The 144,179-nt window shown below is 42.5% G+C and overlaps 1 protein-coding gene across 4 annotated transcripts; it reads right to left on the reverse strand.

Moving 5' to 3' along the window:
* Positions 1 to 1,449: 1,449 nt before the first annotated feature.
* Positions 1,450 to 120,163, reverse strand: afdna (afadin, adherens junction formation factor a; the record flags this gene model as incomplete). Of its 4 annotated transcripts, XM_084560059.1 has the most annotated exons (38): positions 119,697 to 120,163; positions 77,708 to 77,903; positions 77,453 to 77,565; positions 76,014 to 76,171; positions 75,659 to 75,819; positions 72,496 to 72,653; positions 69,121 to 69,205; positions 68,754 to 68,888; positions 65,891 to 65,935; positions 64,325 to 64,419; positions 63,619 to 63,869; positions 61,208 to 61,277; positions 59,604 to 59,674; positions 59,444 to 59,511; positions 56,083 to 56,288; positions 54,045 to 54,065; positions 50,638 to 50,783; positions 49,750 to 49,844; positions 49,392 to 49,657; positions 48,966 to 49,109; positions 48,671 to 48,869; positions 47,865 to 47,971; positions 41,308 to 41,388; positions 26,179 to 26,244; positions 26,006 to 26,079; positions 23,335 to 23,453; positions 21,614 to 21,814; positions 20,848 to 20,939; positions 20,541 to 20,735; positions 20,269 to 20,422; positions 19,621 to 20,032; positions 19,282 to 19,535; positions 18,977 to 19,191; positions 18,106 to 18,285; positions 14,134 to 14,268; positions 9,456 to 9,993; positions 3,038 to 3,122; positions 1,450 to 2,041 (listed from the first exon to the last, which is right to left on the reverse strand). In XM_084560059.1, the coding sequence occupies exons 1-38, from the start codon at positions 119,796 to 119,798 to the stop codon at positions 1,885 to 1,887; spliced, it is 5,850 nt and encodes a 1,949-aa protein (XP_084416185.1). In that variant the 5' UTR covers positions 119,799 to 120,163. The 4 variants fall into 4 exon arrangements, with proteins under 4 accessions (XP_084416185.1, XP_084416187.1, XP_084416186.1 ...); XM_084560061.1 differs by lacking the exon at positions 65,891 to 65,935; XM_084560060.1 differs by lacking the exon at positions 65,891 to 65,935 and having other exon boundaries at positions 14,122 to 14,268.
* Between the last annotated feature and the right edge of the window lie 24,016 nt (positions 120,164 to 144,179).

Raw genomic sequence — 144,179 nt, forward strand, 5'->3', positions numbered from 1 at the left:
GCAGTGACAAAAGAGCACACCCCCAGCCTGTACTGTTGAAAAAATCTGTATTTATTAATGATTTACAAAAGGCTAAACATGAAACCATTTAAATGATTCAGTTCATTTTGAAACATAAAAAGGGAATCGTTGTTTTTGTTGTTGTTGGTGGAGGAGGAGTGAGGGAGGGGATTAACAGGAGACACGTCTGGTAGTGTTTTTACAGGTCAGTTATTAGAACAGCTTCTCATCTCGTCACGTAGAGTTTATACTTTTAGCTCCTGGAGAGAGAAAGAAATTAAAACAAGTCCACACACAGGATGGAGTCACTCGAACAAACTGCAGGAGGGAGAGAGAGAGAGAGACACATCTGAAACGCTGCTATGTGTAGATTTCTTTTTTTTTTTAAACTTGTTCCTGTTCTACATCAGCGGAGGCGGTGAGTGGGATTATGGAAACTGTCTGGGTGTGTGTATGTGTGTGTATTTGTACAATCACAATTCTGCCAGAACGTCTGTGTAGAAACAACAACAACGCTTCCGTCTCTAATTCAGGAAATAACTCCTCAGAACTGAACACGTCCCGAATGTAAACCCACGTCTCTGAACAGTTTGTGGATAGAACACTTTTTTTTTTTTTCTTTTCCCCCAAAGAAATAAATATCGGTAAAGCAAACAAGCACTTAAAAGAGAAGTTGTAATTTTTAGTTTTTTTTTTATTGTTCTTATTATTATTACTGTGAAAACCAACATTAATCACACTGTGAGCGAAGAGTGTTCAATTTTCCGGGCTGAATTTTTAGGGTACAGTCAAATTAATCTCACACAACTCTGCAAAAAAAAAAAAAAAAAAAAGAACTATTCCATCTAAAAAAAAATAAAATAAAATGACCTCAAGTTTTAGGAGGAGAGGAACATTTAAAACTCCACAGGCTGGCGGCGAAGGAGCGGTGGGCTTCGTTGGGTTTTCCTGTTAAATCACATTAGTTTTCCTTTAGTTTCCTGGCAGGTTTCTACAGTAGTAAAAGAGTGAAGACAGTCGTGGACCCGAATATTTACAGTAAAGTTGTGCACTTAAAGATCCTCCTCTGGACTGGTGCGACCCTCCTCCTCCGGGAGAGTCTTTCATCTAAAACAACGACCGAAAAAAAAATAAAAAATAAAAAAAATAATAAAAGAAGATCCCATGCTTTCTCGCTACGGAATGAGATAACAGTGTTTTCCACTCCACTGAGGACTCGATAAAATAAAAATAAAAGATTGGTCTGGAGCTCAACCTCGGGCGTTTCTGCTAGGAGGAAGGAATTAGTGTGAAAAACATCATGATGCAGGAAAAAAAAAGGAGGAGAAGAAGAAGAGCATAAAATAACACCATAAAATAGTTCAGTAAGCTATTTAAAAATTCTTTTAAATGAGAATAAACCTTTCTCCGACCCTGGCGCCCCTTCCCCTCCCCTCCCCCACCCGCCCCGCAAAGAACCATTTTACAAACAAAAATATATCCCCCTCTGTCGTGAGATTCTCAGATTAGATAGAATTAAAACTTTTTTACAGTGCTTTATCATTATATATCTTTGACAGACTTTAAACGAGGGGAAGAAATTTTTAAACGTCTCTCCTGTTGCAACGATATCGTCAAAAACTAAAAAAAAAAAAAGAAAAAATTAAAAAAGTGACTGGTCCAGTTACTCGATGTTTAAAATAAAAATAAAAGAAGAGGGGAGGGGGAGGGGGTGGGACAAGACGAACAGGAGGAGACGGTCAGTGTTGGGGGCGTAAAGGAAGGCCGGCTATCTCCACCCTTTCTTTTATTTTTCCCAGGAGCACCTTAACGCTGCTGCAGCGAGGGCGGCGGCGGCTGTGGCGGCGGCGTTAAGGTGGCGCTGGGAGGAGAAAGGCTCGGCCCCTACTGCTTGGTGTTGAGCTCGTTCTCCAGCTCCATGAGTTTGCGGGAAGCCTTGACCTTGTTGGAAACCTCCTTCCCCTGAGAGAAGAGACGCTGGCGCTCCTTGAAGGTCAGACTCTCCGGAGCGCCGCCGGGGTTCGCGTTCTCCTGCTCCTGGCTGCAGCACAAGACCAGAGGCACAACGGTCAACCAGCGGCTGACGTGGATCAGTCTGAGAGGTTAGCTACGAGAGCTTGAGCTGAATTAAATAGTAACGGTTTATTCCTGATATTAAAGCTACAGATAAATAACAAGAAGATAAACATGCCTTGTTTGTTAATGAGGCATCTGTACAGTTTATCCTCTATATATGTCTTGTATTGTTTGGTTTTCCATCCATCCATCCATCCATCATCCATCCATCCATCCATCATCCATCATCCATCATCCATCTATCCATCCATCCATCCATCCATCATCCATCATCCATCCATCCGTCCATCCATCCATCCATCCATCGTCCATCCATCCATCCATCTGTCCATCCATCCATCCATCATCTATCCATCTATCCATCTATCCATCCATCTATCCATCCATCATCTATCCATCCATCCATCCATCCATCCATCCATCCATCCATCCATCATCTATCCATCCATCCATCCATCCATCCATCCATCCATCATCTATCCATCCATCCATCCATCCATCCATCATCCATCCATCATCTATCCATCCATCCATCCATCATCTATCCATCCATCCATCCATCATCCATCCATCCATCAATCCATCCGTCCATCATTCATCCATGTATCCATCTTAATCTGAGTCATTTTTTTTATATCTGATTAAAGACTTTATTCTGATTGAGACATTTTTATTCTGATTACCAGCAGAGAACCAGCATCGTCTGATTCCAGTTTCCCTTCTTTGTATTTGATGCTTTTGCGTCTCATGACTTTAAACTTTAAACTGAACATCCTCAAATTAAACCCTGTGGAGGTCACGTTTAACAGATGACGTGAATCTATCAAGAAACTAAAAGAAAGAAGAATAAATATCCTCTTGATACTACGGAGGCAGCCGGAAGATTAAATATAATCTGCAGCATCCGCAGGTTAAAAGGAGGAAGAGAGCAGTTTTAAATGAGTGTAACAAGAGCGCTCACCTCTTCGCCCATTTGTCCCTCGGGTCATTGTAGACTTCTCCTGTTCCTACAACTCCTGCCGAGTTTCCAGTGTACGAGTTAAATCCTGTTTTCCGGGTTGAGCAGCGGCAGGCGAGCAGCAGACGAGCAGCAGCAGACGAGCAGCAGACGAGCAGCAGACGAGACAGAGCAGCAGAACATGAGTCAGCATCGATCAAGACATGTTCAAAAAAAACTTTAAAATCATCCTAGAGAGAGAGAGAGAAGCTGCTGGGTGCAGACATCCATCTACTGTCGTCTTGATCTCCTCAGAGACGTTTAAACTGATCCCAGCAGCTTCTCTCCTCTCCACTTGTATTATTTTCTCCACAGACCAGCCTGAGCAGGAAGGAAGGAAGGAAGGAGGAGAAGAAAGAAGCGTTCAGATTAAACTAGAGCAGCAAGCCAAGGAGGAAGAGGAGGAGGAGGAGGAAGGCAGCGTTAACCAGAGCAGTTCAAAGGCCATTCTGAAGCAGCACCGTGGTCTGTGGAAGTGTCTGGAGGCGTCTGAGGCCCAGGTCACCGTCAAACATGTCCAACAGTCCTTAATCCTCTCTGTCTGCTCTTAGTCATTTAAAACCAGAGCTGGACACAAGATAAAACATTTATAAAGATATTTAGAGAAGATACGAAGCAGAGGAGCCGGTGGGTTGAACATGAAGAAGGCGACCTGGACCTCTGAGCCCATGTTAGTCCACTGCGTCTTTCTAAACTGCAGCAACACTCTGGATTAAGTTAATGGGAATCCAAACGTCTGCTCAAAGAGTCCACGGGATGAAATCATCTTGAGATGATGATGATGGACAGGCTGATAGAGAAGGAGGACTCTGTGGTGGCGACAGAGCTGGAGACCCTGACATCAGTGGACCTTGAAGAAGCTCTGGTCCATCATGAACACTGTCCACCAGCCTCTACTGCTGCTCCACAGACAGGTTGAGGAGGTCGTTTGTCCCTCAGGACATAAATAAAATAAAGTCATTATGTCTAAGTTGGAAACTATTTCACAACTTCAGCTCCAAACCATTTAACCATATGGAGATTTTATCCAAATCAGCCTCATCCTTAAAAGCCGTGAGATTTTCCAGCTGCTACAAGATGCTAACTTCAGATGCTAGTCAGTTAGATGTACTAGACTAGGAAGGTTGAAGCCTCATCATGGGATATATAATATTCTGCTCTATAGGCTACTACTCAAGCAGTGGTTGAAAGCAAACCAGTCTTGTAACCATTGACTTCTATCTTCTAAGTAATGTCCTCTGATCCATTACTGTCCTGTCCTATGTCTTATCTTGTTTCTATGGATGCTAATTAGCATTGTTTCTATAATCTGGCATATTTACGTCTATTCCTGTCTGATAGATGTTCATTAATGTGCACCGTCCCTATCAAATGAATTAATAGATAAATAAAACTGACAGGACGGTCTCAGCTCGGTGGTGTTGAACATAAAAACTCAGCTTCAGTCCAGCTGCACGCAGGTCTTGTGTTTCAGATAATGACTGGAGGGCGTGTTGGTGCAGTTCAGACGCAGACGCAGTGACAGGGTTTAAACCCAGAAGGATTTATCCGGCTGGCAGCTCCTGAGCTCTTTCTTCTTCTTTGGGGGATTTTTACAGAGCCGAAGCAGCGGCGGGCGGGTGGGAGATTGGGTTGGTTGAAGTGTAGTTTGGGACGGGATCAAACCCCCGGGTCCCACTTCAACCTCAAACCACATAAACACAAACTGGCAGAGAACAAAGTAACCGCAGGGAAACAAGCCCTAGTTGGAGGCCAGAAACATTCCTGAGAGCAGCCAGCACATGAAAATTATACTTCATACTTCTGGAGCTGCCACTGAAAAGAATTCTTCATTCATCCTCTGGAGTTTGAAGGATTCTCAAAAGGTTGGGACTGTTTTTCTTTTGCTGTTTGAGGCCAATGGATTCATACTTCTTTATAATGTAACTGCACAATATGAAGCGTTAGTAAATACTTCATCGTTTATAAAGCATCACTCCTACATTAATACACATTAGTTCATAGATAGTTATAAATGATTTATTCTTTATTCATCGGCATCTCGAGAACATTTTTAATAACTGGATTTTCAGTTTATTATTTTTATAAATTAAATATTAAAGTATTATAAGATCATTTATAAAGTGGAAACGATTAATAAACCATTTAAACATTTATACATCTCGTTTTCTATAAATCTCCTTCATTTAGATGAGCTCAGAAACAGTTCACCAACAACCACTGAATGTTTCATTACTACCTGAATTAACCATGAATTACAGTAAATATATGTTTATAAACCGTTTATAAGAACAAGTGTATATAATAAGATGTATAAGTAGTTTAATAACCCTTTAACACCTTTGCCTCTAATGACTTTTTGTTTATTTTAACAATAAAAAGGTCAGGAAATGTCCTGTGAGTAAATGGTTTTACCCATTTTTCTAGAATACATGAAACTTTAATCTTTATTTGGCAGTTATAATTTACTGCAGGTTATATAGAGATATGAGTAATGTAATAACCTTAACTGGGAGGAGAGGAGCAAGTGAAAATACCATAATGACACCATGTTGACTTGAAAGTGCAATATGGATTTGTTTTTGATGGCGTAAACGTTGACATAATTATGGTAATCTAAAGTGCACCTGCGCACATTTCTCACCTGCGTCACATTCAGTTTTAAAAGGTTAAATAACCTTAATAACTACTTTATATATTTAGTTTATAAATGATAAACTAATATTTAGTAAAGTAAAGGTTCTTTTAAGGTACTGCGGGACATAGACGCCGTGACTTACGTATGTAGCCTACGCCGCTCTGTAACAACACCTCCCAAACACTAGTCGGCGCTGTGTCTTTTTTGACAGTCGGGTTCATTTTTGTTTCTACTTCCTGCTTCACTTTCAACAATGGCGACTGAAACTTTCGCTGAAATTTCGCCGAAGATGAGTAGTACAAATGTTTGTATCTCTGAACCTCCTCAGTTAACCTTTCCTCCATGTGTTCCATCTTTATTGATCCAAAACTACCAATTAGAAAAATGTGTAGATGGAGAATCTGCTGGAAATACTAAAGCGGAAACACTCTACTACCAAACGGACCAATCACAGCCCTTGTGGTCTGCGTTGCCGTGACGTGTAGTTACATTTAATGTAGGAGTGATGCTTTATAAAAGTATTTACTAATGCTTCATAGTGTGTAGTTATATTATAAAGTGTAACTGTGTTTTTTGCAGCTTTCTCCAGTTTGTGCGTCTTTTTCTCGTGGTTTTATTCTGAAAGTAATCTCAGATTTGTCAATATTTCACGGCTTCATGAAGCTCCTGGAGCTGCCGGCTGAAACAAATCACACTCATTTAAATAATACATTCTCAAGAGTCATATCATCGTGGGATGGCGGAGAGACTCAGGTGCCCGTTTTCGGCCGCCTGAACCTGCCGCAATGCCCTGTGGGAGTCGTAGTGTTTTTAGTAAAGCAGCAGCGTTAGGACAGCAAGAGACGCACGAAATGAGAAGGACAGCCGGGGTCAGCCGACTAGAGCCGAGAACGAGACACGGGACAAAGGCACGAACGAAGAGGAGGAGGAGGAGGAAAGTTATCAACATCAACAGACAAGACAGACAGACAGACTGAGACAAAGACAGGCAGAAAAAGATAGAAATAATAGAGTAAATAAATAAAGGACAGCAGCCTGGTGGAAGCTACGCACAGGCAGGAAAAAGCAATAGACATCAAGCCGGTTAACCGGGGCCGAGCCGCTGGCAGCCAGAGTGCAGTGTGTGTTTAGTGTGATGGTGACGCATGCAGATTTTATTCCATGGGGGGAGGTGGGTGATTGAGGTAGGTGGAGGTGGGGGAGGGGAGGGAGTGAGGGGGCATTAGTTGGGGGGAATCGGGGGATGGGTGGGATTGAGATGATTTCTTTAATTTGAGTGGGAGCGCAACACAAAGTTCCCGTGAGGTCCCGGGTGTGTTTATCAATAAGCAGCAGCAGCAGAGATGGAGGAGGCTGGTGGAGGAGGAGGTGGAGGCGGGAACCTCCTCAGGAACTGATTCAAGATCTGTGCTGCAGCTCCAGCTCCGTTTGTCTGAGGATGTTCAAACTGCGTCGCTGCTTCCCGACGGAGGAAACGTTTGATAATTTACCGTCCTATAAGACGCTTTAGTTTCAGTATTGAGAGCTCCAGATACTTTTTAATCACTGTCAGAAGATTATCAGCGTCTATTTTGGTCCCAATCATCACATGTTGAACATTTACATTAATTTAAAGGCTAACTGTTTTGTAATTAATTATTTTTTTAGAAGAAAAAAAATTATAATTTGAGACGAAAATGTGAAAAATAAGTAAATAAATGAGATTTAACTTGAGTTTTTAACATTAACTAACAGACTGAACACCTCTGAGTTACACCAGTGTCCACTGATTTTTAAGAATTTTTTACACTCCTGTCCGATGCTTTACTTTCAATAATGACACTTTGAGAAATCAGGTTTTTATTCTTCAAAAACATCCAGTAAGTGTAACGAACAGATTTTAGTCGATTTTAGACGAGAACTGAGGTTTAATCATCAAAATGCTGCATATTTAGTTTAATTAAAAGGATAATTGTTCTGTTAGAATCATTTAGAGGCCCGATCAGGAACAAAAACGACATAAAGTTGGAGAAAAATGTTTAAAAAAACAAGCAATTTGTGAGATTTAAGTTTAGTTTTTTATCATTTCATCATGTGTTCAGTATTTTATTTAAAATTTACAAGGCTCTACCTGATTTGACATTTTCACTAACCGTATGACGCCTTAATTTCAGAGCTAACACTTTCTTGCCACCTTAATTTAACAAATAATCACTTTCTCTACAAAAACCTTTTAGTTTTCTTACAGACAAAACTTAAACTTCTGATCAAATACAATAACAACTCAAATTATTGAGGTTAAATCTCTGATCTTCATCATCCTGCTGCATATTTAGTTTTATTTAAAGGGTTATTGCTTTGACTGAATACTTTTTAGAGGCCTACTGAAGAAGAAAATGTGAAATTTGGACACCTTTGAATTACACTAGTGTCCGGTGCCTTTTAACATTTATTAAAACGGGATAAAAATCATGAAGCGCACCGAGAGTCGGCTTTATTTGACATTTTTCCTACCTCTAGGATGCTTTAGTTTCAATAGGGACGCCTTAATTTAAGGATTAATCATTTTCTCTGTTCTTATTTTTTAACTTTTCTAACAGAAGCAGAAGAAACTTAAACCTCTCGCTCTATTTAAGCTGCATTTAAAGGTTAGTTGCTCAATTTTTAGAGGACAGAGGAAAAGTAAAAGCTTCATATTTTATGTTTTCTAATGACCTCTCGAGTTGAACACCAGAGCTACGAAAATGCAGAATAAATATTGTGTTATCTGGGCTGAATATTTTGGGAGGTTGACTGCAGCGCGACCTCTCCTGTGGTGGAAAAGATGCATATCTTGATGAAAGATCTGGCCGCTCTGTTTAATATTTGAGGAAGATTATTTTAATAATAATAGTGGTGATAAAGAAGGAGCCGTGGCCCTCGGTTGTGACCATTAAAGCAGCCGTTACTGATATCTACCACTAGGGGGCAGCGTGAAGCCTTTTTGAACAGCCGCAGACAAAGAAGAGCTCGTTCCACTCAGCGCACTGCTGCCGTGTGCATGGTTATGAGATGATGAGTTTTCAATCCAGTGGTTTGATGGGTGTGAGAAGCCAATGGTGTGTCTCCTTCCCTTTAAAGCCAACACCACTAAGCAGCGCAACGGGGGGGTTTGGGGGTTAGGAAGGGGGGCAGGTAGGATGATCCCGCCCCCTCCCGTCCGTCCCACTTAAAATCCCAAGCAGCAACCAACCAGACACAAAGGAGGCGGCGAGCGACAACACCAACAGTACTATGATTGGCTCTGATGGGTCTCAATTCAATCTGCAGCAAAAACAGGTGGTGGCGTGATTATCGATTGCTTTTTTCTGTTTCTCTAGTGCTGATCGAAGAAAAGGGGGAGGTGGTGGGGGGGATTTGATTGGAGGAAGATGAGGAGGACATAAAAAAATTACAAAGAGGAGGTGTTCAAAACAAACTAACACAAAAAAACTAATTTGTTCAGAGGAGAGGGAGGGAAAATTTCCACATATATATATATATATAAAAACAGAATCACGGATTTTGAAAAAATCTGGAGAAACATGTAAAAGAGGAAAAACGTTGGAAATGAAATGGCCCCTTTGAGGAGAAACAAGGTCATAAAGGAACATAAAATAGAACTGAACCATGAGAGGACGGGATGGGGGGAGTAAATGAAGAGATGAGTGAGAGGGAGGGAGGTATGGGAGCTTTAGAGGGCGCCGAGACGAGCCTGACTCCTCTCTCCTCTCTCTCTGGTTCTACCTTTAGAGCCTCCGGGGGGCATGGAGCTGGGTTTGGCAGGAAGGGGGGGGCCTGTACTGTTGGAGTTGTTGACCGGCGGCTGGAACGAGCCAGACAGGAAGATGCCGTCGGAAAGCGGGCGGGGCTTGCGCGCAGTGGGCGGCGGCTGAGGCCTGGTGTTATTGGCGGAGGCCGGGAGGTCGCCGTACGACTTCCGGGTCGCCGATAGCTTCACCTGACCTGACTGGTCGCCGCCGCCGCCTCTGGGTTCCATCACTTCCTCATCGTCTTCCTCATCGCCAGCGTAGGAGACAAACTTGGCGGTGTAGACCGTGTCGGGGGAGACCACCTGGGTTTTGAGGTAGGAGGCGTTTCTCTGTGGGGGGGGCGGGGGGGTGTTAGTAGGGTTGTGGGGGGCGGCGGGTTGGTAATCCCGGGGCAGCGGGGGCCGATACAGACCGGCCGGGTCGTCAGGCGTCAGCAGCTTTCTCTCGGCCTCCTCGTGCTGCCGGCGCCGCTCGGCCTCCAGGCGAGTGTAGTACTCCTCCTCCTGTCTCCTCTGAAGGAGGGGGGGGGACAACCTGTTAGTAAGCCCCGCTCTCATTGGCTCTCACCAACACTGGACACCTACTGGCTACTCAGAGACACCTGGACAGCTACTCAAGACGTCTTCTAGGACAAACACAACCAGCTCCAAGACTCTAAACTAAACCTGAGCACAGACAACTGAAGCTACTGGTCCTGGGTCAGGGGCCTCATTTATAAAATGCAAAATAAAAACGCATAATATTTATTTATTTTCTCAATCAGCTGATGGTAGAAAGTAGGTCTTAATGTAAGTTTTTGGTAATGTCAAGTGAGATTTTGAAGTTTTAAAGTTTAAATTCTTAATAGCCATGTATTTCTTTTTCTTTTTACTCTTTACTTTTATATTTTTTTTATTTAGTCATAATATATCATTTAAAAGAATACCTGGGAAACAGGAAAGTTAAAGGGGAACTACTGTTTTTTTACAACCTGGACCTTATTTCTAGCATAAAATACGGTCGTTTACTCACCCATATAACTTTTGTGTCATTTGCACTCGTTTAGGAGATATTTAGATCAGCATATATCCATATAGTGGGAGTGATTGGGGCACCGAGAACCAGCCTCTAAATAACGCATTATCTGCCGTGAAACTCGTTCATTTCGCCAATGAAGCGGCACGTGCACCCGTGACGGTCGGCTTGTTCACCTATGATTCCCTACAGCTAGTTTTTAGAGGTTGATGACGAACCATAGCAGTAGCAAATTACAGGTAAACAAGCCGACTGTCACGGGTGCGCACTCCGCTCAGAGATGACATCATCCAGGTCAGAAGACATCATCCGGGGTCTGTAGGTCAGTCTACAGACCCCGGATGATGATAACAGGTAACTCCGGACTCAACGGGGAATAGCACTAGCGTACGATAACAGAATATTGGTGAAATTAAATTTGCGGCAGATAATGCGTTATTTAGAGGCTGCGTCTCGGTGCCCCACTCACTCCCACTATATGGATATACGCAGATCTAAATATTTCCTAAACATGTGCAAATGACACAGTTTTTAATCATTTAAATTTATTTGCTCTGATTTGATCTGCTTTCTCTCTTTAAATCTACCGTATACCACTTTATATAAATCAGTTTAAGCGTTAAGAATTTCACAAATGAGGCCCCTGAGCTCGACTCGATCCTACAACTTCTTTAGCGTGTCCACAAGCTGACACCGATGCAACCTGAAGGTCCTAAACTGAAATCTGATCTCAGAAAAAATCTAAAATTTATCTAAATCTAAAAAAAATAATAATAAAGAAATAAAGAACCTAGATAAAACTGTCCCGTCTAAAACTTTCCTGTCTACCACCGTCTCCCCTTCCCTCACCAACCGGGGCTTTTTCATGTGTTCTCAGTCTATATGTTCGTCTCTCAGAGTTTATATCGTATGGTTTGTGGGTCGGTGTTTAAGTTTCCAGCCCACCCTGTCTCCAGTATCTAGATGGAGCTACACTGAGGCGATGTGTTTGGATTTTCGTGGGTTTTTGCTGCTCCGGGGTCGCATGTGCTCAATCTCGGGTTGCGTCTGAAGTCTTCGCATGTATTTAATTTCTCTCTCTGTCTCTCAGTTTTCTCGGTTCCGTTTCATGTGTCGAAGATCTGTCGGGGGCCGAGCGGAGACGACGGCCTCAAACAGATAATGTGTACTTGCTGTGTGGTTCTGTTCGGGACGGCCCCCGGAGGGAATCTGAAGAACCTGGCTTGGGGGGGGTTGGGGATTAGTGGGTGTGTGGGGTTTGAATGAGTGAATGTGTACAGTATGGATGGGCGGTAGGGCGGGTATGAGGCGGACGGGTGCAAATTGATTTGACTCTCTGCATGTGTGGGCGTGTGCATGAAGTGGATATATAATAAAAAGGGTGGGGGGGTGGTTGGGAGGGTGGGCGGCATTTCCCTTAACATATTCTCTGAAGCGATGCTGGATGGAATGATAACATAGAAATATAAAATAAACAACGTAAAAAAAAACCTCACGAAATCATAACTGCTTCAAAATAAACTGAAACTTCCCGACAGACGCCGACAACGACACAATGGGAGTCCCATGCTTCACACAGGTGGGTCACATGACACGGCAACACGTCACAGAGGGTGGGGGGAGGGGGGAGGGGTGCACAGGATGACGACATGCAACTTCATAATAAAACACTAAACAGCAGCAGTAAAACAGTCATAACACACTCCTGACTACAGTTTAACCTTCAGCTAATCGTAACTTTAGCTCGATATGATACGATTATAATTAAGCATTTAGAATAAATCTCTTTTAAACGGCCGGTGGTCTGTTCAGACGTCTTCAGCAAACGGGACAGACGCACCAGAGTGACGGTGAAGTCAATGGACACGAAGATAAAAACATGTCTGATGTGACACAGAAGACATGAGGGTGGGTGGGTGAACACCTGACCAGACCACCGGTCATTTAAAATTAAAATACTTACATTATAGCAAAGCATGGTCATAAATAAAGTTATAAATATATAAATATACATACATATATGTACAGATGCTTTGGAAAGTATTCATTCTCCTTCAGTTGCTGCACACTTTACTGTTATAGAGCAGATGTGGAGTCAATTATTCTACACTAAATAACCAAAAAAGGTCTAAAAACATCCAAACTGAGGCTCAGTGCATGAGTTACTGTGTGAAGAAATGAATTCTATTTGACAGTAAAGTGTGCATCAAGTGTAAATCTACTGTAGATTCAAGGGTTAGACCGATATGTCGGATTTTTACAGATTAAACCAATCGTACAATGCTTTGTTTTAACCACTTTTGTTATTATAAGGAAGGTAATAATTAGAATAGGCAGTGACAAACCAATATTCTTGGCCTTGGTTCTGTTTACATAAGAGGCAACAGAGCAAAAACACTCTATTTTTAATAAAATCCACTTTGATTTGAAAAAGATCTGACCTTTAATTCATAAATTTTGCATTTCCTGCATCCTCTCATTAGCAATCTTAAAAAAAAAAAAGAGATGAGTCCAAGTGTGAGGAAGATTCAAAACGTGACAGAAGCCGACTAGATTGTGAAACTAGTTTTAAAATATTGTGGATATGTCGCAAATCTCTGGAACCAGGGACGTCACTAGTTCTTTTTTTAAGTAAAATTGTTCCAAAACTCAAATATCTCTAAACCATACATGTCAAACATACGGCCTGGGGGCCAATACCGGCCCGCCAGAGGGTCTAATTTGGCCCGCGAATTGCAAAATTACACTGAAGAAATTAACTGCAATTTTTCCAATAGAAGTAATTGCTATTCCCAACACAGATTTAGTAAGAGTTGTGGACATAACACAACACTGAGACCTAGAACTAAACAGAAATTGCATTTCTTTTTCTTAAGAAATGTCCAGTCGTTAAATGTAAACATTATCATGATGTTCTTCTTTGCACTAAAACAAAGAGAAACATCTGGAGTTGTCGTTATTTATAGGTAAATACGATGTTGTATTATTGGTCCAGCCCCCTTGACATCAAGGCCCCTGAACTAAAATGAGTTTGACACCCCTGCTCTAACTGCTAATGAATCGAATTGGTACATTGGAATCTAATCAGATTTTAAATTATGCCACCAACGACGTCAACGGGCACCGCAGCATTAGGTGGAGCTGAGCCAAGATGGCGGAGGCCGCAGGCGCCACGCTGAGCTTCAAAACACTCTGTTCAAACTATTGCTTCGTTTCTTAAAAGTCAATAATCTGAAATGTTTAGCAAATTAAACGTTTTCTATTTCGTTATTTCATGTTATTTTCATGATGAAGATTTGACACATCTGTAAAATAAATACAGCGACAGCCAGTTAGCGTAGCTTAGCTTAAAGTCTGGAAACATCTCCCTGCAATTTGTCTTTACTTGTTGAGAATTACAGTTGATTGAACTGGATTAACGGGGTGTAGTCTGGTTCTTAGTGGGGATTCACAGTAATCCCTGAGGATTCAAACACATTTGAAAGGATTTTCCTGACACAAACAAAACAAGAAGAGCAGCATATCGGTCTAAGCCCGGAGGATTCCTGCACCTCACCTAAAGTCTGACTCACTAACGTATGACAGTATAATAAACTCTAAAGTGAAACGCCGACAGCGTCACATACAGACAGACCGACCTTCTCCTCGGCCTCTCGCTTGGCTCTCTCCTCCTCCCTCCACCTCCTCTCCTCCTCCTGCTTCGCTCGCTCCTCCGCCTCCCGCTTGCGAATCTCCTCCAGCTGCTGCTTACGCCGCCGCTCCTCGTCCTGCAGCTGAACGCGGCACAGACAGAAAAACAGTTAGCCGCGACGTGGAGCGAATGTCGTTCGTGGTAACATCCCTGTCGTCTCTGTTCAACTGTTTGATGTGCGGTAGGCTGTGTTCGTCTCTCAGGGCTGATCCTGAGAGCGGCGTGCACTGCAAACGCACAACACGGGCATGAACATGCAGACACCAACATGCAACAACAACAACAACAACAACAACAACAACAACAGCAACAGCAACCAGAGCAAGAAATCATTTTAAAAATAAGCCCCTCTTTTGGCTACTTAAGGTGAACTTGATTTTTATTTTCCCACAGAGGAGAAGAAGAATAAATCAAGCGTACCTGAAGTAACTGTGAGCTTTAAAGGGCTGCAGCAGAAACATTCGGATAAACATCCCCAACACAAAACAAGAGAACGGTGGAGTGTGGTGGTTAACGAAACAAACACACCCGTTTCATCTGGGCTGGATGGAGGTTAAAGGGTCAGTTCAACCAACAAACATAATCTGCCACAAGACTCAAGGTATCAGTCTGTGAAGAAACTTTAAAAAAAATATATATTTCTTTGCATTTGTCTGTGGTGCAAAAATAAAGACATAGAGGTTTTGGATTTATTTGTTTTTTATTTTATTTTTTCTATATTAAATGCAAAGTTAGAAAAACTTACATAATATTTATTTATTTATTTATTACTAAAGCTCTCAAACACAAGAGATAAGTGGGAAAATAGTTTTTTGTCTATGATTTGGTGAAACAGTTGAAAAGAGATTATATTTTCAACTATTATATTAGATATGACATATATTTACATGTTGTTTTTCATTATTTTAATATATCTGTACGTATTTGTTCTTGACTAGTATTGTAGTTTTATTTTATAATAAAACTGACACTGAAACCTAAAAACCTGAATAAATACAGCAAATCTATCAAACCAAACACGAGAATTAATATAATTTAGTAAATAAAGATAATCTTTCTATATAGGACACAATATATACTGTTTAATATTCAATATGTCTATATATCTAATATAGTTGTATGTAGTTATCCTACATTTTTATCTATTTTTATTTGGATTGTTGGATTTATTTTGATTTTCTTATGGGTTTTTTTTATTAATAAAAAATAAAAAAATATTTTGAAGAAACATTAATTTATTAAAATTTGTAATAATTTCTATTTTCTTATTTTAATTTTATTTTTTATTAAAAACGTCATTATATAGTCTAATAAGTCTTGTTATTTTAAATAATTTGATCAAAAATTATTTGAGTCCAAATATAAGGTCAATGCTCATTCATTATTTTACTTCATTATTTTATTTATTTATTATTTTTTCACTATATTCATAATTCTATCGCACTTCTACACTGATACTCTCAGACATGGACACGTAAAACCTGAATAAATGAATCTTAACCGTATCTATCGACCATGTGACAAATAATGTGAATATTTGTGTTTTGGCTGAATAGACCCTGTAATGAAAGGACACAGAGAGGCTCAGCTGGTCACACACACAAATGAATGAATGGATGGACAGATGGACAAGACAACATCATGATGTGGCCCTGCACAGGCCTGACTCTCATGCATGTCTCTCGCCCTGGACACGTCCCTGCGATGCATTCAGCCATGCAGGCGTCACCTCGATGTGCACTCAAAACACCGCTGCTGACAAGAGTCCCAACGTCCTCAGCTCTGCTACTCTACAAGCGTTTATTAGTGGAGTCAATCAAACACCGGTGTTTAGATATCTGTAAGCAGCAGCAGCAGCAGCAGCAGCAGCAGCTTTACTCTCCGCCCCACAGCAGTTTTGTTTTGAGTGGACAAAGAGGTGGACAGCTTCCCCAGCCGGACAACATCAAGCATCCCAGGACGGCTGCTCTGTAGTTAATCATGGTCCAGCCCCGACTATCAACCCCTGACCCCCAGTGAAATGACAACAGTAGTCCGAAAGATGGGTGGGTAGAGAGAGAGGAAACACGGGCAGGTGGGCAGCCCGGACAGAAAACAGGAAGTGATGTAAGGGGAGGGGAGGGGGGCAGGGGACGGGATACTCGTCGTTAACAGGAAGAACATACCAAGTCTAGAACAGAGATAGCTGGGACAGCAGTCTGCTGCTGAAGAACAAGAAGAAGAGAATAGAGAGTGAGAGAAGGAGGGGGGATTACGGGGGAGGGGAGGAGGAGGAGGAGGAGGTAGGAGGAGGGAAATACTGAAACCCAAATATTGAAAAAGGAAGGTCGAGAGGAGATCAGACTAAATAATTAGCAAAAAGAAAAGGAGGGGAGGAAACTGAAAATAGAAGAAGGAAGGGGGAGGACATACAGTAAAATGAAAACATCTGACCTACAGCTTTAACATCGAGCTCAGTGAATAAACCAGAATAAATATGAGTTGATTTTCAGGTTTTCAACACTTTGTTTTCCAAATGCAGTGTTTTTGTTTAAGTTTTCTTTCTTAACTTAAAGGGGAACTACTGTTTTTAACAACCTGGACCTTATTTCTGGCATAAAATACGATCGTTTACTCACCCATATAACTTTGGTGTCATTTGAAGTTGTTCGGATGATATTTAGATCCGCGTACATCCATATAGTGGGAGTGAATGGGGCACCGAAACGCAGCCTCTAAATAACGCATTATCTGACGCAAAACTCGTTCATTTCACCAATATTTTGTTATGATACGCTAGTGCTATTCCCCGTTGAGTTCAGAGTTACCTGTTATCATCATCCTGGGTGATGTCATCTCTGAGCGCCATTTTTACCGTTTTGAGCCAGAGTATACGGTTGAGGATGCGGAGGCAGAGAGAGGAACAGCTGGCCAAAGAACAACAAACTGCTGTACGTCCACGAATAGACAACAGGTAACTCCAGACTCAATGGGGAATAGCACTAGCATATCATAACAAAATATTAATGAAATTAATGAATTTCACGGCAGAGAATGTGTTATTTCGTGGCTGCGTTTCGGTGCCCCATTCACTCCCACTATATGGATATACACTGATCTAAATATCGTCCGAACGACTACAAATTACACCAAAGTTATATGGGTTAGTAAATGATCATATTTTATGCCAGAAATAAGGTCCAGGTTGTAAAAAATGGTAATTCCCCTTTAAGTGCATATTTTGATTAAACACAAAGGTCCTTGAAGCTGGCCAATTGTGATTGGATCATTCAAGATGCATGTTAATTAATACCAGGTCTGAACGGGGCCCTCATCACTGTCACACTCATAATAATAATAACCCTACCTGAAACATTTCATTCATTTTCCATCTATGTTAGTGTGTAGTGCCCAGATATGGTTAGGGTGCCTTATCACACACGTATCTCGTCCTTCGTTACTTCTAAAAGTCAGAAACAACCGCCTGATGTAAATCAGCTTTTCCAAACGCTGCCACCTGCCTTCCTGCCCTTGAATCCTCCCATCCACCTCCCCCATCCCCCTTCCAGCCAATCAGGTTTAAGCAGCTCAGCATGGCAAAGCGATGACAGAAGCATGTTGCAGATGCACATTGCAGGACATTCATAGCTGCCCCCCGAGCATTTGAAAAGGCGGTTCTGTTTTTCTCTCCATCAGTCTGATTTCCTGCGGCTCGCCCTTCCTCGTGTACCGAGCTACAAAATTTTGTTTGCGAACTCTGAGCTGATGGGTGATATCACGCGAAAAACAGAAGTCAGAAAGTTTTATTTTTGCCAAAGCAGCCTTTGCACGATATCATTTCCTCTCCTCTCTTGTTGTTTTTTAAAACACTGTTCCTCCTTTCAGACGACGACGACGACGTCTTCTCTTTCCTCACCCATCGCTGACCCACCCATCTTACCCTGGCTCTCTTCTCGGCCTCCAGCCTCTGCATGATCAGCATAGTGTCCACGTCCTCGTCGTCCTCCTCCTCCTCGTCTTCGTCGCTGTGCTTGGACTCCTGCAGCCGTTTCTGGAACTGCCACTCCAGCATCAGCTTCCTGAGGCGGTCGCTCTCTTCCGCCGTCCGCTCCGGCTTCGCCTGGAAAAACAGAGTTGGACCGAGTTCCATCGTTTATTTAGAAATCAGCCACTAAATTTGAATTAATTCAAAAAAAAATTATAAAAGATTTATAACGACATCCAATTGCAGCATGTCCGAGCAAATATATCATGTGTGCAATGGTGTAAACTGAATTTTTTACTTTTTACTTCTAAGCACATTAGTTAAGGTAGAGGAAGAGCCACTATTAGCTACAAAAGGCTCCTCGTCCTTTAGCTAATAGTAGCTCGGAAGAGCTATAAACTGGCCAGTTTGTCTACAGCTTATTCCTTCTCGATGATCATGTTGTTGTAAAAATATTAGTTTATCTGAATATTTAGTAACTAAGTTCTAAGTAAGAACCAGTTTGCACGTTTTAAGTACAAGAATAAAAATGAAAGGTGATCTAGCACAGAACCCTGAGGTACTCCGTTATTTGTAAATCTTTTAAATCGTGTGCAAACAGCTGCTGAACTCTTGTACTACTTATAACTTATCAAACTTTTTTTTGTAAACCTTATGAATTCACCATTTGGGACAGAAAAGCATTTCAAGATATACTTAAATATAATAATAGTGTAGTTTTTCACAACTACAGCAAAACTGCAATGTTAGCTCGTATATTTTCTTTTTATTTCTAGCAAAATAAAGAAGTACCTGTTCTACTGGATGTTTTAAATAACTCATTCACCTGCAGCTCTTGGATCTCTTTGTCCAGCAGGTCCACGATGTGAAGCTGCTGCTGCTTCTCGGCCTTCTCGCGGGCGTCTCTCTTCCAGGGGTCCGGAGACAAGCTGTCGCTGGACGTCAGCTCCTCCTTGCTGATGGTGATGTACTGCAGGTCTCGCCTCTCGATGGTCCGCGGCTGCTGCTGTGGAAGCAGCTCCCTGATCACCGTGTCCATGCCTGCAGTTTCATGACATACAGCTCAGTGTTATAAAAACTGATATGAAATAAATAAACATTAAGCATTTTCTTTGGTTTTTAACGTGTTACCGGCAGGGTTGGAGGCACTGGCGGGGGGAGGTATGGTTGACCGAGGCAGGCTGGACAGCTTCTCTGGTCTGGATGGGGGAGGGGGAGGCTGAGGCTGAGGGGGAAGGTAGGGCTGGGGCGGGGGCACGGAGGCCATAGGAGGCTGGTGGTGAGGAGGAGGCATGGTTCCTCCGTTGTTGTGAGGCTGGACGGGCATGACGGGGTTGGCCCGGATCTGACCCAACTTTCTCTCCTGCTCCCTCCTCTTCCTCTCTCTGGAAAATCACATTATACTCATAAAAGACTAGATAGGTGTGTGTACTCTTGATAAATGCAATAAAACATTTAAAGAACCCTCACCTCTCTTCCTCCAGCCGAGCCTTTTCCTTCTCATACCAGCGCTGCTGCTCCTCCCGTTTCTTGCGGTCAGCAGCCTGTTGGGCCGTGACCGGGTTGACGGAGGCGGGAGGCGGCGGCAGAGGGAGCTCAGCCTGGGGGTCGTACGGGTCGTAGGCGTCCGGGTAAGGAGCCGGAGGCGGCGGCGGAGGAGGGGGAAGGTCGGAGCGGGATGGCGCCTGCGCCGAGTGCGGCTGCACGGCGTGAGGGGCGTTGGGCGTCTTCCATCGGCCCGGGCCGGTCTTCTGGTTCGGGGTCTTATTCAGGGAGGAGGAGGAGGAGGCCGAGAAGTTGAGGTGCTCCTGGCTGGACGTTGAGGACTCTAGTGAGGAGGACACCTGAGGCTGTGGGGCCCAGTGGTCTGGTCCTCCTACACCTGAGGGCACAAAGCAGCAGACGCTCAGATAAAAAGCTCAACTGTCTCCACAACGGGGACAGAAAAAGCACATTTTTTGTTCCAGGGACAAAGGTTGCAGATAAAGGACGAATGTATTATGTAATCCTGAATGATAATATCAAACACGATTACACTTTAGAGGAACATTTGGATGCTGAAAAACTGATTGTGTAATCTGTTATTTAATCACAGCTGCTGCCTCCGCTCCCCCTCACCTCCAGGCGGACCTCCTCTCTGGTAGTCAACGTCTCTGTGTTGGTAGTCCAGGTCCCGGTGCTGGTAGTCCTGCTGGTAGTGCGGCTGCATGCGCTCGTCTGGCCTCAGGCTTCCTGGCGGCGGGTGCAGCTCCTCCTGTGAGTGGTTAATCCTCTGCCAGGACATAAAAACACTGAGTATCAGGCGTGAAAAGAGACAAATTATAACATCCTGGGCTGGACTCAGTGGTTTGGACGTCTGTGGCTTCACTGTGCGTCCCATGCTGCTCTACCTGCATGCTGTTGTTGTGCATGTTGTCCATCACAGGGAGGCGGTCTCTGTCCTCCATGCCCTGCCAGTGCTGAGGGGGAATCTGTCCCGGACCGACCCGATCCTGGCTCTTGGAGGCCGGGATGGTGAAGTACTCCCTGGGGTAGGTCTGGGTGGGGATGGGGTAGGCCTCTGGACGGGGAGGAGAGGGCTCGTCCTGGGAAATAACGAATAAATAAATGAAGCGTATGAAAAATCTCGTCTCCGTTCGAGATACTGCGTGTCCTCGAGTGGGAACATTCCCCATGAGGACGCCACCGGTTACTCACGTCTGCACACAGGTTGCCGGTGGACACCGACGTGATCTTGGTTCCAGGTCCTCCGGGGTAAACCGACTTGTTTGCAGGACTCTGGCCTTGATCTGAAAGAGGAGAAGCAGATGTTAAAGGTTTTTATGCGAGAATAAAACAATAGTCTGTAGTAAGGTGTTACTTATTAAGGCTGGGTGTCGCTACTGATTTGATTTCAACTAATTTTTTATGATGTTTCAGTCTCAGAACAAGTTTACTCCAAACTAATGTTTGCATTGGTTGCAGAGATTTGTTGCATTTCCACAATATCTTCCCTCTAGTTTCACATCTTGCACACGTTTTGCTTTTGTGCAGCTCTTCTCGTTTGTTATACGCACAGCTAAACTCGATGCACGGTCTTGCAACGAGAGGATACAGGATAATTCTTGATTACCACATTGTTTCCGTACAAATAAAAGACCGTTTGCGTAATTTCCAGAGACAATTTCTCTTTATTGATAATTGCAAACGAAGACAATGCATCTCTCTGTTAGCAGGCTCGTGTTAAACTAAGCTACCTGCTAATTAAAGTTGTCAAAAGCATTCAACAGACATAAACGTCTTTCCTCCAAACACCACAGAAAGAAAACGTCTGGATATTTATTTCAAACTGAGGACGCGCACACTTGATTGTGGCTATAAAGCCATAAAAAGGTCAAGGTGCAGGATGAAAAAGCGAGTACGAGCTGCTTTCGTTTATCAGCGCATCGAGGCGTGGGAGCGTTTTCTAAAGCGGAGGACTTACTGGCTACGTTGGGGCTGGAGCGGTGGTCGGCCCGGTTCTTGAGAAGCCGGTCCTCGCCGCTCATCTTCTTTGGTTCGGGGTAAGAGTCCCAGCCGGCCTGCGGGCTCTCCGGGGAGCCGTTCTGAACCGAGTTGTTGTACAGCTCGAAGCCTTCGCTCTTTGGTCGCAACTTCCCGTTCTTTTCGCGGCCTCGGTCTGACGCTGAATTAAGGGAGGAGAGAGAGAAGGAGTGGTTTAGGCAATCACATCTGGGCCGACTCCCTGCCTCATAGGTCACCGGTGAAGTTCATTTAAATTTTAATTGTTGTCTTGTCCAGCTTCCTTCCACTGTCTGCAGGTCAAACTTCTCCGTGGTCAGTTACAATTTTGGGAGGAACCCCCCCCCCCCCCCCCCTTATCGTCATCCCGGACCGCAGACGGGCCCGGCCCGAAGACTTCCTTAATGAACCCGGGGGTCACATTCCAACAGACAAAGACCAGCACACAGCCAGACAACCCAGTAAACTCTGAGTGCAGCTTTTCATGTAAGCTGGCGCTGGCCACAAACTCATTATGTCCTCCTGTCTGCTCGCTTGGGTTTTTACTGCGCTACAGAGAGGACAACAAGGACGCACTGTCTGGACGAGTCTGCTTCCCGTCCACCGTCCCTAACACACTACATTACTGGCTAATAGCGGGCGCTAACAAGAGCCCATTCATTACGACTTTTAAATGATGAAAAACAGCGGGTTTCAGATGCCAAATTTATGACTGTGAACTTTCTAAACGGCTTTTATTGTGCCTGATTTTTTTTTTCAGTGACAATGAAAAACAGCTGTTTGAAGTAGAAGAAGGAGAAAAGCACATTTGTTACTGTTAAATTTAATCAATCTATTGTTTCCTTTCCATATTATGTGTCCTAAAACAGAGAAAATGTAATAACTGGCAGTTAAATAGACTTTTTGTATTCAACCAGCAAATCTTTAGCCTGGAGAAGTTAGAAATTTGACTAGAAAATATAAAACTTCTGACTTGAGATTTTAAAGCATTAGAACTAATAAAAGCACGTTCATTACTGTTAAATTTGATCAATGCATTGTTTTTTTTGTCTAATATGTCTCCTAAAATAAATAAAATACAATAAGCAGCTATTTTTTTTGTCTGAAAAACACGTCAAAGCCAAAAATATTCAATTTAAAAAGAAATAATTAGAGAATAACTGACATATTTGCATGAAAAATGCACAAACATTTCAGCTGATTCTAATATTTGATTAATCAGCAATGATTCAGACCTAGAAATGTTCATTAAGATTAAAAAAATCTTGCAAAATCACTAAGAAAACAAACAAATGGCTTATAGTAAGATTTTAAGGTATTAGAAGTACGTGTATTACTGTTAACCTTGATCAGTGCATTGTTTTTTTTTGTCTGATATGTGTCCTAAAATAAAGAAAATATACATTGCACTTATTTAGACTTTTTTTCTTTGTCTGAAAAACACGCCAAAGTCAAAAGTATTCAACTTTTTAAAACATAAATCAAGCAAATCTTCACACTGGAGAAGCCCAACTCAAATATTTGCATGAAAAATCCACAAAAAGACCTAGAAATGATCATTAAGCTATAAAATTTTTGTAAAAACAAATCAAGTATAACTTATATTGAGAGTTTAAAGTATAAAATAAACTTAAAAATGCAGCTTTGCTAATAGAAACTTCCCATGGGGCTGTTTCGTCTCACCTCTGGGCATCATGGGGCTCGGCTGGTTGAGGAGGGTGGCCAGTCCGTGGTAAATGGCGCCCTGCTTGGCCACTTCCAGAGTCACAACCGAGCCCGTCCTCGTCATCAGCTCGGCCGCCCTGAACAGAGAAAGAGAGAGAGAGAGAAAGAGAGGGAGGGAGCATGAGTATCACAGTGCTGCGACAGTTGGATGGTGTCCACCTGAAATTCACATGAGTCTGTTAACAACCAGACACTCACCTTTAAATAAAAACCTCAATTCCCCGAATAAAGAATCTTACTCATCCACCTTTTATTTGCTTCATTCACTGCGTTTCATTTCTTTTGTTCAGTGTTTTGTGTATTTATTAAGGGTGGGACCTTAACGCGTTAATCCCTATTAATTAATTACATAAAAAATAATGCATGAGGAATGAGGAACTGGATCCCGTTAGGGAGTGGTACATCTGGAATACCGTTCTTATCTTCCCGCTTCTGATGAGGGCATGAAAACAGATGCACGTCTTTAATACGAGTGCAGAACTGTCAGTCATTAAAAGAAAAATAAAACAAAAAACACATGTAAGGTTTCTGTCTGCTGCCACGAAAACAGGCAGAACCATAAACATGAGTGGAGAGCTTTCTAATCAGCCAGAGGAGGTAGGGATTACATCTGTCATTAACCAGAGACTCGCTCCAATTTAGGTAAAATCCTGCTGTGACACACACACACACACACAGTCCACATGTGGATAACAGTCTCATGATGAACCGAATCCTATAAATAGTTGAAGGGCAGGTCACACGAGGTCAAGAGGGTTTGACTGAGAATCTACAAGATATGTCTATAACTGAGCTCGTTGGGAGTGACCTGCAGGAGTAGGAGAGGAGATCACCGTGGCATGATGTTATGAAATTCACCAGTAAATTATCAGATTATTTGTTTTCTCATGTGCTCTGATGTAACACAAACTATTCCCACCAGCTAGCTGCACACTAACGCCAGGGTTTCCCCATACTATGTTCATACTATGGCTTTATTCCGCCATGTTCTTACAGCGGTAGGGAAATGTGTTTGCACGTTTCAAACAACATTGTGTTTGTGTTGTTTTTCCCTATTGCTCCCTAAATCATCTCTCCCCCAGACCCTTCACACCCACCGACCGCTCACCTGCTCTGTAATTTAACCTGACGGAGAAAATGGCTCGGAGAACTCACGTAAGCTGACATTAGTGCCACGTTTTAAAACACGATGTTTGTGCTCTTGATTTTTTTAGACCATGGAGATTTAAAACTATTTAAAGGGGAACTACTGTTTTTTTACAACCTGGACTTATTTCTCGCATAAAATACAATATGTACTCACCCATATAACTTTTCGTTCGGGAGATATTTAAATCTACGTATATCCATATAGTGGGAGTGAGTGGGGCACCGACACGCAGCCTCTAAATAACGTATTATCTGCCGCGATATTGAGTATTTCACCAATATTTTGTTGAGATACACTAGTGCTGAGTCCAGAGTTACCTGTTATCATCATCCAGGGTCTGTAGGTCAATCTACAGATCAATCTACAGCACGATAACAAAATATTGGTGAAATTAACACGTTTTGCGGCAGATAATGTGTTATTTAGAGGCTGTGTTTCAGTGCCCCATTCACTCCCACTATATGGATATACGCAGATTTAAATATCTCCTGACTAACTGCAAATGACACCAAAGTTATATGGGTATGTAAACGATCGTATTTTATGCCAAAAATAAGGTTCCAAAACCCAAAAGAAACGACTCCAAACATAACGCTAACTAGCTTAACTTGAGAAACGCTAGCTAGGAATAGCTAGGTATTTGTCGCTAAATCCAATATTCGCGTTATTATGGTAATTTAAAGACGGACTGGTACAAAATGCATGATCTCATTTCATGTGCAGACATTTCATACACTGCATAGCATAAATAGTTTTTAATAGTTGGGATAGCATCATAAGTACGTTTTTTTTTATTATTAAGACAGTAGAATCCCCCCTCATCAAAAAATAAAAACAAATGTGACGTGAACTAGCTTAACTTAGGGCTAGCTAGCAATAGCGAGCTATTTGTCGCTAAATCCAATTATTACAGTAATTTAAAGACGGACTGAGACTAAATGCATGATCTTATTTTATGTGCAGACATTTCATACACTGTATAAATGTATAAATAGTTTTTAATAGTTGGCATAGCGTCATAAATATATATTTTTTTTTATTAAGACAGTAGAATCCGTAAAACGAAATCCCGTGGGAAACACTGCTAAAGCACTTAAACTAATTATTTATAAATCCATTTGGGCTCTAAGCTGACTTGCAGTAAGCAACAACACAGGACATCAGGCATGTGTTGTGCAGGAATAACTGGATTAATGTGAGCGATGCCGTTTCCAGAACACAAACACTTTTATCTAATTTTTTCCAGAGCAGGGGTGAAGACATCTTGAGGCCGTTGCATCAAGGCTTCCCATGATGTGGTTAACTGACGTCGAGCGAGTCAACATCATGATTTACTTTTTGATTTTTAGAATAGAATTAAAGCCGAGTTTCGTCACCTCGTGATCGTAAATGCTTCCAGAGGAAGGTTGAACTGTTTCCTCACCCTTCACTGGATGCCATAAAAAGTTTAATTAAATCTGCCTAAACATCTGTCATTACCTCTCTTGTGAAAGGCCGACCAAGCTGCGCCCGTCGACGCTCAACAGCTGGTCTCCTGCTGCCAAGCGGCCGTCCTGTGTAAACACAAACATCACACAATGAGTCAGTGCCTGTACGTTTCCGTTGTGTTCTTCTGTCCGTCATGGTTTTAAAGGTCTAGTATTCGTGCTAACCATGTCAGCTGCTCCTCCTTTGACGACAGACTTGATGTAGATGCCCAGCTTCTCCTGACCAGCACCCTGCAGAAAGACAAAGAGAAGAAAAAGAGAAATTAACATTAGTTTCAGCAACTTAATTCACCCAGAGCAGGAGGAAAGAGTTGGTATAAAACAGCACATACAATAATAACACACAAAACAGACTTGCATTGGCGTTTTTGTCTCATTGTGTGTAAATTTCATCAAGGTCATCAAGAAGTTAGGATGTATTATGTATGAGAAAATGATAAAAAAGTGGCCTGAACCAACAGAAAAACACAAAAGGAACAGAGAGGAAGAGGAAACTAATCTACAAGTTCAAGAGTTCACAAACTCCACCGGACAAATTTAAATAAATATCCCAATCTTTCCCCGTTTTTCTCTCTGGTTGGAATAAATCTCATTCTTTCTGAGCCTGTTTGGCCCGAAACATCAGGTGATGAGTTTCAAGGAGGAACAAAAACAACCAGTAGTTCAAATGAAAAGATGAAGGCGGCTGGAATCAGTGTGGACAGCAACGTTGAAAACATAGAAACATCTTGGTTCATCTTCTTCTACTGAATAGATGTCAATAAAGCTGGGGCAAAACAATCAACAACACTCTACAGCAGCAGAACCACTGTTGAAACATGTAAACACCAATCAGGCATAACATTATGACCACCTTCCTAATATTGTGTAGGTGTCCCTTGTACCTCCAAAACAGTTGCGACTCATCAGAGAATGGACATGGGCCTTCTGAGGGTGACCTGGGGTGTCTGGCAACAGACTGTCAGTGGGGGCCTTTGAGGGGAGGGGCCTCTGTGGATCATCCCACAAATACTTGATCAGTTTGGGATCTAGTGAATTTGGAGGCCAGGTCAACACCTTGTGCTGTTCTTCATGTTTTTTTTGAGTTGTTCCTAAAGTGTAGATGTTAGATGTTATTCACTTCTCCTGTCAGTGGTCATAATGTTATGGCTGATTGGTCCCAAGAAATTCGCTGAAACAAGGGCGACTGGACTTGAAGACGCTGCAGAAGCTACTTGGATGAATCTAAATCGTGGTTGTTGACGTAGAGAATTTCAGTTTTTCAAGACGCTTAGGCAGCGAGTTTGTTTCATGAATGTTGGAGACCTTGCTGGGGCGTCTGTTTCAATTTCTTCATGTGATCCAGAGTGACTACTTGTTCTCTTTATGTTGGGTCTTTATGACTCTGGCTGGATGTTTGGGAACGTTGTCCTGCAGCGGGACGAATTTGGACACTTCCTTAATGATGTTTTGTGAATAATGTAAATATGTGAAGTGGTTAAATCTTCTCCTTGGTCATTTTAGTCGTAGCGGTTGTGATCAACAGCTGACATGTGTCTTTCATCCAAGCAAAGACAGGACTTTAAAGGCGACCATCCCATAAAAATAACAGTTAAAGTGAGCTGCATTGATCCTGACGAGCTCTCACTGGCCGAGACAGAAACACTCTCGAACTGAAGGCTTGAACCAGGAGGGAGTCCAGCACCGCTAGGACTATAAAACACATGTTTACATGATACTGAACAGGAACGAGGTTGGATTTCAAAAAACTGAACTCTGGGCCTCTTTTATCTGAGGTAACAAGTTCACCAACATGTCAAACATTTCATAGACATCTGTAAAAGGACCGTGCCCGAAAGTGTTTTCCCCGATTCCCTGCAGAATTTCTATTCCTCTTTGTTGTATTGTTGTAATATTTAGAGTTGAAATAATCAAACCCACCCACAGGAATCTGGGGTGGATTTATTTCACGTCATAATATTTTCTTAAAAGCAAATCCTCTCTTTACAAAGCAGCAACGCACTGAACGGAGATGCAGATAAAACACGCTGCAATGTCAGAGTCAACACACGAGCCAGAGCTTCTGTGTGGTTTTCCCTGTGAAGTGGGGAGGTGGTATGAAGTGTTGGCGTGTTATCAGACACATCACCAGCTTTCTTAAGCCCCCCACCACGACATGTTTATCCTCAGAGTTTGGGCAACAGTAGGAGCAGAAACCAGAAAAGTATTTCAGAAATCTTTCCCTCGCAGGGAGACTTTTCCAACAAGATCTTTTCAAGTGAAGATAAACTGAGAAAAGCTCGAGGGCATCTCTTGATTACACACACACGGCCTAGATGTTAAGAATCACAGCATGTCTATAAAAATATACAGCCGCTCATAAAACTGTGGAGCGGATTAAAAAGACTCCTAATTGCTGCCGTTCGTCAGACCTGGCAAGGTGAGCAGCCACGTCTTGTAAAAACTAAAGTAACCAGCCTGGGTTAGACTCGGGTTAATGTACTCGCTAAGGCAGCAGGAGAGTGTGAACTTTGCAGGAAAGTACCATGACGTGTTACGACAATATAATAAGATTAAAGAACAACACAGTTGAGCGTAAACACATTTTAAACAGCTGTAATGACACCATACCTTAGAAAGTTATCTGAATTGTAAACATATTTTTGTTAGTGCATAGACTGTATAAAGATAGAGCTCCCCCTGGTGGCTGGCTGCAGTATAGGTCATAAGCTCCACCCCCTCCATGTTAGTGGGCGGGACTTGGGCTAAACTAAAACGCTAAAATACACGTCAAATAATTTTTTTTTCAAGGATGGTTTCTGTCATTTTAGGTAGTTAATATAATGTTGATGCACGCTCAAGTTTCGTTTCAGTTATTTGATGCTATAGAAACAGGTAATGGCAACTACCAGTTGCCATGCCAACCGCTCTGTAAAGCAGCATTTCCTTGTAACTGGTGGAGGTAGAGCAGAGCGTAGTATTAATTAAACGAAAACTGATCAGACTCTGGCTCCAAACTCGCAAAATGGCGCCGCACGTGTCCCCGGGAAAATAGCGTCAGTTTGGTCAATGCAAGGAACTGGAGACGCATTGTCCATATTTATATACAGTCTATGCTTTGTCAAATACATTTGACTTGGGCTACTGTCTATCTTCAGCTATATTTTTGGTTATATTTTGAATCGCAGAAGAGACAAAAACCTGATATTCAAGTTTTTGTTTTTCTTGACACTGGATACACCAGTTTAGAAATCATATCATTCATGGTCCGTGCATTTGTTTGATATTTCAAGCTTACGTTTAAAACCAGAAATGAAAACAAGAAACCTTTCTTTTATGCTGTAGGCTAAAATGAAAAAGAGAAAGTTAATATTGAACAAAATTTTGTTTCTTCTGACGTGGCTTATGATAATAAAATGTGCAACAAGTCAAAAACAGGGTAGTTACGACAGGCCGGGGCATGTTGAGCGCAACGTTTTTGGATGTTTCTCGCTGAAAAACCTGGTGCTTCTCCAGATTCACGAGACAAACACTGAGAGATACGTTTATAAAGTCAAAATTACATCTGAACACTGTTCCAAAGTCGTGTCCGAGCTCCGTTTAGACCGTCTGAAAAGTTTTCCCATAGACAGCAACAATATCACTGACTGCTGGAAACTACTTCTACTTTTTCTTCACCTACAAAAACATCTGGTTTTATTTATTTTTCATTTATTAAAGGATGAAAAATGAACTCTAGTGTATTTATTTCTAAAACCAATTTTGAAATACCAAAAAGTAAACGGACCATTCTTCAGCAACTTCCTTTTGTGGCTGTGATGTGATGAAAACCCGTAGAAACCTGATTGTACTTGTTAAAATTTACACTTTTTCCTAAAAACAATCAACCTCCATCTGTTCATAAAGGTCATGAGATTTGAGCTAAAGCTATTCTCACGTAACGAAATGTGATTAATACAAATTTACAAGCAGCTGTTTAAAATTTCCCCTTTTGAATAATCTCGTTCAGAGCTTATTGCCCATTTGTTGCATAAGGACTTTTGTTGACTGCGAATGTTTTTCCTGCAGCAGGAAACAACTCTTGAATATGTGGGGACATAAAAACCAGAGTGAACTCGAGTTTAAACCGATTAACTCCTTTTAAATAACAATGAGCTTTGTGCTGAATGTCATCTAAATGACAGACACGCATTCCTGAGCCCGTTTCTGCCAAATATGTGCGTCGACTGTGCATGAAAGCCGCCCGTTATTAAAGCCAGGAGTTGACGGGAGTTCATGCATATTTGTTATTAGAAGGATTTTACAAGTGCATCAACACCGCTGATTGATTTCTTGTTATAAACACAGAGTAGTAATGAGTAAGAGATTCACTCGTCTGTACGTCCCAGTTTCTCCAGAACAAAAGACAACAGAGAACATCAGGCCCCGCGAGCATTTAAGCCACAATCTTTCAGCCAGCTCAGTGTGCGTTTGTTTGCATGAATGTGTTGTAATGAGGCCGGATTCATGCAGGCACGAATTTCCTGTGAGTGACATAAAGATGAGAGGAGAACAGTGAATCATTCTGACGGTTTCATGTCTGTTGCGCATTACAGATGACTTTAAGGAGCCTCTGTTTCAGACGGATCCCGGCACAGCTTCATGCACTTATCGGGGCGCCATGGCGGGCTCTAGAGACGTTTGTGGAAAGTCCCCCGAGGACTTTTTAAGCAGGTTAAAGGGTTCAGAGGGGCCACAGTGCTAACCAAACCGGGAATAGTCAAGCGTAATAGCCTGAAAGCTGGATCTAAATGCCCCTTCACACAAACTGTTTGAGAGTTGGTCTGGAAGCCCTCTGTTGGGAACCGATGATGCTCCTGCAAAGATCTGCTGGGCCAATCAAATGAGGTCATCAGTGCATCATGACGTTGAATATTTTCACAACGAAACAGCTCTGACTGGTTGCATGCAAGAGGTATTAGTCTCTCTCGCCATAATGAAATCCAAACGACGTGTGACCAGACTCATATTCTGTTAATAATGAAATGAAAGTCATGAAAAAAAACGTGAATCAGCTGCACGCACATCGCCCCGTATCTTATTATTACAATAGATTTACTTCTAAAGTGTTTATGGCTCGGTAGTTGAGATGTGGAAGTGAATGTGTAAAGATTATAGACGATGCTGTACAAGTGTTTCATAAAAAGGAACAAATCTTTTCGTCGAAGGATTTTTGTATGCTCGTTTGAACTTGCCACTTCATTAGGTACACTCTAGGGGTAGCAAATGCATTCTAATCAAACAGTTCTGCACTAGATCTTAGCTTCATGAAGGTTCTGGTGTTTAGCGTTGGTTAAAAATAAGCGAGAGAGTTTTTTGGTTTGGTTTGTCGTACTGATGAATGGTGTTGTGAGGTTCCTATTATTTTGGCAACCGCAACAGACTGGTTTTGCGTGACAAATCTCGCCAGACCGCGCAACGAGATAAGCCCACACGTGACGTAGATGCAAAACACGACGGGCGCTACAACTCTGAGAAGCTGAATGAACGTAAAAAGAGAAGTGACTGAGAAAAATTTGCGAGACGGATGTACCGACTAGAGGTAAAATATTGGGGAAATACAACAAATCTCTGGAACCAGTTACGACCCTGTGAATCTGAATCGAATCAGGGAACCAGGAGTGATATCCAGCCCAAGTACCGGCTCACGTTTCTATTATTTTGAAAACCCCATGAAGGACATGAAGGTCATGAAGGAGGATTTAGTGAAGGACATAAAAATGGATTTGTTTTCACTGGTGGACTCAACGGGGAATAGCACTAGCGTATCATAACAAAATATTGGGGAAATGAACGAGTTTTGCGGCAGGTAATGTGTTATTTAGAGGCTGCGTTTCGGTGCCCCATTGACTCCCACTATATGGATATACGCAGATCTAAATATCGTCCGAATGACTCCAAATGACACCAAAGTTATGTGGGTGATTAAACGATGGTATTTTATGCCAGAAATAAGGTCCAGGTTGTATAAAATGGTAATTCCCCTTTAATAAAATGGTCAGTGAGGGTTGTATTAGCTTTAAGTCAAACAGCAGCTATAGAGGAAGATGTTTTATCAACTTGGAGTCATGTTTGCCTCCAATATTCACGCTACAAGCCCCGGGTTAAATGGATTTATGCTTCTGCATGAACCAGAAATGTAACCGTGATTAGTCCATTGGTTTATTTCCTGGTCTCTCAACGTCCAGACAATCGGAGAAACTTTGTCCTTCTACCTCCTACAAACCATCCTCTCAGACTTCTTCTCTAATTTCTGTGTTGCAGTGATTTCAGTAAATATCAAATTTTTTCTATAATAATAATAATAATAATAATGAAACTTGTTCTTTCATGCAAATGCAGGAGAGAAAATAAACTGCAATCACGTGCTCATATTTAAGCGTTCACAGCAGGTTTGTTGCGATAATGATGCTATAAAACTAGTAGCTGGTGCTTGGGTGTGGCTCCGAGAGTAAAACCAGATGTGTTGCTGCTCAAAAATATTGACAACATGTTTCTCTGGAGATCACGCTCAACAAACCACTGCGAGAGGTTACACTGAAAGCACACACCTCTCCAAGCTGAAATACCTGAAGAGACTTTACCGGACAGCTCTGGTGCTTTACAGAGCCCCGACACGACAAATCAAAGCGCATACATCTTAAAGCTGCCAGGCCTCAATTAGAGAGAGGAAAGGCTCGAGGGGGGCAGTCCGCTCCTTCAAACACGCTTTCCCCCTCTGGATGGAATTTCCTTTAAACTTTTATATTCGTCATAACCAACTCCACATGCCAGCGTGACAGCTGGATACGTCTGTACAGCGTCGTTTACACTGGATCGCTGTAGTCCCGCTGCCATGTGCTCCTCCATCGAATCTTAAAAACTCAAGTCCCAATTAATTATTAAGTGACTCAGATCTGGCGTCTGATGTAAAACAAGCCAACCTCTGGCTATGAAATGACAAAACTGTTGATGCTTTGCAGATTAATCCAGTAATGCTGACATGACAGCAGCCTTCTGCAGCAAAAAAAAAACCTGCCAAACAATGTTAATGAGATTTAATGAGATTTACAGCAATGACAGGTGAAGCAACGACCAATGGGAGCAACATTTACTGCGAGAAACACAGTCAGGGACATCGGTTGCTACCACCAAATAGAGCTTGGGAGCGTCATTGATGGTGTTTTTCTTTAAAAAACAGATAGTGGAGACGGAAAGAAGAGCTGGCCAACTCGGAAACATTCGGGGTGGGAAATATACAAGGGTGTTACCTAGGTTACCAACACTTGGAACGAGACCAAGAGCTACAAAGCAAATCGCTTCACATGCGGACAGGGCATTCTGTGATGTTTATGGCTGCAACCAACAATCATTTCCACTGTTGATCCATCTGCCTGTTAATTTCTATATTCAACGATCAGTTCTGTGGTTTACAATATTAAAAAATACGTTGGTCACAGTTTCCTCAAGGTTGAAGAAGCATCTTTAAACGTCTGGTTTTGTCCCATCAACGACCCAAAGATACTCAGCTTGATGTAAAACGGTGAAAAATAAAATATCCTCGTACTGGAAGAGTACGAACGGACACCAACTGATTGACTGATTGTCAAGAAAGAGACTGACGAACTGAATATGGACTAATCTAGGGCATTTACAACAGGAGATACAAGAAAGGAGCTGTCTGAATCATGAAAGACTCTTCCCACTAGGTATCGAGGCCGATGCAGGTATTTCTAAAACGATCGGATCGATATCAGGCGACTACAAGCCCAATCTTTTGTAGTTATTTATTTTAGATCTGCCATAAAGAAACCCATGTCCCTGTAGCGTAAAAATGTCATGTTATTCTTTGTTGGCTAGCGTCAAAGCTGCCAAAAATCAAAGAAGAAGAAGAAGCAAATCACGTGACTAACCTTGTCTGCTGCAGGGAAGAACTTTACTCTGGAAAATGAAATCAGTCTGAAAGGTGGTAGTAGGTGATCATCATTCAATACTACCACCTTGATTAGCCACCAAACAAAAGGGCAAAGGCTGCTCCGGAACAACAACAACAAACACTGAACGCCAAGTTTAAGAGAAAAGTTTCCTGAAGACAGCGTTGAGGAGAAACATCTTCCAGAGAGGGTTAGGGAGTTTATGGCAGCGTTTGATGAACAGAACATTTCTGGAGTAGAAAACAGAAGGTACGAGCCGACTCTAGGAGAATACAAGGAAGACGAGAAAAGACTTTAGGAATCTGCAAGAAGGGAGGAAATTTTAGTTTATTTAAGATCAGATCCGGGCTCGGATCAGCTAATACCGAATATTAAAAGATCGGTATCGGATCAAGGGGTAAAGGAACTTGACTGGGACTAATACTCCCTTGGTTTTATCCTTGCAGCTCTATACATTGTTTAGTTTTATTTATCCTACTACTACTACTACTACTACTACTACTACAACAACGTGATAATAATCTTCAGGCAACATCTACAACAGGTCCTTCTACTATTGTTCTGTGGTCAACAGCTGACGTGACACTCTGTGACTGACTCATGCCGAGAAACTGCCGTCTACAGCAAATCTGAGAGAGTCACGCAGGTCTGATGTACAACTGCTGCTAATGCAGGCTGGCGACGACCCAAAATTACAGCTTGTCAACCTGCCTTCTACAACCTCCCTGAGGTCATTAACCACTTATCAACAGCAGGTATTTTAGAAGCTAGAAAGGCCCGGACACACCCACACAGGTAATTTCAGTTTTATTCCAGCAGGTTTGACGTACTCTCAGGTTCTCCTTGATTTTTTTTCCAGTTTAGCTGCACCTGTTAGGACACGATGGGCTTTTTAAAGCTCTGCAAATTCTTAAGTAAACACAATTTCGTGACTTCAGCGACTTTCAAGACAGCTGCCGCACCCAAGCTGGCAACCCCGCGAGCCAAAAAAATAAGCGACAACGCCGTGTTGTTTGTCTCCTGCCGTCGGCGGGATCAGTGGTTTGTTTGTTGAATCACTACCTAATCAATGCTTTTAATGCACCCGAAACGGGAGCTGGTTATAAAGTGTGGTGACAACTTGTCTACTGCTTATATAATGTGAAATATTATTTACGGTGCATGAAAATTAGTCGAAGCATCAACGGATTTTCCACACATGTCCTGGAAGTAGACAAAGAGAAGCCAATCCAACAAATAAAACACAAATATTATATTTGTTTTTTTAGGAAAGTGAGACCATATTACATATCTTTGTCTAATTTTAGGATTTGTGTGAAAATTTGTCATTTTTATGCAGAAATGTAGAAATTTCTGAACAGAGCATGTATTTTTAATCAACTGACATTACTTTATTGAAGTCCGTTTGACAGTAAATAGTGTTTTTGTGCATTATTTGTCAATAAAGTCAAATTATATTGACCATAATTTAATTCATAACAATTATATTTTATCGGAACTGTAAATGTGTTTGGGAAAAATTGCTCTTCGGGTCAAAGCGCATCAAGTCATGAACACAGAGGTTGTGGTAACACGGTTCGGTCTCAGTTTAACCAGAAGACAATGTGCATGTCCCCATATTTCCATCCCAACTTGCCAAAACGTGATTGTACATCCCCAGTATTTTACAAAGAGTGCCAAGACGGACAACCACTCTGCTCCGCACACCGTCGTAAACACCACCCGGCCGCAGCTTTACAGGAAAGCCGACGCATGTGTGTGTGCGGCACATCCTCTCATTGTTCCAGGCCTCACCGGGGGGGAAAGCTCTCATGCTATTGTTCCACCTCTAGTACGACGCTATCAGCTAACAAACAAACACACAACCGCAGAACCGAATACTTCAAACGCACTGTGGACGCAAACGGAGCCAACGCTGCTGCGTTTGGAGATTGAATTCTTTCAAACAGGAAGAAAACTTTCATAAACTAAGAAACTCACGTCTTGGGGTTCTGCTTTGTACTTCATGAACAACACCAGACTCTGTTCAAAATATCAGCAATTTAAAAACTCTGCTGCCCGTCTCCACAGATAGAGAGCAAGGTGAACTTTGACACCACATCCTTAGAAATAATCAGCCTGTATATGTCTGCACCAATATTTATAGTTTAGAAAATCTTGTCATCTTAATAGAAGTGATAACTGACTCGCATTGAACCATAAGGTCCTTATAATGTATTTTAGTGCAAGAAATAGCTAAATATACACCCACTGGCCACTTTATTAGGTACACTACTGGAGACAAATTAATTCTAATATAACAGTCCTGCGCTAAATCCTCCTTCATGACTGTTTTAATGTTCAGTTAATGTCAAAACAGCGTCAGAAAGGTAGTGGTTGAACTGGATGAGCATTTTGGAGGATGTTGTTACATTAGATTGAATTAAACACTAATTTAGCTGAAATGGGGTTGTCAAAATAATAGGAACACGTGTCGGTATTGATTTCCAGACTCAATTCTGTTTCAGTATCAAAAAGTTTAGATAGGGATGTACCAAAAAATTTCGTCCGAATTTTTTTTTTCGGTGCATCCCTAATTTTAGACATATTTAAGTCTCGAAAATGTTTTACTTATTAGTAATGTCGTCAATGGTTCCAGAGATTTGTTGCATTTCCCCAATATTTTGCCTCTAGTTGGTACATCTTGCACATGTCTTTGCTTTTTCTCTGTCGCTTCTCTTTTTACATCCAATCTGCTTCTTAGAGTCGTAGCATCCGTTTTGCATCTCCTTTACACAGCGACCAATCTCGTTGCGCAGCCAAGAGAGATTTGTCACGCAAAACCAGTCCAGAGATTTCTAACGAGAAGGATTTCTAATCGTTCCAAGGATTCTTATGACCAACTCTCAAAGCTCTTGCTGATGCAACACAAAACAACGCAATAGATCTACAAACCGCAGTCTCAACAATGAAAACTTAATCAACAGCTCTTTTAGTTGTTTAGAAACTTAACGCTGAACAAAGCAACCTTCGCGAAGATAAGATTTAGCGCAAGGACTGTTACATTAGAGCAGATTTCACGAGTGTACCCAACGATCTGGCAAGTGAGCGCACTCTTATCAGGTGAGGTCATGTGTAGATAACGGAAAGAAGAGTAAACAGGCCCATTTTTGAATGGAGTTTGGTATAAAAAACTTGGGTCATTGCTCCTGGTTGTTCCGATTCCACACAGAGGAGGAATGTTCTGTTCTTCACTGCAACTGATAAATGAGTAAACACAGCAACTAACGGGGAGGAGGAGGAGGAGGAGGAGAGTTTCCTCAACTCCAGCTGGGAACTGATCGAACACAATACCACGAAACACACACACTCCTTTTTTCAGAGGAGGCAAACTTGCTTCTCCACTCCCAGAAAGGGTTTAATGGCATGGATGTAATGTGTGTGTCGTTGCTGCTTAATACATATTGTTGCTCAACTATAATCCTACAACCAAATGAAGCCCAAAGCAATCTCCTAAATGTTTTATTGTAAGCCAGACTGTCTCTCCCACAATATTTAGAATTTAGAAACGAGACAAACTCGTGAATTATGCGTATTTCTGCAGAATCAAGTGTCTTGTGTGATTCCATTTAAGTTAAATGCTTAAAAACGTGCAACTGGAACGAGTAGAAACCCATCACTGAGCAGAAAAATGACTAAAATCATATATATTGGCTTTAGCCCTGCTGGGATCATCACCCGCTCTTTGGCTTTTTCACCATCTGTGCAGCTTTGTTTAAACACTGGCAGCACAGCCCTGAAAGCAAACACTGAAAAGTGACCAACCAGAAGGTCATCACACCGGAGTAATAATAAATAATAACTCCACTCCTGCATGTGCTTCTGAATTTCAGCAGGTGAATAACACAGCATAACGCAGAAGAAGAGAGCAGACGTTACCTGGTCTTTCCTGCCCACCACAGAAAACCACATGTCGCAGCTGCTTGTTATCGTCGTCCAGACCAGCTCGCACTGGGACGTCCCGACTCGAGCACACACAAACAAACACACCTGCTTTTATCCCAGAGAGCGTTTCAACCTGCCAACATGAACCGACAAGTCTGAAAACTCCCAGTTACGCCAGCTGCAGGTAATCCATTCAGTTTTAAGAATCACAGTTTACAGGCGGATTAAAAAAAAAAACTCCGGGTACGTCCTGCATGTGGCGGGAAAAAAAAGTGAGGGAAGATAACTTAAAAAAATCTCTTAAAACTGATCAACTCTGAAAACCAAGCGGTATAAATTTATGAAGTTGTGTAAAGTCATTAAAAAAGGGTGCAGTAAATTCCTGAAATGTTCCCAAGAGCAAAAAAATTCCTCCGCCGGTTCCCTAATTCAGTTCATGCAGCAATCCAGAGGTGAGGCGTCGGCCGGGACGGGACGGGACGGGACGGGACGCCGGCTGGTCAGACTGAGGTGGAGCGACGCTGCAGCTCCACCACCAGACAAATACCACACTCACACACACTCTCACACACACATACAGTTATATAACAGGACAGAGCTCAGCCCAGTTTACCCAGAAGTCAAGCAGCTGCTCTACCTGCCTGTCCCATCACACACACACACTTTTCTTTCCGCGCCTCCTCCTCCTCCTCGTACATCCACACACAGCTTTGAAAATAAACAGCGAGAGGAGGTTTCCACAGTCAGTATGTCCTTCCCACTGCTTCCTCTCTCTACATGCAGACCACACACACACACACACACACACACACACACAGGAAAGCCCTCGCCTTCAGCAGGAAACCTCAGGGAACAAACTACTCAGCCTATCCTATCCCACTCTTTATTAATAACGTGGAGCGTATTAGTGATGTAGAGAAGACGGGTAATGATTAAAAAAAAAAAAAAAAAAGACACAGCCCCATACAGGAAATATTGATATCAGAAAGGTCCCAACACACATTTATATCTGACACGCCCCCGCCCCAACCCCTTTCTCAAAGTAAATTTGGTAGTCAAAGTGGACACCCAACTGTGCACTGCGTAGCCATTTTAAATTTAAATCCATTTTATTTGCAGCACTAAATATTCTCCCCTCAACAGTGGATTTAATCTTGTATTCAGGGTTTCTGCACCGAAAATGTTCGGCCAAAAAAACGAAAATGCACTTTTGGGCCTTTTTTGGCCAAAAATTGCTGCGGTTGTTGCTTGTATCATCACAACATCCTGTTTCGGCCATGTTGTTTCGGCCCATAAATTTTCCGCCGAAAATGGCCCAAAAGTGCATTTTCGGTTTTCGGCCACAAATTTTCGGTTCATCCCTAATGGACATGGGTGTTCTGAGGGTGTCCTGTGGTGTCTGGCTACAGGATGTTGTTAGTGGGGGGCCTTTAAGGGGAGGGGCCTCTGTGGATCATCCCACAGATACTTGATCAGTTTGGGATCTAGTGAATTTGGAGGCCAGGTCAACACCTTTTCATTGTGTTCCCTGTTTTTTTTTTTAAGTTGTTCCCAAAGCGTTTTTGTCAGGCTGCATCCTGGGATAAATAATACATCTGTTTTACCAACTCATCCCTGCATTACTTCACGTCATTACCTCATGTCATCTTGGTGCAACTCCTAACCCATGACGTATATTCAGCCTCTTTACCACTTGAACCTTCAATTAACACACTTTCAACGTTTTGGTTAGCTACTGAAACCTGATGCAATATGTACATACACTGCCTGGTCAAAACACAGTGGCCACCAAAGAAAAAGGTCCCACACTCTAATATTTCGTCGCCTTTAGCTCTGATTACAGCTCGCATTCTCTGTGGCATTGTTTCAATAAGTTTCTGCAATGTCACCAGATTTATTTCCATCCAGTGTTGCATTCATTGTTCACCAAGATCTTGTATTGATGATGGGAGAGTCTGACCACTGCACAAAGCCTTCTCCAGCACATCCCAAAGATTCTCAATGGGGTTAAGGTCTGGACTCTGTGGTGGCCAATCCATGTGTGACAATGATGTCTCATGCTCCCTGAACCACTCTTTCACAATCTGAGCCCCATGAATCCTGACATTGTCATCTTGGAATATGCCCGTGAACATCAGGGAATAACCTGGTCATTCAGTATATTCAGGTAGTCAGCTGACCTCATTCTGGTCTGGTCTAGGTGGGTGCTACATGTCTAAGTAACATCTGCACCAATGAATACCAGGTCCAAAAGCTTCCCATCAGAACATTGAATTGTCACAAGATGGTCAGTGCTATTCACTTCTCCTATCAGTGGTCATAATGTTGTGGCTGATTGGTGCAAAGGTTTGGAGTAAGGTTTAGTTTTAGGAGCAGGAACATTTACAGCAACTATTTCATGAATGTGCGCTCTAAACCTATAAAGAGGTGGCAGAGATGATCTCCTTATAATCACGTAAACTCTTGATCTGATGGTTTCTCTCTGGTTGGAATGAATCCATTCGGTTCTGAGCATGTTTGCTCCACATGGAGTAAACATCAGGTGACGAGTTTCCAGGAGCGACAGAAACATGGAGGGCGTTCAAAGAAGAAGTGTTTGAAAAGACGAACGACAGCGATGTTGAAAACACGGAAACATCTGGACCATCTTCTTCTGTTGAATGAAAACTAATTTAGGACGCTCCCTTGATGATTTTTTTATTTTTTTGCGAAGAATGTAAATACGTGACGGGGCTAGAACGTCTGCACAGAGCAGTAATTGATCTCTCGTCCCTAGAAACATCTTGATCGTCTTATACTGAGTTAATTAATTGTTGACTATAAAGTGTATTTCAAGGCTCCACATTTAGGCAGAACCTCTTTGCACATGTCTAGTCGTCTTCTCATTGATGTTTTGAGACACGTAAACACACGTTTGTTTTTTTCCGGACGATTTCAACCAGACTGAAGAGGCATCGTCCAATTAAACGTAGCCACTGATTCACTGTTAAATCCGCCTCCACCCTCCACCCTCCACCTTCCACGCCCACTCCTTTACAAGCCCAGCAGACCATGTTCCTGTGCAGGACACGTCCAGAAGCTTCTGCGCAGCGTCACTGTTTAGTCTCTGAGCCGCTGTCAGACTCAACAGTGAATGCAGTCTATTTAAAAACAGCAGCCCCGTCTGTCAGCGCAGCGTCGCCCAACATGGCACACCCAAACACGACTCCAACACACACGCATCTCCGCAGCCAGGATTGAAATAAAATAAAACATCCAAGATATTTTGGGATTTCCTCTCGCTCCCATTCAAATTCTTTACTCTTCAGTTTTAGATTTGAGGTTTTTCTTTCTTTTTAAATGTCCTTAAAAGTTTTCAAACAAACTGGTCTGCAGAATTTAACTCCTAACACACACAGACAGACGCACGTAAACACACGCCGAGGAGGTATTTCCTTACCTTGGCAGCCACGATGCTGAGGCCCATGCCGTTGTGCTTCTTCAGGGTTACCGTGACAACCTCCGGGTCTTTCCTCATTGGCTGAAAAAGAAGAGGTGCACAGGAAGGAGAAAAACTGTGAGCGAGGAGGATTATACCTCTCGAATGCGTTTGTTTTTTTCTTTTATTTGGAGCCTCGGACGAAAGCTAGAGAGAACGATCCCTGCGTCCGTGCCGTCTGAAACATGGGAGGGAAAAAACGAGAGCGTGGTGGAGTAAGAGGAAGGGAGGGAGGGAGCGAGGGAGGGAGGGAGGAAAGGAATGAAGGAGGGATAAAGGGGAAAGGGGAAGACCGCAGAGGAACCTGTGGTGGCTGGAGTCGAGTCAAGAATGGAAAACCACATCATGGCTACCCACACACACACACACATATATATATACACACACATACATATACACACCAGGGCTCATTTGAGCAGGGCTGGGTGACTGGGTGGGGAGAGATGGAGAAACAAAGACAGACAGAGAGGTTTCCCATACATGAAAAAGTACACTAACTGAGGACACTCCAAAATAAACGTCTCTTTACACGAGGCCGTCTTGAGCTGCATCGCGCGTGTTTGTTTGTGTGTGTTTGTGCGTATGCGGCTCAAAACGAGCTCTTGAGTAAATGAAGTAGGGATAAGAGTCGCAGGAACACCCAGAACCAAACACAACAACAGCAACAGCGACAACAACCGCACGACGACGACGTTGGGTTGAGGCGGCCACGAACAAGCACTTAACTTAACATCCATCTTACTGGAGCTGTGCTTTTAGGGCCGACTTATGTAAGGCTTTTACTCTAAAGCAGGTAAAGCTTTCTGCCTTGGGCCACCACTAATGTTCTACCGCATTAAAGTAGGTTTACTTGAAGAAATTTCTAAAAAAAGGGAAGAGAAGTCAAAGAATTACCGGCATTAAGGCAGAAGCTAAGCTCGCCCGTGTCTGGACTAAAAAGCTGGACTTGAACACACCGCAAAGACTACAACCAAACACCAGCTGGTACATTCGTTCAACACCTGTGTGAAGGTAAAAACTCTTCATCCCAGCAGGTGGTAGTAGTCTGTATTTATCATTCAAAAGAGGAAACAGCAAGAGCCACTACTAGCTGGTACTTGGCTAAGAAGATATCAAGAGCTACTAATAGCTGAGAGGCTAGGAAGCTAAGAAGAGCAACTATTAGCTAGGAGGCTAGGAAGCTAGGAAAAGCTTCTATGTGCTGGAACGCGGCTAGGTAGCTAGGAAAAGCTACTATTATGGGGGGCTATTAAACTAGGAATATTTACTATCAGCTGTGAGGCTATGAAGCTAGGGGGGGCTTCTATTAGCTGAGACATGGCTAGGAAGAGCTGCTATTAGCTGGGAGGCTAGGAAGCTAAGAAAAACTTCTATGTGCTGGGACTAGGCTAGGTAGCTAGGAAGAGCTACTACTACCTGGGAGGCTATGAAGCTAAGAAGAGCAGGTATTAGGAAGCTCGGAAGAGTTACTATTAGCTGCAAAGTTATTAAGCTAAGAAGAGCAACTAGTAGCTGAGACTCAGCTCTAGAAAGAGTTACTATTAGCTGTGAGGCTAGGAAGCTAGGAAAAGCTTCTATGTGCTGGGACTCAGCTAGGTAGCTAGGTGAAGCTACTATTATGGGGGGCTATTAAACTAGGAAGATTTACCATCAGCTGCGAAGCTATGAAGGTAGGAGGGGCTTCTATTAGCTGAGGCACGGCTAGGAAGAGCTGCAATTAGCTGGGAGCCTTTGAAGCTTGGAACAGCTACTATAAGCCAGGAGGCTAGGAAGAGCTACTATTAGCTGGGACGGTATGCAGCTAATAAGAGCAACTATTAGCCAGGATGCTAGGAAGCTAGTAAGAGCTACTATTAGCTGAGAGGAAGAGGCCGCAGACCGTCTGCTAGGTGTGTCACGGCCCTTAGATCCATCAGCAGGTCAGTTATAAACACAGGAGCAATCAATGTTAAACTAAAGGGACAGCCAACGTGTACTTGATTTAAAAGTGGATGAAGCAAACTCAAACATGGGACACCTTTTATGACACCATTTCTACCGTACATTAGAGGCTTCGATCACAATGCAGAAAGCAAAACCACATGGATACTTGGAAAACTTATTGCTGTCTGGCCCCAAAGCAAACACATTCTTTCCTCTATTAAAATTCAGCATGTGGGGTCGTTTAAGAATTGATTAATAGCTGTCAAAGTTGCACTCAGGCTTAACAGACAGACAACAGCCAATGAGACGAGACATTTAATCCAAAAAAATAGCATTTTTAACTGTGTCTGAAAATTGCTCTTCAGGAAGAAGTCAGCAAAGAAAAGACAAGCTGAAGCCTTAATCTCTGTGTCTTGTTATTTTTTTTTTAACATAAATCAAGAACAATACTATCCCAAAAAGTTAGAAGTCCGTCTGTTCCGCTTGGTCACATCAAATAAACGTATATAAACAAACAAAACGCAGACCAGAACTGTAGATGCGCCTCGACACACACACACACATACAGACACACACATATAAACCATTAATCAAAGTGTGTGTTTGTGAGAGACGCCTGCAATATGTTGAGACTACAGTCGTGAAATAGTAGAGCAGGGATAAACAGACCAATTATAGAGGAAGTGGCTGTGTGTGTGTGAGAGCAAGTTCTTGTTTATATTAAGTTGTGGGGGCCCAAATCTTGCAGAATACTAACATTGAGAGGCCCGCTTTTGCTAGACTCCTAAACTTTTTGAGGGTTGAAGCCTGTTAAGAGTTGGTTTTAGGGCAAAAGGCTACAACTAGGTTACGGTTGGGGAACTATGCTAATAGGGAGTCTTCACTAAGAAAGATACATGAGGAGTCTTCACTAAGAAAGATACATGAGGAGTCCTCACTAAGATAAACCCATGAGGAGTCTTCACTAAGATAAACCCATGAGGAGTCTTCACTAAGATGGAGCCATGAGGAGCCTTCACTAAGATGGATCCATGAGGAGCCCTTACCAAGACGGATCCATGAGGAGTCCTCACTAAGATAAACCCATGAGGAGCCCTTACCAAGACGGATCCATGAGGAGTCCTCACTAAGACGGATCCATGAGGAGTCCTCACTAAGATGGATCCATGAGGAGTCCTCACTAAGACGGATCCATGAGGAGTCCTCACTAAGATAAACCCATGAGGAGTCTTCACTAAGATAAACCCATGAGGAGTCCTCACTAAGATAAACCCATGAGGAGTCCTCACTAAGACGGATCCATGAGGAGTCCTCACTAAGACGGATCCATGAGGAGTCTTCACTAAGATAAACCCATGAGGAGTCCTCACTAAGACGGATCCATGAGGAGTCCTCACTAAGACGGATCCATGAGGAGTCTTCACTAAGATAAACCCATGAGGAGTCCTCACTAAGACGGATCCATGAGGAGTCCTCACTAAGACGGATCCATGAGGAGTCTTCAGAGCCGAAATTATGCTTCCGCGTTGACACAGCGCGTCCGTGCGTACGGACCTATTACGGACCTATTGCGTCCTTGCGGACCCCCGTGCGTCCTACGCAAGGGCCAGACGCGCACCTCCCAAAAATCCTCGACGCGCGTCGAGGCGACGCAACAGCAACGCAGCAGCAACGCAGCGGCATTGGCTGTGATTGGTCCGCTAACTACATCCGCTGGAGACCGCTTTTCCGGTTTCCACTCATAAACATAATTGTCTCCTTTGTCGTGCCCTAATTTGCAATAGAAGTATTTCTTCCTCTGCTTGAATAATTTGGAGCTCCAACGCCAGTCTCTCTGTCTCGGTGTCCATCGTACACTGTGACTACGGCAAAAGCCGGAAGGTAAATAACGAGGCGAGATAGTCACAAGAGTGTCGGTCGGTCGGTCACAAAAAACCATAGCGCCCTCTACCGGTGTGGCATGCATTTCGACACGTAAACCCCACGCAGAACCATCACGGTCTCACACTGCGTCCAAGCAACTGCGTGGCCATTGCGTGGCCATTGCGTGACCATTGCGTGATCACTACGCGGAAGCATAATTCAACCTTAAGATAAACCCATGAGGACTCCTCACTAAGATGGATCCATGAGGAGTCCTCACTAAGATGGATCCATGAGGAGCCCTCACTAAGACGGATCCATGAGGAGTCTTTACTAAGATAAACCCATGAGGAGTCCTCACTATGCTAGATCCATGAGGAGTCCTCATCAAGATAGACCCATGAGGAGTCCTCACTAAGATGGATCCATGAGGAGTCCTCACTAAGACAGATCCATGAGGAGGCCTCACTAAGACGGATCCATGAGGAGTCCTCGCTATGCTAGATACATGAGGAGTCCTCATTCAGATAGATTCATGAGTGTGTGTGTGAGTGATGAATACAGGTCTATCATTTGCTGCTTGAGGCCCACTGACTAACTTCTTCAGTATGATTGGTGTTGATTAAATTGTGTGTGCGCAACATGTGTGTGAAGGCTGTTATGAAAAGCAAATAGCTCCTTGTGTAGTTACTGTAATCACTGCCTTCCAAATGGGAGACCACACACACTCACACACACACACACCCAGACACACACACAAAAAAAAAAAAAAAACTCTGGAAGTGAATCAAAGCGACTCCCAGGTTTTAAACTTTGTCTAAAAATAGTCAAACTATGTCTGGTCGTGCCGTCAAATTGTCTCCAGCTCCGTTTCCATGCAGGAATTTTACCTTTTTTAGTCCGACAGTCACCTGGAAACACGTTTTCACGCATCTCCTGTACAAACTCCACCTAAACCCACTTTAATCCAGTCTGATTTTCATCTAAACCAGACGAGACGAGAAAAAGGGACGACTACAGAAACTGGAGGGAGGGAGTGTAACGTCAATGAACCTTCAAAAGCGGCTTCTTCAAGTTTTTAACTTACAGCAAATTCTTCCTGACAACAATAATTATTTATCCTCAGATTTTCCTCAGATCAGACGGGATCTTTGCCAGAGCATAATCAGTTCTCAACAGAGAGACTCCAGACCAACATTTGTAGGCGGGGCATGGTTTGTGTTTTGTTTCTTATTGATAAGTCTTGTACATATAATGCATTTTACCATATAATGAAGACGAACGAAATTCAAGATTATTTATGCAAGCCTGTAACTTTTGTCCTACAAGCAAACTATTATTTAAAAAAAAAAAAAAAATTCACAATAAATTTTAACATGAATTCTATGAATGAAGGTATCACATAAAGTTTATGATTTTATGAACTACATTCATACTCACTAATCCTTATACACAGGGTTCATTTATCTTCATTAAACAGCTCAATCAGATAAAACTAACTGTAATAATCTAAATACTGACGTTGTCGTCTCAATGTTTGGAGGTCTGAAAGCCAATGGATGTTTTGTTTTTGTTTTGATGCTCATGCATAGCAGTTGTGCTGCTGTGATAGGACATTTCACTTTTACCAAGCATTGGACTTAATAGGTCTCTGTTTAAAGAATCACAGCAATTTTAAACATGTCTTTTTTGTCCTTTTTTTGGACATTCTTTGCCACTGGCGCTACCACAAAGGGGATAAATGTAAACATTGCAATTGGGCCTACAACAAACACAAATTTTTAATCAATTAATCAGTCGATAATGTTTTAATGTGAGTCATGTTACTGCCCTCTGCTGGATAAAACTATTAACACCGAAAAAACATCTCTCAAGCTGTCTGGTTCTTTGTTAAATTAATTTCTTCACTTTTGACGTTTGGATAATTTCCAAACTTTTAACGTTAAGCTCTGGGCTTCTTTAGACATATTCAGCATGTCTGGCAACGTGAGCCGTCATAATTGGGGTGAGATAATAGACATTAAAACGTTCTGACGTATTCTCGTAATCGATTGCAGATTGTTTCAGCCCTAATCGGTTTTGTTATTTTGCCTCGTGAAGTCAAAAGTTGACACGTGTCCTGATTTTAAAAAAGAAGCCCAGAAATCGTGTACATTTAACTCAAATGTCAAATAATTCGCTTTCAGGGAATTTGACAGTTTCAGCTGTAGATGTCAGATTGAAGAGAGCAGCGCAGATGTTTTATAAACCGCAGTGTAACGGTAATAAATAAGCCCCATGGACTTGATTTAGAGTTAAAATGATCTTTCACTGCACGCTTTACACAGCCCATCCAGTCAGTTTAACTTTATTGCCAAATGGAATTTGTTTTGGCTCAAATTACATGTGACAAACTCCCACCGGCTGAGCAAACTCAAACCAAAGCCAAAGCCATTTTCGGAGCAACATGGAGACGTGAACGTTGAGGAATCACAGCTGTGTCCTAGAGCTACTCTGTTGCCATCAAAGACTCTGCGGCCACTTTGTGGCTGCAAGAATTTGTGTCTAGTTTTCTGCTGTCTTAGCTGTCAGATCCACTGTACGCTTCTATGAGTCAGCGCTGCTAAAACCTGCACGGTCCTCTGTGGCAACAACTTTACCCAGGATGCCCTTCTGCCTTGACACACAACTAATACACACACACATGCACACGCACACAAAATGTTGTGAGAGTGAGCGTGTTAGCGTCCTACCATTTCAGAGTTGTCAGCAGCAGAGAAGTGGCTGTCGCAGTCAGCTCCTTCGAAGTGGACGGTCCATGTGCCGGGTGAACGAGGGTGTGGTATTAACCTGCAGAAACCTACAAGAGGAAACACACACACATACACACACACTGTCATTTAGAGAAAATGTCACACAAAATGAGAATAAAACAAATTTCTCTGCATCTCTGGCTTTGACTTAAATATACACAACGGCAAAAATGTCGACATCTGGACATCTAGAGCAGTATGTTAAAAGGATTTTTGTAATTTTGTAATTTATAACTAACTGGTTATTTGTTCATCTATAAATAAATAAAATTGTAAAAAGGCCACAAATATATGTCAGAAATAAAATAAATATATGGTTTAAAGCTTAATATTTGTCTCCCAGTAGCCTCAAACATAATATAAATTCAGTTTATAGTGGTATAAAAGGTAAGATGAGAATTTATTGATCCCTGTTAGGAAATTTAGGTGTTACAGCAGCAAAAATTCAAGTTCAATACAAAATATAATAAGGTAAGAGAAGAAAAACTGTATAAGAGTAAAATATATTAAAAATGTATAAAACATATTTACAGACTATCAAGTTGTAAGTAAGTAACTAGCTACTAATACTATACTATACTATACTAAACTACAGTTTGGAGGTGGAGGCTTATACATAATTGACATTAATATATGAATATGACGAATAATGACAAACTCCAATAGGTGTTTTGGAAGCGTCTCAACAAAAAAAAAAAAGTGCAAAAAAAAACTAGTTCTCCCTTTAAATTGTTAAGAAAGTGTACCTCTCTGCAGCAGAGGCTCCAGGAAGTCCTGCAGACCGTTGGGGAGGCTGCGCACCACGTCGCAGGAGTAGCCGTCCTCAGGAAGGAGGAAGGGCAGCTGGAGGTCCGGGTCCTCCTCCAGCTGAACCTCTCTGCCGTCGCTCCTCGCCAGCTCGTCTGCCGTGTTCTCCGCCACCGCCACCACATGGTCGATCAGCTCCTACACAAACACACACACACACACACAAAATAACAAAATAAAAATGTGTGAATAATGCAGTTTTTTCTCGTTTGCGCGCGTCGGGGTTCGTCTTACAGGCGGGATGTACGGCTCGTCTGGCGCACAGTGGTAGTTGGTCATGAGGGCGTGGAGCTGCAGGGAGTTGAGCTTGAAGCAGGTGTTGTGGATGTTCTGCACATCCTGCATGGAGTATTTGTCCATGGTCAGCAGGGTGGTGGCCTGGAGGACACACACACGCACAAAAACATGAGCCACACATCTTGTATGTGATATCATTTAGATTTCTCTGCTTGTGTTTAAATACCATTGACCTCCATTGACATCTATAATTCTAACAGGTACAAGGGATGTCTGAATCGGTAACGGAGCACCAACTTGAGCATATTAAATTTTAGAAGCCACAAACGGTGAAATCAAAGTACAATAAAGAGTCAAAGAACATTCCTGGTGAATCCTCTCTGTTGCACTTATGCCTAAAGAGATCAGTGCCCGTCTTCATACCTGTACAATCCGACTGAGGTGGCAGTCGGCGGCGAGCTCCAGACCCTGTTTCTCGGCCCAGGCCTCGATGTGGCTGAGCTGCTGCCGGAGGATGGCCCCCCAGTAGTGGCAGCACAGGCCCGAGTCGGTGTCCGTCACCAGCTTGTTGAACAGCCACATGTTGATGAAGTGGAAGAGCTGCGAGAAGAGCTGGATGGTCAGGGCGGCGTTGACTCGACACCGGCGCAGTAGCGACATGGCGCCCGTCAGCGTGTGCAGGACGTCCTCTGGAGGGACGAACAAAAGAGTGTGAGAGTCTGTAAGTGTTTTGAGGTTTATATGACAGGAATTAGAACTTTTGTGTGTTTGTGGACATTACCGATCTTGGGTCTCTGTGGATTATGCTCCTCGGGGTCGTCCAGGAAGGCCGGCATGTAGTTGTTGAGATCAGCTTGGAGACAGTGGACCAGGTACCTGCACCGACACATTACAGCTGGTTAAAGACACCAAACTATCATCATCATCATCCTCCTCCTCCTCTGTCAATCCTCTGACTTTCAGAAGCTAAAGATGCAAAGCTAAAGCAACTGAAGAGTACAATGAACACATAATATACTAAAGATGAGTTAGAGATCAAATATGGACAGGACAGGTAACTCAGCACTAGGTTTTTATCTAAGTTCAGATGTAAAGCCTATAAAATGAGCTGTCTGACAAACCAAACTGCCCAACAAAAAGATGCTTGAAAAAAAAAAAAACTGACTACCTGTAAAATTTCCGATTATTGCTATAAAATGTCCCAAACATGCGGGACATAGACGTCGTAACCTAGCCTACGTAGGCTAGGTATCGTAGGATATGTAGGCTAGGCTGCGGCGTCTATGTCCCGCAATACCACAAATGAGCCTTAAGTGGTAGCGGCATACCTGTGACCTAGCCTAGGCTACAGCGTCTATGTCCCGCCAAACACTAGATGGCGCTGTGTTTTTTTTGCCAGTCGGGTTAATTTTTATTTCTACTTCCTGCTTCACTTTCGACAACGGCGACTGACAAGTCATACAAACGTTTGTACATTTCGGGGGAGGTGCACGTCGGGCTACGGCATTAGGGACTACGTAGGGTCTGGGCTGTCGCTGCAGCTATGGCGTTAAAATTGACACAGAAGCCTAAACCGCCTTTTACACCAAAGGTTTTCAAATGTTTTGGCAAAAAAAGTCTCGGCATGCTCTGAAATGTTTGTTTTTTTCCACAACCCCCTCAGACTGACTTGAAGGCCATCTGGACCAGGTGGGCGAGGATGTCCTGGGCGTCCAGCGTGACGCGGCTCAGGTCTCGATCCTGCTTGATGAAGTTGAGCAGCTCGGAGGCGTTGGCCATCCAGAAAGCCAGCGCTCCTGCAATGTTCTTCTGCTTCTGCAATTTACCGATGACAACCACACAAACAAACAAAGGGAGAGAGACAAAAAGAGAACATGGAAGGAGTTGTTAGAGCAGCAGGATGCAGGAGAGACTTAGAAAGAGTTAGAAAGAAGGTCGGAGTGGCAGCCAGAAGGAGCAGTTGTTACTTCAGGGATAGACTCATGCCCCGCCCATCCCTCCCTCTAAGCCAACCAGGCGTAGAGAAGAAGAGCGGCCGTCCCCGTCACATTAACGAAGACACTTTGAGTCTTCTAAATGAAATTCAGCCGTTTTAAAACACAGGTGACCTCTCCTTTTCCCTCCCACACACAGCTCCATTGTTTTTCAGGTCACCAGACACCAGTCTCCTCCACCGACGAGTCCAGATTTATGTTTTGCTTCTGATAAAAAACGCTCTAATATATCGCTCGCTAATTAGCTTAGCCGTTTCCAGTTTTAAGCTAAAATAAGCTAAGCTAACCAGCAGGTGGCTGTAACACACTAATTATCAGCCAAATTAAAGGGATTAAGGGTGGAATGCACATTTCCTGTATCGTCAAAATCGTTTTTTTTTTTGTTTTTTTTTATTATCGAAACATTTTAAGGGACAGTGCAAAAACTCACATTATGTTCATTTTCTTTCTGTATTTTGAGTGTTGTACTGTTTTAATTGTCTTTGTTTTATTAGCCCGTTTCTAAAACTGCAGTTTATTTACGTCTTTGTTCAGGATTTTGTAATGTTGATTTGAAAAGTGCTGCAGAAATAGCGATTAGCATCCATTCTTTCCTTTGTGGTCGTAATGGATAACTTTGAGGTATCATGCATCACTACTACTACTTGCTTCTGGTGCTCTCTTCTGTCCAACCTCCACCTGTTTCTGCCTATCTACCTGGCCGGCCTCAAGCAGATGGATCCCCAACGAGAGCTGCTTGAGGTTACTTCCTGTGAACAGTAGGTTTATCCCTCACAGTCAGCTTAGTAATCGATAATTTGTATTGTCAGTGATGCTCTTTCAATAAAACTACATTTTAAAAGACTAAACAGGTTGCTTGCAGAGTGAATATCATGAGTAAGCTGTGGACTGTCTGTCCACAGTTTAAAAAGCAGTTGAACAGGATGGACGGAGCTTGGTGTCTGAGGAGCTGATTGGTTAATACACCCGCCACTCAAGATAGGGAGGAATGCGCAAAGCTCACTCCCCTGCACTCATCTATCCCCGCCTTGAAAACCAAATCGAACAAATGAAATAAAACGAAAACCTTCATTCAAAACAGCCAGAGGATGAGAGATGGAGGAGAGTGCATCCAAAAAAATGAAACATCCAGGAAACATTTAACAACACAGATGGATGGCTGAAACATATTAAATGAGGTCTCTCATCCACACTGTTGAGAAGGAGATGCAAGACGTGACGTCACACAAAATGCCAGAGTTACAGATGGAGCCACAATGGAGGAAGAGTGTGCTTGCTTTGGTTTTTATGCTGTTTTTGTTTGTTTTGTTTTGCTTTTTTTTTGTTTTTTAGTACCAGGCAGATCCAGGAAGCTGAATGGAATTAGTCGCGTTGATGTTGCTGTTGTTGCTTAGTTTTCCAGCTGTGGGTGGGGTAGGACGCATTGTTATGGCTTTAATTTTTACATCTCTGTTAGAATGGAGAAAAAGAAGCAGCAGCAACAATGAAAGGCTGGTTTAAAACGAAGCACGGAGAGAGAACGAGAGAGAGGAGGTAAAGGAAAATTGAAGGACGAGGAGAGGAATGTAGAAGCCCTCAAAGGAAGAGATTTAACAGCCAAGAGGTTGATGAGACTGGGCGACATGATTTAACGTTATCAGTAGCTAACTGATTTAGAGGTTTCTTCTTTTACAAGCCGTCGAGAATTGATGTTTCAGAGAAAAGTTTAAAAATCATTTAATTTACAGGATGTAATTTGGTAGGTTTTTGGTTTTTTGCCAAAAAACAGACCCCTCCTTCTTTTGGGGCAAAAAGTAAACAACGGTGATTTAGTATTTTTAAGAAAGTGAGTCGTCATTTTCAAACGGTTTGATATAAATGTATGTTTTTGTAATGTTATATTATATATATTATAAATACATAGATAATAATATGAAGTACGTAGAAGAAAAGGGAAGAACTACCAACAATCTATGAATTTTTATGATTTAAAAGTTTAGAAATTTTGTAAAAAAACATTTATTACAAACTTGTCTGTAACTTTTTCAGATAAGAAACGACATTCACTTGCCAAAACATTAGGTACACTAGTGATAATGAATGCTTTCCAACAAGGCTTTCAATAGATTAAAATATTTAATCGCGATTAACCGCATGATTAATCGCATGATTTCCACAGTTAATATGCGCAAATACTTTATTTGTCAGATCTGTTTTAATTCAACCTTGAAAGAATATCTTTATAATATGTATTAGTTTTATCAACATCTCATATGCTCAGTTGATAACGCTGCCACTACCCTATTACTACTACTCCTCATTGACAGTAAATGCAGATGACTTGGGTGTTGTCAAGAGAACCATTTAGCTGAACTCAAAAGTCCTGTTCCTTTATCAGCCTCTGCTCATTTGTTTCTGCTTCCGTTTTTCTTCTTTTATAAATTTTTTGCATACCTTTTACTGAAGGGAGTATTACTGAAGTGTAAAATTAAAGACTGCACTTCATATTCTGCTTGCTTTCCACGGCACAACTGCTGATTAAATCACTTCCCGATTTTCCAACCTGCAGTCAAGGTCATAATAAAACTGAAATAGTAGCTTTAGCCACTTTTGCTTTCAATAGTGTATCTAATGAATGAGTGCATATTGTATATAAGTTAGTACATTAACGTTTTCATTTGGGTAAGTACGTAGCCGACTTTTTGCAAATCGCAACTGTTTTTATTTGTTGTAAAATACGAACTTTACCTAAAATCTGCGTCTACTCAAGCTTCCCTTAATGGGTGCAACTTATTTGAGTCAATATGTCGCACAGAAAATATTGTGTATTACCTTTCTAACACTAAGACGTCTACAGTAAAACCTTAAGCTGTATTTCTTGTTCCCTTTGCAACTTGCTAGTCCTTAAATACTTTTAGTAAGTCAGAAAAACAGTTTTAGATGTTACGCAAGATGGAAAATATTTGTGTGCACCTCAATTAATCCACATCGCCCACCCCAAAAGAAAAAAAAGAGAGAGAGATAAAGATAGGAAATAAAGTGCAAGGGAGAGAGAGAGAGGTAGACGAGTCTTTAGCAGCCATATCATGGTGTGCTATCCTACCTGATCCCCTTCAGGAATCTCCTGGATGGAAGGAAGAGGAGGAAGAGGAGGAGGAGGAGGAGGAGGAAGGAGGAGGAGGACACGTTCACAGGACAGAGAGAAAACACGTCAACAGCTACAGTATGGACACGGCCATGTAACACACGCACAAACACTGATACACTGTGACACACACATGGTCATGGTTTACAATGTAAAGCCATCCTGGATCAGTTGAAGAACGTTAAGTGGTGGAGATCAGCAGGAGACGAGATGAAAACAATCTTTTTAAGGAAAGTTTGACATTATAATTATTATAGCCGCGTAATACTGACGTTCAGGTTTTTGGAAACGTAGATGTTAAGGTACGGACACACCAAACCAACATCGAACAACTACCAGCAGCAAAGGCAGACTGTGGTGCGTTCAATGGCAGCCTTTTTTTGGTCCAAACGCTACGGCCGACAGTCAGCTGTTAAAGGCAGATAACTCTTCCTACCAGCAGGGGGCAGTAGTCTGGGTTCATGATCCAAAAGGGGAAACAGGAAGAGCTGCTATTAGCCTGGAGGCTAGGAGGAGCTAGAACCATCGTTCAGAGCAAGACTCCCCTAAATCAAAATCAAAAAAATCTCCAATCTCCTGAATTAAATGTTAAATAAGTGTGAATTCAAATATTCAGATCAGACAAGGAAGGAAAACGACTCTTCTCATGCACTGGTTCTTAAAGCTGACCAGCCAGTAGGAGTGATCTATTTAACATAACGGTCGGCTTTGGTGTGTCAGAGCCTTTAAACTAATTAATTGTGTGTCCAGGTTTACTCGTCCGGGCTGTGGGTATAGATCTGAAGCTGAAAAATACTGTCACACATGCCTAAATGAAATAGTTACCATTTTAAAAGGTTATTTTTGGGGTTAACATATATTTTCTTTTTAATGTGACTATTAATAAGTAGAAAAATGTACATTTCATCATGATCAACGATTAACAAGGTCAGGGTTAGTCAGAAATGTCTTAAAGAAAATAACATAAATGATGTGAGGTAGAAGTTACATCACATCATCTAATTTAAACAAAAATCTTAATAAAACCAATAAATTAATGGAGTTACTGTAAGAAACAACATACACATCATCCAGCATCTGTGTCAACTCAATGTACAAATACACAGTTTTGGGAAAGTGCTCGTCAACATCCCAGGTATGCTCTAAAAATATCTTGATCTCCAGTTAAATCTCCACTTAAATCTAATAATAATAACAGAAAATATCCACACGGATCATATCTGCAGTAGTAAGTCTGAACTATCCCACATTCCTCTGTAGCTAAAGATATCTCCCTGAATCTCCATAAAACTGGAATCCTTCTACTCGCCGACCGAAATAGATCAAGTCCTAGAGCTCACTTGTTGTGTTTTCTTTCATAACTACCCTGCATGCCAAGGCGATGAATATCTGGCAGCGGCCTAAACAAATAAAAGAAGACATGGCACATGCGTTTTACTGAGCTTTACTACTGCAGACTTGTAGAAAAACGTAGTGTGAGTGTTTAAATCTACCGAGATCCAGTACATCATTATGATTAGACGTCATGCAGACACTTCTGGATTTGTTTTTTTATTTATAGCGGTTGAGTGTTTCATTGTGTGTTCACACTAGTAAACCAGATCACCCAGGACGGATGCTAATAAGAGGTCTGAACGGGACCAAAGAGAACGAGGTGTCTAAAAAAAAAATGTCGGTACTGTCGAAAAGAAATTCTGCAATAATACAAAATGAGGTAGCACCGTGATCGTAACAGGCTTCACACCATATACTACTTAAATCTGAGGAGGCAAAGGAAAAAGAATAAGAGGGAACTGTGGAGAAGAAGACGTTACCAAACACACATCTTACAACAGCTACAGACGTCGTAGTTTGTAAGAGTCCAGTTGATGAGATGAACCAAGAAAAACATCGGGTAGCACTTGGACGACGAGGGAAAATAATCAGTGAGTTCACGATCGAGGTGAAAACACACACACAGAGACACAGAGCGTATGGAGTAAGTAGAGTTACTGACCTGAATGACTCCTTCCATCATGCTCACCATCTTGTTGACGATGGCGATGACCTTGTGCGTCCTCTCCGACGGCGACATGTCGGGGCGGTACGTGGGCGACAGGACGTAGCGGCAGGCCATGTACAGGACGTAAGTGGGCGAGAGTTTGAAGTGAACCGTGGAGCTGTTGGTGTAGTTGATGATGGCGGAGAGGAAGGTGTCCTCAGCTGGAGGGACGCAAGGAGAAGGACACGGTTGGTACGTGAAGAAGTTAAAGGAAAGTGGAGCAGCGCACCGCTCTCAATCTGACTGAAAACTCTGATGGTGGCCGAACAGCCACAACATTATGACCTCTAACAGGAGAAGTGAATCACATTGAACATCTTGTGACAACTCAATGTTCTGCTGGGAAACTTCTGGACCTGGCATTCATTGGTGTGGATGTTACTTAGACATGAAGCACCCACCTAGACCAGACCAGACACCCCCACCCCATAGCAATGACACTCCTTGATGGCAGCAGCCATCCCCAGCAGGATGCAGCCACAAAAACACTTGAGGAACAACTAAAAAAACATGAAGAACATCACAAGGTGTTGACCTGGCCTCCAAATTCACTAGATCCCAAACTGATCAAGTATCTGTGGGATGATCCACAGAGGCCCCTCCCCTCAAAGCCCCCCCACTAACAACATCCTGGTGCCAGACACCACGGGACACCCTCAGAAGGCCCATGACTATATATCCATGTGAACAAAGCCGCTGGATTCAGAGGAAACCACAACCACGAAAATAAAAAAAGTCTTCCAGAAAGAAGACGAGCAGAGAAACTACCTCAAAATTGTCAAACAGAGAGCAAGATGGCAAGAAGAGCCACTTCCACTGATACATGAGGCTTGTTTCATTAAAAAAAAAAAAAAACATTTGGGGTTGGGAAATTTATAAGAGGGTTACCAAGGCAACCAGGGCCTTGAACGCCCGCTAGCGACCAACTGTGATCTACAAAGAGATGGAAGACAGACGGGGGCTTAACCTCCTAATCATTTCCTTTTCTAATCATTCTCTTATTAGAATTACCGCTTCTCATAAAAAGAACCAATTCCAATATAAAGATGTAATAAATCTAATCATCAAATCGTTAACATCTGGGCCTCACTGAACTCGCCCAGATCCCCGACTCTGAGCCGCGACACACACTTTGCTCTGGGCTGCACATGTGTCGTGCAGGACACACCAATAAAAGCTCTTGTCTCTTGAATGTGGGATGGTTTTCTTTGAGTTTAACAAAAGCATTTGATGTCAAACCAGCTGCTTTTTAGCGCAGCCACTACTACAATCCTCTCTGTGAAACTCTACTGAAGCTGTGTGCCGAACACGCTCGTTAACATATGGTTTCTCCCGGTGCATTGTGGGTACGGGACTCTCCGACCACCCTGTGACCCGCCTGGGAAAACACATGATCTCACTCCACGGCAGACATACAGTGTGAGACGCGGTCAGGCTCGGAGCACGGGGAAAGTCAATAAACAGGAGTGTTACGAAGACAAGGCAAATAAAAGACCTGAGAGCAGAACGTCTGTGGGAACCCGGCTTCTAACGCTGCCTGGAACTTAATTAGGATGAATTCAACAACTGTTCTGACTGAATTAATCTCAAACGATGCACTCCAGAGACGTCAGAGCGTTAAATACCGAAGATTAGGACGACTCGGTGCAAAGGAATTTACCTCCATCCAGTCAGACAGAAGGAGGAGATTTTCTCTCTTTATTGGACTGTGAACAGGAATGTACCGTACAAATACAGCCTGACTGACGGGATGTTGTAATGCTGCTGCTATTTGGACAGAACACGAGTCTATTTTGACAGATGAGGAGGGAAACATGCTGCTTCTTTTTGACAGGTTTGGTTTGATATGTCTTTTTCACTTATGTCTCTTTAGGGTAGGGGCTCAGTTAAGGTACTGCGAGACATAGACGCCGTAACCTACGTACGTAGCCTACGTCAATGCGAGCCATTTACACTTGGCTGGCTCGCTCTATAGCAACTCCATCCAAACACTAGTCAGCACTGTTTCTTTTTGGCCAGTCGGTTCAATGTTTGTTTCTACTTCCTGCTTCACTTTCAACAACGGTGACTGAAAGTTTCGCCAAAATTTCACCAAAAGACTATCTCCGAACCGCCTCAGTTGAAGGGAAACTGCTATTTTTTTACAACCTTGACCTTATTTCTTGCATAAAATACGATCGTTTACTCACCCATATAACTTTGGTGTCATTTGTAGTCAATCGGGAGATATTTAGATCTGTGTATATCCATATAGTGGGAGTGAATGGGGCACCGAAACGCAGCCTCTAAATAACGCATTATCTGCCGCGAAACTCGTTCATTTCACCAATATTTTGTTATGATACGCTAGTGCTATTCCCCGTTGAGTCCGGAGTTACCTGTTCTCATCATATGGGGTCTGTAGATTGACCTACAGAAGTGGATGATGTCGTCTCTGAGCGCCGTGCACACCTGCAACGGTCGGCTTGTTTACCTGTAATTTGCTACTGGTATGGGTCGTCCACAACCTCAGAATTGGAAAAATATTCAACCATGTTGCAAAAAACTAGCAGCAGCAAATTACAGGTAAACAAGCCGACCGTCGTGGGTGCGCACGGCGCTCAGAGATGACATCATCCATGTTAGAAGACATCAAAAGTTATATGGGTGAGTAAACAATCGTATTTTATGCCTGAAATAAGACTTGTGAACAAGGAACTGTTTTTAAGGACCGGTCACAGCTGTTGTGGTCTGGATATGACGGGACACGCAGCTACATTTGTGAACAGGTGTACGTCAGGTTACGGCGTCAGGGTCCAGAGGTACGACGTAGAAGTGTTGCACGACTTCTTCTTCGTCAGATCTACGCCGTAGCCTGACGTAAACAAACACGAGTCACAGCAACACAGACCCCAACAACTGTGATTGGCCCAAGAACAGTCTGCCTCCTTGACGCCATCTACCCAGAGGTCGTTCAACATTTATTAGCTCCAACTCCAAACTCCAAGGTGAACCAGCGCCCAAGTATAAATAGATCTGTCATATCTAAACCTAAATTAATTGTTTTATACTGATGCATCACAAGAAATAACCCTGTTACATATGAGTCAGCTATGACGTCATTTTCTCTGCTTATGGAAGACACATTAAGGCCTCATAACGAATAAGGTGATAGCTTTCTGACCTGACCCAACTGCCGCTACTACCAGTGCAGTCAGGTCAGGATTGTAGGGTTCACTGCATTTTTAAGGCAACTAGAAGAGTTCAATAGTTTCCAGCTATTGACGGTGTCTGTAAATGGACACAGAGAGACAGAGAGGGAGACATAAACACTTACAGTTGTCTCTGAACTCGATGCCGGCCGGAAGAGTCAACTCCGTCCTGTCTGCTGAAATGTCCTGAGACCTGACGAGACAGAAATAACACCATGCCATGAGGAGAGAGCGCTGAGAAGAGCAAGGACAAGGGAGGAGAAAGAGGAGGACGAGATGTCTGACCTGCTGTCCTGCTGCTCTCCTCTGATCATGGGTTTAACCATCCCTCTCTCCATCTCCAGCTTCCCTGAGCTCTGCACACACACACACACAGGAAATCATTTAATTTGGTGAAGAGGATTTCAATGTGACTGTACAGACAGACGTGTAGATAAGTAACTGCTGTACTATTTACTGGTGTAGTTACGACATGGACAAACTAAATCAAAGTGGAGGCTTTGGTTGGGAGATCTGACGCATTGTCTTGGGTTAGAGTCACAGCAAACGCAACAGGATGCAAAGCTTTCGGGTCATTATGAAATATAAGTTAACTTCTTTGGGCATTTGACATTTTTTAAACCAATAAATTAAATGATTAATTAAGAAAACAATCAATAGTGAAAACCAGTGTCACTTTGAGCCACGTATACTTTTAACGTGCATTGATTTTTTTGGGTTAGACATGAAGGTCAGTAGCGTGGAAGTCAACTTTTTCTCTCTCCGTTGGGGACTGATTATGCCTCGACCAATCAAATCGTTTGGGAGGGCTCTATGAAGTGATGCAACACATCTCAGCACCGTTGTGTTCAATTAGTTTAAAACTAAATGGCTGCAGTTGGTTGTAGGACTATCCATTTGCGAGTTTGTTTGATTTTTTCCCACTTTATTGGTTGAAACAGACCCCATAATGAAGCTGAATGGATTGTTACCAGACTCCTATTCTGACAACAGGCTAGTGGGTCAGGGAAGAGTGGAAATTTTACTTAGAACCAAGGAAACAGTCCACCAATCCCTGATTCAGATTACAGCATCTTAGTTTAGGATATGTGCCAATACAAAGTACCAATCCGATAACTGTTGTGCACAAAAGTCTTAATTTGCCATCACTTTTAACCAACGTGGTTGAACCAAACAATTGGTTGGTCGAAAATGAAATGGGACAAACTGTATATAACGTACATAAAGCCTGGAAGTCACAACTTCCTCGTCTACAAAGTATTTGGGGTAGAAAGTTGGTCTGGAGTCGCTCCATTTGGGAACTTAGCTCCAGCTAAGGATATGTGCTAATACAAAGTACCCATCTTCTCATTCATTCATTAATTCATTCATTTATCTTATGTAACCACTTGTCCTGTGAAGGGTCATGGGGCTAAAGCTAGGATGAGCGGGGTACACCATGGACAGGTCAATTTAGAATCACCTATTAACCCAACGAGCATGTCTCTGGACGGTGGGAGGAAGGCGGAAACCTCAGTAATGGGCACAAAGGTTCGAACTTGCCATCACTTTTACTCAACATGACTAAACCAAACAACTACAAGCTGAAAATTTAGTGGACAAACTGTATTAAGCTTAGATCGGAAGCCAGACCAACTTTCTCATGTACAAAGTATCTGTAGTAGAAAGTTGGTCTGGAGTCGCTCCGTTTGGGAACTGATTATGCCCTGTCAAATTATTAGGGCAGTCTTTATGCAGCAATGGACAAAATCAACAAAATGGACTGGTTGCAGGACTATCTATAGCTGCATGCTGAAGTATTACCGATTGAAACACTCCTCGTAATTAACTGATTTAACACATGTGGCATATAAATGGAGCATTTACTCAAATGTGTTCGTGAGCGTTACCTTGCTAGTGGGCAGGGCAGCTCCACTGTGGACGTCTCCGTGAAGGTCGAAGGTGGTTTCTGGTACGCTGCTGCAGCAGAGACACAGACGTTCAGCAGTTAAGATGAGGAAGTGTTCCCTCCACATCCGACTGTCCATTAATGACTGACTTAATCCAGACACACATACTTATCTAACTCATCGTCAGGGAGGCGAGCGCAGCACCAGTGAATGACTCACTAATATATGCTGACAGACAGTGGGCTTTTAAACGCAGACACACTTATGTAAGAGTCTAATTAGGTGGAGAGTAGCCGTGCCAGGAGTCCTGTAAAGTCGGGATGATGTGTGTTTGACAGCAGTCGGGTTTTAAAAGACAGGCTTCTGCTTTTTTAGCGCCCCACGTGACCGGCTCGGCATCAATGTCAAATAAACAGCACAACACAAACACAGTGCATCGGCGTCCTGTCACTAACTGGGAGGTCACGTACACAGCTCCAGCAGCAGCCAAATGTAGGTTAAACGATTCACAGCATGTCCACAAACAATTTTTTTAAACATTCTCCATCTTAAATAATATAACCTTTAAGGAGAGGAAACCAGGGTTTAATCACAGATCTGTTCAACCCCTCTTTAAGATGAGAATAAACCAAAACGACATCTTAGAAGTACTAGCGACAAAGGCAGACTCTAGTGACGTCCCCTTGTGTGGCCAAAAAAGTTTTACTTGAAGACTTCACCTAATTCTGCAACTGCATTAAAGGAGATAACTCTTCATACCAGCAGGTGGCAGTAGTCTCTATTTGTCATTTAAAAGGAAGGAAAGGAAGAGTTACAATTAGCTATGAGGCTAGGAAGCGCTACTATTAGCTGGGAGGCTAGGAAGCTAGGATGAGCTACTGTTAGCTCAGAGGCTAGGAAGCTAGAAAGAGCTACTTTTAGCTGGGAGGCTAAGATGAGCTACTGTTAGCTCAGAGGCTAAGCAGCTAGAAAGAGCTACTATTAGCTGGGAGGCTAAGATGAGCTACTGTTAGCTGAGAGGCCAGGAAGCTGGTATGAGCTACTATTAGCTGGGAGGCGAGGAAGCTAGGAAGAGCTACTATTATCTGAGAGGCCAGGAAGCTAGGAAGAACTACTATTAGCTGAGATGCCAGGAAGCTATGATGAGCTACTATTAGCTGGGAGGCTAGGAAGCTAGGAAGAGCTACTATTAGCGGAGGGGCTTGGAAGCTAGGAAGAGCTACTATTAGCTGGGAGGCTAAGAAGAGCTACTATTAGCTGAGGGTCTTGGAAGGTAGAAAGAGCTACTGTTAGCTGAGATGCCAGGAAGCTAGGGAGAGCTACTCTTAATTGGGAGTCTAGGAAGCTAGGAAGTGCTACAACTAGCTGAGAGGCAAGGAAGAGCTACAAACCGACGTACAGAGCTGGCTTCTCTCGAATCACACTGATCAATTATTTTTTAGTTTAAATCTGATGAAGTTTTTAGTATTAAACATATTCCTTTTTCCATGTTCCATCCAACTCCACTAATTCGGAAAACGCCAGCAAACACGTCGCAACTTTAACAAAAGTTTCCAACTTGCGAAAACTCGAACGCCACAAGAGGGCGCCATTAATTTGGACATTTCTCTTGGGAACACCGTAAACACAAAACTCATTTGAAGGCAGGAAAAGGAACTAAACAATATCACTTTATGGGCCAACATCTTCACATCATATTTCAAGAATTTCACAGATGAATCACTTCCTTTAACATACTGGAATGAAAGGTTTATGTCTTTCCTTTTTACTGCTTAGAAAGACAAACTTTACTTTTTGCTGTAAACTTTACAGTCGACACAGGCTTCATAAAACACTTATAGAAACTTATAACTCTTAGATTCAAAAGCATCGTAAAAAAAAAAAAGAAATCAGCATTTGTTACTCTCTCCTCTCATTACATTTCATTTCAAAGTACTAAATCATGGTGAACACACAGTTACGGTGCTGTTTACTTACTCTCTCTCTGGCCGTGCTATTCATCCATTAAAGTCATTAAAGGGCTATTCAGTCAGTAAACTCTCCTTCTTGTCCGTCACTCATCCCTAACTTTCTCACACACTCCCTTCCCTTCTTATCTTTCTTTCTTTCGTCCTCTTGTTGGCGTGTGAAATTAAACTGAGCAGCAGGCCACACCCAGCACCATGTTGATCAGATTAGAGGGCAGCCTGCCTGCCTGCCTGCCATAACCCGAGACCTCCGCTCTTCCTCTCCTCTCATTTCCTCTCTCTCTCTCTTCATCTGTCCAACCCCAGACTTCCCTCCTCCTCCCCTTCATCTCTAGCTCTGCCTGCCAACTCCTAACCTCGCCCTCTCTCCTCCCTCCCTCCTACAACAACACCCTATTCTTTAGTATAAGAGGATGGGACGAGGACAGAGGAGACGGGGCTCACCCAGACTTGTGTCGGCCTCTCATCATGGCGCCCGGCTCTCTCTTGCCTCCCTGGTCGAACATCGGGTCCACGAACTTGAAGACGTGGGCGGAGCCAAACTGGAGGGTGGAGCCCGAGCGCAGCACCGTCGTCTCGGTGACGCGCTGCCCGTCGACGAAGGTGTCGGCGTCGGGGCTGTGCGGCGTCACGGTCACCATGCCTTCGCTGTGCATGAGGTTGCAGTGATGGGGCAGGATACCCGGACCGAGCAGCTGGAGACAAAACACGGGTTATATGTGACCAGATAAAGAGAGGCTCCAGTTTAGACCTGAACTGCAACTAATATACACCAATCAGCCACAACATTATGACCACTGACAGGAGAAATAAACAACGTTGACCATCTTGTGACAATTCATTGCTCTGATGGGAAACTTTTGGACCTGGCATTTGTGGAAGTTACTTAGACTTAGACCGGACCAGGCACCCCTCTCCCCATAGCAATGACACTCCTTAATGGCAGCAGAGGCCCCTCCCCTCAAAGCCCCCCCCCCCACTAACAACATTCTGTCACCAGACACCACAGGACACCCTCAGAAGGCCCATGTCCATTCTCTGACGAGTCCCCACAAGGGAGACCTACACAATATTAGGAAGGTGGTCATAATGTTATGCCTGATCGGTGTGTTTCTGGCACGCCACGGGATTAGAAAGCAGCCGTGGTTACCTGGATGGCTCCGTCGTCTGTGCAGTCTGAGCCGACCTCAGTGATGCTGTGCTGAAGCCGGTACAGCTTTGGTTTGTCCCGTGAGTCCGACCCGTCTGAACACACACACACACACACACACATTCATATTTAACACCAGGCGGGGCTGCAGTCACATAAAATTAACTTTTTAAAGAAACAGCAAACACATTCAATACTTAAAAACTGGTGTAGATGCTAATATATTTGTGGGTGGCTGCAGAGCAAGTTACTGGTTATTAGTAAGCAGGAGTTTAGTAAAAGCGAAGCAGCACGTTAGTTCTCTGAAGGGAAAGGGATAAAACACTGGCTGGTCTGGGGAAAAATGAATGGGTACGGATGGGTATCACAAAAACCTCAGAGCATCTTCTATAAATTATACTAAAATAAGCCAGCAGCTAGCTTCAACAAGGCTAGTAAGGATTTATATTATACTTTAATGCACCAATACTTGGAGCAATACTTGGGTTAATTACAACATTGTTCGTGGTCTTAAGCTGGTCTCAGACTACAGGAGTTTTAAAATCCTATGTGATTTTAAAACCAGGTGGCATCACACACTCTACGAGGAGCTTCTATCTCTTTCTATTGTTCTTTCTAATCATAAACACACTACAGGATATTATTTAGATCATCCTGCCAGATAAAGGAGCACGCCTGATGTAATCACACGGGGAAACGGATGTAAACAAAACGGAGAATGCGGTGCAACTATTTGGTACTACGAGGAAGAGATAAAGTAATAAAAACACAGAGGTTGAAACTGGAAACTCAAGTCAACTCAGGGACTGTTCCATCATCTCCTCTTGTTTCTCGCATTGGTTCTTGTCAGATTTTAAATCCTCTTCCACATCTAATACGGCCTCTATTTATGTTTCGGGGAAGTTTAAGGATGAATTTTAATTTACACTCTGACATTACCAGATAATCTGGGCCGAGTCCAGTTGGTATTACTGCTCGGACGGCCTGAAGGAACGGGTTAGGGGTTGACTGGCCCGAAACTCCTTTAGTCTGAGCTCAACTTTTGTAGTTAAGACTGTATAATATCACTATTTTACTTTTTATTTTATATCTTTAATTTGATATTCTTCTATACGTCCTGAAAATCTTGTGTTTCTTATCACAGCCTCTTTTACAGTTTGGTTCTCAGTCTTCAGACGTTAAATGAGGTTACCATCAACTGAGTCGAGGCCCAGTCTCCGTTGCTCAGTTGTCACTGTCATGGTATAACGTCTGTGGAGTCGTCTTATTTTAACGTTAGTTTAGAAAACCTGAATTCAATACTTTTTATCCCCTGCGTCCACCGTCCTTAAACTGTCTGCTGCTGCAAACGCTCCAAATGACCCCACTGTGGGATAAATAAAGGATTATCTTATCTAATCTTAAAGGGTGAATATCACTACTAAAGAACATCAAAGGTAGTTTAACAGGGGGACGTGCTCCATCTTTCCCCTCCCCCGCCTCCACCCCTCCCCCGCCCCAACTCCCGACAAACCCCAGAGCAACCACGGGAACAGACACAAACGAAGAGCGATGGATTCTTTTTACCTTCGTGGTGCCGATAGGCGTAGTAGGCATAGTGATTCCCTCGCCCTAGGCGGACAGGCAGGCAGGTAGGCAGGTAGAAGGACACATGCACAGGCCCCACACACACACACAAACACACAAATACAAACACACCATGCCAAAAGAAGAAGGTGGGAAAGAAAACAGACATATAGCAGAGGGTGAAAATGCAGCAAGGAGGAAAAAAATGCAGCATTACCTTGTTAACCCATTAATTACATGGAAGCAAACACACGCACACACACACACACACACTCAGATCACTGACCATACAGTTTAGTGCTAGCAGCCTGATTTAAAGGTAAACACCTGTTCAGACCTGGTGCGTCCTGAGTGATCTGATCACAAGTGGACAGCTTTAAAAACTAGTGTTCAGACCAAGGTTTTACGCTCTATACGCAAATAAACCCAACCATCGTTCAGGGCTCAGTGACACAAAGCTACTGTCGTTTCAGAACCATGAACGGAGCTGTCAGTTGTGGAGCGACCCGACGCGGGGCGCTCCGTGAAGTCTGGCTTTCTTTCACTGAAAGAACACACGTTGAGTTATCATGTATTCAATTATCTCCACCTTAATGAGACCAACACAATTGTTCAGATTATAACCGTAAACCTGGAAGCGTCCATACACATTTGTTCATTCTTTGTTTGCTTTTATTTATTATTTAGTTAGTTGACAGCTACAAGAACAAACTATTTAAACAGGTTCTTGTTACTAATTAGGGTTGTCCTGATCAAGTATTTTTTTGCCTTAAAACAGAAGAGAAAGAAGACATTTTGGCGCTACATTGACGTGGATTTGGTTTTACGGGAAACCTAAAATAAATATCTGCAAATGATCGACCTTGGCTGAAGCCTGATACTGATCTCATCATTTTTCTATGACATCCTTTTTTAAAATATTTAAAATATCAAATATTTCATTCTAAATAGGCCGTCGATCGAGGCCAAACTCTGCTCAAGCAACAGGACGTCAACTGAGTAGGTGGTCCATCAATGTGGCCAGGGACACATTGTGTGTTCACACTTGTACTTTAAGCTGGCCACTTGTGTTCTGATCAGTCAGGGTGCACGTTAATACCAGGTCTGAACAAGGACATGGGGGACTTTTAGATATCGATTATTATTAACCTGACTGGCCTCCATTAACAACGGCAACAAAGACGTCTGTGAAGGTTCTCAGTCATCCAGGTCATGGTATATCCAACAAAGGTTAAAAAAAAAAGCAACTTGACTTGTAGAGTTTTTTGAGAAGACGTTTCAACTGAAGAAGCTACTCGGATGAGTGGTGAAACGTCTTCTCAAAAAACTCTACAAGTCCAGTTGCTTTTTTTGAACCTTTGTTGGACACAACAAAGACCTTCAAACAAGTCTCTTAAATCAATACACTGGGTCTATTTAACAGCAGATAAAATAAAAAGAACTCCTTGAATCTTTGTTGCCAGCTAGTAACTCTGCAGTTGTAGACAATTATTGGACTTTTCTTGGTAGTTTGAGTCTAAATCTCAGCTCATGTGGCTGCTGCTGTTAAATGTTCTTCTATCTTCGCCTCACTAAAGTAGGAATAATCACACTCTTCCACACACACCAACACAGGCCCAGCACCCATTATTTAAAGAGCCAGTATCCGCCATGTCTTCCACCTACAGTGACCCGTCAACCTTACAGTGGATGAAGTATGCGTTAGTATATCCCTGGATCAGACCCACTGGTTGCCCCGTCACCAATTCAGCACCACAGTTATCAAACCGGATCGGTGCCGACAAGCGTTTGAGTCACCGTTGGGTCTGATTAGTTATGAGAGGAGGACGGAGAAATTAAGGGAGATATATATAAAGAGAAAGAGAAAGAGAGGGATCAGTAGCGAGAAACAAGCTGTTAAAGGCAGGACGTCACATTTAGCAAGACTCGGGAAGGTTTCTCCGAAAGGTTTTCATGAAGATTTGAGGATGCTGCATTCAAGGACTTCGTTCTTTTTGTTGTTATCGCAACTTACCTTTGGTTTTACTTGTAGCTCCTGAACAATTTACCACAATGCATTCTCTTAAAATAATCCTGTATTTCAGTCAGTCAGTTTTTAGTTCCCTAAAACATCTCCTGCTCTTTAAATCTTCTTCAATATGAATATAAAACAAAAGTTGAAATGTCAACGTACGTCAACACCTTAGGTATATTTTTAAAACGTTCCAGGGAGGATGGATCAGTTAAAATAATAAGAAAAGCCTCAACCCTAAACAACCATGCTACTGTCGACTACTGGACCTTAATGGCGTCAACTTTTATTCTGCTAACGCCTCCACATAATCTGATCCATATCTGCTCATTGACATTCAGTTTAGATCTTAAGAGCTGCCCAATGTTTGGTTTATATTCCGCCCACAAGTCATTCTTTGGTGTTAGCCGACACCAGTGTGACTAAAACTAGAATTAAAATATGCTTCCACAAATAGGTCTGATTTAACACAAGATTAAAGGCAAATATAGAGCGAATAAAATAGACTTCAAGAGTCCAGACTGAAGGTCCAGCTGTTTCTAATCCAGATTTCCGTGGTGGTTGTTGTCCACCTGTAGTTGCCTTTTTCACAAACTGAAAAAATACAGCTGGAAACAATATCACAGCCACATGTTTATCACTCACCTCGGCAGCCAAAGGGATAAACAGACTCGCTCTTGGCCGGACTTAAATGTAATTTGCTGCAGCTACACAGCTTCCTGCTGGCTACTGTGTCTAATAGTGGTAATATAAGAGCTATTGGTAGATATATATATATATATATATATATATATATATATATATATATATATATATATATAGATGTAGATGTGTGCGTTTTGTGTGTTCTACCTGGGCTCAGCTCCACCAGATAAGGCAGTTTCTCGGGCGGCAGCGAGCTGTCCTTCCTTCCCTTGTCGTCCACTTTCCTTCCCTTCCTGCCCTGGTAGTCAGGAGGTCTCTTCTTCAGCTGGAACACTAGCGCTCCTGACACACAAACCAAGTTCAACGTTAAGCGTCAGCGTTTTACTTTTAAAGCTAAATATTTAACCGGTGCATGAATGAATAATTTACCAATTAAATATGCATGTTTGCAGCCCAACCCTCCTGTGATTCTGTGCATGAAAGCCACAAAACTATTGGACTGTAATGACTGTAAGGCAGCAGAAGGGGGCAGTAGAGACCAAGAAAGGCAGAGTTAAACGGAGTGTTGCCTTACCTCTGTCAGCAGGCCAGTCCCTGAAGATCTGCAGCGGACACTCTGCATCGTCCAGAATCACCTCCTTGCCCGACTTATCGTCTTGCTGCAAATAAATCAAGACAGACAAAAATAAATTATCCCAGCAAGCAACAAGAAATACTGAACTGTACCATGGATGAGAATAAAGTTTGTTCAGGTGACACCTTTTCATTCAGTGGTTTTGTATTATTTTCTACATTGTAGTTTAATACTGAAGACATTGACACTTTTTTGACGTCTACATAATTCCATGTGTTCCCTTATACTTTCAAACAAACCGAACTATGTTAAATATTTGAGCTTCTTCAAAGAACTCAGCTGACGTTCTCTCAGCTTCATGAGATAGCCACCTGGAACGGCTTTCAATTAGCAGCTGTGAGTTGTTAAGAGTGAATTTGTGGAATTTCTCGAGTTCTTGATGTGTCGGACACATTATCTCCAGGCTACGTGAGGGCTCTTTGACCAAGAAAGAAAGTGTCGGAGTGCTGCCTCAGATGACCTGGCCTCTACAACCAAGCGAAACCCAGCTGAGATGGTTTGAGATGAGTTGGACCACAGAGTGAAGGCAAAGAGACCAACAAGGGACCAACAACCTCTGGGAACTACTTCAAAACTGTTGGAGAACCATATCAGGTGACGACCTCATGAACTTATTGAGAGAAGGTCAAGCAAAGGGTGGCTATGATGAAGAATCTCAAATATAAAACACAATCCACTTTGTTTTACACCTTTTTATGTTCAATACATGAATCCACATGTGTTCCTTGACTCTCACTTCTAAGCAGATTTCTACCAATGTATCTCAGTGCAGACCTTCTGGTTGCTGAAACTGAATATTAAAAGTGTCTTTTGTGCCACAACTCAGCAACAAGACAGGAGCATTGAGCAGAGTCCATGCTGCTAGTAGCACGAGCATTATGGACAAGAATAATCTGTGGATAAAAAACAAAATAAAGGCGCTGCACGATGGAAAACCAGATCACCAACGTGGTCGCCGATGTCTAATGGTGAAAAAGCAACAGGTTACAGGTGATCTTCAACAGAAGCCAGCGATATGAAGCCACAGACTGCACTTTATGACAGTCGAGACCTACTACGAATCAAAGCTGAGCTGGTCTAAACTTTATTCAGCGCTCCTAAGACACAGTGAAGCGTGGACCAATGGATGACGCCATAATGCCAACGGGCGCTTGAGACTCACTTCATTGCCGGCATTATAGCTGAAAAACATTTATTCATTGTCGTCCGTCTGGACACAAATCCGATCTAATCCCTTGTAAATAGCTGCAGTCTGTCCTGAAGCTCCCATGTGAGATACAAATCTGACTTTCCTGCAGTCAAAGCTCTTAAACAACCTTTAATGACTTTCACAGATGTGGCAGTTCATTCATTGAACTGCTAAATGTGTTCGTGTCCAGATGGTCCAGAATCTCATTACCCACCGTCTCCAACAGAGAACATGATTTCAGGTCGCTACAGTTTCAGTGACAAATCCTATTTTTACCACATTACATCAACTAAAAATACGTACTGGACTTTAATAGCTGAGCGTCTTGCTTGACATGAGATGACTCGGTTGTTGTTGCAGATCACTCGATTTCAAGTTGTCACAATGAGTCATTACATGTGAACCAGTGCTGAGAAGCAGAACAGAGGCATTCTCCCACAGGTTTACTTTCCATAATGAAATGATGCCGTTCACGGGGCTCATAAATATTCCAGTTTTGTCTTATTACCCAGGAATGACTGCGGTCTACGGTCGTCCTACATCTCATCATCCTGTTCAGTCATGTCTCAGTTAGCTTCCCCTCCCCCCGAACGTTAACACAACAGCCCTCCATGCTGCTAGGTGGGATACCAGCGCTTATTTCTCATGCTCACTAACCTAATGGACATTATCCATGCTTTAGTCTCATCAGCAAATTGCAACTGTCTTTGAACAGTGTGTGTGTGCGCTCTTGTACAGCTATCATTCTGAGGACCGGTCTTTGAGCCGTCACCTGGGCCGGTCCTCACTTTTTCCACATTCCTGACCATTACGGTTGGGGAATATATTATGTCAATGAATGTTCTGACAGAGGTTGCCATAGAAACATGTATGTAGTCTTGATATATTAAGTCGTGGTGGCCAATTTTTCATGGAATACCAACGTTGTGGGGACGTTTTATGGTAGTGGGGACATTTTTGCTGGGCCCTTCAACCTTTTGAGGGTTAAAACTCAGTTTTAGGGTAAAAGTTGGGGTTACACACTTTTAACAGCACTATGTCAATGAGCAATAGGAATGTCCTCATTAGTATCGGAGCATTTTTAAAGACCGGATCGATCTTTCGTATTTATTTACTTTAGTTCTGCCATAAACCATCTCCTTGTAGCATCAAAAATTCTTCTTCTTCTTCTGTTTTAATGGAGGTTGGCTTGTGTCACAGCTGCCAAAAATACCAGAAGAAGAATCCCCTGACTAAACATCTCTGCTCTGTCTTTACTTAGCAAAATGAAGTCAGTCAAACAAAAATTTGTAAATTGTGCAATCTGGATGTTTAGTGAGTTGGTAGAAAGGAAATCATCATTCACTACTACAACAACAACAACACTGAATGCTGAGTTTAAAAGAGGAGAAAAGTTTCCTGGAGACAGCGCCAAGGAGAAAAATATTTCAGAGAGTGTTAGGGAGTTTATGGCAGCGTTGGATGACCAGAGTAGAAAACACAAGGTACGAGCTACCCTCTCCACGCTACATTAACTTTGACAGAAAGATTTATTGGGCTGAATCCTGTCGCATCTAGGAGAATACAAGGAAGACAAGAAAAGACTTTAGGAATCCACAGGGGAGGAAATTTTGCTTATTTGAGATCGGATTGGAACTCGGATGAGGACGTCCCTACTGGACAAAGATAGAAACATAGGTTTGTGTGAGTATTTTCAGTCTTGGGAGGTTCTTTCATTGTACTGGCATCGGGAGCAGCCGTTATTTTATATGATTGTCCGTATCCAGAGTCCATCTGAGAGAACAGATATGAGAGGTTGTGGGGAAGGCAGCCAAGTTCACAAATACACTGCTGCTGCTGCTGCTGCTAGAGCACTCAGTCTGAAAGCAATTGAACTGCATTCCTCCTGAAGGATTTTGTGCCAAGCAGTGTTCGGCTTTAATCTACCAGTCAGGTGAAATGTGTGTGTGTGTGTGTTTGTGCACAGTGACTTCTACTTTCCTCTTATGAAAAAGAACGGAGGTGTTTATTGATGAGAAAAAGGGGTCAAGGTTTGTGTTTAGTGGATATGCTGCGACCAGTTTAACGATATAAGGTGTGGGATTATAAGGCGGAGACGGGGATGTATTAAGAGAAAGTGTCGTTACCCGAGCGATGCAGTACTCTCTCGGGTTTTCCTTCTCCAGCCCGTACTTCTCCAGCGCCTCCACCACGGCAAAGTCAGCGGTGTCTCTCGTGGAGAGAAGGATAGTCTTGTAGGGGATGTTGGGCTTCAGGCTGTCGGCGTATATCCTCAGAGTTCCCCCTGCAGACACCACAGCATTTAGTTTATAATAGCATCATAGCAGCAAACGGAAACATAAAAACATTAACCACATGTTGATGTAAACCACTTGAATCCAAGTGGCCCTTATGTCCCAAGAATGTCAAGAGTGAGGACGCTTCTCAGAAAACAACACAACTGGACTGACCGGTGCAGAATGGTACGAAGGGAATACGTCTTCCTCAGCGCTAGTGTAATCACTGCTCAACAAAATCAATGGAAATATTTTAAATGTTGTTATTATCGGTTGTTGAGCTCCTTCGTTTTCTGATGCAGGACCTGAGAGAAGTTTATGATAAAGTGGAAGAGGGAGAAGACAAAAGTGAAGGGGAAGAAGAAAAAAAGGAAGAAGTAGTGGAAGAAGAGGAACAAGAAGAACAATGAGTAGAAGAGGATAGGGAAGCAGAGGAGGAAGGAGGAAAATAAGAAGGAAAAACAAGAGGGAGAAGGAGGTGGAAGAAGAAGAGAAAGTGGAATAAGAAGACAATGGAGAAGTGGAAGAAGAAACGGAGAAGGGGAGCAAGAAGAGGAGGAAAAAGGAAAATTAGAAGAAGGAACAACAACAAGAAGAAGAAGGAGGTAGAGGAAGCAGGAGGAAGAAGAAAAAGTGGAAGAAGAAGCTGAAGGAGAAGTGGAAGAAGAAGCAGAGAAAATAATAAGGAAGAAGAGGAACAAGAAGAACAAGGAGTGGAAGAGGATGGGGAGGAGAAGAAGAGGAGCAAAAAGGGAAAATAAGAAGGAGGAAATACAGGAAGAGGAGTGGGGAGACAGAGGAAGAAGAAGAAGATAAAGTCGAATAAGAAGCGGAGGGAACACAGGAAGAAGAAGCAGGGAAGAAGATAAGGAAGAAAAAGTGAAGGAAGAGAAGAACAATGAGTGGAAGAGGATAGAGGAGAAGAAGAAGCGAAGGAAAAAACAAGAGGAATAAGGAGGAAGAGGCAGGAAGAAGAAGAGAAAATGGAACAAGAAGCTGAGGGAGAAGTGTAACAAGAAGAGGGGATAGGGAGGAAGAAGAGGAGGGGGAAGAGGAAGAAGAAGTGGAGGAAGAGGAGCAACCAGAAGAACAAGGAATCTAAGAGGATAGGGGAGAAGAAAGAGAGGAGGAAATGAGAAAATAAGAAGAAGGAAAAACAATAGGAGGATGAAGAGGAAGAAGAAGGGAATGTGGAATAAGAAGCAGAGGGAGCAGAGGAAGAAGAGGAAGAAGGAGGGAATGTGGAATAAGAAGCAGAGGAAGAAGAGGAAGAAGAAGGGAATGTGGAATAAGAAGCAGAGGGAGCAGAGGAAGAAGAGGAAGAAGAGGAAGAAGAAGGGCACGTGGAATAAGAAGCAGAGGGAGAAGAGGAAAAATAGGAAGAAGAGGAAGAAGAGGAAGAAGAAGGGCATGTGGAATAAGAAGCAGAGGGAGAAGAGGAAGAAGAGGAAGAAGAAGGGCATGTGGAATAAGAAGCAGAGGGAGAAGAGGAAAAAGAGGAAGAAGAAGGGCATGTGGAATAAGAAGCAGAGGAAGAAGAAGGGCATGTGGAATAAGAAGCAGAGGAAGAAGGGCATGTGGAATAAGAAGCAGAGGAAGAAGGGCATGTGGAATAAGAAGCAGAGGAAGAAGGGCATGTGGAATAAGAAGCAGAGGGAGAAGAGGAAAAAGAGGAAGAAGAAGGGCATGTGGAATAAGAAGCAGAGGAAGAAGAAGGGCATGTGGAATAAGAAGCAGAGGAAGAAGGGCATGTGGAATAAGAAGCAGAGGGAGAAGAGGAAGAAGAGTAAGAAGAGGTGGGGAAGAGAAGGAGGATCTGGAGGATAAAGAAGACGACAAGAAGGGCGAAGAAGTAGAAGTAGTAGTGGTGGTGGTGGAAGGGGAAAATAAGTTAAGGAAGTAGAAGACTACAAGAAGGAAGAGGGAAAGGGGAAGAATAAGAGGAGGAAGAGGAGGAGGAGGAATGAAAAGAAACAGAAAGATAAACAAGAATAAGAAGAAGGGATAAAGGAAGATGAGGTAGAAAAGGAGCAAGAAGAATGAGAGAAAAGGAGGAAGAAAAAAGAAGAAGATAAAGAACGAGAGGACGACATAAACTATGAACCTTGGTAGTGAGGAAAGAGGTTTCTCCTCCTCCGACTCCGTAGGGGTGAATAAAACAGATTAAATGTACTATATGTGTCTACATAACAGCTTTAACAGGAAACCTTAGCCTTAGACCTTCAGGAACCACTCTGACGCTCATAAAATGTCTACGATCCCATCATCTGGTGGGACACGTAGCCACGAGACTGAAAATGATCACCTTGGTAAATCCCACAGGGCAGCCGGTCTTCAGCAGAGCCAACCGGATTTTTCAGAGGCATTACATAAAGGGAGCTTTTTTTAAAACAGGACTTTCTGCTGGGAGAACGTCACTGTCTCACCACCGGGCCGTCCCGTCCCACTGCGAGTGTGTGTGTGTGTGTGTCTGCCATATGTGGACGACGGACAGTGGTTGGGGCTGTATTTAGAGTCACTGGTCCATCTGTCTGTCTGGAGCAGTGATTAGGTAATGCCTGAGTCACACACCCAACCAGTCAGCATGTTTGGTTCAGTCATTCGACGCGTACACTTCTTTTTATTTTTTTTGTGTGTGAGTGACACTTTCTGTAAATACTACCATATCTGTGCACGTCCCGTAGTGATAACAGCTGCTGCACCACCTGTGCACACCTGGATTTAAACTCAGCAGTGAACTGTGAGGTCGCTCTGCAGATTATGTCACAGGGGGTCACGTCGGGTTTTCTTTAAGCCACACAAGGACATTCAGGCAGGCCAGTCAGTCCAGCTCTGTGTTTTTGGATTAGGGCTTGGAAACGTGAATATTTTAGTTTTTTTTTTTTCCCTCCCTATTCTCAGACGTCTGTGTTAAAGTCATTAGGTGGCGCTGACAAACCGCTGAGCTACGGCACAGCTGGATGTTTAGAGCTAGAGCCGGGCGGAGGAATGGTTGTCATGCCGTCATTAGTACCTGAGTCCGGCCTCCCGTCGCTGCTCATGAACTCCTGCATGCGTTTCTCCAGTTTCTGCTGGCGCCGCCTCTTCATCACCACCTCCGGGTTGGAGATGGTCCTGGTGAAGCTGGTCTCCGGCATGTCCTTATAGACCTCCGCTGCCAGACGACTGTTTTCCCTACGCCACAAAAAAAAAAAAAAAAAAAAACAGAATACGTGAAGGGAAAGACAAACGGGTCAAAGTTTAAACCACTATTCTTTCCTCCGCCTCGAGTGCCCTGTGCTTTTCTTGGCTTGAAAAAACAACTAGAATCCTCTCCAAGGACCGAGAGGAAGTTAAGGGCAGGGCAGTAAGATGGATGAGTGCTTTACCCGTCCTCCCGACTGAGCATCTGTTCGTCCCCGTCAGGTATCCGGGCAAACTCCTTCTCCCTCTTCTTCTCTTTCTTCTTCTCCTTCTTGGACAAAGTCCTCTTGAAGTTCTGTATCACTCCATCTTTCTCCTTCTCGGGTCCGTTACTCTGACTCTTCTGGTAGAGAAGAAGAAAGAGTGGGTGATGCCACAGTTTGTAATGTTACACTCATATCTGGAAACTCTGCTTTGACGGTTGCATCATGATCAAGGCAAGCTTGACCGAGGGCTGCAGTTTACTTAAAAGCTTTAAATAAAAATGTAGCTGCTGAACGGGTAGGAACTAGTTCTGGTCATTAACAGAGTGGACAGCACCTGCAGGTTTATTCTAGGGATGCACCGAAAATTTTGTTTCAGTGATAAAAGTCAGAAATGTTTTGGCCAAAAACGCACTTTCGGGCCATTTTTGGCCAAAAATTTTCACCGAAACAACACGTGCACGCAATAACCGCAGCAATTTTCGGCCAAAAATGGCCCGAAAGTGCATTTTTGGTTTTCGGCTGAAAATTGCTGCAGTTGTTGCTTGCGTCATCACAACATCCTGTTTTGGCCGTGTTGTTTCGGCAATAAATTTTCGGCCGAAAATGGCCAAAATGTGCATTTTTGGACAAATATTTTTTTTGACTTTTATCACCGAAACAACACGCGCAAGCAACAACCGCAGCAATTTTCGTTTTTTTCGTCTGATATTTGCTGCGGCCATTGCTTGCATCATCACAACATCCTGTTTTGGCCGTGATGTTTCGGCGATAAATTTTCGGCCGAAAATGGCCCAAAAGTGCGTTTTTGGCCCAAAATTTTCTGACTTTTAGCACCGAAACAACACGTGCAAACAATAACCGCTGCAATTTTCGTTTTTTCGGCCGAAAATGGCTGCGGTTATTGCTTGCATCAACACAACACCCTGTTTTGGCCATGTTGTTTCAGCGCAAAATTTTGGCCGAAAACGCACTTTCGGGCCATTTTCGGCCAAAATTATTTTTGACTTTTATCACCAAAACAACACGTGCAAGCACAACCGCAGCAATTTTTGGCCGAAAATGGCCCAAAAGTGCATTTTTTGGTTTTCGGACGAAAATTTTCAGTGCATCCCTAGTTTATTCCAAATAAAAACCTAAAACTTCCACCAGTCATTCAGATCTCAAGACAAAACTCGACCCCTAAGACTCATGTTATTCTGAATATCTGAATCTACGCTGATACTTTTATAGAGTATATTTGGTTTGCCGGTTCATCTTTGGGTTAAACTTGCTCCGTTCTGTAACTCAGAGGAACTGAAACATGTGTTGAGACAAGGTATGAAGCCAGAAGCTATAAATTCTTGAGGCAGATTTGTTTCCTTGGCTGGCGCTGGATGAATGGAGGAGTGACTCAGCTCACAGATTAACAGTCAACCGACCTTGGGCAGGATGTCGTTCTCGTTCTTCAGGACGAAGCGTCCTTCTCTGTCGTCTTTGTTCCAGTTCAGCTGAACAACCAGAGGCTTCTCGTCCAGGTCCAGCTGACGCTCTTCTAACACACACAGAGACAACAGTTCATCTGCGAGCCAACTGTGTCAAACTCTTAGTTCAGCTTTTTTTTTTAATTACGCATTATTTTTGCTTTGTCGTGTCGTTCCCTCCTTCGCATCACCTCAGAAATCTGCGAGACTCACCGCCACTGACGTGGACCTCGTACAGGGAGTATTTTGGCGAGGAGAGCATCCTCATGTCTGGTCTGAACTTCTCGGCCAACGTCTCGATGACGTCCTGCGTTGTCGCTGTGCTGGAGACTCTGATGCACTTGGTGGCGAAGTTGCCGGCGACCCGGTCCTGGAAGTAGAACCGCATCACGCCATGGAACTCCAGGTCCTTGGAAGAGACAGAGAGTTCATTAAACTGTGAGTCATGCAAATGTAGTTGAGTCACTGGACCGAAGAGCCCACTACTCATTCATTACTGGTGCAGGACGGTGCAGTAAGGCAGCTCTTCAGCAGCATTTAGAGAATGTCAGCAAGTTGTGTGACGACATAAAGAGAAAGTGGATCTGTCATTCACTGACCCAGATTGTCAACACACAACTTTACAAATAAAGGCTGCTACAAAGTCCGCAAGAAACGAAACGCTGGTTCTAGCAGCCCTCGTCTGAGAGTTCTCACAGCTTGTTCTTGACATATCAACCGTGCAGAACTTTTTTTCTCGTGTGGCGTCTGGGTTACTGTTCTGTGATTTGGTCAGAAATTGGAAGTGGGCGTGGTTAATGTGGAAAAGCAGAAATGCTAGCGGCTACTCTGTTAGCTCCCAGATGCTAATATTCTCAGTGTGACCGCTAATATCTCCTGGGTAGAGATCGTAATACTATGTGTGGGTGCACGCTGAACGAACGGCGTGATCCGACGGACACGATCGTCATAGCAACTGTCCGACATCCGAAAATAAGAAAAGTGGCTCTCGTCTTCCGCATCTCCCAGAATGCTTTGCGCGTGCGGCGTATGCTGCAGTGGGAGGGGCCTATGAGGACTTCCCCGGAAGTTCAGCACTGGAGCTTCTCCTGACGTATAAATGACCCGACCAGAAAGAACTTTGTTCTTGTTCTCGCAGCCCTCGGAGCAAGAACAAATTTAGTTTAACTTTCCGACTTACAAATGACTCGAGTGATGCCACAGTTCCTAGAAAGAAACTGTTCAGTAACGGCATGCGTGATTAAATTTCCTCATTAAGACTAAATGAAATCAGAAGCGCTACAAGCTGAATTAGATCTTCTACTTTTTGCTGCTGATTTTGTTTCATGGACACTACGGTTTCCTCTATAATAAAATTTTCAGGACATTTCCTCACTTTCCGACTTGTAAATTAAGTAACCGCTTTATTGTGTTTAAGCTTTAGCTCCTTATCTAGTAGAGTTCAGCTCGTGGCGCGGGGCTAAGGAAACCTCTCTCTAGACACTCATGTGTATAAACTCATTGCCAACATGTTGACAGCTTCCTCTGCACAGAGTCTCCTACAGAACAAGAATGTCTTAAACATATATACACGCTCTGTCCTGACACGCACACACACATATATATATCTGTAACACCGTGCTGACACAGCAACTGTAGCTGTGTGCACATACGTTAAGGCTCGGGGCGTGAGACTGGCCTCGTATTTCATTATGGCGACCTTTAAACAGCTCTTAGAACAGACCTGGGCATGACACGGCCCGCGGGCCGTATACGGCCCTTTGGCTGACTCTGACCGGCCCGCGTAAAGCTTGTCATTTGTTTTCGACAGAACTTTTTTTTTTTTTTTTTGCGTGGTGTCCTAAGTTAGCATGCTAATGCCGTGTTAAACACACTGTTATTTGGCTATCGGACACTTTCAGTGTGTCTGTATGTTAGCATGTATGTTAACAGACTGGTGTTTAGCTGCTGCAGTGATGTTGTCATTTATAGTAAGTTTTCTGTCTGCCGTGTGTGCTACCGTGAAACAGTAAGCTAACAGATTTAGCCCGTTGTCTGCTAACTGGTCTGCTAACTGGTTACAAAGACATAGTGACGTTGCTAACCGGTACATCGTTACTTTGTGTCAGAATCTCCGTTAACATATTTTAGTATTATTGGTCCACCGTATGAACTTCAGAGCGCCGCGCTGCCGTACCGATACGCTGAGCGGTTGCCAAGGCAACCATGAGACTCTGACAAGTTTGTCAATAAAGGTGGGAGGAGGAGCTGATTGACGTTCCTGCTTGACGCACGCAAAATAAATGCGGGTCAGTTCTGATTCTGATACATCCAGAGGTGGACAGATTACACACCTTCACTACTTGAGTAAAAGTACAGATACTCCTTGTCAAATATTACTCCAATACAAGTAAAAGTAGCTAAGTCAAAATATTACTTAAGTAAAGTACTAAAGTATGTGCTTAAAAAAATACTTAAGTAAAAGTATTTAAAAAGTATTTCAGGAAATACAGGAAAGGAAAGTAGCTTTATTGTCATTATACAATCCACTGATGCGATTCAGCTACAGATATGTTTATAGCTCAAAAATAAACAAATAAAGGCAAGAAGCCTCAGAACACAGACTCAGCTGCATTCATCAACAAATGCAATTTCTACATATTGTAGTTACATTTGAACACATCATGAAGTATATTTACCAATACCTAAACATTTATTGTAACATTCAGTTTTGTAACATTGATGGATAAACAACTTGTTGGCTAGTTTACTTACACTTATATCATGTATCACAGCCAAAAATGAGCTGGATAACCCACATACTCAAAAACTGTACTTAAGTACAGTACTCAAGTAAATTTACTTCGTTACTGTCCACCACTGGATACATCGAAAATATTATCTTGAAGGCCGCATACAATTATGGACCTTGAGTTTGACATGTGTGGTTTAGGATCGATTGAGTCGAATGAATGATCATTTATTTAATATACAGTAGTATTAGCCAATATAAATATTATATATGGTCATTTAAAAAAACAAATCATACTAATAGATTAACAGTTAAATAACTAAATAAATTTTGTTTATATTTTAAAAGTTCATTGGTACAGATTTCATTAAAGATTTAATTAACTGCACTTTATAACTTAAATTGCCCCCTGGGGACAAATAAAGTTTTCTGAATCTCAATCTCAATCTGAATAATAGAATGTGTTCATTGTAAAGCATTTCAAGCTTTAAGTATGACTAATTGCTTTCTTGATCATCCCTTTACTAAAAACACCAGCACAAAATAAAACATACCAATGTTGCAGGCGCAGGTTTGAGTTCAGCCTATTGGCACGGCCCTCCAAGATATTTACGATTTCTCATGTGGCCCCTTGAGAAAAATAATTGCCCACCCCTGTCTTAGAAAGTCTTAAATGTATTGGAGGGACTTGCCAGTTAGACAGCTTGTATGTGGCATTTCTCTGATTTCACAAATGATATATACAATAGTACGCCAAAGCTAGCATGTATTGCAGTGTTCATAATATTTTGCCCAGCCAAGCACTGAGGGAGTAACCTACCTCTCTCAAAAGGTCTCTCAGTCTCGCCTCATATAAACCGATTAATTTTTATGATGTCAGGAAGGATGTTGGGTTCTCCCAGAACACAGATATCCTTTCTGTCAGGATGCCAGCAAAACAAATTTTTGAATTTGAATCTTAACGAGAGGCCTCGTCACCATTTCAGGAGGAAACCCAACGAGCCCGACGACTTTCTGGAGGTGACAGATCGGGCCGAGGCTGAGGACTGTGAGCAGGATGATGTAACTCTATTAAATCTACACCGTTTAAAGTCTGTCTGTGGTCTCTCTCTCTCATATATTCACACAGCTAAGGTTAAAAAAAAAAAAAAGGCGGGAGACTGATAACAATGTTTTTGTTTTTTTAAAGAAGTAAAAACCTCTCCCCGCCTCCCTTTCTCACCCGTTACTTCCCCCCCTCCCCTTTCCGCTAAAGACACAGCCGAGCAGAGTGGAAACACTGAGCATAGTTTCGATAGGCAAGGGTGGAGTCGGGAATGTGTGTGTGTGTTGTGTGTTGTGTGTGTGTGTGTGTGTGTGTGTGTGTGTTGTGATTTACTGCTGGAATGTGGGCCATCGAGGGCTGCCGTTGTCGAGCTTGCGTAACCGTTGGTAACCGTTGCCGTGGAGACACCGGTCGACCCCGGGTTCAAGCAAGTAAAAGCCCAGCTCGGAGCGAGCGGCGGATAATTAACGCACCGGACGGCGACAATAAGAGGGTCACCTTTTGACCACTGGCGCCGGCCCAAGCCCGACCCCAAATCTGGCTCAAGTCCAATGTCACAGCAACGCTTCCCCTCCCCTTCCATAAATCTTGGACGTGGTATAGTCCTGCAAACAGATTTTGCATGTGGGAATAGTTCAGCCCAACACATTTTTTTCAAGAACACAGTCAACTCTGGAAACGTCCTACACCCCTATGCAGTCAGGAAATGGTCTAGTCCAACTACAATTATCGACCATAGTCCAATTGGCCATGGTCCAATCTCACATTCCTCTACCTTGGGACCATGATTAGTCGCACAAAGCCCACAGGTGAACAAATTTACTCAAACTCCAGAAGTCCAGCACACAACCACACACCACGATAACAGACAGGACATGGTACACTCCGACAAACCTTTAGATCCAAGTCTAGACGCATTTCTGCAACCTGTTCGTGGGAAAAGTCCAACCCTACACTTGCACTTTTCCAGGCTGCCTCCTGAATCTCAATACCCGAGACAATCACCTCTACCCCTTCAGAAAACGGTCTAATCCAACTTAACTACATTTCATCTCGTCTGTGAAGGTTCTCAGTCATCCAGGTCATGGTATATCCAAGAAGAAAGAAATCCAAACCTCATTCCTCCATACCTAAAGGACATGGTACAGTCCTACAAACCTATACATCTGTGCCGTGAGCCATTGCCACAACCTCCTGTTCAAGGGAATACTCTCACTTTTCTAAACTGCCTCCTGAAACGCCATACCTCAAAGTCCTTCACATCTTGTCCATCATAAAATGGTCTAATCCAATTTAACTACACTTCTTGGACCGAGTCCAACTGGCCATGGTCCAATCTTACACACTCCCATACCTTGGTACTGCAATTAATAATAAGTCCCACAGGTCAGACCCATTGTCCATTTCCAAAATGATTTAAAATTCCAATCCAAACCCTCGCTAAACCATAAATACAGGACATGGTACAGTCCTGTAAACCCATAGATTCAAGTCAAGAGATATTTCTACAACTTTCAGTTCATAGGAACGGTTCAGCCCTATACTTGCACTTCTCCAGGCTGACTAATGGAAGGCCTTCGCCCCTACCCCATCAGAAAATAGTCTAATCCATCTCAACTACATTTTAGGCCATAGTCCAATTGGCCATGGTCCAGTCGTACGCCCCCCTATACTATGGCATCATGATTACTCATGTAAAGCCCATAACTCAGAGCTATTGTCCACGCCCAACAAAATTCAACAGATTCACTGAAGCTCAAATCCAAACCATTACTCCTTCACACCTTCAGGGCAAAAACATACCTGAACTTCATAGACCCCTATCCTTTCCAAAAACATAGTCTAGTCCAACTTAACTACACTTCAAGGCCGTAGTCCAATTGGTTGTGGTCCAATCCTACACTCTCATACCCTGGGAACCATGATTTAAACCTTGTGTTAAATACCACTGACCATGATCTTTGTCCAGCTCTGACACAAACAAACAAACAAACACAATTACTGAAGCGCAAGTGCACAACAACAGCCATGGCTCCCCCATAGCTACAGAGAAATGGTACAGTCCTACAAGCTACAGACTACACTCCTTGCTTGCATCAAAATCTCGGGATAAACCTCCACACATCCATCCTGTCCCGTTCACAACACATTTCTGATCCCTCGAGCAAATGCACCACAGATGTAAGACTTTTATTCAGCTGATTGTGCCGTTGCATAGCTCTTATTGATGCAGTTAAACAAATCTGACTGCTCCCAACGACCGTTTCAAAACAAAATCAAAAGCTTTAAGAAATACTACCATGCCTTAGTCCTTTCTGAAGTTTCACTATTTTGAATACATCCAAGGTTTTAAACATTTAAAAACATCAGTTTGACTAGTATTTGGTCAAAATAATGAGTCCTTCTCAAAGATGGACCTTAAGGCTTGTGTGTAATGGAGCAAAGCATAGTCTGAAGTTGTACTTTTAAAGCATTCGCGGACAGACACCACATAGACAATATCAAAATATCAAAAAGAAACCGCAGAAAAATGTACATCTTTAGACCATTTGGAGAACAAACCAACTATTCTTACAATTTCATTTGTGCTTAGGAAAAGGCGTAATATTTGTCCACACAATTCAAGTCTGATCTCTGAAACCACTTTAGTTGCTCATAACTTTGAATCTAACTTGCGTTTTCCAGCTAAAATTTCATCATTTCAGCACAAAGAACAAAAGGTTCCACTTATCCTTCTGCAGCTTTCTGTTTTAATAATCCCTAACAGCTTTCTTTTTTATTTTTCATTTTGCAAACAGCACATGGGTATACAGGAAATGCTAATGCAGCAGTATGCCACCAAACAACTGGCTGGATAAGACCTGCAGGATAACACTCACGCCTGTCAAACACACATATTTCCAGTCAAGCCGTGACGGAGCGGTATCAGCCGAGGTTCAGGGACGTCTTTGATGTCGGACCATTTCTGTCAGCAGGGGGATGAGTTTGCGTGCGCTGGGTTGACATGTTCACATTAGCAAATAGTCTAATTACTGTATGTTGAGCCTTATGGGGGCATGTATGGTCTATGTACAGGAACCGGAGAAGGCGTTCACACAGACGGTGAGCGGTACCTGCGACTAAGCTTTGTGAGACGGGACTATTGAAGACAAACAAAGTAGGCCAGCGCTGTAGACGGCTGTTATCAGTTAGATGTAAACTGATAGAGATGGGAGAAAGTGTGCTAAAGCTAGTGAGTGACATCCAGTAGAGAGTATCATAGCCATACAATCAGCCGGTGATGACTTTTACTTTTTGACATCACCCAATGTAAAAGCATAACCCATGTGCTTCAATATTTTACCATTTAGTACCAATTAGATATGTGATTGTGCTGAAATGCACAGCAAATAACAAAAAATTGCAGCTAAAATTGCATGAAATATCAAAGAAGATATTTTATTACACAGTAAATTGTCGAAATCAGGTCATATCTCAACGACTCCTATTTAAAGAAATTTGCCGTGATTGTAAAAATGAAGTAGGAGAAAGGTTTTTAAACTAAAATATACATTATGCTCAATAACCCAGCGGTGGCTACATTCATTTATGTGTCTGGTTTGTTTTTCTTGTGGTGTTTATGTGTATATCAGTATCACTGTCACACAGTAAATACAAGTGGTGTCTCTTTACTGATGCTATCTACTTCCTGACAGCATCCAATATGATATTGTAGTGTTTATGACCTTATGGCACATATATTGTTGTGCACAAATGTTGAATAAATGCTCAATAAATGACAACAAATTGCAGTTAGAATACAAGGTGGCTAGCAAACGGTGACGCTAATATATAATTTGTTCACAACAGAGCAAAATATGTAATTCTGCTAAGGAGTAAATAGCCCAAACGAGGGTGAATATCTTGGTAAAACCTCTTTAAACTAAAAGATTTAAGAAAGCAACACTTTTTAAACTGAAATGTCAACATCAACGTCACGCTCGGGGTGCCAGCACGGGCTATAAATAGGTTGTGTGTTTAGTTTTGGTTTTCTTGTGCCGTTGGTGTTGACATATCACTAATCTACTCGTGCTGGGCGGCGACTTCAACTTCTTGACAGCGACAAATATCAAAAACAGCTGGTGAAATATTTACGTGTAGGTAATGATTATTGGAGAAAAGAAAAGTGTGCACATCAGACAGCACAAAACTTTATTTTATTAAGATTATCCTTTAATAAACCGCTGAAAACATGAATTATATTTCAAATCCAGCACTGGCTTGAGTACATATATTAGGTTTTAACTTGTTGTGCTTGTGTCGACGTCTATATTAGCACTCATATCGTCTTTAACTGTAGTTTTATACTGTAAATATCCTGCTGCCATTGTGAATACTGGAATGCTGTCTGTTTTAAATTTATTTTATATCTGTATATATCCAGATACTCTGCACTTAATGCTTCTTCACCTCAGGTTTGATGCTATAAGTGCATTTCATTGCCTTGTACTTAAACATATGCATTCACAATTTTAATTCTCTGTTCACTTTTTGCAATTTTAACTAAAACTCTTAAAGTATTTAACATAAATAGATATAGCAGCAGATATTATAGCCATATTAAATTCCACATTGGTTCGTCTTCAGCAGATAATTTCCCTTTCGCGGCCTCATTCGTCCGCCGTCATGCGCGCCCCTCACAGGTCTCTCTCCGTCCTATCACGTCAACGTCACTCAGCTCAGGATCGGCGGGAACACATTTGTAATACTAAACACAAACTGCTCATCTTCAAAAGACACAGCGTGCAAGGCAGCTACTAAAGAGAGGAAAAACACACGCCGCGTGAGAGATAACCCAGATTCTCAAATCCACCCATCAAGCTCCGTGACTAACACCTCCGGGTCAGAGGTGTCTGACAGATGAGTGTAAAGGTCACGTCTGTGTTCGCATGAGAAAGTGAGTCAACTTCACATGCAGGCCATAAATAAAAAAGAAAAGAAAAAGAGCTCACACCTGGTGCTCATCCATCTATCTGCTCTGGGAGGCAGTGGATTAGAGTTTAAGCGAGCTTCAGATTCACCGTTTGTAAAACATCAACTTATCTACGGAGCAGATTAAACGGTGGAGTAAACTGTTCAAATTGTTCCAGTTGGAACATCAGCAGACATTTTCAGACTGCTCGTCATAAAAATTAAATAAAATAAACTCTTAAAGAGAAAAACTGAAAATGCCCAAACTGGTAGCTGGAAGAAAACGAACTTTGTGGCTTCAGTGCGCAAAAAGAAAACCGTTTAAACTGTTCCAGTATTTTAGCTGGAACATTAGTCCGTTAACAGACCAGAACAAACCCAACAAAACCCATGAAGCCGTCACATAAATCACTGGGATGATAACGTTCAGTTCACATTACTGGAGTTCTCTCTCTGAACAGAGAAACGGATGGACAACAAAGAACGTGCAGGTTGCTCTTAAACGTTAAACTTTAGCCCGTGAACATAATCACACCACAGCATACAAAGAGCAGCTTCTGAGCCCAAATGGACATTTTCAGACGTGACTAAGAATAAAATACAATCCTCAAACTGGTAGTTGGACAAAACCAAGTTTGAGGCAAATTTTTTTGTGGAAAACAAACGTTTGTTGCAGCCCTAATTCAATTCATCTACTAGTTTGTGAACAGTTGATTAATAATTTTGGGTAACCACCAAATAATGAACAGAATTTGTTCCATAAAACAGTTTATTCAAACAAAATAAATCCATTTTAAACTTTACCTTTATTCATGCTTTAATGACACTACTCAACAAAAGCCATTATTTATTCAGTGTTGACCTAATTAGGAAAGATTGTAATTGGAAATGCAGCTGAAGTTTCTTTACACCCACTTAGAGCGTAGTGTTAATGGACATCTACATCATAGGTCTGTATGCGCAGAAAGCACGGACTGTATATAAATATGTACAACACATCTCCACTTCCTCTCATTGGCCAAACCGACACCATTTTCCCTGGGATACGGGCGGCGCCATCCTGCGAGTTCGGAGCCAGAGTCTGGTCGGTACGGTCCGAGAGTGGAGCCACCACTGTACTCGTTTTTACAGGAAAAACCGCTTTACCGCAGTTGGCATGGCAACTGGTAATCACCATTACGTCACATCCTGTTTCTATAACGTCAAATAACAAATTGACACTTGAATCATGCATCAACAGTAACATTAACTACCTAAAATGACAGAAACAATCCTTGAAAAAAAAAATAAAATAAAATACAATTTGCTGTGTATTTTAGTGTTTTATTTTGGTCCATGCCCCATCCACTACCATGTAGGGGGCGGAGCTTATGGCCTATACTGCAGCCAGCCACCAGGGGGAGCTCTACTTGCTTTGGCTTCAATTTAGAGGAGCTGTTAAGGCATCCATCTTTATACAGTCTATGGCATAAACTTGTACATGAACTGGAAAGCAGCGCTGCCATGCTAGCCATTAGCATCCGCTCTAGAGAGTCTTGGACACAATGACAACTCCCAGGCACTGAGCTGAATCACCACCTTTCAGACACTGTTTCAACATAAACTCAACTCTAGTCATGAAGGAGGACTTAATGCACGACTTTAACACTAGAATGTATTTATTTTCAGGCGTGTACCTAATGTTTGCGAGTGAAACCTAAGGTGAGTGCATTTATGCAAATCGATGCCGCACACGAGTCGTTGAATCATTCATTTAAATAAAGACTCAATTACCATAAACGCTGCAGATTCATTTCTGTTGCTGGATTAACCGACTACTCGGCTGTTTCTGTTCTTTAACACACTTTCAGTAAGAAAAAGACACCTTAAAACAAACAACCTGCAGACAATAACGTTCTGCTTGCGTGCAGAAGAGTTTCTGATGAGTAAACAGACACTCTGCCTGAAGGAAGAACTCTGAGCATGTTGTACAGCATGTTATAGGCCCTTTAATGTTTGTCATTTGCTCAGCGTGCACTTTTCCAACCCACCCACATTAGCAGAAATATTTCTTTCTACCAAGATGCTTCCTGTTGTGTTACTGGAACACAATCTTAGACACATCAGTGGTAATAAGAGAGCGTTTTTTTCATCTTAACGACCTCAAATATGACTGGAATTCAAAGAACGCATTTAGTCCTGATATAATTAAAGTAAATAAGAAACCATGCTCATAAGGAGACTTCGTGTGACCGTCCTGAACACTTCTTCTTCTTCTTCACGTATCTGTCGCCGTCTCCAGACGCTACACTCCCCTCAATCAAGCCTCGCTCACGCTTATCGTTCTCACACATCTCCTTTCCACTCTCCTCCCAAAGTAAAAGCTTCTTAAATCCAGCCTACATACACACAGCTTGGTTATATCTGTGTGAGAAAGTGGGTGGGGGGGGGAGTGCTGGGCAGGGGGTTATCAGGTGTTAAGGAAACTATCCAGGGCTCCAGATCCGAGGACGTAAACCACTTTTGGCCTCCAGTGTGACGTCTCTGGTCTGAGACTGAGCAGACTCTGTAGCAAAGGTAAGATACTACTAAGTATTTAGGACAATGTGTACACCATTCACAACTTGACAATGCCTCAATGGTACCATTGCCCATCTTTCAATGAGGTTATAAATCCATCTATACACACACACAAACACAATAGTAATGGAGGCAAAACAAAAGGTAGATTTATGATTCCGTGTCAGATCTACGCCATCGCTTGACATCCATCCAAGTCTCACCACTTTGGTTCCAAATTAATTTCCTCATCCATGCATCAAAGTCGTACAATGACAGAAACTTCACCCTCTTTCCGTCACCGTCAGTTAAACGGTCGTACACACCATCTACTCGGACGCCTTCTCTCTTTTCTGCGCCGCAAGAATTTCAGTAAAAGTCAACATTTGTCAGCTCCGACTCAAACACGAGCCGGTTTCGGTTGCTTTTGTTTGAAGTCAACAAAGAAATTCAACACAGCTAGCCGCCCAGTGTGTTGTTCATGTAAAAAAAAAAAAAAAAAGTACTTCTGCATGAAATTTGATAGTCCTAGAACCAATAAGAACCATTTTGTTTGAAACAGTTTCACTCGGATGACTCCTTTGCCCATCTCTACATTAAGCCCAGTAGATCTTCTTCTACTGTTGCAATTGGCGCTTTTCCATCTTTGCTTTTAAATAAGCGCCATAGACACCAGATAGCATTTTAGGAACCATGCAGACATTAGCGCACAAGTATAAATGCTTAAGCTAGTAGATCCACTGAAGATAAACCAAGCTAAAGATTGAAATGATCCGTCGCTGTTGCAAAAACTACAAATCTTAAATAGTTAATTTACGCTCCAACAAAGATTCTTGCACCCCCCCCCCCCCCCCCCCCCACCCCCCCCTACCCCCCCCCCCCCCCCCCCATCATCTGTCATTTCAAAGAGTTGTGATGCAACTATGGTTTAAAACATGTGATTGTGATGTGCATTGACGGACACGTATGGATACGTAAGACTATATTCCAGCCACTGTAGAGTAACGTGAACCGATTAAAATCCTGCTTTCTGTTCCAACAAACATACCCGGTGTTATACGTAAGCCTCTGTGACATTTTTGGCTTCGCATCGGTGTCCATATGGTTCGATACGGCGCCTCCCATTGGTAATTGTGAGCTTTTCATTACGGCATGGGGAGTTTTGGACTCAAAACGTTTGGCGTTCAAGTGGTAACATCCATTGTAGGTCATCAGAACACCACTGCTAGGCTAGCTAGAGCTTATCAAGCTAACAGCCAGGTAATTTAAGGTGGGAAACATAAACCAACCTCTAACGATTTCTGAAAATGTCAAAGAAAACACAATTACCACTTAAAAGTCTGTGAAAACCACAAGAGAGCTCCGTCTGAAGGCAGCATCACTGCACATCTTAACCACAAGAACACCTCAGCAGACATTTATTCTAACCTCAACTGTGACAAACTGCACCGTAAAAACTTTTTGAGATTTCAAACTGGCCTCCTCCTTGCTGCTTCGAACTGAAGATGGTTTGGTTCGGTGCACTTTTAAAGCCACTGTGACAAGACGTTCGACTACAGTCACTAAGGATCGGGGCATCTGCTGCCGAGTTAGAGTTGGCTCGACCTTCTTGTACATCTGCTGCAACAGCAATCGTCGGTTTTCGCCTGACTTTGAGTTCTGATCTCAGTTTAGCTGGGACAGAGCTCATAAGGATGTGATGGAAATGCAATATGAAAACAATTACAGGCCGTTAAATGTTTCCCATTACGTGGTCGCGGCCAATTGGCGTCTCTCTACGTCCTGTTCTTCTGAAGAAAGAAAATATCACGTTGGATGAATGACACAAAAGGTTCTGGCTTTCCGGCTAAATTCTCCACCTGCAGCCCTGCGTTCAATTAAATACCACTACTGGCAACCAGGAAAAATAAAGAAGGTTAAACCCTTAGTTTCCATGGAGATGCCGAATACTTGAATTTGAAATCTTTTTTGGCACCGAGAAGATGAGTTTAAAGAAAAAAGGGAGGAGAGGAGCTTTCTATGTGATGGCCGTTTGAAAAAGAAATGAGAATAGATTCCAGCTGCTGTGCGTCATCCCGGTCTCCTCCACACACACACACACACACACACAAATATGAGCCTAATAAAATGAACCCAGTTCCTGAGTCAATATTGTTGCAGCCCCACCTGCAGTAACATGGGGGGATTCCTCCCTAAGCCGGTGTCTAAGGTCAGCTGGACTGGACGGAGGTTTTTACCTCAGATGTTGGGAGGGCGGTCCCATCAGAGGCTTTTCAAAGAAAGAGCAAGAAGAAGAAAGACAAAGAAGCTCTGAAGAAGAATTACTTTCCCATTTCTTTAAACAGCCAGAGGACGTGAGGCTTACATCGCATTATTCACAATATCTTACTGGCAGATGTAACATGAGAAAGTTAAGTCCCGTCCCATTTCCATTACTTCTCATTTTACAACTCAAATAAGTTGTTGACGCCGTCTTAAAACGACCAAAATGGCAAATTCGTACGTTTTAAAGCCTCTTTTATGGTGCAACAGCTACGTTTGGGGGTCACAAATTATGTACAGCAATAAATACAAAAGACATTCATGGGTAAGGAAGCAATTAGTTGGTCTGTGGAAGAAAAAACTGGGTCGTGTGAAGATCCCATTTAATTTCTGATCCGAAACTTTGAGCTCAAGACTTGAAGAAGTGGTAAAACATTTAATAGTTCTCACTTCTAAAGTGGGAACATTTACTGCCCCTGTGATATGAAAGGTCAATATCTGGGTTTTTAGGCAACTGGGGGAAAAAAAACATTACAGCAGTATGGTCGACTTTGCAGGAAAACGTTCAAATTGCTGCAACTCCCAAATACTTAATGCAGGTTTAATTGTGCAAGAACTAAATTTGGAATTAATTCAACAACTTCTTTTAGGATATTTATGCAAAATAAAACTAATAAATACAAGAAGATGTTAGTCAGATGGGAAGTAAACTGTAGAGCTATTAAATCAGAACAAACTGGGGAAAAAAATGTTGTGGGGTCACATGAAGAAATTATAAAATCCCAGTTGGCAAAAGCACAAAAATTCATTAGTTCTCACTTCTGCAGTGGGAACAAGTTCACTATGTGAGTTTTGAGGCAAGAGGAGAAAGAAAATGTCAGGATAGTTGGAGGATAACTACTTCCTGTGAGCTGCTTGATGTGATTATCTGGTTTCAGGACATTTCATGCAACCACTAATGGACCCATTAGATTTCTTTCTGACTTTCCAACTCCTGACATTACAGTAACACGGTCAACTTTAGAAACATTTTAAAGATGGTCAACAGGTGCAAGAACTAGATTTGGGATCAACTGAACAACTGCTGTTAGGTTATTCAGATAAAATAAAAATGGAAGTCACTCAGGACTCTGGGATACTAGGAGGAGAAGTTCTTACTGTTGGTTGCATCCATAGTTACGTCATGATTAAGATGTTCTTCTCGACTTTTCAAATCCTGACATGACAGCAACACGAGTATAAGACTAACACAACAGTTTTGGGGGCAATTGAAAAGACTGAAAAGACAAAAAGGCCGAGCAATGCCGACATGACATGACTCAGGACTCTGGGAAGCTGAGAGTTGCATAGTTGCATCTGCAGTTATTTGGTTTCTGGGTTTTTCATGCAACCGCTAATGGAGCCTAAATGTTAAACATGTATTTTATGACCTTCTAAAACCCCGACTCACAGCGACACGATCGATTTAGTTTTAACAGGGCTGGTTCCGATTCAGCTCAACGTAAATTCATTTGGAGCATTTTTGCAATATTTCACTTTTAGTTAGAGCATCCTGCAGATGGCTTTGATGTCAGATCGTTCAAATCGAGGTAAACTTGAATCGGAAAAGCGTTAAAGGAGCTAAATTAGGAAACAAAAGTAAAGAACGTCTATGCAAAACATGGAAGATGTAGCTTCAGAGTCACTACAACATGTAGGATTTCATCCACAACACCTTCTTCCAATATAAAAGCTTACACTGAATATGGTTATACTCTCACACTGTTTCAAGTCAGGAATGTAGAGCACACCAGAGCTCGATTTAATCAGTTATCGTCGAGGGAACAGATGGAGGAAACCTTGAGCTGTTGTTGATTTATCACTGACCTTTTCTTAACTGTCTATGAGGGACGGAGAGAATGGAAACCTACTACAACCAGCCCCAGTCTGCATAACCAAACTAAACTGGCCCAACACAAATATTTGAATTATTACACTAATCCAGTCTTGTCCCGGAGCTTCATCTCAATCAATGAGGACATTTTTGCAGCATTTCCTGCAGAGCAAAAACAACCTGAGCCACCGGGTAAAAATAAAAAAAAATGCAGCGCGGAGGTCCGTCAGCCCCGAACATGAATGAAAACTACACGTTTTCCCTCTGCTACAGCAAAGAAAAGCCTCTTTGTTTCAGGTGAGTTTCTGCTTCGGTATCGAGCCGTCCAGCCTCCGCCCATCCATCCAGCCCACCCTTGTCATTGTGACAGAGCGAGGCATTGTGTGTGTGTGTGTGGCGGGTGAGGTGGGGTGGGGGTGGGGGGGGTTGTAGTATAAATCGTCTGGACCCGGCGATGATGCCTGGCCACAAATCAGACCTCGACGCCTCCATGTGCAACCGGCAAGGATCAAGGCTGGCAGATAACAGCACAGTCGGTGGAAGGAAATCACCATATGCGAGGAGGGTAATTACCCACTACAAGGATGTTGAGGGCTGACGAGTTTGTGTCCTGTCGCTGTCGTTTAGTAAATCTCACAGGTAAAGTGAGACGTGATGTATTGCTAACTAACGGGGGTTGTTTACCATGTTTCATTACCTAAAAACAATCCTTCACAGTCGAAGATTTAAGTAGGGATGCACCGAAACGAAAATTCTTGGCCGAAACCAAAAATGTTGTTTCGGTGGTAAAAGTCTTTGGGGCAAAAACCGAAGTTTTAAAAGTCTTCCGGTTTTCGGCCGAAAGACTTTTACCACTGAAACAACATTTTCGGTTTTCGGTTTCGGCCAAGAATTATCATTTCAGTGGAAAAAAAAAAAAGTTGTTTCGGTGGTAAAAGTCTTTTAAGACTTTTAAGACTTTTACCACTGAAAAGTCTTTTAAGACTTTTACCAAAATTTTCGGTTTTTGTCCGAAAGACTTTTACCACCGAAACAAAATTTTTGGCCCAAAATTGTCGGTGGCCGAATATTCGCTGCATCCCTATATTTAAGGCTAAAAACATTTAAAGGACGCGCAACATTCACACCAAATCCTGTTAACCTTTTAAAACCGAATGTGTTGCAGGTGGCACGTTTGGAGCTTTATTTTGGATTACCGTAATCACGTCACGGTTTCTGAAAGCTGAGACGTTGCTCTTTACGGCCACTATGGTGTCATTACAGTAGTTTCACTTGAACCTCTCCCAGTTAAAGTCATTACACTCTTATAACATGCAGTAAATTGTAAATACTCTTACAAGCACTTACTAACAGGACATTTTCTGACCTTTTTATAGTTAAAATAAACAACATTTGAGGCATTAAACAACATTTATTCTAACAGACACAAACCTTAAACTGAAACCATAAATGCATACTGAAATAGACAGTTGGATCTATACAGCAATCTAATTGGGACTAAAATAAATGTCAAAACAGCATGTTCTTAATTGCTTTTTGGCATTTAATTTGCTGTTGTACAATTAATTCCGAGGAATAGTTCCTGCCGGACGTCCGGGACTCATAACATTATCTTTGACTGGACACACACACGCCCACAGACAAAATAACTCTGGTTAATAAGTAGTGGCCCGGGCTGCTGACCGCTACAGAGCAGCCATTGTTCTGCAATGAGCATCAACCGGTTCAGTGCAAAGCTACGGCATAAAAAAAAAAAAAAAAAAAAACACAGCGAGGATCTGCTAATGCAAGTCTGACGAGCAGGAAGACAGAATATGTTGGTGCTAAATAATTAAATAAATAAATAAATGAATGATATGCTGATTTGGATCTCATATCGTTAGGGACAACCAACTGCAGTAACAGTAATCTAAATGAACGCACAGTTTTATCTTTTGCACAGCATTCTGTACTGTTGCGTATGCCAAATAATTAGGTACACTAGTCAAAACAAATACGTTGTAATATGACAGTCCTGCACTGTTTCTGTTATTTAGTCTATCCCCCTGACTGTAACGGGGTTGTCAAAATAACAAAAACAAGTGTTGGTAGAACACAACACACCTCAACAGTACTCCTCTCATGCAGGGCCTTTGCACAGCTCTATACACCGATCAGCCACAACATTAAAACCACTGACAGGAGAAGTAAATAACATTTAAACCATCTTGTGACAATTCAATGTTCTGCTGGGAAACTTCTGGACCTGGCATTCATTGGTGTGGATGTTACTTAGACATGTAGCACCCACCTAGACCAGACCAGGCACCCCCACCCCATAGCAATGACACTCCTTGGTGGCAACAGCCATCCCCAGCAGGATGCAGACACAAAAACACTTTAGGAACAAATACAAAAAAACACGAAGAACAGCACAAGGTGTTGACCTGGCCTCCAAATTCACTTGATCCCAAACTGATCAAGTATCTATGGGATGATGCACAGAGGCCCCTCCCCTCAAAGGCCCCCCCACTAACAACATTCAACATAAAGCTCTAAATTTCACCGTTTTATCTTATTTCTTTGGAGTCTTGCAACCAGCAGGACCACTTCAAATATATCAGCACGTCTATTTGTTCAATCCAAAAACAATGGACGCGTTTAAAGCAAGAGTCAGAAACCAGCTTGATAATGAGAGGAAGCGTCCACTTCTGCTCCATTTACTGATTATTTTTTCGCTCTCATTCTTAGCTGACTACAAAAGAAGAGTGAGGAGAGAGAGAGAGAGTGAGGAGAGAGAGAGAGAGTGAGGAGAGAGAGAGAGAGAGAGAGAGAGAGAGAGAGAGAGAGAGAGAGAGAGAGGAGAGAGAGAGAGAGAGAGAGGAGAGAGAGAGAGAGAGAGAGAGGAGAGAGAGGAGGGGAAAAAAAAAGACTTCTGAAACAGCCAGGAAGGTCACACACATGCTTTAGGGTGTGTTTGATCAATAATAGTCTGCAGTGGTTTACAGGGGTGGTGGAGGCGGGGTGGGGTGTGGGGGGGCTGGTTAAACACGCCACCTTTTGATCACGGCTACGGCGCTGCACGCACGAACAAGAGTGCGACCTTAGCGGGCGTTTTTGAAGGTCCCGCCAACGTGCACGGAAAATAAAGACGCGCCCCTTAAGAACGCACATGAACGGAAAACACACTCGGGATGAGTCGTTTTATGAATTATGCAGGTTCGCACGCATCACAACCACCCCCCCACCCCCTCTCTGTCAGCCTTGGAGTGACTTTGGTGCAAGACATGGGGGGGGGGTAACCAACACACCACAACAGTCCGTCCACGCATGCCGAGTCAAAGAGTAAACGCCTTTTATTTATTTATCTTGATTACCTGCTGTGACCCAGGGCCACAACAGTAATTAACTGCTGTGTAATTTAGCCTTTAAAGCCGTATCACACTGGGGACAGCATTATTTGGGGTCCTTCAACGATCCATTAAAACCACAAAGGTCGTTTAAGAGCTTAATCCTGTCTGAATCTACCGTGTCCACAATCTGCAAAGTAAAAAAAAAAAACTCAAAGTCATCTGATAATATTAGTCTCATGTTTACGCTCTTCAACACAGCGCTGCCTCTGAACTGAAACAGGCTGCCAATGCAACCCAACACCCAACACGCCGCTCAACGCTGCCATGGTGACCGCTTCGGGCCGGGTGTCATGTTGCCATGGCGCTTGTAGGCAGGCCATGCCCACGTCTCAGGTGTCAGGTGGACAAACAAAGGAGGGAGGCAAATAAATAAATAAATAAATAAATATAAACATGCTATTTACGTGTATTAATAAACTTAGGAGATGGACGTACGGGGAGGCATTCAAACAGCAGCGATTCCAAAAGAGCGTCCAAATAAGAGCTTAACGCTAACAACCGACAGATGCTCGGGTTTCAGCTGAAAACTTTGCATAATCCCCGCTAATACGGGAAAACATTTCAAATAGCATTTTTAGGGATGGTGGGAAAATAAACTTGGCAAACTACAATCATCGGCACTCCTTCTCAGCTCCGTCTCCTACTCCTGCACCTAAATGACCTGGATCTAACAATCCTGTTGATAAGAAAAATGAATCTGGACCTCGACTAGAGCCTCCACTGAGGCCCCATGTGTTGACAAAAAGCCCCACCTAGCTCAAACCAGATATATATTGGCTTAATTTTGGCCAAGGGATACTCAGGGCCCGATATCTGGAAGTTATGATGTCATTCCGATAAGTCCGATATCATAACGAATGGCCCCGATAATATATAATATATATTTTTGTCAGTGCTGCGGTGTGAGTGGTTGTTTTAATCAATCGCTCCAACTCCCACATGAGACCTGAACGGCCTGAAGTGAATGCTGCGTTCAAGTGACATCGGTATAATCGGAAAAACAACATTCTGGCTGAAGAAAAAAAAAATCATTAAAATACTCCCTCATGTCGGAAAACAACTCGTCAACTCGGACATGATTTTGGTAGCAGCTGCCATCACCCAGGATGTCACACATAAACCACAGAAATATAAAAGGCCGGAAAAACAACTCTCAAACCGGGAACAGGGAACTTCCGTCACCACTTGAATGCAGCACAACGTGCTTATGTTTGTAAACTAACAACATGGCGGCGGCGGCGGCGGCGGTGGTGTGGGACTTTTTCCAAAGTTTCCGAGGATGACTTTTCTCTGGCTGTTCGTAATAATAATGTTTCTTTTCAGTATTATATTAACTGGCATCTTTAACTTTACTGTACATCTTTCTCTAGTAGTAGTAGTTTCAGTAACCATATGTTCTTTTATCTACAATCATAATCTGTTTATTATTATTATTATTATTATGTATTTTCATTTATTTTATGTTTTATTTATTTTATTTTTTTGTCATTTATATTTTTGTTTTTATTACTGTATATATTTTATTTCTGTGAGCAGCTTGGGTCAATTACATTGCTATATAAATAAACGTGACTTGACTTGAAAGTGGCACGAGGTGGAAAAATCAGCACCAGCTTTAATACCTCAAACATGAAAAGTAATTTGAAATGTAGCCATCGATTCGATGGGGTTTTGAAGGCGTATGAGGACGCCAGCGCGGCTAAAGAAGGTAGCAAGCTAGCTGGAAAGAAGACACCTGGACTTGTACCCATTGGTACGTTATCAGTATCGGCCTTTGGAAGCGGAAAGTTATCGGTTATCGGTATCGGTTTTTAAAAAAAAGTTACCGTGCATTCCTACTTAATTTCCACTGAACACAACCATAACTTCCACCAGAACAAACCCTTTCACCTAATCTTACCATTCAACACAAATTTAGTTGAGTTTAATCTAACATTAATGACTTGTGTTGATTTTAATTGGAACTGCAGCTGCATTATTGATCTGTAAAAAGATTGCCTCCACCCACATGAAGGGTAACACTTATTTTAGTTTCTAACATGTGCAGAAACAACCAGTTTATAGTTTGTTTTTGTTGAGTTCTCGTCAACCCAACCACCAAACGCTAACGACGCCGTCTCATTATTGATTAATCTGACAACTACTGTTTTCAAGTCACCAATTAATCATTTGGGGCTAATCAACTTTGCACAGATTGAAAAAGGTGCCTTTAAATTTAAGACGACATAGCAAAGAGAAACTCTGGAAACATCCGGCATCCTTTTGTGTAATACATGAAACAATAAACTGTTAGCCCGGAAGCCAGTTCAAACTTCCTCCGCCCAAAAATTTTAAGCGGGGGAACTTTGGTTTGGAGCCAGACCGATGGCTTTGTGCAGGAATGGACCGAACAGGGCGAACAGTTAACAGCGATTAGGACGTTTGCTTCTCCAGTTCTCTTCTGGTTTACTGCGGTGCCTCTACAGTGATCTTGAACTGCAAAACACCAACAGGAAGTTGGTGTTTCGGATCTCTTCTTTAACTTTAATGCTTCCCAAAGCCTTTTATACCAGAGCCAGGGTGTGTCTATCTGGTTATGATTCTAACAGCCATTAAAACATCCTGACGACAGTTGCAGATATCCATATAAAACGATCCAAGTGATGCCACAAGAATCCAAATAAGCACATAACGTCATGTGGACTTTCCCCAAAAAAGCACAGTTCAAAGAAAAAGCCTAAAATTCATTTCCAAAGAAAAAAAGCTTCACATACTTTCCACTATTTTGGCTAAGCTGGCCGGCATCAGTCCTGTTATGTGGTTAACCCTGTGTCTGATTGCACCGGTGGATAATGCAGTGAATTTGCACCAGGCGCTGCCTCCTTCGACAAACAACTGACCAGGAACAGCAGCCTCTCCCCTCGTACGCACACATACAAACACACACTCTCAAGTCGCAAATAATTACATCAAGATGAATGGCAGCTACAGAGAAACACATTTGTACTCTCTTTTTCATGAGAAAGATATCCACCCTAAATCTGGGCTTGCGTCAGCGATGTCGGGCCAAGAAACATCGCCGCTGTCCCACTGCTCTACTGCATGGAAATGTGCGCGCCCGTCAAATCCGTTCTCATGAAGCAAGGTGGACGGCTAAGATCAACAAATATGACGGGGTGGAGCAGAGCGTAGGGAAGTCCCAGAATCACAGAGGACACCCACGCCGTATTATTGTATTTCTGGTGAAATTCTCCAACGGGCCCCGCTAGGAGGAGGGTGGGGCCGGACCGGGCTGGGACAGGGTGAGGACAGGGTGCAGCTAAGTTCGGGGGGGTAATAATAACAACCAGCAGATGATAGGAGTGGAGCTAGGACCAAAGCACAGGCCTCTGGTTGAGTTGTTATGTAACTTAAGGCTGCAGCAAAGAATATGAGCAATGCTTTCACTTAAACTCTTGTCACAGTGTTTCCCACAACATTTAATGAGGGGTGAGTCTACTGTCTTAATAGAAGCCCACAATTATGATGCTATCCCAACTATTAAAACTATTTAGTAGGGATGCACCAAAAATTTTTGGCCCGAAAGTGCATTTTTGTTTTTTCAGCCAAAAATTTTCAGTGCATCCCTACTATTTATACTTTATATGGCACATATATATGACGTTTTTTTTGGTGTCAGTCAGTCTGTAACGTACCGTACTAACACAGCAGCAGCCTGTGGAGCTCTTCAGTTCCTCTACATGAATATTAAACAAAATTTTTTTGAGACGTGGCTTTCTGTGGACAAATGTGTGTAAGATTAAATAAAGTATCAGAGAATCAATCTCATTTAGTAAACAGCTGACTTTAAGTCTAACCTTGCTCGCTAGCTCTTATAAAGTTTGGCTAGTTCACGTTACGTCTGGAGTCGTTTCCTCCGGGTTTTGATCAACCCTCTGTAAGTAATTTTAAATCTCCGTGGTCTAAAGAAAAAAAAAACTCAAGAGCACAAACATCGGGTTTTAAAAAGTAGCAGTAGCGTGAATTCTTATTAGCGAACAATACAAATAGCTTCTCATGCTACACGAGTTGGCCAAGCCGCTTTCTCCGTCAGGTTAAATTTCAATACAGAGCAGGTGAGTGACCAGTGTGTGGAAGGTCTGGGGGGGAGGCGGCGGCTTTGGGGAGAGGTGGGGGGGGGGGGGGGGGGGGGGCGGCGGCTTTGGGGAGAGGTGGGAGGGGGAGACGCTTTCGGGAGCAATAGGAAAAAGAACGCAAGCACAACATTGCTTGAAAGGTGCAAAAATATTTCCGATTCGTTGTTCGTTAGCCCACGGTGGAGTAAATTAGACCCCAGCAGGAAACACTGCGCCAGTTTATTGGGTGCACTAGTGAAAACTAGGGATGCACCAAAAATTTTCGGCGAAAATTGCTGCGGTTGTTGCTTCCATCATCACAACATCCTGTTTCGGCCGTGTTGTTTCGGCGATAAATTTTCGGCCGAAAATGGCACGAAAGTGCATTTTCGTTTTTTCGGCCAAAAATTTTCGGACTTTGATCGCTGAAACAACACGCGCAAGCAACAAACGCGGCAATTTTCGGTGCATCCCCAGTGAAAACAAATGCACTTTGCACTAAATGGCCCATCGCAACTGTTCAACGTTCAGTTTATGTTTAAACAGCGTCAGAAATGTGGTGATTCAACCGGACGATTATTTTTAAAGGATGTAGTCTATGGTTCTGTTTAACTGGATTTGATGAAATGCAATTTAGCCTTTAGCCACTGACTCAAATAGAGTTGTCAAAAAAATAAAAACATGTGTGGGTACAACACAGTACAATCTAATAGTATTACCAACCACGGCTTTAGTTAAAACGAAAACCGCCGAATGCTATAACCTTCAAGAAGTCAAGATTTAGTGCAGGGCTCTTACCAGTAGCGTACCTAAAGAACTGGCATGTGAGCGTACATCAGATAAGAGTTTATGTAAAGATGCATTTCATACGGTGAGATAAACCTTAAGTGCTTTCTTGAAAACATGCCACGCGAGGCCACTTACCGAGGGGCAGTGGAACAGGCCGTTAATACAACACTCAGATATTGACACCTCGTTCAGTGGCTATGACGACTACTGGCAAACAAAACCTGGCTAAACAAATACGCAGCACAGCGAAACAGTTCTAGGTGTCGTGTTTCTGGACAAATTTAAGGCGAATACGGGTTTGCTTGCAAGTGCGCCAAGTGTCTGTCTGGTTTGTGTACACTAGGATTATGAGTGCTGCTGAACGCTACTCTGATGAAAAATAAATGTGACTGAACCAAAGTAAAGTTGTTAAATACATTACACAATAAAAGCCGTGCAGAATAATGGAGAAACAACTGAGCTAGACCGGAGACAACACCCCAGTAAGGCAGCATGAAGAAAGAAAATAAATAAATAAATAAATAAATCATGCAGAGTGAAGTCCAACAATGTCCCGTTGAGTCCATCACACACATCTGCCGTCATGAGTTCGCTATGCCGATGCTTTTCACACACCGACGACGCCAAGCCAGGAAAACATTTCAACACACAAGAGGCAACACAACATATTTTGTGGTCCCGGGTTTATAAGTTTTGGAATGCTCTGTTGTTAGTTTGTCAAAGATACGTTTGTGTGTTTCTGGAGCGCTTGTTAAGATGGTAATTAAGTTAAAGTAATCTAAAAGAATTACACCCCAAAGAAGCCATTATCGCTAAACGGTTTTGACCGTTAGACCCGCCGTGAATGCGGATTTCATTGCGAGACGTGTTTCAACCAGCGCAGAGAATTAAAAACCTCAGAATGCAACTGGATAGATAACAATCAGAGACGTTTACTTGTTAACTAATTCAACTCCACGGTGTTCAGATGATGTGTATGGCTGCTGGTACTCTTCTGTCCATCACCACGTAAAGACCAGCCTCAAATAAATTGACTGGCAGCATAATCAGTTACCAAAGAAGCAAATCCAGACCAACTTTCCACCACAACAATAACTTGTAACTGACCAGCCACAACATTATGACCACCGACAGAGAAGTAAATAACATTGACCATCTTGTGACAACTCAGTGTTCTGCTGGGAAACTTCTGGACCTGGCATTCATTGGTGTGGATGTTACTTAGACATGTAGCACCCACCTAGACCAGACCAGGCCCCCCCCACCCCATAGCAATGACACTCCTCGATGGCAGCAGCCATCCCCAGCAGGATGCAGCCACAAAAACACTTTAGGAACAACAGCACAAGGTGTTGACCTGGCCTCCAAATTCACTAGATCCCAAACTGATCAAGTATCTGAGGGATGATCCACAGAGGCCCCTCCCCTCAAAGGCCCCCCACTAACAACATCCTGTTGCCAGACACCACAGGACACCCTCAGAAGGCCCATGTCCATTCTTTAATGAGTCTGATGAACTGTTTTGGAGGCACAAGGGAGACCTACACAGTATTAGGAAGGTGGTCATAATGTTATGCCCGATTGTTGTAGATCAATGTTCTTAATGAAAAACATGGAACATTGGATGACAATAAAAATTGACTAAAAAGTACATTTTACAGTCTTACAATCTCTGCCCTCTAACTACAAGTACATTTCAAACATCTTGCAAACGTCTTCTGCTCTTTTTTTGAATTTTACGATCAATGTTTGCACAACTCAGACGTTGATCTGCTGCAAAGAACCACAACAGATCGTCTGTTCAGTGCTTCTTGTGACTTATTCAGTCTAGGACGACATAAAGGTGTAGTGCGTCCATGTTTTTGGCTTATTCAACGTCAAACATGTCTTCTTGTGTGACTGTTGCTCATGCTGCTGGATTTCTGGAAAGTAGCCAGTCAGCAGTCGGTATGTCAGACTTTAGAGGCATAATCACATCACGTAATCTCACTTTATTAGGGCCATAATTTAAAGAAGAAGAAGAAAAAAAAAAACAGAAGCTTAATCAATTGCTGCTTTTGATAAATTAGATTTGGAGTCCATTATTTTGGTCGCAGCCTGACAACCACTTAACTCCAACCACAAGAAAACTTTGGCAAACGTCGCTGCTTTTGATAAACAAGATTTGGAAGCCATTATTTTGGTTGCAGCTCCGCAAGCGCTGCCCTCTGACCGCAACGAAACATCAGCAAACATTGGGTTTTACTCCTTATTGCTCCAGATGATTATACAGACTGCTCCTCCTTGTTGGCCCTGACTTAAGACACTGATCCATCGAAGCCGTGCAAAGCACTTATTGTCTCGTCGCACGTATCCGAATACATCTAACTGGAAGGACTCAAACATGTCTTCAGGCTGGAGTTCATTCACATCGATTAAATCTGCCATCAGTATCCGTCTATCCTGGGTATCTACTGTGATGGATCCTTCCTTCCTGGCTGATTTACACGCTGCAAGATGTCTGGAAAGAAAACCCAACTGGCTGATATTTTAGATTTCACAATTATTTTTTTTAGGATGATAATGAAGAAATACAAACTGAACCAAACGCTGCGTTTGATAAATTAGATTTGGGAGTCCATTATTTTTGTTGCAGCCTGACAACCGCTTAACTGTAACCACGAGAAAACATTGGCAAACGTTGCTGCTTTTGACAAACAAGATTGGGAATCCATTGTTTTGGTTCCTGCTCTGCAAGTGCTGCCCTCTGACCGCAACAAAACAGCAGCAAACGTTGGGTTTTACTCCTTATTGCTCCCGACGATTATCCATGTTTTACCTCCTTGACTTAGGACACTGATCTGCTGCAAAGATCCACGGGAGCTGGTCGCAAGCCGTGCAAAACACTTACTGGCATGTTAGTTAGTTGCAAGTATTTCCAGGTCTTTCACGTCTTTGTCCAGCAATCTGGCCTTAGATATCTACCAAGCTGCAAGGGTGCAACACTTGGACACAAACCTGACTGCTAATATTTTAGATTTCACCATCTTTCACCAAACTTTTAGGACCATAATGAAGGAACACAAGCTTAACCGAACGCTGCACTTGATAAATACTTCTCTGAATATAACCACAGCTCCTCCGGCCACAACAAAACTTGCAGCAAACGTTGGGTTTTACTCCTTATTGCTCCAGATGATTATCCATGTTTTACCTCCTTGACTTAAGACACTGATCTGATCTGCAAAGATCCACGGGAGCTGGTCGCAAGCCGTGCAAAACACTTACTGGCATGTTAGTTAGTTAGTTGCAAGTATTTCATGTCTTTGTAAAGCAATCTGGCCTTAAATATCTACGGTGATGGATCCTTCTTGAGTTCTTTGCATTGAATGCTGCAGGGGTGCAACACTTGGACACAAACCTGACTGCTATTTAGATTTCAACTTTTAGGACCATAACGAAGGAACACAAGCCTAACCAAACGCTGCACTTGATAAATACTTCTTTGAATATAACCACAGCTCCTCCGGCCACAAGAAAACGTGCAGCAAACATTTGGTTTTACTCCTTATTACTCCCGGTGATTACACAGACCCCGCTTCCAAATTTTCCCTCCTTGCAGGCCCACGACTTAAGACATTGATCTGCCGCAATGCACCATGGGAGCTGGTCGCGAGCGGTGCTAAACAGCCACTAGTGCTTGAACTGATTGCTGTCTGATCCTGTGAGGTCAATAGCGAGTGAACGAAGGGGGGGGTTACCTCCTGCGTGATTGGCCTGCATGGACGCGAGCAGCTTGTGACTGACAGGTGGGGGAGCGTATTGGGAGACGAGAGGACGACGCAAACCAATGAAGGACGGAGGAGGTTTAAAAAAAAATAAAAAATAAATAAAGGGGGACAAGGCAGGAGGAGGAGGAGGAGGAGGAGGTGGTGAGTCGGGCCTCCGAGGGGATTAACATGGTCTGACGGGCTGGCTGGGACAAACACACTCACACATATATACACACAGCTTTGAGGGCGGGCTGCTCTGCTGAGCACACACAATACACTGCTTGTTTTAGAACAAGGGGAAAGAGAAAAGATAGATAAGAGAGAGGCCAAATCACACAGAAGGAATGCGTGTTTGACACAAAGAGAGAGGGCAAAGAGAAAGAGAGAGATTATGAACTACAGGTGCTTCCCGAAGTAACGCAGGGGAAGAAACTCCTGCTGTGTGGGGGTAAATGCTTACTCCATGCCTCTGCCTTGCAGTGACTTGCCCCGCGCGTAGATCTTGTTTATTAATGAGTCACCTGTCTGGCTCGCGCTGCAGCCTGGCTCCCAAACAGTCAACAGGCAATAAATACATCTTTGAGAAGTATTTCCTTCATTCCGTTTGTAGCAGGAATACCCGACATTCCCCAATTTCCACAGAGAACCTATCGCGTTACCCGACCTTCTCCGTCTGGAATTCTCTCTTCCAAAGTCCAATTGCATTCCAGGGATTCCATGACCGTAAGAACCCTGAAAAGCTTGACATATCACCCAGTTGGATCCTCAAAAAAAAAAAAACACAAAATTAAACACCCACGTTCGCACAACGCTGATGTGTTACTCTTAGTGCTTAGGGAAGCTCCTTCAGGGAGCAGTTTAGCATATATTGATCAGGTTTCGGCGGCCAATGGTGGAAAATTAACTGCCTCCGAAGTAGAGCGCGGTTTCTGCAAGATTGGCCGAGTTTAATTTAAGGCTTAAAGTACCCGTTAGGTAAAGCAACAATCAATTAGCTGATAAAAATTTGCAACCTAAACAGAATGAGTAAATAAGAAGAAGAAGAAGTGTGGATCGCAGGTTTGTGTAGTGAGGACGACTTCCCACTAAATACTCTGCAAACAGCAAAACGTACGTTTATTTAAAAGCTTCTTAAGCTTCTTCCATAATCTGTAGAAACTCGGGTGCTGTTTTGCAGGCATCTACATCTTCTGTGTCTAAAGTGCAAAGTTGTCCAGCGTTGGGCTTGATGGCACACGCTTAAAAAATGAAAAGTACCTGTAATTAGTTGTTCATGTGCATCACGATAAATACCACTCGCTGCTAAATCTCTTAAAACTACAACACACCTCGTCGGTTTAGTGCTTCGGTAAAAACATGGGTTTTGAGATATCAACATACACTGATCAGCCATAACATTACGACCACGTGGGATGCATTAGGCAGCAAGGTCACATTTTGTCCTCAAAGTTGAAAAATGGACGAATGGAGGGATTTGAGCAACTTTGACAGGGCTAGAAAACTGAAAACGCTGCAGCTGGTGTAGGGTGATCCCTGTCTGCAGTGGTTAGTACGGATCTGAAGTGGTCCAAGTAGGAAAAGAGGTGAAAATGGGCCGTCAAGGATCACTGATGCACGTGGGGAGTGAAGGTTGATCAAACAGATGAGCTACTAAAGCTCAAACTCTGAAAGAGTTGAAAAGAAGTCAAGACAGAGTGGATCACGGTTTGTTTTGTATGGGTTTGCATGGCTTTAGACGAGGGATGCATGATGACTTTTTTTAAAAACCGATACCGATAACCGATAACATACCTGAAGATGAGGAAGACTAATGAGCAAAAGCCGCGCTGGCGTCCTCATACGCCTTCAAAACCCCATCGAATCGATGGCTATGTTTCAAATGACTTTTCATGTTCGAGGTATTAAAGCTGGTGCTGATTCTTCCACCTCGTGGCACTTTCTTTAAACATTTATTACAAACAGCCAGAGAAAAGTCATCCTCGGAAACTTAGAAAAAGTCCCACACCGCCACCGCCGCCGCCGCCATGTTGTTTGTTTACAAACGTATGCACGTTGTGCTGCATTCAAGTGGTGATGGAAGTTCCCTGTTCCCTGTTTGAGAGTTGTTTTTCCGGCCTTTTATGTTTCTGTGGTTTATGTGTAACATCCTGGGTGATGGCAGCTACGACCAAAATCATGACCGAGTTGACGAGTTGTTTTCCGACATGATGGAGTATTTTCAGCCAGAATGTTGTTTTTTCCGATTATACCGATGCCACTTGAACGCAGCATTCACTTCAGGCCGTTCAGGTCTCATGTGGGAGTTGGAGCGATTGATTAAAACAACCACTCACACCGCAGCACTGACAAAAATATATATTATATATTATCGGGACCATTCGTTATGATATCGGACTTATCGGAATGACGTCATAATTTCCAGATATCGGACCGATAATTATCGTGCACCCCTACTTTTGACCAGTAAGGGTGACCTTGCTGCTACCAAGAGGTCTGCTTGGTCTGCAACGATATCCAGGTGTCAAAGTAACATCCAGGTTTCCCAGAAGAACATCACATCGTAAAGAAATCATCGATAGGTTTTATCCAACTACCTATTTTTATTTTTATTTATTTATTTTTTTTTTTTTTTACACGTAGCAGTAACGTGCCGTTTCAATCAGTTTCACCCGTAGCCCAAATACAAGCTCGACAGTGGTACATGAAGCTGAAGTGGACTTCCTAACAAGCTGGAGATAAACAGTGGTAATAAATAACCTGGCTGTCCAGCGTGACCCCCCATCCTTCTATTTAACGGGCGGCGGCCAATAGACCGAGGCCAACTGCATTGATTACAGCTGGTACAGTGATCTGGGGTATGTGGCTGGAAGAAGATTAGACACAGACAAGGCCTCCTTCTTGTGATTTTTAACATATTTAATTGCTGTAATTGACAGAATCAGCCACCGAGTGAAACAAATTTGTGATTTGTCAGCTATATTAAGGCGGCGGCTGCAGTGCAAGCGCGATATCTCACGTCTAAATAAAGAACAGCCTCACCCCCTTTGCATGCTGTCACACTGGAGGAGTGAAGAGCGCCGCAGTGCCAGTCCACGCTGAGCGACTATGACGACCTGCACGCAAGGAATTACTGCCTTGCTAATGTTTAAACCACAAGCTGTTTTCACTGGACCGACTGCAGTTCAGGAAAGCAGCGCTCGGCTGATGGAAATGAGCTGCAAGGTTGCTCATACAGTCATGCATTCATGTGCGTGACAGAGAGACGGGACATAACTCTGCCGGACGGGCCGTAAGCCTCGTGGTCGTGATCTTTTGCCCCCCCGTTACGTGATGGAGCCGCTGCGAGACGTCCGCCGTTCGGCCCTGAAACGCGGCGTGCGACACGTTTTACGGCTTCATCTGGTCGGACTGATAGGCAGACTCTGGCGAGATGAGCGCGACGGCAACAGGGACGACGCAGGTGGACTGTGGGACACATGCAGAGCTAGACTTATCTCAGGCCTGCAGAGTGTTACGAGGAGATGGAGGCTGCAGAGGAAAAAAAAAAAAAAAAAAACCTGGTCTGAGAGGTTAATGGTCAAAGCGGCAGCCAGAATTAAGACTTAAGACACTGAAATGAACAGCTGTTCCGTCCTCTCAAGAGGACTAAGTCCATTCCTCATTAGAAAAGCAATAAAACATGAGCAGTTCATTCAAAAGTGCAAGTTGAATATAGAAGACTACATCCACAATTTAACAACATCCAGTAAGAGAAAGGAATCTACAAGGGCATTCAAGGCTAACTTTAGCTAGCATGCTACTGTAGACCAATTCAAACTTTCAGTAAAAATCTGCAGAACTGTCTCCTCTGAACTTGATTAGCCTCCTGTTTCTAGTTATTTTTAGTTACAGCAGGTCGTTGAACCACAGCCCTCGTCTTTGTTTACGTCCGTTTCCCCCTACGAGATGATTACCGGCGATGCGTTCAAAGCTCCCTGATCTGGCACGATACTCTAAACAGGTTTGAGATTTGAGAGAAGAATATCTGTGACGCAACCAGATATCAAAATCAGACAGGGTTTTAAAACTGCAGCAGTCTGAGCCCAGCTTAAGAAGACCAAAATAGTCACCGTGGTGCTTCTATTTTAGGTACGGCGGACGCACCTATAGATGCTGCAACTGGAAGCCTCGGACGCGGACTTGATTGTGATTTAGCCACTAGCTGCCCACCTTCTGCTGCTTTAAGACTAGGAAATTAATGAATCCTTTTGACTTGTCTACTAGGGATGACCCGACCAGTACCGGGGGTCGATCCAGGCATTTCTAAAAATGATCGGATCAGTATGGGGCTAGTTATTTATAGGGATGCACTGAAACTTTTCGTCCGAAAATTGCTGCGGTTGTTGCTTGCACGTGTTGTTTGGGCGATAAAAGTCCGAAGATTTCCGGCCGAAAAAACGAAAATGTATCGCCGAAACAACACGGCCGAAATAGGATGTTGTGATGATGCAAGCAACAACCACAGCAATTTTCGGCCAAAATGGCCCAAGAGTGCATTTTCGTTTTTTCGGCCGAAAATTGCTGCAGTTGTTGCTTGCATCATCACAACATTCTGTTTCGGCCAAACATTTTCAGCCTTTTGTCGGCGAAGCAACACGTGCAAGCAACAACCGCAGCAATTGTCAGCCGAAAACGGCAGAAAATGTTCGGTGCATCCCTATAAATAACTAGCCCGATACTGATCTGATCATTTTTAGAAATGCCTGGATCGACAACCGATACTGGTCGCAACATCCCTAATAGACAAGTTAAAAGGATTCAGTAATTTCCTAGTCTTGCAGCAGAGGGTGGGCAGCTAGTGGCTAAATCACAATCAAGTCCGAGGACGGCCCAGAAGTGCATTTTCGGCCGGAAATTTTTGGACTTTAATCGCCGAAACAACACGTGCAAGCAACAACCGCAGCAATTTTCTGGCCGAAAATGGCCCAAAAGTGCATTTTCGGTTTTTCGTCCGAAAATTTTTGGTGCATCCCTAGTTATTTAGTTTAAGGTCTGCCATGAACCAAAACCACGTCCCTGCAGCGTCAAAACGTCTTCAACCTCTTCGTTGGCTAGCGTCAAAGCTGCCAAAAATTAAAGAAGCAGAAGAACTAATGCCACGTGACTAAACTGCTGCGTGGAAGAACTTTACTCTGGAAAGAGCAGTCTGATGTTTGGTGAGGTGGTAGTAGGTGATTGTTATTCAATACTACCACCTTGATTCACCATGAAAAAACACGCAATCCATCCTGGAGACGGCATCAGGGAGTTTATGGCAGCGTTGGATGACCAGAACGTTTCTGGAGCCAAGGTACGAGCTACCCTCTCCACACTAGATTAACTCTGACAGCCCAATCTATTGGACGACCCTTTTGTCTACACTTACTGCTAATGTTTGGTTGATACTCCCGCAAGAGCTGCAAGCTAGCCTACACCAGTATAAGTGTATCTGCACCGTTGTTTTGTTGCACTGCTAAAAAGCTAGCGTTGAGTTTCTCTGCGTACGTCAAATAATAGCAACAGGAAGTGAGTGGCTCATGTTGGAACTGGATCTAATGTTAAACCACAGATACTTTTAGTTTAAACAAAGCTGCAAGACAGAAAATAGAAGAGACATCTAAGTGGATCGTGTGTAGGAGGCAGATGACGGAGGGAGAATTTGGTGAAATGCATTTCACCTTCAACCACAACCATCATCATAGCCTGACGACGACGATTTTATTTTTTCCCTTCAGCTCCTGTAGTCTGCGCTCATCACAGCTTCAGGGTTACCATGGTGACGCAGGCAGCCAGCAGCAGCCACGTGACGTGATGCGAGAGACAGAGACAGAGACAGAAAAGAGAGAGGGAGAGGGAGAGGGCCGATGAACACACAGAGAGGAACAATGCAGACGGAGATAAACGCAGACAGCAGTCAGCTACCGTGTGACCGAGTGCCAGCTCGTGGTGCCGCTGTCGTCGTCGTCGTCGTGGCCGAGGCCTCCGCTGGGCTCCCAATATCAGCCAGCTGCTGCCGAAAAACGGATAAACGCAACGCCAGGCCGACGCTGACCTTTCAGTCAAAGTCAAACAGCAGCCAGCTCGCCAGCTCCTCGTTATAAAAAGGTGACAGCCTGAACAACGAAAGCTATAGTATGCACTACCAAACGCCTCTGGTAAAACATTTTCCTCCATAAAATAATAATCCAACAATAATAATAATACAGTAATAAGTGGCTCCAGTTTCTTCGGCGTTTTGGTTAGAAAACTGCAAGACATTTAAAATACGACACCTTAAACCACAGGTGTCAAACATACGGCACGCGGGCCGACAGTGGCCCACCAGAGAGTCTGATCTGGCCCGCAGCATGAATTTGCAAAGTGCGAAAAATTACGTGAAATATTTTAATGAAAATAACTGCTATCCCTTATTTGTCTACCGATTTAGTGGACAGAACACAACACTGAGACCCAGGACTAAACAGCAGACAGCAATGTGAACAAATTGCACTTATTTTCTTAAATTCTCCTAATTTACTCGTTCATCTTCGCACTAAAACAAATGCTAAAAAATCTGGAGTTGTCGTTACTTATAGGTTATTATTCTGTTATCCTCCTGGTCCGGCCCGCTTGAGATCAAATTGGGCTGTATGTGGCCCCCGAATGAAAACTAGTTTGACACCCCTGCCTTAAATTATAAACATTAAAAGACCAAACAAACGGTTGTGAAAATAGTTTAAATATCAGCTCGTTCTGAAAACTGTGCCTGTCGAGGCAAAACACTCAATAACAGGGCTGGGTTTTAAAAAAAGAAAAGATTTTCAAATCCATCTTCATTTGAAAGCTCGGATACTGATTAATAAAATCCTCAGACTGATTTCTTTCTTCATTTTTTTAAATATACGTCCTTTCCTGCATCTCGTCATTAGAAACCTCGCTGCCGTCTTGCGAGACTGTGCACGGAGATTAGCTCCAACTCTGCTTTAATGCATCTATTTTCTAGAGAGCGGCAGGAAGCAGCAGGGTTAGAAAGAGCAGACGACACTGAGCGAAGGGATCAAACCTGCACCCCCGGAGCACCCTGCTACCTCGGTACATCAACACAACACTGGTGCCACCGGAGATCTGAAATCTGGAAATAGTTGGTGAAATAAAAAGGAAAAAATCCGAGCCGGCATCACTAAAAACAACACAGTCATTCCAGGAAACACACTATCTCCACAAAACACACACTTCCCGTCAGGTTTCCTGCTTCCTGCGCAGGGGGGGGGGGGGGGGGAGGGAAAGGGCGTGGAGCGGCCGCTGATGTCACGGCGAGTCTGCGTTTTACTACAGGCAGCACTTTACATCCCACGAGAGGGAAAGGTGGATATGAGCTTCCTGCGAGTAAATAACTTTTCTCAAGAACGCGGCTCGAGTCAAGAGGACGAACTTAAACGCACTTGAAGCTTCTTCTTCCGTCTTCCTGTGTGAAGACTTCATATAAATGCTTTTCGTTTAAGGTTATATCTTTTCTGCGGCACCACCAGCCAGTGAAAGTTTTGCGCCGGGAGGAAACCGCTGACCAGATGTGCGGTCGCTCCTGCCATAAACTCGCAGCCTTTAGTCTCCTGTGAATGCAACAAACCGCCGTGCTTCTCAGTCTTTCCACCTCTCCGGGCAGCTTTGAGGACACGATACTGGGGATTTCACAGCACATTAACACGCTGAGAACCTACTGACAGCAAAGCAACAAAGAGCAGAGATGAGGATTGTATTTAGAGACGTGAATTATACAGCTGCCCACTCCTTCATCCTCTTAAATCAGCATTCTTGACTTGTTTCTTAAATTCAACCTTCAGTACAAAGGTACAGGTTACTTGAGCTACTATACATATATATATATATATTCTCACATGTTTACACGAATTTAGGACCTTTGAAGACTAGATTACTTATATTTTCCAATGGGAGCCACCAGAAAACTAATAAAAACCAAAACCAGTGACAGAAAATAAACACAAGTCAAGGATCTAAAATTAGGGATGCACCGAAAATGAAAATTCTTGGCCGAAACCGAAAATTTATATAATAATATTTATATAATACTTTATATATTGAAATACATCCACACGGCAGACACGCCCGTGCTGGCTGCGGTCTTTGCTTGCGTCATCACAACATCCTGTTTTGGCCGTGTTGTTTCGGTGATAAAAAAAAAAAAAAGTCTTTCGTCCGAAAATTTTCGGTGGCCGGATATATGGGGGGCATCCCTAATCTAAAATAGCCTGGGTGCCAGCCGAACTTAGTCCCGCCCACAACATTTGAGGTCTGGAAGTTCGGTCTGGCGTCGCTCTGTTAAGGCGCAATTATGCTCGAACAGGAGCTGTTCGTACCAATCAGATTCTCAGGGCGGGCTTTATACGATGATGGACAGATGATCAACAGTAACGTAACCACGTCACCAAAGAGCGCTTGGGTTGCATTTGTTTACAACAAAGATGGCTGCCGCTGGAGAACTGAGATGTGTAGATTCTGCCATCGAGTCTGTTCTAGAAGATATCGACAGCGCATTAATTTTAAAAGAGGAACAGATAAATGCGATCAAGGCATTTGTTAATCGGAAAGATGTTTTTGCCGTCCTTCCTACGGGATTCGGCAAAAGTTTAATTTATCAGCTGGCTCCGACGGTCGCTAAGAAGATGGGACACAATGCAAACCCAGTGGGGTATTCGTCGCTTAACATGCGTCGCACACTCCGTTGCTCTGATTGGTTATAGGTCTATCCAATTGAGTGCAGAGGCATTTTTTTTCCTGGTTCGGTTGAAACACGCCCCATAATCACAGCCCTATGGAGCGGTATCAGACTCACATTCTGACTAGAATTGAGTATGGCTACGTCAGGCTAAATCTAAAATGAACACGAGATACAAATTAGTGCAACTGTATGAGTGATGGCACGTCTAAAAAGCAAGCTGAAGCAAGGGCAACTGGACTAGCTGGGTTTCTTGAAGACGTTCAGCCACATGTCCAAGTAGCTTCTTCAGTTCTAAAAGACTGGTGAAGACGAGGGATGTGCGATATTTCATCGTTTACGATACATCGTCAAAAACATCCCCCACGGTAAGAATATGTCATCCCGCGATAAAAAACGATAAATTCCCATAGATGACGTATATATATGTGCGCGACACACTCGCAGCCCAACACGTGTGGACTATTGACAAATTGACGACGGCGGAAGGCGGAGCGGATACGCCGGGCAGCGAGGAGCTCGTTCCTAAACGAGGCTCCACCTCCATTATCTGGTTTGGTTTTTAACCCCTTAATTATATAAAGAAATTAAATATTTGTATTTTTGCTCACCACTCCGGCCGGTCCTACGAGAAACTAGAGTTTCCTAGGAATTTTCTGAATGTGTACAAACCGACACTGGAGTATTATATGCGTTATTTCGGCTGCAGTCTGAACGGAAACGGTATGTCGCAAATTCGCGACACTAGGCATGAAGGGGTTAAAAAGTCTGATGCGGAGCAGCAAATTACAACATCCAAGGTTTGCTAACAAGTGGTGCATAAAAAGGACAGTAACACGACGAATTTGTTCCACCACCTCAAACACAAACACAAACCAGAATATGAAGAAAGCCAGAAAATGCGTAAGGATGCAGAAGCAGCGTCGACTTCATCCAAATAGTCCGGTAAAAAAACAACACCTCAGATAAAACTTGCCAATGCATTATAGTCAGAGGTGTCAAAAGTATTCACATTCTGTACTTAAGTAAAAGTACGGATACTTGTGTAAAAAAATACTCTGGTAAAAGTAAAAGTACTGATTCAACTCCTTTACTCAAGTAAAAGTAAGAAAGTACAGGCTCTGAAATGTACTTAAGTAAAAAGTAAAAATGATTTTGCCATTAATGAAACAATTCATCCGTTAATTTTGCAAAATGAAAAAGTTCTAGCAGAATAATCTAGACTGAATTGACCAGATGTCCTGCATGAACATCTGAATAATTTTTAATAATAAAATGAGGGTTATTGGGTTGTTGTTTTTAAACCGCTAAGTAGTGTTAGCTATAAACTATCAAAAGGTGTGTTTCCATAGCATTGCTAATGTTGTAAACTAGCTTCCAAAAAATCCTCAAAAAGCTAATGATAGCAACAGAAACCACACCATACATGAATTTGTTTGTTTCACATTAGACCAGTAGTTCTCAAATAGTGGGGTCAGGTGGACTTTCAGTATTACTGTCTTTATTGATGCTTGAACGATAAACAAGCCTCCAGTCACTAGGGGGCAGCAGAGCTCAAACTAACAAACAGGCTGCCTGTTCAAAACAGTAGAAGAAGAACACAGGAAGCGCATCGTAGACTTTCCTTCTCTAGTCCGATGCTCTAGTCATGTCCGATCATGTCACGTCTTTTACGTGGAGGTTAAAAAAGTAACGAGCTTGTTTTTCAAATGTAAGGAGTAGAAAGTACAGATATTTGTGTAAAAATGTAGGGAGTAAAAGTAAAAAGTCGTCAGAAAAAGAAATAGTCAAGTACAGATACCTGAAAAATCTACTTAAGTACAGTAACGAAGTATTTGTACTTCGTTACTTGACACCTCTGATTATAGTCAAAAAGATTTATCGTCGTTTTTATCGCTACCGTGATAAATACCAGAAATTATAATTTTTAGTCCATATCGCCCATCCCTAGTGAAGAGTCAACTCCAGTCTTCAAGAAACTCCACAAGTCCAGTTGTCCTTGTTTCAGCTTGTTCTTTAAGATAAAATAACAGTAAGAAACATTTGCTTTAAGCTCTGCAGTGATGTAAAAGCTCTATAAGTCTGTTCAGAGCATTTATTACCTTTAAATGTATTAAATTTAGATCTTATTATAATAATTTGCTTTAAGCTGATGCAGACACTCCAGTCTGACTCAGTAATCTACAGCATGTGCGTTCTCCCAATCAATTTGAAAACTGGACAGACAAAATCTCCTGGGTCACTCTTAAATCTGAAAGATTCCCCTTTGGGTCGGCACTCAGGACAAGTGTAGTCAGTCGTCTTATCTGATCGGCCCTCGCCTCGACGAGCGGCATTTCCTCATTGTCAGAACCTGATTTACGTGATTCAGCACTCGTGTGAGGAGGAAAAAATAACAGAAATAATAATAAAAGTCACGCAGGAAGTGACCTCACCGCCGAGCCGCAGCTTCAGCTTCAGCCTGGCGCTGTCACAGGAAAATGTCAACACAATAAACACGGAACCCAACCTGATTAATGGCAATGTTACATGTAATTACCGGCTCAAAGGGTACTACCTGCTAATTACTGCCACTTCCTTACGCCTCATTATATATCGCTGGATACACGCCGCCCCGAGTACACGGTGACTGAGTGCCACGAGGGTACATTTGTAAGGCGATAGGCTTCATCTACTCCATCATTTATCTGGCGTAGTCCCTGGGGCAAAAACGCAAGGTCTGCGTGTCCCGTACGATGTGTGTTAGTATGTACTGGTAATGTTCTGGATATGTGCCTCCAACACAGATGGACTGACACCACCGTTGTTACGCTAAAACACAGTTATATACACATTATACCATAGTGGATTAAAGTGGGGACTCTCAGCTTTATTTTAAAGGTATTCATTCAGTAAAATATTATTTTTTATAGGCTCCAGACCTTTTACTTCATGGATTCACCCTCTGTTGGGTTTCCCACTGACCACCAACCAGGGGGCTCCTGCCCTTTTGTGACGTCCTGATTTCCTATGTTATTGTTAACCAGGTTAGACAAACAATTGCCGTGTGGAAATCCATTTCCATAGAAAAAAACGCCGAAAACCTGAGAACTAAGTCGGCAAGTGTGGGTACAGCAGATAAAAGACTCCATGTGACCTCTCTAGACTCAATGATTACAGGTTTTCAATGTTTATTCTAGGGGAATGGATGTCTGAGCTAGCAGCAGCAACCAATCGACCAATCAGAAGGCCCCGACAAAGGGTAAATTGAAGAACTAACGAGGAAACGTCCCACAGCTGTACGTGAAACAGCATCAGGGATAATTAACACGGGAACTTTGTGTAAAAATGTGCGTCCAGAGTCGGCGCTTTAAACCCGACTCGATTACATAACTAACTTAGCCACGTTTATTGGACCTAACTGGATATAAATGCATATAAAATCTTGCTTTTACATCATTGTGCAACTACTGAGCTTGCTCCCACGTCAAACTTGCCAACAACTCGTCCCTGGTGCGCAGCTTTCCAAGCACACAGAGCTGCTGAGGTGATTAGTTGTCAACATCCAAACTCCTGGAGGATTCCTGCAGGTGCTGATGCTCAAAAATCCTGACAAAGCAAATCTTCAAACGCGACTGCTGACATCAACCGGTGGCACCTTTTCTGAGTGGGAATCATCCGAGCTAGATGAAGAAATTAAAATCAGGAGCGTCATTTAAAGCCGCACACATCCAACCCAAACGTAGAATTATAGGTTAGCAAGCCACTGTAAGCGCCACAGCCTCGAAAACCCAGCGTTTACTGAATCTGCAGAAAAAACGCCACACATCTCTGCTCACTGTGAACCCCCACGTGACACGAGTACCTGCTATGTTACAAAAAAAAAAAAAAAACACCACAAAACCCACAGCAGGACTTATTCAGTTTGGCTCTGCGAGATTAAAAAAGTTTGAGAACCTTTGCTCCAGACTAATCAGCCATCCATGACTAATCTAATCACACGAATGATCTCACTGCTCTCAGCGGGCGAGAGTTGGTTTGATATTCAGAGACATTTTTTTAAATGAGCACATATTCTGGTTACGTGTGCAACAAATTATAAATGTGAGTCAATGACAGAGATCAAGCTGAATATTTTTTTTTTTGCAAAGAACATTTCACGCACAGCTTCACTCTGAAAGGAGGAGGTTGGACGGTTTGAAGGACACTTGTGCGGCTCGGGGGGCTCTCCTCGACCAGCAGACATATGGGGAGGGTGTGGTCGTGGAAAAAAAAAAGGAAGGCCACGCATCTGCTCACATTTAATCACGTTCTACTGGACGCGTGCTTCAGCCGCCGCCACCGCCGCAACGAAGCGACGAAGCGACCCCCCCCCCCCTTGTCCGGCCTGGGGAAACTTCTGCACGGGGGTTAATCATTCCTCACAGCATGGAGACACGGTAGCAGTACGCTACTCTGACCAAACGGCCGGCCGTCCAGCTTCAATCCTGATAAATTAATCGGCTCAAGAAGAGGAGTGGGGGGACCCTGTGGCCCCCCTATTGCACCCTTATCCAAGGAGAGGTGGGAGGGGAGAGGAGGGGAGGGGTGGGCTACCCGCCTAAAAGAAAAAAAATACAATCAGAGCCCCAGTTTTAAATCAAAACCACTTAGCCATGACATGCACCGGTCAGGGGTGAGGTTATATGGATATTGGCTAAACTTGAGACACCACCAAGCCCAGGCTGCTCTCTGGCTGGTAGCTAGCTAGCTAGCTAGCTAGCTGCAGCCTGCAGGGAGGAGTTTCTCATCCTGTTATTAGTAAACAACAACCACAACCTGAGCCCAGACTGGGGCCGGCTTTAAACACAGCGCTGCTCCTCAATATGTTGCAGGGATCCAAATGATTGCTGGTCAAACAAGCAGCATCAAGCTAGCTGTGGTGTTGAGGACAATGCAGGACGACGTGTACACGGCCAGTGGCATGGCATACACACACACACACTGACAGGGGAGGTTGTGTTCAGGCCAGCAGCAGTTTGATTGCCCTGCTCAGTCATTTACACCCAGCCTGTTTGCTAATACTTTAAGCTTTTATCTATTTACCCAACGTATGCAACAACCTCACCGTGGTGCCGGGCTTGTCAGCCATTGTAGGGCTGCTGCTGCTGCTGCTGCTGCTGCTGCAACAACCCCCGGCTACAGGCACAGCTAACACTGCCATAGCTGGATGTGTCTGTCTTACAACTTCTGGCTCTCGCTTAAATATAATTATAATGTGTGTGATACGAAGACGCCATTAGTTGGTGCACTTGTTCCGTTTAACACGACGGCAGGGTTCGTGTTTGCTCCACAGGTAAGGTGCTTGCTAACTGGCTAGCTAGCCCCATTACGTGCCCGCTCCCTCTCGAGCTGGGAGATAACAACACGCCGAACTCCATTCAAAATCCGGCGAATCGGTGCTGGCTTTCTTATCGCAGGCGATACACGCTTCAAAGGACACGCCTCAAGATATTATCCGCAAAGTGCCCACTTAAGATTTAAATTCGGCACATTTATCATTGTGGGAATTATTATTGTTTATTTTTTATTTATTTTTTTAAAGTGATGTCAACTTTGAGAATTATTTATGATAGTTCCCAAATATACAGTTGTGGGCGGTAGCTAGCAGCTAGCTAGGTTGGTGAGAAATGTTTATTTAAAAATAAATAATAGATAGTTACATATACACGATGTTAAACTGTGGGTAATTTAACGTTTAATTGTTTAGTTGCGATGAAAGGCCCGATATTTGTTTAATATTAAAAGGCCCCGAGATTTTTAAATGTGTTTGCTGCGAAACAGTAAAATCGTCAGATTTTTCAATGGAGTTTGGTATTGATTCTCTCCGCGCACGTACGGGGACTCGCCACCGAGTAAACCCGAGTAAACCACGCCGCCCGCAGCAGCTTGGCTTCCGACATTTCCAACCCAAGTGTCAAGACAGCGGTAGCTTTACGGTCTCCCATTCACACGGTAGAGAGACAGAGACAGAGAGGGGCCTGCGGGTCCGCGGCCTCTCCTGCCACTCCGGGCTGGTCTCCCTACCTCTGTGGGCCGGCTGATCTCGAACAGGTCGAGCCGGTTGGCGTTCCAGTGGTTGATGATGTCGGCCAGTTTCCTCCTCTCCTCCTCCCTGCTCCCCGTCATGGTGGACAGCCTTTCTGACCTTCTCCGCGCGTCCGCACTGTTGAATTAAAAAAATAAAAATAAACTTCCCGCAACGTTAAGTCCACACCGGAGGAGACAACGCCACCGCCGCGGAAACCGAAGGCTCAGGTCTGCTTCTTTGTCGCCGGGTACTTCTCTCTCTGTCTCTGTGTCTATCGGTTCACCGACCGACCTGCCGTCTGATCTGCTCCGGCGTCGCGCTCCCGGTGCTCCTCTGCGCGCCCCCGTTGCGTGTCTTGTGAACGCGCAGAGCCGTTAACCATTTAAGGGCCAATAACAAACGGTGATTAATTAAAGGCGCTGATTCCTGAACATACGCTGCTGACATTAACTAATTAGTGAGCGAGATTACATCATTATGCGCTAATTAAGCTTCCTGTAATTTTATTTAAATTCCTAAAACGACTAATCTTATTCTAAATATTCACTATCTATACATCTGACCTCCATTTATCTTATTTAAAATAAACTTATAAAGGTAAATTAGGAGGTGTACACAAATATATTTAAAACACAAAACTAAAAAACCAAAAAACAAATGACAAATATTATAAAAACAAAAAATACAGGAAAATACACCCATTATATTTTATTTGATTGTTTATGTTTTATTTAATATTTTAACTGGATAATAATTTTTAAAAAACTACGATGTGCACACAAATATATTTAAATCACAAAACTAAAATTTTATTTAAATACATTTCCAAAAACAAATAAGAAATATTATTAAAAAAAATACAGGAAAATACTTTTTATTTTATTGTTTATTTTTTTATTTAATATTTTAACTGAATAATAATAATAATAAAAAAGAAAACAATACGATGTGCACACAAATATATTTAAATCACAAAGCACTTCTCCTGCAGGATAAAAAGGAGATAAATTCTTAAAAGATAAAAAGGAGATAAATTCTATTTTTTTTTTTAAAAAAGAAAAAAAAACATGCTCTTTATTTTTATTTTTTATTTAATATTTAGTTGTTTTTTTAACAGATTAATAAAAACAATTGCATACACATGCATAATTAATTATTTTTTTATCTTTTTAACCATTTTATTATTATTTTTTTTAATTAGTTCTCCGTACTTTTAGTGGCCTTTATATTTAATTTAACAGATTTGTCTGAATTTTTCTATGTAATTCACTTTCTTATCTCTGTTATTATGATGAATTATATTGTTTGTCTTATATAATAATATTCACGAAATAACTGTTTATTGACCTTTGCGGGTTGACTTGACCTTTTATGATTCTATACCAAATGATAAGCATCACACTGATATAAGATACAGGGTTATAATCGTGGAGTGGAAACATTTTAATTGTTTTTCCTGTTTGTTTCACCGCTCAAATGTACCATGTAAATTGAAGGGGGATTGAATGAGAGGGGAAAGATAATCAAGATAAGATAATCCTCTTTTTTTCTTTTTCTCTATGCTCTGCATTGTGCACACGGTTTCATTTATTCTCCATGGAGAGCTGAACCCCTCACAGTCGTTCTCCACATCTTTCTTTGTCAAACAACAGCAAGAGTAGTAGAGGAGTGCTTTTCTGTTTTCATAGCACAGCTTTAGCCAGCAGGCGCTGAATGCCACATGATACCGTCAAGTCCCTGAATGCAACACGACACACAAACTGTCCCCTAACTCGATCTATCTATCTATCTAAGGTAGTAAGTATTGCATATTCATAAATAAATATCAATCTTTTCACTTTTTAATAATATAAGTGCATCCGCCGGCACAAGATGTTAATTTTACTGATTAAATTTATTGATTTTTAGAGAACGAACCCACAAAAGAGCGTCAAGAATCTTTTCTTATTTTAAATTAAGCGACGTCGTGATCTAAATTACTTTTCACATATTATTGTACTGGATGGACAGGTCGTTGTCTGCAGTCCTAACTGATGAGAATGTGTGATTGCTGGGGGTTAATTCATCTGTGTCGACACCAGCTCTTTATTAACATACAGCTGTCAGTGACTCTGAAAGGTCACCAAATATCATGCAGATGCGTGTGAAATGTCAGAAACACGGCGGTGATCGCATCCTACAAAAATAGCCGTGATACAGCAGGGCGGTTAGTCATGTAGGTCTCCCACGGATACTCTCCCAGCCTGGGTGGCTTCTTATAAACACGTTAGTCACCGAGCCTGAATTTGTGGGCGTTGGTGTTTAATGGTGTGAGCATCACGTGTGAGTAATGAATGGGAATTTAACTTTTATCAGAGCAGCTGATCTAACAGTAAACAGAGGATTGAAGAGACACAACCAGGGATGAGTCATGTATCTCGGATTTCAGCTGTTTCTTGCACATCCGCATTTCTTAAAACAAAAATTAAGGCGTTCAGGGCAGGGTTTGAGATGAAACGATGAGTATTTGACAGCTCACACTTCAACAGAGGAGAAAACACAGTATGTCTTTATACACCACCATATTTATCTGACAGCTACAGTCACTTTATAGATTTTAAAGAATAAAATTACAAAGATCAATTCATTTGCAACTTTATTTTAGCTCACGGCGTCTTTTCTCAAATTCAGAGATACCATCTTGGATTATAGTTTATTCTTGTTTTTTATAACTTTACACTGAATCGTGAGTTACATGGTTTATAAATTGCAGTAACATTTAGTGATCGTTGGGGTGATGCTAATCATCAAATACAACATCTTGGAGATTAGTTTAAGGCAGTGGTTCCCAAACTTTCTCTGTTGGGTACATAAGAAAATCTTCGCGCCCCCCTCCCCCCCAAAAAACAGGATACAAATATGTTGTTTTCAGACTCCATTGTAGTTTATTTCACAGATTGTAATTAATACAAACCTCAACCTTTTTTGAGCAAATAAAAGTAAACTTTACTGTGTTATTATGTTCAGTGTAACAGGTATGCGTTTCCGTGGGAGCCCGTCAAAAACTTGTCCATCTCATTGCTAGCAGTGTCCTTTATTGATTCATTCATTCCATCCGTGCCCCCCCCCCCCCCCCCCCCCCCCCGCAATGGCTCTGCACCCCCCCTAGGGGACGTGCCCCCCACTTTGGGAACCACTGGTGTAAGGTGAAGGAAGCTAGCTTGGAAGGTTGGTTGGGTCTCTCTCCATTGGGAACTGATAACGCTCCAGCAAAGATCCGACGGACCAATCAAATGGTTTGGGTGGGCTTTATCTGTTTACAACAAAATGTCGTCGGAGAAGGGCAAGTTTGAGATTCCACTATCAGAAATGTTGTAAAAAATATTGACAGCAAAACAACCTTAGAGAACACTGACTGAGGCATTTGCTGAATAGCATACATCACATAATTCATTGCTCCGGCTGGTTGCGGGACTATCCAAATGCGGCCCACATAAACTCATAGTCACCCATACAATGTCACTTTATGCCGGTGTTAAAGGATCTTCTACCTCTGGTGAGCGCGCTGACATGAGAATAGTTGCTGAACTCACTTAACATCAAAAGCAGAAGTGAGAAACCACAACAGGAAACCAGCTTCACCAGATAGCCCTGCCACTTCCTGTGTCTGTGATGTTATCGCAGCGTCAGTCACCACACACACAAACTTCTATTTCTATCTCTGTGAGGCCCTTCCATTGGCAGAATGCATTCCCCTTCACTCTAACCATAACCTAATCACGACCTTTACTCTAAAATCAAGTCTTAATAGGTTTTACCCTCAAAAAGAAAAAATGGCCCCACAGCGCGAGTAGTCCGCAAGGGTTTGGTCCCCACAGCGTATTAAAACAAGAACACACACACACACACAATCAGTTACAGTGATTGTCAGAAAACGCAAACCAATGCGTCTGCTGAGACAGTAGCAGTAACTGGAAGAGTCATTTCATCTGTTCAGTTCTGATAAACAGCCGGTGAGATCATTTGTTCCCTGATTTGCATTTCACACTCAGTGCTGAGAATCAGATGCAGACTCAGTGTTCTCGTCCGACCGAACGCTTATCAATTATTTTGACTCCGACCGCAGCAAACCCTCTGTTATCTGTTGTTTTCTTAAAATTAACGGTGATAACACTTGCTTATCTGACTAACACTTTGAAGGAGATTACTACGTCTTTGAGTTTCACAAGAGTTTCTGGAAGCGAAGACAGAACAGAGAAAACCAACACAAGCAAACATCTGAAGAAGCAACTCTGCACTCAGAGATAATTAGCCTATGCGAAACAGAAACAATAGCATCTGAAAAGAGGAAGTTGGCTGAGTTCACACACCTTAACGAGGAAGCAGCGAGACGAGCCAGAGCAGAAAATATGTAGAAATGAAAACGATTTGTTCCGGAGAACTCAACATGATCTCACAGACTGTCACCGTGCCAGAGATGTTGTGATTTTGTAGAAAGATTCGTGGTTCTCAGAGGATGGATCTTAATGACACTGAGAAACTTTGAGTGGATTTTCATGAGACTTGATTTTCTGGATGATCCGTCTTTTTCATCAAGCGTCTCCAACTTCCCCGTCTGTGAATATTTAGTGGCGGAAAGCTGGTCTGGAGTCTCGCCGGTGGGAACCGATTCAGCAAAGATCTACTGGGCCAGTCAAAGGCCAATCGTAGTGATACACTTCGCTTTGTGAGTTCAGCTTTTTTTGCAGATAAAAGGCTGACGTTGCCGAAGCTAATTGCTTGGAGTCTGCTATTGCCTCTGCTGCCTTAAAAGATAATGACAACAGTTGTGGGATTTGTCAAGAATGCCTTAATTGCTTAATGTCAGATACTTTGTTTTTTTGAATGTGGTAGGACTATGCAATTGGAGTCAGAGGTATTATTTCCTATGTATTGGTTGAAAACACAACCCATAATGAAATCCAAATGTTACCAGGCTCATATTCTGATAAGAACAGAGTCTGGCTACTCCAGGCTACTATTATCTGTTGACATTTTGTCCTGTGCTAGTTTATGATGTCAACATGTTAAGGTTAGGGCTCTGGCGCCATCTGAATCCACATGTACACATTAATTATGTACCTGCCACCCAACTAAACTATATTTCTTCCACATTACCATTATTTATATGCAGGGAGCTCTAGCTCCCTCCCATGCTTGTCTTTGGACGCTCCATTCCTATCTACTCTGTGACAGATTTCACTAGACTGGGATGATACTGTACATACGTCTTTGCCTGGGGCCGCCAAGGTCCTAGGAATGTCACAACTAATCTCAAGTTTGACAATCAATGGGAGTGACTGATGCAGTGGCAAAATCAGCAAACACACAGTTCTCCAAACGTTAACCGTAAAGGCTGTTACAATAAGCGAGAAGTTTGTTCTTGCTTCCTGGGGATGTGATAACAAAATTACATCATATTGTTCTCACAGCCCCATGTTTGGGAGTTCCCGCAGCTTGTTCTGACACATCAACCGAGCAGAACCATTCTCTTGTGATGTGTCCGGCAACTGGTCTATGATTGGTCAGAAACTGGACTGGGTGTGGTTAATGCAGAAAAGTGGAAATGCTAGTGGCCACTCTGTTAGCTCCCAGATGCTAATATTCGCCATGTGATCACCAATCTCTCCTGGGTAGAGATCATACTGTGTGGGGGTGAATGCTTAATGAACGTTGTGATCGTCAAAACGACTGGCCGGCATCCGAAAAATAACCTCTCGTTGTCTGTCTCCACAATGCTTAGTGCGTATGACGTATATGACAGTGGGAGGGGCCTGTGAGGATGTCCCCGAAGTTCAGCACTTGTGTTTCTCGTGAAGTATAAATTACTTGGCACTGGTAATGTAATGTAACAAGTCTAAGGAAATAGAGTCCATGACGTTGGTTCCTACCATCACATTTTTATGTTCTGTTTGTTTCACTCTGAAACATTTGTCGCGGGAATGATGAAAGAACCTGAACCCGTCGGACCAACTCTCAGCTACGAAGCTACTGTATGTAGCGGCGTTTCAGGATCTAAGCACAGCCTACGCATGGAGCCTATGATACTGTAAGCCTTCATCCCTGTGTGTTGGTGTATTGATTGAAAGTGAGTGGCTCAAGTTGGAGTTGAAGCTAATAAATGTTGAGCAACAGTCACTTTTCCAGGAATCACTGCAACACAGAAAAGAGAGACAACATCTGATAGATGTTGTGTAGGAGGCAGAAAGAAGCAGAATCCCAGTTGTTGTGGTCTATATACTAGTTACATTTCTTGGGAGACGCTCGCCTACACCTTACCTACGTCATACCTTTAGTGTTGTTCTGAAACAGAAGCATAAATCTACTTTTACAATGCTGCAGACCTTTACTGTGGATACTGCTTTTATCTTTCAGGTTTTTCTCTCGCCATTGAAATTTATGTCAGCGAGTAGAAGTCGAGTGAGACCCGACGTCTTTCCTCTGCATTTTATTGTGTGTCCATGAGCGGTATCAGACCACTCCCCTTAATTTATCACCATTCTCTTGTGTCCGTGCATGCAGCATAGTCTAAAGGGTGTTAAGTTTATTGTCGTGACCTTTCTAATCATTAAATCTATACTTTGCTGCGGGGCCAATATTAAAAATACTCTCGGGTTAAGTGAGAGAGCTATAAAAAAAAGACAGAGAAAGAGGTCTGAGTAGGGGTGATGAATAATAAGCCTCTTACCGTGGGTGTTCCTGCTAATAAAAAATAAAAGGATCAGGCTGAAACAGATATTAAAGATTATTTTAGAAAACCTGATGAGAATTATGACATCTTAAAAAGTCTGAGGAGGTAAAGGTGAGGGAGGAATGAAGGGAAGCTGTTAATCTCTGACAGAAAACAACACATATTATATCCCAACTACAGAGGTAAAATTCATTTTGCAGACCTTCCAGATAACAACCACCAATCTTAACATAATCTTTGTATCACTGGTTTGTTTTTAACATTTTAAAATGAAGATAAACATGGATTACCATTGGTGTGGAGATAATGGAATAAAGAATACAATAGAATAAACTCAAGGACTGTAGACTGCATAACATTATGACCACCTTCCTAATATTGTGTAGGTCTCCCTTGTGGTGACTCATCAGCGAATGGACATGGTTCATTGGTTCAGGATCATCCCACAGATACTTGATCAGTTTGGGATCTTGTGAATTTGGAGGCCAGGTCAACATCTTGTGTTGTTCTTCATGTTTTTTTGAGTTAGGGTTAGGCTGCATCCTGCTGGGAATGGCTGCTCTCATCAAGGGTGGGGTTTCCTGGTCTGGTCTAGGTGGGTGCTACATGTCTAAGTAACATCCACACCAATGTTAGGTCCAAAAGTTTCCCAGCAGAACACTGAAATGTCACAACATGGTCAATGTTATTTACTTCTATTGTCTGTGGTTTTAATGTTGTGGCTGATCAGTGTATTGTTTGGGTACTATGAAAATATTCAACTGCATATCTATGGAAAACAGGACGACCTCAAGCGATTTTTCTCCCTTCATATTCTAAGTAACAAACCCATGTGTTCAGACAGGCAGCTGAAAAATGCTCATCTCTCTGCACGGTGGCACGATTCAGTGTGTTATCTATCACCACACCTTTCTCCGTGTTTTTTTTTTCTTCCTGTTCTTTTCTCACCATCTGTTGCTCATATTCCAAGAGAAACACGAATTTCTGCCACACGGCTCAACAGGAAACATCTGCTGTGGTGTGAAATGTGGCCGAGAGGATACACGATGCCGAGGTGGAGAGAGCATTGTATGAATTTAAAGGTGTGAACAAATGACTGTGAGTGCTTAAAACAGGAGTATGAAGAATTAGTCCAGCACATAAATCTCCTCTAGTGTGTGTGTGTAAACCGTTTCTTTAAAATGTCATCACATGGCACAAATGCTGGATTAATTAAGAAAATGTTGTGTAACACGTTCATTTAAGAGATCAATGCGTCACCAGTGGAGCAGCGGTATCTGCTTTCCTCCAGTGCCTGACTACACAAACGCAATATTAAACTGTTCACATACAGTATGTGACCCAGATATCAAGCAGCAGGGATTACCCACCGTGAATAAAAAGCTTCACTAACAGGATTAAACTGCTGCAGCACAGGTGAACACTAATTTTGGGGGATAAATAAGAGCTGCAATATCTTGCCTCTGTTAAGACAGCAGTTTTGTAATATAGCACACAGCAGTCATGAAACATGATACCAAAAATAAAATCTTGGTGAGCTTTTACTTGTTGGTGAAGGTTTAAAGATAAATGGAAAATAACTGTTATATAATCTATTGCAAAATGTTTTAGTCATGTACCGGTGCATAAAAAATTAAAATTTGCATTTTGAAAAAAGCTTCTCACCTTCTTGAAGATTCATTTGTACAATTAATCAATGGTGAGGGAAGAGAGAGCCCCAGGTTAGAAGCTCTGAGTAAACTAATCTGCAAAAGAGTCAAAACTAATTTTTAATATACTCTATGGCCTAATTGCCTTATTGCAGCCAAACTATTTAACTTTAGAATCAAACATTGACTGTTAGGGCTGGCTCAGATGACACTGAACCATCCTTTAGTTATGCTGCTATAAGCCTATGTTGCTTGGGAATGATACACCCAGCCCCTATCCTGTACTTTCCTTTCTCTTGCACTCAGCACCTATCCTCTACTTTCTTCTCTCTTGCACTCAGCACCTATCCTCTACTTTCCTTTCTCTTGCACTCAGCACCTATCCTCTACTTTCTTCTCTCTTGCACTCAGCACCTATCCTCTACTTTCCTTTCTCTTGCACTCAGCACCTATCCTCTACTTTCCTTTCTCTTGCACTCAGCACCTATCCTCTACTTTCCTTTCTCTTGCACTCAGCACCTATCCTCTACTTTCTTCTCTCTTGCACTCAGCACCTATCTTCTACTTTCCTTTCTCTTGCACTCAGCACCTATCCTCTACTTTCCTTTCTCTTGCACTGAGCACCTATCCTCTACTGTCCATTCTCTTGCACTGAGCACCTATCTTCTACTTTCTTCTCTCTTGCACTCAGCACATGTCCTCTAATTTCTTAACTTAAATTCTTCTCTATTACCACTCATGCGTTTGTGAACTGCTACTGTATAGCATGTTAATAGCTGCGTCTCTCTTTCTCTTTCTCCCTCTCTTTTTCTGTCTCTCCCTGGCTGGTCTCAAGCAGATGGGTCCCCTACATATGAGCTGCTCAACGGATTTTTTTCTTGCCACCGTCGTCTTAGTGCTTGAGAAAATTTGTATTGTTATTGACGCTATATAAATAAAATTGAATTTAATTGAATTAAATCGACTGTACACAAAAATGGACAAAACCTTTGTGATGTCACCCATAGTATAGTAATCAAGATCAGCCCGTATTGTTTTGTAGGAGTCCGCAGAGCAAGATGGCGGCCCCTACAAAACAATACGGGCTGATCTTGCCGCAGAAGAAGGGATTGTCAAAGACAGGTGTTCTGCAGAAACCCTCAGTGTTTGGGGATGACCCAGATGAAGGGCTCCAGACCGTCTTCTGTGAGGTTGAGGCAGTACTAAACGACAGACCCATCACAAAGGTCTCAGATGATCCAGATGACTTAGAAGCTCTCACACCAAATCATATTTTAATGTTGAAATAAATCAACACCAAACGCAAGATCTGGTATGGACATTCACCTTCTTTTTGCCTGCGTTAAACCACATTCCCATGGTGCATCAGTGGCCCTTTGATTATGTTTGATTTAAAGTTTATTTTGTTATTTTTATGGACAAATGGCCACTACAACAAGTAAAAAACCACATTCCCATGGTGCATCAGTGGCCCTTTGATTATGTTTGATTTAAAGTTTATTTTGTTTTTTATGGACAAATGGCCACTACAATAATAATATAAATATAATATAGAATAATATAATATAAATACGTAAGTAAAAATTATTAATAAAAAGAAACACTTAAGTCATACAGGATAGTGTGTGTCAGCTAATTAGCATGGATATTCCAGAAGAATTATGACCCTCTGCATCAGCTTCTTTTTATGCCAGCACACTCTAAATGGTGGAACGATAGGAGATCACCAGCATCTTCTTCCCAGTGTGTTTCCTCTGAGTATTCTCAGTAAGTGGAGATGCTGCTGTGCCCTCATCACCACCAACCACTATGAGATTGAAGCCCCAAGGAATATGAAAGTGGTGACCCTCTACACGCAGTCACCATTGATGTGGAGAGGTGCAGGATCAGCTTTTCCTGAAAATCGATGACCTCCTCTTTTGTTTAGTTGAGGGACAAATTGTTCATCAACGGCTGTACCAGGCTGTAAACATGTTTATTTCTGCTGTGAAGTTGGACATTTTAACATGAACTCCAAGTTTATGGGGAGTGACTCATTTTTGGAGATTGATTTTTTCAGCCCATCAGGATCCCACTTGGAGTCCACACTTAGCCAACTGGCTAGCTCTGTGATTTACTGGTGCTAGCATGTTGCTAGAGTGTGGCTTAACAGCCCATGGCAGGATTACTGCAGAAGAGACCCAAGGGCCACAGGAGTCAGGGAACACCAGTTAAAAAATTCTTTAAATGACCACAATGAAATATAAAAACACACACAGAGAAAGAAAATGACTGCAGAAAAACATAAAAGGACAACTGACCACAACAAACAGGGACACAAATGGATGCAACGTCAGTGGAGAGCCAAAATGGGTCAAGGAGACACGCAAATAACTACAAAGAGAGTCAGAAAAAATGGACAGAAACATCTGAAAGACACTTAAATGACAGAAAAAGATGCAAAACAACCACTAAGTGACACAAAACAAACACAATGAGGTTCAAAATGACAGCAAAGAGGTGCAAGAATGCAAAAACATGAAAACAAATAAAAGAAAAACCGATGCAAAGAGAGACTAAATCACTTTTGTTTGGGATGTCTTGGTATGTCTGCCTCCTTGTACAGTAGTAGGACAAGTCTGTGCCTGTTGTCTCACATCCAGTCCAGCTACAGTAATGTGTCAACAAGGACTAGTATATCCACCTCCTTTTTCTTTCATCACTAACATTAAGTCACGTGTAAAACATTTAAAGCTCATCGATTATCTTCGGTGTACAGTGACTCCATCGGCCTACTCTGTCCTCTGACTCAGCGTTCCTCCTTCACGGTGACGACAAATCAATAAGTGAATCATCCCAACATGCAGCCACAACACAAACATGCAACCGCTGACACTTTATCCCTCAGCATCGTGACTGTTCCGACCTCTGACCTCTTCCCGTCGACAAACATCCGGCTCTGTTATTAGTTGCTTTTGTTCATCGGACAAGTCGTCCATTGTTTGTTCAAACGAGGAACTCCACCATACATCATACACAAAGCCTCAGCGCGACACGGTAGCTTTAACGGATTGTTCCTGCAACTTATTCAGTCGCACAGTTTCTTTTTTTAAACTAAGTCTTGTGTTCAGCACACGTCACTCGTAGTTTGAATGCCATCCTTTATTTTTCTGAGTCTTGCTACAGACCAAAGAAAACATCTCCACAACACGAGAGGAGGAGCGTCTTTAGTGAACTTAACAGAACACATTAACTGCATTTGATGTTGTCCGTATTCAGTGTTGCTCCCATAAACGCATCATCCTCACTTATATGTCGACGTTTACAAAGTGGACAGCTGCATTTGAGTCAACATTCTTATCCAAACTCATTTTGTATGACTTTTTGCAGACAGAGCATGCTAACATCATGCAACCAAAGGTGCAAGGTTGAGAGTTTTATTTTTATATTTGACAAACTATAAATAATTTATTGTCTTCTGCAAGTTTTTTCCTCTCTTTTGTGCTACTGTCCTAGTCCCTCTGCTGTTGGAACAATACACGACTGACAGGAGAAGTAAATAACATTGACCATCTTGTGACAATACAATGTTCTGCTGGGAAACTTTTGGACCTGGCATTCATTGGTGTGGATGTTACTTTGACATGTAGCACCCACCTAGACCATACACATGTTCATATGTGGTGTAACTTAAAAGTCCAAGTTTCTCTTTTTATCTTCTATAATGCAGTCAGTCCTCTATGGCATCTATAAGATTGATGACTTTAGAGTTTGGCTGCCTTTTGTTGTTGTATGTGTCCTGTTTCCTCTTCTGTTTTTCTTTTTGTTGGAGGAAACAGAGACAAGAGGTGAGGAGGAGGTGACAGATCTGACTTTATGCTTAAAAGTTAAGGTTAAATCCAGGAGTGGAGATGTTTTTTTAAGTCTAAACCTGTGTTGTCAGTCTGTGTATGAAGTATATTACACGTGAGATCACATTTTAAATTGGAAGAAAAGTATGTATAACATTGTCCTGGTCCCAAGAAAACACATAAAGAAACAATAAGATGTTATGGCTCGGTACAATAGAAGAACCAAATTCAAGACACAGAGGGAACGAGTAACAAAAAAGTGAATTAAACTCAAGGCAAAGTGGGTAATGAGAGGCGCTTCAGTGTTTAGGTAGTTCAATCCAAATGTAGTCCAACAAAAGATAATCCAACGTAAGAAAAAAAGGGAAAATAATCCAAAAAGAAAAACACAGGGGTATTCAAGGTGAAACTAGCGAGAGGGAGTGGACAAAACAAGAAGTAGTAACAAACTAAAAGACGTAAGTCCAAAATATAACACCAAATGACAACCCAAACATACACACACACACACAAAAAACACTTTACATTTTAGGAAATATTAACATTCATACAGAAAATTACCTACTAGAAATGCTAAAAATTATGAATATGAAGCAACAACCAGGAAACAGTTAGCATAGCTTAGCACAAAGACTGAAAACAGTGGGAAACAGCTAGCATTGGCACCCAACCACCAGTTTTGTTTTTGTCTTAATATTTAAGTTTCCATATAATTAACAGACACAATGTGTAAAATGTAAATTCGTGAGCTTTAGCTTTAGCTCGACCTATGCTAAGCTAAGCTAAGCTAAGCTAAGCTAACTTTAAAGACTGAAAACATAAAAGACTGAAAACGGGGGAAACAGCTAGCACTTCTCACTCAACCCCCAGTTTTTTTGGTCTTTATATTTCAATTTCTGTACAATTGACAGAAGCAATGTGTAAAATGTACATTTGTGAGCTAACCTAAGCTAAGCTAAACTAAGCTAACTCTCAGCAACAAATGTAAATTCCTCAGTCTGTGAATATACTTTGAGTCACTGCTTTGACTGTTGCAGAGACAAGTTAGATTTCTTACATTTGGCTGTAAGCAAGAAAAACATTTAGATCTATATCCAATTATCATCAGATTTATATTGTCACATCTATAAATTTAGCATCAGCAACTCTCTGCACATTTTTCTTTTGTAGACTCTTAACTTCTAATTGCAGCTTTTCATCTCTCTTCTTTCGTGCTTCCGTCTGTTTTCCTTTATTCTCTCGTCTGTCTTTTGTCTTCTCCTCAGCTCCCTTCAGTCTCTGCTGTGGTGTAACAAACAGATCCATTAGCTTCCACGCTGCTGAACAAGCAATTAAACGGCAGCGCAGAGAAAGTGGAACATCTTTGTTTTGTTTCACTGCACTGACCATCTGCAATCCACAGAGACTTCCTAACTTTCTGTTGCACTCCCTGCATTGACTCAAAGCAGCAGGGACGCACTCGAAAATATAAAAAAGGAGACGGAGGCTGGGTAAAAACGGACAGGGGAAACTGAAGGGAGGAGGTGACATATCCCACAGAGAGGAGCTCAGACGTTCGTGGAGCTCGTGTCGGGCTAGGCCGCCGTCGACAGACATCTGGGGAAGGCATCAGCGGCTGCGGTTACAAACTCTGAACGCGGTGGTTTCTCAAAAACAGCTGCAGGCCTGTTTAAGGTTGACGTATGTTAACATTGTAACTGGGCCGGAATAATCTGGTAAGAACATACTTGGGATTATAGAAGGAAAACATGGTGAAGTTGGCAGGTGACGCTGGGTTTTAAAGAGAAAACTGATGAAGATCTTTGGTTGAGAATGGTTCTGTGGCTTAATTGCACGTTGCAAACCTTAAAGTAGAAACTTGTACTCAAATGTACTTCCTCATAGCAAGTTTCTCCACATTATGACGTGGTCGAGGATGTTTCTTCTCCTTGTTTTATTTGTAGATATTGCTCAGCGACATCTGCTGTGCATACAAATGAATGAAGTCAAGTTTTGTTCTTGAGGTTTATTTTATTCACGAGACATTAATTAACTAATGAAAACCACAGAGAGTGAAACTAGCTCTCAAAACACAGGGTACCGGCAGAGTAAACCTGGATGGATGAGACAGTAAAGTAATAAATGTTGACTTTTACCAACGTTTGAGAAAAAATTAACAACAAACAGGATATTAGCCAAGAAGCAGCAACTTCAAATGGGGTTTATTGCTGCCTAAATAATATTTTTTAACACAGCTCCTGGGTAAATATTGGGCCAACTACTTGCTGGGTTATTCTGAGCATTTTAAATTTGGTGGTAAGACCACAGACTATAAATATGGACAATGTGTTGCCACTTCCTTGCATTGGCCAAACTGATGCAATTTTCCTGGGGATATGTCTGATCAGTACGGTCCGAGGGTCGTTTAATTAATACTACGCTCTGCTCAACCTTCACCAGTTACAAGGAAATGTTGGATTATACACACACACAAAAAAAATATTTGATGCGTATTTTAGTGTTTTAGTTCGGCCCAAGTCCCATCCACCAACATGGAGGGGGTGGAGCTTATGACCTATACTGCAGCCAGCCACCAGGGGGAGCTCTACTTGCTTTGGCTTCACCATGCATCTTTATACTGTCTATGGGTAAGAAGCAGAGGCGACGAAGGTAAAGGTTTTGGGAACTATGTTTTTATGTCATATTTCAGTCAAGAAAAAATGATGGAGAGACCCAGAAAACAAGAGGATAAATAACAAAATAGCTGCCAAAAGTGATGTTGTTAGCTGCAGTTTGAAAAAATGTAATAATAAAAGTTGAAAAAAAATATAAAAAATAATAAGAAAAGATAATAATTAGAAATGATTGAAAACAAGCCTCAAACAATATCAAGATTTGGAGGGGGGAGGGGTAATGAAGTCAGTCGACATGACCTCTGACATGTTTTTTAGAATATCTGCATTACAGAGCACTGAGCGTGGACACGTATGGCGCTAACGTCCCTTTAATGACTGTGAGAGCTGTTGCCTCTGTCACTGTTGCCATGGTTCATTCAACAAAATGACCTTTAAAGGCAAACCAGGCCTCTGAATGATGTGACCTGAGTAATCCCTGTTTCCATCTTACATGTTAATGGGCTTCATGCTCTGGGTGGTTTGCTGACAAGTTTAGCAGAATAGTTTTTCAAATGCATATGCAATATTTTATTTGTGGTTTCAGTCAGAATACGTTGGTGTTCCTGCAGAGGGAATGCAGTACTTTGATATCAACATGTGGACACAGATGCTGCTGAACGACGGCTGCACCTGGTTTGAATGAGGACTTTGAACGTTGCTGCCGATCAGAGAATGCTGACCTCTCCATCTGCCTGGCAGAGCGTTTGTCCTAAGAGACTCAGCTATCTGTGGCTTGAGTTTGACTTTACAAACTCTTCACAGTGTCTTTTATAATGTTTAATACTTTCACTGACAGAAACCTACAGTTAAATTTTCCCTTTGCATCCTCCACCATCCACACGGCATCATGTCAATAAAGCAATAAAGAGATCTCTGTGGGACTCGTCTGCCTGGTATCTCTCTTTGACCAATATATGGAAATAAGCTGGCCAGTCCTGCTAACTAGATTCAACCACATGCATGATAATGCATTCTGACTTAATAATTTAATAAAATCTATTTTTATTGGGGGAGGTAAGTTCATGACAGGAGTCATGACAGCGACTCCTGAAAACTAACCATCATCCCTGAGGAATTTAGAGTCTGTCTGTTTATATGCTGATTGAAGCTCGGACTATCACCGAGCTGTCAGAGCACGGCTGACAGTTCATGTCGTGACCTGTTAGCAGCTGGTGATGGATTTCCCTGCATTTGTCACGTGCTTTTTGGTTAAATAAACAACTCCCACCTTAAAAAGCCGAGTTACAGTCCTCAGGCTACATTTTCTAATATTTTGCATGTCACTGCAGGACTGACGAGACCGTTAGATGGAACTCATGAGATTGTGGTTCTTCAAGAGTGGGTGTGGTGTCTCCACTTTCCACCATCGTCCTAATTCATGCTAAAGCTAGCAACATGAAAGGACACCCATCTGTCACTTAAAGCATCCACACCCTCAGTTAAGCCTAACTTGATATAATTTAAACAAGTGATTTAAATAAAACGTCTCCCTCTACAGTCGTCATGAATGGAAAACATTAGCTATAAAAAACAAAATGGCTTCTTGTAACAGCTGTAAACATGTTTAATTTCTTCTGTACAGTTGGACATTTTAACATGGAGATCTATGAGGATTGACTCAGAGCAAGCCTCTAGTGGACAACTGAGGAACTGCAGTCAATGCTTCGACACTTAGCCTGCCAGCTAGCACAGATTGCTCTTGATATTTAACAGTGCTAGCATGTTGCCACTTAGCCAGCAGTTTGTTTCTTCAGCTCATGGAAGGATTACTGAACACAGGCCCAAGAGGTCAGGAGAGTAGTCTCAGTTTCTTGTACCAGGCTGTATACATGTTTATTCCTGCTTTAAAGTTGGACATTTTAACACAAAGGTCAATGGAGATTGACTCACTTTTAGAGTCAGCCCCTAGTGGACATTAGCCCCAAAGGCCCTGCAAGTTGCTGGTTGGAATCCACGCTTAGCCTGCCAGCTAGCACAAGTTCCTCTTGATATTTAACAGTGCTAGCATGTCGCCAGCTAGCCAGCAGTCAGAGTTTAGTTCTCCTGCTCATGGAAAGATTACCTAACAGGTCTACTGAGCACAGGCCCCAAGGGCTGAGGAGTCGGGGGACATCAATTAAATTTTTTTGTTGGAAAGTCAATCAAATGAAAATAATGGAGAAATTATTTATAGAGACTAAAACTGTTTTCTATTTCATTTATTTCTGCTATAAAACTGGACATTTTAACAGTTAATGAGGATTGACTCACGTTAAGAGTCAGCCCCCCAGTGGCCATCAGAGGAACTGCAGTTTTTGGTTTTACCACCAAAAATGACGATTTAAAAAATGTTTTTTGTTTTCAGTTCGAAAAAAATAACTAAACTAATATGTGCTACATTATAATTTATATTATCCTCCAATGTAATCACATGGTGCATAACAAGGACAAGCTGAGTAATGATTCACTAAGGGTTAGACAGGCAGAGCTTAGAGTAGGTCACTGGGAAATAAATGTAAGTCAATATGACATGAGCTGTGCGTGTGTGCATGGGTGTGCATGGGTGTGTGTGTGTTTTGTTGTGTGTGTGTCAGCTCCACTCCATTAAGTCAGCCCATTGTCACCAGCAGACTCTGACACAAAGGCCTCCTATAGAACCAGACCCATACACAGTTAAAACACATACACAGTTGTCTCTCCATCATTTTCCATTGACTTCCATTCATTTTCTGAACTCTGACCACTGCTCATCTGAGCCTTAAACCAAGACTCAGGTAAAAAATGTAATGATTTTTGTTACGGAGACTTGTGAATTATGTGTGAATGGGATTGTTATGTCATTTCGTTGTACATTCGTTGTACTTGTACAATGACAATAAAGACATTCTATCCTATTCTATTCTATGTAGATGTGGCATGAGTCAGACAAAAGGCTTTGATTGTGCGGAGGCGTTCACACTTGTGAGGTGACTTAACCGAGTGATATCAGTCACCAGCTCCCCCTCTTATCTGTACGTTCTTTGTTCAGTTTCAGACATTATCTGCTTTATGTTGTAGACGTGCTTGAATTGTTCCACTGGCTGATTGTCCCCCGTCTCTGATCTGAGACACAAAACACGAACTCAGTGCTAGCTGACGGGTGACACTGTCGGCTAAAACAATGACAACGGACCTTGTTTTTGGGTGATACTGTTGGCTAAAACAATGACGGCGGACCTTGTTTTTGGGTGATACTGTCGGCTAAAACAATGATGGCGGACCTTGTTTTTGTAGTGCATGTGATGTCTCCATATCATTTGCCATGGTTTCGCAGTCAAAATCAGAATACAACTGCAGCAAGGACAACCAGATCGAGTTGGTGTAAACCTCTGATAATCTGAAAATATCATCTCCTAAAAACAAAGTAAACACACGATGTGATTGTTTCTCTCTGGTTGGAATGAATTAGGTGGTAAGTTTCCAGAAGGGACAGGAACGTGGAAGTAGCTGTTGAAACAAGAAGTGTTTGAAAAGATGAATGAAGCTAGAGCTGGCCAATAAAGTTGTTTTAAACAAATTCTTCTTCTGTTGTATTTCCTGCAGATGTGATGCTCCATAGCAGCAGAAACCTCTTTCTCAATAAAGTTTAGAAAGCTTACTGGTGTTCTGTGGCATGTAAACACATTTATCAGATCATTTTCTATATAAACAGTTAAGGTGGAGTCTCTGATCGGAGCAATTTCAAGGTTAAAGGGAATCCTGTAAACGTATTCACTTACTTAAATAAGGGTGGGAAAAATTAGCTCTTTACCTTCTGACCTGCAGGGAGGGCATGTGACCGAGTCAAACACTGTGTTTGTGGATCAGAGTTGAGTTAGGAGACAGACAGAAGGCTGCTCTGCAGGTTGGACCAGTTTCAAATATTCAAACTGAGAGTCAGGTCACACACAGTGAATGCTGCTAAACCTGTCTGCGTGGTATCTGTACACACACCTGTGTGTGCTGTAGAAGAGTGTGTGTGAGCAGCAGGAACCAGCTGGTGCAGGATCAGCTGGCCGGCTCGCTCCTGAAAACAAAGGGATTGGGAACAATTTGGTGTTTGGCGGTTAATGCTCAATTAACTTAAATACAGGACGTCTGTATTTAAATTCTGTTCTCTCTGTTTGCTGGCACGAGACATCTCACCGGCACAAACTGTACAAATGGTCAGGATTCCTTTTAAATGTGCAACAAATGGTGCACATTTGGTTGCAATTGCACTTTTGTGCGTACAAAGGGAAGAAATTTGGAGCAGTGTGTGCAACGGGGTTAGCTTCCTGTTTCAAGCAGATATTAGTATATCCAACATAGGTTAAAAAAAAAGGCAACTGGACTTGTAGAGTTTTTTGAGAAGATGTTTCACCACTCATCCGAGTAGCTTCTTCAGTTCTAGGGGACTGGTGGGAAGTCTGAGGTTTAAATAGGAACTCCTCCTGAAAAAACTTGCTTGTTATGCTAATAACCAGAAACTGGTGCAGCTAATTTCCATTAATGACTGGGTACTTACCTGTTGTTGAGGCCTCACTCCTGAAAACAGGCTTCCCACCAGTCCCCTAGAACTGAAGAAGCTACTCGGATGAGTGGTGAAACGTCTTCTCAAAAAACTCTACAAGTCCAATTGCCTTTTTTTGAACCTTTGTTGGATATACATGACCTGGATGACTGAGAACCTTCACAGACAAGCAGCTATTAGGATCAGACCCAGATCCAGATTCAGGTCCATTGCTAAAGGGCCCTTTAGCAATGGATCTGAATTTGGATCTGGATCTGAACCTAATAGGAGGTTTATGCTTCTGCTTCAGTTTGAAGCAGTAGCCTGACGTGCACCTTCCCAGAAATGTGACGATGCATTGCAATAACGCGGTCTTCAAGAGCTGTGATTGGTCCGCTTGGTAGTAGTGTGTTTCTGCTTTAGTATTTCCAGCTGCTTCTCCATCTCTGCAGTTTTAGAACTGATTGTTTTAGATCAATAAAGACGGAACACATGGAGAAAAGGTTAACTGAGGAGGTTCAGAGATACAAACATTTGTACGACTTATATGACTGATTTCGGCAAACTTCCGGCGAAAGTTTCAGTCGCCATTGTAAAAAGTGAAGCAAGAAGTAGAAACAAAAATGAACCCGGCTGACAAAAAAAGACACACCGCCAACTAGTGTTTGGGTGGAGTTTTTACAGATTAAGTCACACTTACGAGAGCACAAGTATAAATGGCTCGCACCAACGTAGGCTACGTACGTAGGTTACGGCGTCCATGTCCAGCAGAAGTATAAACCGCACTCAAATCCTCTTCTTTAAGTTGTAATCATACACTGTATATAGTTGTAATTGAGTATTTTTAGGGTATCTGAGTACTTCCTCAACCACAGATTGATCACTTTGTGTTATGATCAGGATCCAGACGCAGCCAGAAAAACATTGCAGTCCCAAAAATGGTCGTTTTATTTGGGCTTTTCGTCTTTATGACTGATTCCTGAAGGTTGAATTTGTCAGGATTGCCTTTCACGTGTGCAACAAATGGTGCACATTTGGTTGCAGTTGCACATATGCAAATTGTGGGAACCGGTCGCAAGTAGATTATATTTGATGCCACAATGCATTTCTCCCATCCATTTGTTGTGCACACAGAGAGTTTAGGGAGTTAGCTTCACTGCTAAAGGGCACTTCAGCCATGGATCTGAATCACTGATCCTTAGTCCTCTTCGTTAACTACTAGTCCACGATCCTTTAACACATAAAACCCCCAATTTTGTCCACAGCTGAACATTTTGCTCACCAAATTAGGACCAAATTAAACTTTTTAGTTGTTTCTCTCAACTTTAATTTCCTCAGAAATCTTCTCCTCTTTTCCTCCTCAACGCTTTCTGCTTCTCTGAGTGCACCGGTGTCATTTTAAAGGACCACTTTAATCACAGAGCACTTCTTCTTCTTCTTCTTCTTCTTTTTCACTTTCTCGTCTCAGTCTAACCACAAATGATAATCACAGTTACCCCCGTCTCCTTTTCTTCCCTCCGCCTTTAGAAATCCAGAAACGCTCCTTGGTCCCCTGCCATCCCTAAACGATAAAGGAGACACTTAAGCTGCCTACGTTTCCCACAGTCCTCAGCTGCAGGCGGGCAAGAAAAGGACTGTAATTTGCCTGTCTAATTACCAGCCTATTTAAAGTGGTGTAAGTGTGAGTGTGTGTGTGTGTGTGTGTGTGTGTGTGTGTGGTGGGGATTGGACACAAGGATGTATTATACAGCATTTACACACATCACCAATGCCTTGAGCTTCACACCAGAATAGAAACACACTGAGTATCTCGCAGCAGCTACAATAAAGATGTCAGAGTGTGCAGCAGCAGCAGCAGCATCTCAGGGAACAGCAGAGGGGGAAAAAAGAGGATTGAGAGATAAATGGAGGCAGACAAAAGGAGAGTTGAATAATTCATGGAAGTTTTCTCTCTCTCTGTCTCTCTGTGGATATTTCTCAGGAGAGGATGTTCTTGAACGTTTTGATAACAGTTTTCTATTGACTCGGCGTCGCATGAAAGATAAGGAACCGTTTGTTATGCGTGTTTCCGTGAACTCACGTGAGATGTTTTTCTTTATTTGTCAAAGGTTAAAGTTGGAGGACTTCATTTCATTTGTTCGTTTCAGTTCTTTAAGGAAACACATGCAACATTTAAGGCGCATGATGAAAGCGCTGTACGTGCTGCACCCAAATCAGCTGCAGGACGGCATTCATCTCATTAAAAGTGAAACAAAAAGAAAGAAGATATAGAGTCCTGTTCTTTTTAAATGAACCTTATAATGCTGCATTCAGAGCATGGAGCAAGGCACACCGTCGCCTGGGCTGTTGACAAGTGAACAAATTCAGCCACACCTCCACCAACTAATCCTCAAACTAGTTTCCAAAAAAAGCAAACAGGCTGTACTTATCAAGTCACAATAAAAAAAACAAAAACATCTAAGAAACTCAATGTACTTTGTGCCACGGTGGAAGAAAAGTATTTCTGCTGCTCCAATAACCTCTGAACCTTAAACTGCGGGCTGCCCATTTATGTTTATAAAGGTCCATAATGTCACAGAAAGGAATTTAAAGGTTTGTGTTAAATAATGACGTTAATACAAAAGCAGTGCATCAAGGTTAAACTTTATGAGACCCTGCGTCCTCATATGGGGACATTACGTTTTAGGCTTCTGGCAGCTTCTGGCAGCTTATGCTGCAATCTGCTTCATTTATACCTTTTGTCCACATAAGTAGACACTTGTGTCTGTCATCTAGTGGTAGCGAGGGGTCATTACACTGTTCGGTGTAAAAACATGAGCAGATTCATTCTACAGGCGATCACGGGACAAAAGTGGATGACGTACAAAACCTCGTCAAATTTTAGAGTTGAAACTTGTTCATTTATGCTTATGAACTTTTTTAGTTTGACATGACACGTAAATCTAACAAATTCTATCACTACTAACAAGCTACAACGTCTGGAAACGCTAATTAGCAAGTACTCGTTTGAGGATATTGGGACTTCATTGTTTTGCAATTCTGGTTTTGCACAGCCGTGTTTTTCAAAAACTACTTCCTGTTGTAGAGATGATTCTTAGTTTTGATACTTCCTAGGTCCTACTAATCCCAAATACCCTGTATACAAATTAAAAATGCATACCAAACAAAAGCTCAGGTCTGATGGGTAATGTAGTGATTCCCCACTGCCACATTAACGTCATGGAGAAGAAGAGGTCGAATAACATCAGGTGCCCAGTTTAGAAGAAAGAGAAAAGAAGAGGAGGAAAAAACGTCCAAGAGGTAAAGATAAACTCGTGTTGGGGGGCGCTAATCAGGCTAGAACCTCCTCTGACTGGAGAGTTAGGAGTCCGTTCAGATCACAATAAAAATCAGCTTTATTGCCTCGTACGATTCCAAATCGGGGTTAGCAGGTCGTTTGTTCTTGAGCAAGACACTTAACCCTGAGTTGGCGCTGGTGCTTGAATGTGTTATTTGTTATTATTTAGATTTCTTTTGGATACCAGACAATCACATTAAACTTCTGTTCTAAGTTTGTTTGTTTGTGTATGTGTGCGTTGAGGTGTCTTTCTGAGGACCACTGCAGAGTTTTACACCACCGAAGCGAGGACATTTCTGCATAGTGAGGACATTCCTGCACAGTGAGAACATTTGTGCAAAGTGAGGACATTTTGGCCTGTCCTCACTTCTTCACAAGGTTAAGACTTGGTATTAGGGTAAAGGTTACAATTAGGTCATGGTTAGGATTAGGATAAGGGTTAGGCACTTAGTTGAGATGGTTAAGATTAGGGTAAGGGGCTAGGGAGTACATTACTTCAATGAATGTCCTCATCAAGATATAAACGTATGTGTGCGTGTTTATGTGTTTATATGTGTGTGTGTCATTCAGCTAAATAAAGCCGTGCAGTGTTGGCCTCAGCATCTCTGCCTTGCCTGCTCATTGTGCTGCTGGGAGAGCAACAGTAGCAGCCCTGCAGAGGATGCACCATGTCAGCAAACGCATAACAATGGTTCGTCTGGTGTCGCTCACTCTGTCACACAGAGAGACGCACACAATCACAATGGATGTTTAGGGAGTGACTCCCGGCTGTCACTGATGTGCAGCACTAATCCTGTTTGCAGTTTATAGCCAACTACAAACAAGAAAACACACAGACGCGTAAACATCAAATACAGAAACATCCGGCTGAAGCAGAAACAAGTTTTCGGGGATTTTTCATAAATTTTCCTGGATTTATATTAAGTAAGACTTTCTTCATCTAAATATCTGCCTCTATCATTCAAAGCTGCACTAATGAGTATATTTGTAATGACTAAACATCTAATTATTGCGTGGAATGTTTATTTGCGTCATTAGTTGTTGTTTTTTTCTGCTACTTTGCTGTAAGTTTCAGTTTTTCATTCAGTTTTCATGCATGTTCATGTTGTTTTACTTTGAAAAGTTTCCTGGCCCCTTGTCTTCCTGTTGGTTTTGCTTCCTGTGTGTTTCATCACACGTCCATGGGGGTTGACGATAGACTGTATAAAGATGGACAGTAGAACAGCTCCTCAAAAGTGAGGCCAAAGCAGGTAGAGCTCCCCCTGGTGGCTGGCTGCAGTATAGGTCATAAGCTCCACCCCCTCAATGGTAGTGGGCGGGGCTTGGGCCAAACTAAAACACTGAAAGTACATGTGAAATAAATTTCTTCCAATGATAGTTTCTGTCATTTTAGGTAGATAATTTAACGCTTATGCATACTCAAGTGTCAATTTTTCAGATACGTTTCATTTTAATCATCCATTTCTAGTTTTTACTGATCACACTCTGGCTCCAAACTCGCAAAATGGCACCACCTGTATCAATGGGAAAATTAGCGTCAGTTTGGCCAATGCACGGAAGTTGGGATGTATTGTCCATATTTATATACAGTCTATGGCTTTACCAAGTCTATGAGGGTTGACTCATTTTTAGAGCCAGCCTCTAGTGGACATTTGTGGAACTGTGTTTAAAACATCTATAGTGATACTACTTTATTACAAATTTCATTGGGTTTTAAAATAGCCCTCAGACTGTGGACATGTGTTCTATATGATTAAAATTATTGTCATTATCTTGTATTATTGTTGTGGATGCTTAGTTGTCCTGAAAGA

This window comes from Chelon labrosus, assembly GCF_963514085.1.
Source record: "Chelon labrosus genome assembly, chromosome: 14".
NCBI classification, from domain to species: Eukaryota; Metazoa; Chordata; class Actinopteri; order Mugiliformes; family Mugilidae; genus Chelon; species Chelon labrosus.